Genomic DNA, 144,179 nt, shown 5'->3' with positions numbered 1-144,179 from the left:
TTAGATGATCCCGACTGCGCCGAGATCATCTAAAGCAAGTAAGAGCATTTGTTCAGAGCTGCCCTGCTGTCCTGCTAGGGACAGCTGATCTCCACTAGGAGGCCAGTGGTGGCAGCGTTGTTTATGGCCGCGCGCGCGCACGGCCCCGGCGACCCGGGGACGCATGTTCTTGGGGCTTCGCTCATGCGCAGTAGCGCCGCCCCAACGTCATGGGTACGCAAGCCGCTTGGGTACCCAGCACTAAAACTCTCTAATGTGTTTTAGATGCGAAGCAACTTATGGCGGAGTTCAATCCGGTGGTGGTTGTGGTGGTGTGCGGCGCGACCACCCTTACTGCGCATGCACAAACCCTCTCCACACAACTCATCTCCACTCCCCCTGTCCCCCTCTTCACTCCTCCTCCCCTCTCCCCCTCTCCACTCCCCCTCCTCGTTTAGATAAAAGGCTCGTGTTAGGTCGTACACACGCTCAGTCACTGCGCCGGCTGCGCCGGGATCATGAGTCCCAACGCCAACGTCGGCGCCAGTTACAGTACTACCTTTACGCCTGCCGAGACCGCGGAGCAGTGGAAGGCTCGATGCGCCGAAGCGCAACGTAAACGTCGGCAAGCGGACCCCGAGCTCCGGGCTAGGGAAGCCCAGCGCAAACGGCAACGTCGGCGGGAAACTGCTACGGATGAAACGCGGGCTCGACATGCCGAAACGCTGCTGCGCATCGCCTCATGGTCCTCTTTAGCGGAAGATTGTGTAACTTTTATTGGTCATAACTCGTATGTCGTGTTCTGTTGTGGATTCCGTTTTGTCGTCATTATTACTGCTTTGTGGCCCGTGAAATGTAGAGCCAATGGTTCTTCGATCGGATCTAGCCTGAAATCGGCAAAGACGAGGGCGCGCGGCGGCGCCCCCGTGAACGGTCTATTGTGGGACCATGTGCGCGCTACGCGCGCTCTGTAGACGGTTTTGCGCATGTTGTCGGTGCGCTTGTTTTCGAGTGGCGCCGCGCCAGTACGGTCTACTTTTAAACCATATGCGCGCTATGCTCGGTCTGTAGACGGTTTATGCACAGCTGTTTTGCACCTGCGCTTCGACTGTAGACTACGGAGGACGGACGGACATTGTGAGGTCTTAAGTTGCTTCACCCCTAAAAGGATTAAGTGAGTCCTACAAGAATATGTTAGGCACCATTGTAGGTCAAGGGAAATATAAAATACCAAACGATAAACAAAATAGAAGAACACGCGTAAGAATAGGGTTGTTGTGAAAAGAGAATGAGAGGAATGGCAGCATACAACACGAGAATGTTGCAGAAAAAACAGTGTTCCATGTAAAGCAGGAATACCTAAATTCTTGTGGAAGCTAGCCACTGCAATCGATGCCGCATTTGTCGTGGCATGAGTTGAAGCGAGCATTTAGAGATCGATACTGATGCTAGGTATAGAGCAAACATAATGGGCAAAGCGAAAGGCCGGGAAGACGGCTTTTCTTCTGGCCTTTGTAAGTTACAGCAAATAACAGGTGTTTAGAGACGTCCACTTTGACGTCACCACTTTCATAAGAACGTAGGACACGTTCAAGGAATTGCACGGGCCTTCCTAGTTAACCTGAAGTAAAGGTAGCAGCGAAAACACACAAGACACCCCGCATAGAAAAGACACGACACATACAAGCGTTGACTACCACATTCCTGGCATATTTTCGAACTGTTGCACAGTCCTCCTTGCCCTGTAGAAAATCACGCAGGAATACTTTACTTTTAAAACATTTCAGTGGAGTTATATAAATCAAATAAAATTTCTGTGTTTTTATACTTCGCTTGCTTTCGACAGCTAGGCCTATTTTTCATTGTGAAGAAGGCTTCCATGGGGAATACTGAAATATTAACACATTTGTTTTAAATAATTTTGGTCGGTGTCTGGATCCCTCCTTTTGGGTTGTCATCTTCAGCGTATTAGCACTCGCCACAAACTGTCCAATTGTAAGTTAATTTTCATCTAAGAACCTCACGTACTGAATAATGAGGAGAACTCGGTCTATTGCCAGAATACTTATGGCCTCAACGCTTTGTCTTGCGCGATTGTCGGAGCGGGAGGGCGTGGGGGATGGGTGGCGGAGTCGACGCTGGTTGCGTAGTAACGCTTTGCGTCACTACAGCATGCCGAAAGGCTTCATGGTATATGTTGCGAAGTAAAGGCTACTTCTGGAGTGCTGCGTGCGTGCTGTCGAGAGCGCTTGCATCACCATGTAATAACATGCTCACAAGTTCATAAAGCAAATGCACTGTCCTCAGTTGAACTTATATTCAACCAAACAAATGAAGCTGCAACAACTTATAAATTATGCATTTGATGTTACAGCTCTGCGTTCACTGTTATAATCATTATTGCAGCAGACAATGCTCTTCGAGAGCATTTTGCAGGAGTGAGTAATAACACACAGATGTCCTGCAAGAATCACGTTTACGCCTGGCTATAGTTACCTTGCTACACTCTTGCAATGGAAGTTCGCACAGATTATGACGCAATGCAGGCAAGTGTCATGACCACCTGCTCATCCCAGCGCGCACTTCAGGTCTACGAAAGCTTTCCCTTATACAATTTCATTGATTGGATGCGTTGCGACACAGGATGTTTACACTCGCAGGGCTTTACGCACTTATAACTCGCCACGCGCTCTGCTGTTGTGCTGCAACCGCAGACGTCAGATGGTGCAAACAAGAACACAACTTTCCATTGCGGGGTCGTTGACAGACAAGAATGGGAAACGTGAGCACTTTTCGTTTTCGGGCTCTGTAGAAAAGTCATGCAGTTAAAAGGGCAACCAAAGGGGTAGTGCTACTTAAGGCCCACGTGCGTTGTCGCTGCGAGGGCAGCGACAACGCACGTGGTCTGACGTTTCTTCGCTGCCGCAGTGGCTGCAAGCAACACTGCGGCAGCCGATCCGGAAGGCAAAAGATGCGGTGAAAGCGACACCAGGCCGCAGTCGGCAAAGCACCGTTGTCTCGAGTCGAGAGAGTCCGGACGGAGGCCGAAGTGGACGAGATGGGTCCAGTCTGTGCACTTGTGTGTGCTGTAAAGTTGGTGTGTTGCTAGTGCCAGTGACCTATTGAATAGACTATAGTACTCCCGCTCTACATCTTCCTTTTATTTATTTGCGTTTTTTTATCGCGCGTCTGCTTTTCTCCCCTCTTTCCTTTGCATCTTTTTTCCCCCTCCCCTTAGTGTAGGGTAGCAAACAGGATACTAGAATTCTGGTTGACCTCCCTGCCTTTCTCTCATTTTATTATCTCTCTCTTATCATTCGGCAACGTAGAATTGTACGCTCGCTAAGGGCAACTGCGCAATATGCGAGAATCAATATAAAATATAGGAACAAATTACATCGGTCGTGAACGTAGTGTGTATAGGCAAATACTTTTTTAACAGTCCCTGCCGTTTTTAGAATTCATCTACAGCAATAAATTTAGTACACATAAATATATATTTCTTGCTACCGCTTTTTTGTGAGCTGACGCGAGTGTTTTAGATGCGGTTCCACTAGAAGACGAATACGAGACGACAGAGTCTACAGCGAGTTGCGCAGAGGTGATCGGTCAAGCGGAACACGTATTTTTCTATTGGCAACTGCCTTGTAGCTGTCGCAAAGGTCGTGTTCTCAAGGCAAACGATACGCTTCAAACGCACTACCACTCACAAACGGCTTTTAAGGATTAAAATGCAAAAGCAAACCTATAGATTGTGGTTTCTCGGTCCATTCTTTTTGCTGGATGCCTACTCGCGTTTAAAGTCAGTTGATGTCGTGCTATATTTTGTCCATATGATCGGTGTCTTTGGCCACAGGAAACTGCGAGGAGACCACGCGATTTTGCTACGAAGGAATAGCTGCTCAAGCCAGTTCTTAAGTCATACCGCTTTGATTTCCTGCCGCTGTATATATGTCTAGGCTTTTTCCACTCTCGTGCTTCTTTAAGGCAACGCAACTTCGTCTGGTGTTTTGCTTGTAGCACGGAATATTCCAGTGTTTCTTTTTACAGACAGTTCACATTGCAGAGCGCTTGCTGATGTTTAGCAAGATATATCTCTACCGAGAATACACCTTGAATGACACGGAAATCTTAGCAAAACGCCTTATTTTGTATGTTGCACCAGTCAACTTGTCCGTACACGCATTGTAGGTGTTTCCTTTTGGATTTTTCGCGCAAAATATACACAGCGACTGTACCGTACTGAGGTAAAATACGCGCACAAAACACTCTAGTTTTAGTGAAAAGGCGTAGACCTTGATTTAAAGCGCTTAGAAGCACGCAGAGAAGCCCCACAACAAGCGCTTTGTCTACTTGTTTTCACTTCTTGTGTGCATCTTTTGCGCTAAAACGTTACACTGAATACCACAATGCGCAAGCTTTTTTTTTTTTTTTTATGAAGATAATGACGAAGAAACCTTTGCAGTATGATAGCTCTTGTTCGAGTCGCCTTGGCGTGTGGAGAAAGGAGGCAGCAGGGGTGAGTCCCTTGGACTTGGTGGACGTGCCACACCAAAAAGATTCCTAGTTTGCGGCCATCAGATTAATGGTATTGATAGCTCGGTATCCGCCGCGCCTGCACCACTAAAAAGATTACACCATCTCTCACTCAAGGGAACCATGAGGGGATTCGAAGCAGCATTAGGGGCGTACACCAAGTTTCCGTTACGCTCACTCGGCGTTTCCTTTAGTGTGTGAGGTTTGTATTTAGTGTTGGTGTTATTATTACATTGTGTATGTGCGTTACTTTCCGTTAGTGCCGAGTGAACGAATGGCGCCGACGTTGACGTTACAACTCATCTGAACGAGAGCGAAGCGAGAATGACGGAAGCCGACAGAGCGCACGCGCGTAAATACACATGAAATGCGAGAGGGAGAGGAGAGAGTGGGTTACAGGGTGTATTTGGCTGCGGCGCAGCTGCAGCGCGGGGGAGGAGAGGAGAGAAGGCGGCCGAACAGCTGCGCAAAGGAGGATAGTGGGAGGAGAGAGTAGGCGCATGCGCAGTGGAGCGCGGACGCCACCACCGCCGCCGCACACAGCCCCGAGCAAAAGCTGCTTCGCCTCTAAAAAAAAGGGGGGGGGGGAACGTTCACATTTTCACCGAAAAATAGAGCAGTTATATTCTATATGCAGAGGATCGGGATACTTCTACCGCATAATTTTTTAAGAGCTGAGAGGGGAGAAAAGCACGGCATAAGGGGGAGAGGCTAGCCGCGAGGAAAGCGTCTGGTCGGCTACCCTACTTTAGCGGAAAGGGGAAAGGAAAGATGAAAGAAAGGGGGAGGTGAAACGCGTGCGGAATTCGCTCACACGTTCGAACAGCACCATTCAGATATGGCTTTGCTAAACGTTATTAACATTAGAACTCATAAACGTGTAGTAGACACTCAATTCAAATAACAGAAAGAGAAAACAAACAAACGAAGGGCAGGTAGGTTAACCAGGTTGCATCTGGTTTTCTACCCTACATTAGAGATGGAAGAGAGGGAGGGAGTAGATGACAAAGAAAATGGCAAGTAGCACAGTGTAAATTACTGTGTAAAGTAAATACACCACGCATTTACTTAAGGTACGCCATAGTCTTAAGCATGCTTTTTATTTATTCGCTAGGATGACATACGACTCATTTGATTTGTTTTGTCGAGGCATTTTTCTACAACCGTCAACGACTACATCTCAATGGTAAATAGTTTTGCAGCTTTCAGTGCTTCACGCGAAGATTGTAAACGGTTCAATCTTCAAAGTGACTCTGGTCATCCACACGTTGCACCTGGGGGAATCCTGCTGAATTAAGCATGTAGGGCTTGTTACGGATGGGGGTTGTTCTCGAGCTAGTGCAACAGCTTTTGTTTACCGTGGAACTGTCTCCGATAAGGAGATCAATAAATTACGCACCGTGGGCTGCGGGTCTTGTTACGCTTACGACAGGGAACAAACGCACGGCACGTGTACGCGACGCTCTTGCCATTGTTTACACATGCTGACGTCGGCGTGAACGACACAAACTTTCCTTTTTGTAGGCAAACTGCTTTATGCACGCGCTCGTTGGCTTCGTGAAATGCGACTTTGATGTAATGGAGTACGTGAGCGTTCAGCCTAACGATGTTCTTCGGCCGCGCCTGTGCAGAACATGATCTTGTCGACGTGAGTCGTTTGTTAACAAGCGAGAGACGTTGCTTCAGAGCCGAACGGCTGAACTCTGCTAACACGACGGGGCACTTAACTGCGCCAACCTCAAGTGCCGTGGTCAGCGCACATGCATAAATGACGAGCCGCTCTGTGTTTGAGGTCAGCGGATCAAACCCGCACATGAAAAAATTATTAATTTTTTTCTACGGAATATGTTTCTTTCATGCATGTAGGGAAGTCTGGAGATAGAGGTTCTCTCCAGGCGTTTCATCCCTTGCTTATACTCCGCACATGTGAGCACATACACGCGCGCATAGTAAACTGCCGATCACTTTAGTTCGTCTGCTCTCTTTTCAAACCCACGCAGTGCAGTTAAAAGCTCATGTAGTGACACTTCAGATATGGTGCCATCGAGCGACGCTATAAAGCCTCTTGTAAAAGCATGCAAAAAGTACCTATGTTGTGCCGATCTTCCACTACTGCGTTCACTTCTCGTGCCTTTTCATGCTGGCGTTTTCCAGCATATACTGTGATTCTATAAAATATGGAACAGTAAGCTTTTTTGTCAGTGGAGCGACATCGAAAACGAGCAGCACAATGGTTTAGTTCTAATGCTGGAACTTATTCTGGTATAGAAAAAACTTAACTAACATAATATTGTGAACGGGTGGTAAGAAAGTACTCAGAATTCGGCACGAAGTGCCTTTTCAACCTGTGCATCAGGTACATGTTCGAGGCCTACTTACGAATACTGGCCTGACACGCGGACGCCGATGCTAGTCGAAAATAGTCGTATTTGCTTATATCGTCGTCCGTTACAAGTGCGTCAGAAAAAGGCTCTCGTTTAGAACGATAGAGAGTTGATCTAGGGATTTGTGGAGGAAGAAAATAAGGCGCTTAAACACGGATACAAGAGAGAGAAGCATACAACAGAGTATCAACTGAAAGATTGAACTTTGAGGCATAACTTACCTTCAAAGGTGAGTTTTGTATCTACGTTCCGTTCTGCCACAGTGCGACCTTTCAGACAGTAGCGTTTGCGTTCAGCACTCTCTTTTTTGTGCGCCTTTTTCCCCCCTCCTCACTTTCGTCCACCATGGAGCGCTCGTTGCTTTGTACGTGTAGGTTACCTACACGACACCGGCAATGATAGTCTCGGTGGTGCAGAAAACTCACGATCGCGGCATGTGCTTTACATGGACTTTTTGGGGCGAACGGTGCATGGAGAGGGTGCCATGTTTGCACCTCTAACACGCCCGGCGAAATGCACAAGGATTCTTCTAAACTAGCCCAAGCAAATCAAACGGTCGATTTGTTTTTGCTCATATATCACTAGAATAATGATTTTTTGTGCTTTGTTTTACCAATAAAGCTCCAGAAGCAGAATTCATGCTTGTATGTTTTTGTTTAAGAAGAAAAGATCTGGTCTGTTGCTGTTTAACAAGAACGAACACCAACGGATGTGCTTTGTTGCATCCTATTTTGTGAGGACGAAGGAAGGGGGATTTTTTTTAGGGGCTCGTTTATTCGTTCAACACAACCCAATGAACTGAACAGACATTAAGCCAAGGAAGGCGTATGGGACATTATTCGTTGTTTTGAACTATAGTGTAGCAGCTATTACACAAATTGAAATGAATTAAAGTGGTCTGAAAAGCACCCCTCTCATCGGTGGAATCCGAACTGACCGCCTTCGAATTCGAAGCATGCGGGTTTGGTTGTGGGTTCGGCCATGCTCTTGGGCTCTTAGCGTGTGCTCTAAATGCTATATACAAGTAATTTAGGGCTCCAGTACACCAGCGGAATGCGTATATTGTAGCTAGCGCGGAGCCTTTAGGCTCAGAAACGGAAGCTCATTACTACTGAATCAACGTTGTGAGTGTGGTAACGCGTTGATTCTACCGTATTGAAACCATTTTTTCTTTTGCGTTCTAAGTGACACAACTGTCCGTCCTCGCATGGATACTTAACGTATTTAAGAAAAACACTTATTAGCCATGAACTGTACGAACATTAGCTTCATGAATCATAATTGCATGTTTCCTATCATTTGAAGAGGCTTAGGTACAATAATAGTCAAGACGCCGCTTCAAATGAATGCTCTGAAATAGGAGCCGCAACAGACACATTCACTAGACGTCTTGTGAAAGTGGCTCTTCCAAGGTCTATTGGCCTGAAACCCGTTTTTCAGTCATCATATCTCGCCGTTCCATTCTCCACACTTCCAGTTTTCCTTACGTTTCGCTGTGGCGCTTAATTTAATAAATTAGCATCGAAAGACCATAGTGATTGCACTTAATAACCTATCTTTTTTCTCTAATAATTTCTGTGTGATAGCGGATATTTCAGCCATTCTATGACGTTTGTTTTTTTGTTGTCACAAGGAAAATAAAACTACAAAAGATTGATTGGGAGAAGCGCACGCAGAAAACTGGAATTCTGTAGAAATGAAAAGTGTCACATAAAAGTAATGTGTTCAATGCGTCCCAGATCCGTAGTACAGCTTTGTTCAACCCTGGGTGCCGTGTTGACGTTGAACTAGCCTAAGGTTGATGGTTTAATCTCTCGTTCTGCGACAGTCTCTTGTAATGGGTCCCGTCTATAGAAGGAAATGTTGCGACGCCTACACAGCGTAACGTTGTCTGGAAGAGAAACATCGATGATCTTTTCATTACCTTCTCTGATTAAAAACGTTCTAAGAGGAAGTGCGAAGGAAGAAGACAACAATATGTATCAACTCTTGTATGTTGTATATATTTCGCGTGACAATATTTTGTGTTCCTTTTTGTGCTTGTGTTCACGTGCGTTCCTGTAACCTGGTGTCGTCTTTCGTGCCCTTACATGAGCTCGGACTAACCTAACCTTACTTTTATCTAATTTAATTACTCTCTTGTGAGCTGTCTTTAGTACATTTATGTACACTGAATTCACAGTCAGTGAGTTTTATGAGAGCTTCAGTTAGCAAGGTTTTCTTTCACTTTATTGTCGATTCGAGTACCGAATCGAATAGAACGGTATTCGGTTCGTTATTCGAAATTATCGAATATTCGCACACCGCTAGCTAATATACATTACCGAGAAGATAATATACGAGAAGACATACGATATATAGGTATATACCACAAGATAATATACATTTGAATTAAGACTGGTGCTGGAACCTGTAGTAGCAATCCCCACATCAACCGAGTCACCGTGAGGGCTACCGCTGTCTTGTTTCCAAAGGAATGTCAAGCTGTCTCAAAGTTAACACGATGCCTTGTGTCGGACGTTCTTTCTGGTCGAAGCGCTTAGTGTCAGCGTCGGCGAACGTCGAGAGGCTTATATGTCCATCCAAATAGAGGAACGAGGTGATCCCTGCATTTTGGTGTCAGTAAACAATGCGCGCATCTCAGTACAGCCACGACTGTACGCGTGGCTGCATTGAACTTGATGCTCTTTGTATGGCCGAGGTTTTACCACGAATACGAACGTTATGACAGATGGGAACTTAAAATTATTAAGTGCGAAGCATTTCTTAGCGAACCTTTGGCACTTTGAGCGTTTCTATCTATCTATCTATCTATCTATCTATCTATCTATCTATCTATCTATCTATCTATCTATCTATCTATCTATCTATCTATCTATCTATCTATCTATCTATCTATCTATCTATCTATCTATCTATCTATCTATCTATCTATCTATCTATCTATCTATCTATCTATCTATCTATCTATCTATCTATCTATCTATCTATCTATCTATATCCACCTACGTCTAGATGCTCTCATGGTCGCCTCCTTAACTTGGTGTGCACCAATATTGGCATGGGAGCGTAAGAGGATTTCATGAATATGACTGTCGGGTCATGACATGAATAACGTGAAAATCCTGTCACGTACGTCGCCAAACCCTTTCCTCTAGACACGTGTGGCACATACCCATTTACGACGGGCCGCGGTGTGCAGGTATGTGCCACAGGTCATTGACAGCTTATATCTACCTAGGAGCGGTGAGAACAGACATTGGTAATTTAAATGCGAGAGCGTTAAAAAAAAACCGACATCGGCAGCGTTGACCCGGCGAATGGAAAGAATGAAAATTGGATCCCAGCAGGAATCGAACCCAAGTATTCTGCGTGGCATTCAGGTAATTTACCACCGAGCCACGCCAGGTCTATGAACTGGTTTGGAAAAACAGCCTATGCAGGCGTAATGGCGGTGCAACGTCAATTGTGGTTGTGGTGCTGGCTATCTAATTTTGCAAGAAAGCAATAAACACTACATATGTACTCCTACGATACAGGCGTCATATCAGATTAACATCTGTGGTTCCAGTGTTGGCTCCGCTTTTATAGCAGCCTAATAAACATTACATTTGTATTCCTATGATTCAGCAAGCTATATTGAAGCATTGCTCGACCCCGGAGACATGCATTAAGGAAAGTTACGATTATATTCACATGATTGCAGCATGAAATGCACTTAGTTTCGATCATACTGACGTGTGTACTCTAACGTGACGGCTGACGTTACGTCGCACCATAAGTTGCCCTTTTAACGCCAGCGTTGTCGACATGCCTGGTATGCCCACGATGTGCACACAGCTTCCACACTTACAAAAACCCGTCGATCCACCTCGTAACGCTTGGCTCAAAGCCATAAAATGCAGCATAGAAGTACTCGCTCGCTGCTTCGCATGAAACCGATTCCCACAACGCGTTGGATCTGCCGAATTTTTATTTGGATGGATATATGGGCGATGTACACATCTGCTAAGGGATGATAATTTATCTAAAATGCCCCATCAGTGCGAGCCTTCTTTCTCGCACCTTTCAAAGGAAACGAGTTGCCCGATTACATATTCAGCGACTATTTGTGCACGTCGACAAATAGGGGATATACTATAAGGCCTGCATTTATAACACGCTTTGTATTCACCGCTGCAACTGAAGAAGACAAGTGCGCTTGTCTAAACGGCGGCTTCAGTGACACCGCAAGTTCAGGAATGTTTCATCTCTCCAAGCTTCCGTCTTCTCCTGAGCTTCTTTGTATTCTTGGGTAATTCATATCGAAAGGCGTCAGCAAAACATAGTAACGAGGTTTTCGTTAGCATAGCTGCCCGAGCATTTACAAAAAGTTATTGCAAATGAAAAGCTTTATGAATTGGTTTCTAGAGCGGCCGCTACCTGAAGTGAGTTGCACAACTTCGATAGCTGGATGTGTACTTTCTAAAGCCTGTAGTTCACGCAGCGCACTTTCTAACGATAACCAAGCTATGTGAGCTTTTGTGATTGCGTTATAAGAGTGATAAGTGTGAGCACTTCACTCGTTCTTTCTTTCCTTCACTTTTCTTTTCATGCCCGCAATCCCTTCGTCCACTGTAGGATAGCACACAAGGAGGAACCTCGTTAGTCTCTTTGCCTTCCCACTGCTTCATCTACCCCTCTCCATCTTTCTAACCACCACGAAGGGATTCCTAGTCCACCGCTCAGGGCAAATGATATTCATCCGCAGACTTTAACGTCTGTCTGACGATATCATATGCGGAAGTTTAATTTATACACTATAGATCTCAATCTGACTACGCACAACATTCTTCACTTTTTTTTTCTGCATGATTTTTTAAACTCAAAAGTAGGCATGGTAAAGTTCAAATAAGACAGAAGCTCAGGGAAAGATGGAAGCTTAAAGGGATCAGAAACCACTGAACAAGTAATGTTGCTGTTCAGCGATGTTCCCTGCTCAACGATAAAACGATAAAAATTGTTAGTCATTGCTAAACTTGAAACTTTGCTTTCTACTGTATGAACCTAAACGTGAAATTTCTTCCAAGCGCTAAACATAAAAAATATGACGGATTCTTTCGAAACATTTCACTCATGAAACATTAAACGCAAAGAGCGCTTGGAAAGCTGTCGGCTACTTCATGTAATAGAAAATTGTGTGTTCTGCTTCGTTGGTGACCCGAATGTAAAGATTTCTTAATCTGAGCTATGATTGGAAGTTCGGAAGTGGGATGTTGGAGAGCTCTGAAGACAATTAAGAACAGGGAGAACACCTAGAAATCAAAAGATTTAAATTTTCGGGACTCGTAATTTTTACAATATTGCTCTGCTCTTCACGTTAAGCCTAAAAGTATGTTTCCAAGAATATATTGCACGAATAACTATTTCTCGCTTTATATAAGAACTAACCCGCATTGCAAGGATTCGATTTGGTTTTACATGCTGGTTCTCTAAGCTTAGAGATTTTAAGTGCTAGTTGGAATTAGAAAAGAGCACGATCATGTTTTTATAAGTCATTTTTCTTTACAAGAAAAACAATAGGATGTCAGAATATATTAATATATATATATATATATATATATATATATATATATATATATATATATATATATATATATATATATATATATATATATATATATATATATATATATATATAGAGAGAGAGAGAGAGAGAGAGAGAGAACGGTGCTTTGGTGCTTCAATTCGAGAAGCGAACGTTTTGAAGGCTGTGAGCGATTGCTAATAAACTACATCAGCAATTGTTATACAGCTCATAGAGAAAAGTACTCCAGCTTAGTCACACTTTTGCATAGGTCGGCAAACTCACTCATGAGTCGACTCATTAAGACTCATATCGAGCCGTGAGTCTGAGTCTGGGTGAGTCAGGCTGGGTAGTATTCTGGGGAGTTTGAGTTCCAGTGAGTCCGGTAGAGGAAAATTTTAGTGAGTCCCAGTCGGAGTGAAATTTTGGTGGATCTGAGTCCGAGTGAGCCCTAGGCGCAAAATATGTTTCGTGAGTGAGTCTGAGTGACCTCCAGATTTTTCGTCGACGGAGGGGAGGGGGCATGTGCCTTGACCTTCCCCTACACCCTCAAGCTCTTTCACGGGAAGTTATTGATAAAAATATCTCGTGCGAGTCGTGTCTGTCAATAGCCATGTTCTTACTGGATTGCAACCACTGATAACTCGTAATTGAAGATACGAGATCAAAAGGTGCCACGTAGAGCACCGATTATTTGAGATATTGGTGTTGAAGAACCTTCACACCATGGACGAAAAACGTAATTATAAGCTAACAGACTCGTGAGTTGACTCACTCATACTCAATCAGAATCAGATCGAGCCGTGAGTATGAGTCTGTATGAGTCCGGCTCAGTAATACTTTGGAGAGTTTGAGTCCGAGTGAGTGCGGATCAGGAAATTTCTGTGATTCTGAGTCCGAGTGAGTCTGGTCGAGGAAAATGTGGGTGAGTCTGAGTCCAAGTGAGCCCTAAACTCAAAGTATATTTCTTGAATGAGTCTGAGTGATCTGGACATTTTTTGCCGACCTATGCACTTTTGTCAAAGAAACTGTGGCACTTGCATTCCTGCTAGGATTTATTTTATGCTATACAGGTTGTTGCAAGATTCTCTGCAGCAACTTCTTTGGATAATTTTTAAAGGTACCCCAATATGCCTAAATGACTTTTACTAAATCAAAATAAAATAAAAATAAAAAAATCCGCCAACACGGGGAGTCGCTGGAGCCGACGTTTTTGAAAAGCGGACTCGTCTTCTTCAAGATTTCAAGAAGACAAGTCCGCTAGTCGAAACATCGGCTCTAGCGACAACCCGTGTTCACGAATTTTTCATCTCTTAAAGCTTCCATCTCCCCTGAACTCCTTTTTTACTGTAAAGGCTTTTAATTAAGCACTATAGAGCTCCTAAACAAATTGGCATATTTGGTTAACATTATTAGAATAACACGTTTCGAGCTAGTTGGTTGTTCATACCGAGGCGAAAACAGCGCGTACAGACGAGTAAGAACAGACACAAGAAAAGGCACAGACACAGGCGCTGTGTCTGTGCCTTTTCTTGTGTCTGTTCGTACTCGTCTGTACGCGCTGTTTTCGCCTCGGTATGAACATTATTAGGTCGTCATTAAGCTATCACTTGACCTAAAATAATGCAGCACACTTGTTAACTACAGCTCAGCTTTCGAAAGCAGCTTCCGCAGCTTTCGAAAATTTTTGTCCTGAAGCCAGTATGAAATAATATGTATATCTGAGCCTTTGTCTCTTTCATAGGTGAACCTTGCCTGCCAACAACGCAAGCTATGTAGTATGCTTTGTTTGCGTACACCAACATAGGGTTTATCGTTCGCCGTTGCGGCGTGTGTGGCGTGCGCCATCATGGATTATCTTCTTTTTTTTTAACTTTTCTCTGTTGTCAGATTAGTCTCGCTCACGCGCACGCATTGACTGTCAACCCGGAAGCACGTATACTCCAGGTTGCTCGTTAAAGAAAATTTTGTTCCCCGTCGCACGATGCACTAAGACGTGTTTTTTATGGAAGCTACGCTCACTATGACACCGTTTATGATCCACTTCGGGGGCGGTCTACCGATGCTTCGTGGAGATTTTTACGGCACATAACGACGCCCACTCAGCCGCAGTGAACGCATATGCGACATTTACGGCGGCTACAGCGCAAAAGCCGCTGTTCTAATAGTGAATGCCTATTCGTCCTTGTCAGTATTTCGGTTTCCATGTCGATTTTTCACACCCTTGTAGGTTCACTACTAAACCAAATAGTTTTAGGTGCTGTTTTTCGTCAAGATCACGCGTTTCACGTGACCACAGTAAATATTTAAAAACAGACTGGCGAGCAATATATCGATGAAAGCTGCTCTATCTCGTTCGTACTCGTCCCTACATACTCAGGTTATGTTTTATGCAATTATTTAGCAAATCAGTTAGGTTTGATCATGAGAAAATTCTAATAAAAAGCCGGAATGTGTCTATCTCTGACAAGTGACCTTTAAAAGTTTTGAAATATTCGCATACACATTCATTATATAAACAAGTTCATTTATTAGAGAACAAGTTGATTTGATAAACAATTAAGAGTCAAGTTAGATAAACAATTGTCTCCTACCCTGCTCTACAGCAGGGTAGGCAACAATAGTTTTTTTTTTCCTGTATGGCAATTGATAGACCCAGCGAACTTGCACGCAGTGGCTCTGACGTTGACCGCTGTAATAGCCATCATTCACAAAATGCCATGCGCCGATAATTTTTCGCCTCTTATGCTATGGAGAACGAAAGGTTATTTGGTGCTACCAAAATTAAACGGAATCTGCATAAAAAAACGAGATGTTAATATAAAGAAGGCCAATCTACCTAATAAATTATGACCTCTAGATAACTGTATTACGGCGCTTTCTTTTCTTGATTCATGTTAGTCATTTTTATATTTTTTTTAAATGACAGGTGAAATAGATGTTTGCTTCAGCTGCAAGCCATGGCTACATGGAATAAGGAAGTCACCCACCTCTGGGCGAAGAGACCATGCGCCTGGTCGGATAGTAAAGTTTAATTCTCTCTCTAGAAGGAAAAGCTTTTCCAGCTGCATAGTACGAATGTGTTTGCGTTTTCTCGCCGTGCTGTATACAACACCATGCAAATACAAATGCTCCGATTCCGAACATGACACCTATACCTCTTCATTACTTTCACCATTTCAAGTCATGGATGAAGAAATAATCTGTGAGATTGAATGAAGCCATATAACCGGCATTGTTTCATCCAACGCTAACCTCATCTCGTTTTATCGTTGTTCCCGCCCATTTCGCAGGACAAACAAAAGGAATTAAACTTGCTAGCGAAAGTGTTTGTTCAGCTCAAACTGCGCTACGGCCTTTGCTTTACTTACGCACAATACCGGCGTCACGGTCTCAACTTTTACGATTGTTCCCGTACTCCCTCACTACTACCTCCGCTCTGTGATGAGTACTTGCGCGAGATCATGAAAGCAGCAAACGCCTGAGAACAAGAAACCAAGGTTCAATGCCAATAGAGGCCCAAGGCACGAAGTGTACTTTTACGGCTATTGAATCATAGCAGCCCACGGCTGCTGAAATGCACTGCCTCAGCTAGATAGGTAGCGTACGAGATTGCTTGGACCCCGACACCGCTAAGTTATAGTGCGGAAAAGATTACCTTCCCCCTATTGACGACTTAAAGAAAAAGTACCTGCATTCTTTACTATTCCTTGCATCAAAGTGAGAAAAAAAAGGCAAGCGTGGTATTTTAGGCCGCGAATGTAATGTTTTCAAAATTATAAAATTAGTTTTGTGCACTTGCCTAGTTCCACGGGCGTGTGTATAAACGTATACTGCAATATCAGGAATAGGAATGGTGTAACGCGTCCGCACAGTCAAGGATACGAATATACATAACCCTTATGCGGTCACATTACGCAGTGTTTCTAGTCACATTGACGCCTTCTCTGAAAGTAGCACGCCTGACGCTATCCCTCCCATTGCTAACTCAAGTTAACTATCACAAACGCTATCACGCACGAGTGCAACACCAGCTTCAATGAGGAAACGCTACGTCGTTCATGCATGCGTCATTGTTGTGTATCTAGTACACCTCTACGGCTCTGTATCCCAATAATGCTATTCCTGCTCGACCCAACACACATCTCCATCCAATATGTGTAAAACCACGACATCTTGGCCACAGCAACATTCTTCAAAGTAATGCGTATTTGAAGTTAAACCAGTAATTTGTTCTATGTGATCTGAGAGTTTTTTCGTTGAAACATTCTTTTACAACAATGAGAATATTCGAAACAGCCGAGAAGCCTAGAAATTACGCAAGTGAGGGCATATGTAGCGAATGCCCTTGCCTGGTAGTGTAACCTCTTTAGACGGATATATTAGACGAGTCGAATTGTAGTGGTTGGCTATTAAGATAAGAAAAACGAGAATTTAAAAAAAAAATAAAGCAGATCATTCGGCTTTCTTTATACAGTTTCCTATAGTATGTACTCCGACTGTTATTGCGACAAGGATGGCAGTATGTGGCAATTTTTTTGTTCGTAACAACCATGTGAACAAACAGACAGTGCATTCACAGAGAGGAAATAACGGTTAACTGAAAGGTATAAAAAATCAAGTAGAGGGAAATTAAGTGTAACGGAAAAACTCATAGGGTCCCTTATGCATTTGCCTATAAGACGACTCGAGGGCGAAAGCCATCTTGTTTTTCTTCTCGGACGATGTGCTGATTCCGCCCCGCTCCCCTTCGAAAGATTTCCGCACCTAACATGGCTTTGCACTGCCTCCGTGATCGGCCCACCTTTGACTATGCGACAATGTCATGTGATGACGTCATCATGTGATATCAGTTTAAATGACGTCAAGTGACGTCATGATGACGTCCAAGTTTTGGGGAACTGTGACGTCATGATGACGTCATGTTTGACGACATCACGTGATGATTTTTTGCATCAGTCGTGTAGACGCCGCCGATGCCGACACCGACGCTCAATTTTTGCGTTTAAGGAGGCATCTAAGGCTTTCGCCTTAGTAACGTGTTGCAGGTCCACCTTCACCTCCACCTTCGGCCTTACGAGTGTTAGGCTACCACTGCAGGCACTCTGCAGTTCTCTTTCTTCAGCATTAAAGTGAGCGACAACCAATTTTAGTGGTACCTGTTTTCTTTAATGCAGCGGAAAGCTTACCGGTCAGACTGTCTAATCAAAGACGTGATAATGCTGAAAACGCCGAGAAACATTCATAGTAAAAGCTCGTTATTTCGACACTTCTTAATTCGAAAATTCGGATAATTCGGACGCGTTCTCTGGTCACGGCCAGCATATATATGTAGCGAGAGAGGAGACGTGACGGCGGCCGACGTGGCCGTGCCGTTCTCGCTACCTTATTTAGAAGGCGATGGCTGAAGCGGCAGCGGCGGCTGCAGGCGTCCTGACCAAAAGGAGCGTGGGCCCGTTCCTTCCTACTCGCGCCTCGACCTCTAGGCATGAGCTGAGCAGAGACACAGCGTGGTGGTTGGAAAAATGACGATGATGATGACACTACAGATTCCCCCCCCCCCCCCCCCCCCCGCAGAAATAAGCCCGGAATGAAAAAAAACTATGGGAGCGTATATACAAGAATGCTCATGTCGCGAAACGATAGGGTCCCTAGGAAGTCCAGGTGATTAACGTGAAAGTAGCCGTCAGAGATATTGTTGAAAAGCTTCAAACTCTCGTTAATTCGGTCATACTTGGCCGCAACCCGATTAATTCGGACGATCCTCGGAGCGCGCCAAGCACAAAGAGCCACAATACGGCGTTCGCGGCTTGACGAAACGGCCGCGGGCTTTCAGAAAGGCGTGGTCGCCATCCACAATCACGCTGTTCGTACGTAATATAAGGTTTGGGTTCAGAGCACGTTTCGGCTTAAGACACGGGGTCTTGAGCCGCGCTCACATTGTGAACGAAGTCGCAAATAACGGAAATATCGGCTTTTCCACAGCTCTTATGCAAAATAGTTACTGGATTTACGGATTCCTCAAGAAAATGAAAGTCCATGGATGAAATAGACATTTGTGAATTGTTTTCGTGATAGGTTCAATAATTTGGCATTCGGTTAATTCGGACAGGAAATCTGAATTAACGAGCTTTTACTATATATTCATGATTTTTCGACCTGCGACGACTAGTCGTATACACGCGGCGGCTCGGCATGTTCCACTAATTGCGACGGAGGCAGCGCCGCTTAGCGTCAACTCCTACCGCGTAAGCCGCGCAGAATAGAGCGGGGCTGGATAATAACATACATGATCTAATTCAGAGCTCTAATTATGGTGCGCATAAAAGCATCAGATGACGTACATTAAACGGAACGACTCCATAGTGCACCGTCTAGGCTCCTCCGCTAGGTTGGGTGACATGCCGGCCTGGGTGACATTTAAACGCAAGTTAAAAATATATTCCTCCTCCTAATCGCAAACAGGATGCTTTAATCTGTCACTATAATTCCCAATCTTTTCAATTCCACCAGTATCTAACCACACGTACTGGCCAGTGGTGGCCACATTAAGCCCTTTCACAACACTAGACTTGGTCTCGAAATGCTAGCTACAGCGACGCTTAAGGCAAAAACAGTGTATATGGAACATCCTTAGCACGGCAGGCGCCACAGTAGAGCTCAGGCGCCGGCAGCTGGGCAAATAAATCTTCTTATGCTTCCTCAAGTATACGCGGCGGCGAAAGGCGATTTTCATTCGCCGCCGGTCATTCTCACAGTCTCCATGGAGATTGCGAGACGTACTTGTTTCGCCTTCTGCAATTCATTTTACAATACCAGAAAACATGTACTGCCCGTGCCGTTCAAATGATATAGGACCAGCACTCATAAAAAGCACACAAAGAATATCGACACATACAGGGCTATTTAAGCGTACCTTCTCTGAGCGCTGCTCCTACGTCGTTTAAGCGATGCTACATCATCCTACCCAAGTTTTTACCCTACCGTAGCGTATGCGCTTTTCGAGAAATGACCGATGAATATAGAATCGTTTTTTTTTTATGAAACACCGCCACCATAAAAAATATTCTTGAATAACTTTTCTCGTAAAGTTAGAAAAGCCCTTTTTGCAAATTCTCGATCGAAGTGCCTCAATAATTAGTTTCTCCTCTGCGAGCAATTCACTCGAACTTCCTATGATAGCTCAGAGTATATGAAGATTGATGTCGTACAGCAGCGAGCGAAGCCACACACCACCACACCTGCCACACGCGCGAAACTTAGTTTGAGACGAAATGCAAGATCTCACTCCTATATATTTATATACACCAGACACCCAACCTAAAACGGTGCCAGGCCATTTACTCACACGCGAGTGGGCGATTTAGACAGAGGCCTTGCCGTGCTGCTCTTCTGTGAACCCCTTAGCTCAAGGGGGATAAGGCCTTTCCTTCTGATTAAATCGCTTCTTCTTTCAATACATAAAAGCGACAGCGCATATACGGATATTAAATGTTTCAAACGTGATAAATCAAAGCGGTTAGGCGTCTGTGCTGTTCTCCAAAACCATAATTTACTTTTTTCCCCCGAAATTTTGGCCTTTCATTGTGAGGCTTCTTGTAATGGACAAACGCCGGCTGCTATCACTCATCATTCTCAACAGAAAGAAATAACAAAACCATATTTCAACGGCTTTGTTTACGGTGACGAGAAATGTGATGATGTCTTCAGAATTATCTCGTCAGCGCAAGGTCTGTTATCGGAAAGATTTTGAGTCCACCTCTCTAAACTCGAAATACTCCAGCAGACAATGAACCGAAGCATAGGGGCATAGTGGCAATAAAGCATAGGAGGCATTATTTGTACTTTTAATTAAGTGCAGCAAATATGCCATGTCGGGAAATGACGCGGAATTAAGAATTTGGTTTAACGCTACTACTGAGAAAATTCGTCAATAAGCAGGCACTGTTAGCGTTCCGCGTTTTACCGCGAGTTTTGCGCAGTGTACCTTTCAATTATCAAATAGAAACTTGATGATAAAACAGCGCACACACAAGAATACAAAAGAAGGAAAGAACCGACCAACTCGCCCGAATAGCTACCTTGCTAGAAACTTGAGTCGCGAAGAATTTCAGTCCTTTCACAGTTTTTAAACTTCGACAACATTTTTGGGCACGTTGACATAAGGACCAGCTTAGTGCACAGTTACATGCACAGAGAAAATAAACCGCGGATTCTCTTACTTGGCTAGTGTTTCAAAATGCGTCATGATGCGTTTATCTCGCGCTGGCAGCCGCCGACTATCCTATTGAAAGACGACGCGAAATTCACACCCGGAGAGCAGGCGGCACGAAATAATCTTGCGTGGGTTTCATTTTGGCTACTCAAGAAAGGCTCAAGCATATTAGCGAGGGCACCCAAATTCTTATCGCAGGCCCTACTGCGTCTTTGTTTGGTAAGGAAAGAAGCTTCCTTTCGATCAAAATAGAACTTCCTTTCAACTTTCAAATTGTATTGGTTGTAGAGACATACTATAGTAGCGTGCAGCACTGTGAAAAAGAGACCATAACAAAAAGAAAACAGCACATTTCTGGGTCTACTGGCTATCCAAACACACTTCTTGCATTCCTATTATTTCATTGCGATTTCATTTCTTTAACTTCATTTTTATTACCTCAACGACCCCCTGAGGAGTGCTACGTAAGGGGAGGCTATACAAAAAGAAATAGACAAAGTTGTCCACGATATTCTTCTACCGAGACCTTATTATTTCTTCCATAAAGGCACATCTGGTGGTGAGAGCAGCGATGTAATGGGGAAGGCCGTTCCAGTGTTCAGTCATTTTCTACAATGAGCTTACATTCGTTAGCAGAACGTCGTTAGTGCACACTTATTGCACCTTCTCTCTGCAACATGGTTTTTGAAGTGCGTTAATAAATACATCCCGGAGCCAAAGAGGCTCCGGCATTTCTATTTTTTTAAGCCACGTAAACTTGTCCCGGTGTCTGCTTTGAGACATTGTTTCAGCACGTGACACCATCAACTTATACACATCCAGCTCTTTCATTTGCATACCGAGGAAAATATTCTTGCACGCGCTGTCTCGTGATTTTATTCGTATTTTTTATCGATATGCATAATAGGATCCCGAAGATCATTAACCAGGCATGTAAAGTGAGAATGATGCCTGTCAGCTTTATTTCAGTGTGGAAATGATGTCGTTATTTAACCTTACCTAACCGACTTGCAGTTGTCGAAAGATGAATACAACAGTAAATTCATTTGTGCTGTTAAAGTCTTAGAATATTTTTCGAGATGGTAAGACACATATTCAAGTACAAGTAAAGCAGCTTTGTTCCTAGAAATTATCCTAGAATAAAGAACAAAATAAATGTAGCGAGAGGTGAAAACGCGCGATATTCGATTTATTGACGTCTGCCTTAGAATGCGCATGTGGTCAGCGAACTCCATATTAATTATCTCAGACACTGTTTGCTCAATAAATTATTCCGTCCTTCTCATCGCTCCCTGGGTTTCAGCGGTTATTGCTCCTTGAGTAGCGCACGGCACATTCAATTGCATCGGCCCTCGTAGATCCTCGGACACACGACTAAATAAGTAGGATTCTAGAACAGTCCAACAAATATGAGATGAATCGCTAGCTCTCGGTTGTATTCGTCTGACGGCAGGCGCCTGTATAAGACATTTTATTACTCTTTCGCCAATTTTGCTCAGGACAAAATCTGTGCGGTGTAAGCTACGTAATTTACATTGCCTGAACTCGCTATGTCTTATACTGATGCAAGAAGAACTGTCTCTTTTGCATCATTTCCAAGCCGGTACGCGTCTCGACAATTTTGCTGTCATCAAAGGAAGGCATTTTTTTATCTGCAGATGGTTTTTTTTCTGGTCATCCTGCAAAACTACAGAAGCTTAGCCTATTAATATTACACTAGATGCAAAACCAAGTTGTAAGGATGGCTGACTGGGCGTGTTGGTTACATATAGTGAAGTGCAAGGCGCGACGACGATACGTGTGTGTGTACTACTCACCCTCTGTCCGTTGTCGTCGTCGCCCACAAGTCTTCTCCTTAATTTCTGCGTTCCGAGACACCTGGGAGGTACTAAAGATATGTTTGCCATTTTATTTAAACTATGCGACACAACACCGTAAAACGTCGCAGAGAGAGCAACATTGGCCTTGAACAATTCATCTACTGGCAGCCTTTCGTACTTTTTGATGAAATTATGACTTGGTAGAAAGGTGAAAACAGCGTTCCAGTTTCTAGCGTATATTTGCTTTGCTCATGAGTTGCGAGGTCTCCGGTATAACCCCCCCCCCCCCCAGTCTCGTTTCTTTTGTGTTTACCGCTACGCACGATATTTTTTTTTATTTCCTAACACATGACTGTATCCGTTGTTACTGTTTTACTTTTTAGTTTCTAATATGCATCTTGCTCTTTATTTCCTTTATCTCTTTGAATTAGATGCCTAACGTGAGATAGCTGGTGTATATCGAAGTCTGAAATATGGTCATTGTTTCGATAGCCTCTTTTCTGAAGAGCAAATTTCTTGCTTGCGCTATCTATCTATCTATCTATCTATCTATCTATCTATCTATCTATCTATCTATCTATCTATCTATCTATCTATCTATCTATCTATCTATCTATCTATCTATCTATCTATCTATCTATCTATCTATCTATCTATCTATCTATCTATCTATCTATCTATCTATCTATCTATCTATCTATCTATCTATCTATCTATCTATCTATCTATCTATCTATCTATCTATCTATCTATCTATCTATCTATCTATCTATCTATCTATCTATCTATCTATCTAACGGTCTGTCGCGAATATTGCGTTGGCAAAGTAGTACTCGGCCGTTTAGCCTTACTGTACAGATGTCTCTCGCGTTTGCTCAAGCAAGCGGTATAAGCCACCACAAGCTCACATAGAAAAACTGCAGCTAGAATTCTGTGGAATTATTGTGAATGAAAGCATTCTGTGAGGGCACTGATGGAAACGCTGCTATCGGGCGAACAATTTCGCGAATGAGTTCACGCCTCCTCGGCGAGTCCGCGTCAGCAGAGCTCCCTGTGCCTGAAGGGGCAGGAGTTTGGGACTCGGTTACGTGCGAGTCTCGCTTGATTTTCAAACAAGGAGCGCTGTCATTTTCGTGCAATCTTTGTATTGCCATGTGACACCTTAAGATATAAAAGACAGAAAATTATTTACGGGTTTCGTAACTAAGGTTTATTTTATCATTAATAAGTACTCATTTTATCCTCATCAATATTAAACATCATAGCCTTCTTGGTTTAGCTTAAGATTGTAACCTTATTGTGCGGAATTTGTAAGCAAGTAATGGTTCTGCGGGTATTTTTTTTTCTATTTTTAAAGGTGTGTTGAAAAACTTGAGAAACCTTGAAGGATCTTGCGTAAGACTACAGAGATCTTTCTTTATAATGTTTCGCATAAATGACGCGCGTAACATCCGTTGCTTCGTTTATTAAGCTTTTCTCGGTGAGCTCTTTAATGCGTTTTTTTTTTTGTTCTTTTTTCTCCCTTCTTTACGCGGAAGTTAGTGGAGCACGCTTTGCTTTGTAAAGTACCTACAGTGTCTTGTAAACGTTAAGGACCCCCCACTATTTGTGGAGTCACGAACCGACTAGCCCCGGCAACCACACTCCTCGCGTCGTCGTTACCGAGTCCGAAGCGAGCGAGCGCGCCGCCCCTGGCGAAGCGAAGGCGAAGCTCGCAGGACCCCGACCCGCCGGTTCCTCTCCCGGCGGCTCAGACCGCGTCGGGCGCTCGGTGTGTTGCGTTGGTGTTATGCTGCGCGCGATGAAGCGTCCTCAGCCTGAGAAACATTGCACTGCTTGAAGCCCGAGTGGCTGCTCGCGAAGGTAGGAAACACCGACGCACGGCCTATCTGGTCCTTCCCTTAACTCTCGCTTGCTCTTCGGCTTCTGTCGACCACGACAAGCTGCGATCGGACGCCGTTGTGGGGATTTCGGGCTTTGCCTCTTCCACCCGGTGCGCGGATTAATCTTATCTCAATGTGATCCTGGATTTAGCGTAACATTGTGTGCTAGCGACCGTGGTCTCTGTCGCGCTGTTGCGAACTTGCCTAACAACCGATTATTACGGTGACGCCGCTTCACTCAATCTTTTCAACGGCGCACATCATTCATTGCTTGAAAGAACCAATGCTGCCAGACATATCTGCCGATTGAGCTTTATGTGTTTATTGTGACCAGTATGCCGCCTACTATGCGCCTATGAAGTATGCGCCTACTTCATGTGGCCGGGATTACGGTTTTCGGAACCGACTACGGTGGATTATTCGTACAATTGCTGTAAGTCATACGATTCATTCCTACTTCCTCATTCTCTAGAGATACCCTGTCCATGTTTTTATAATGATTTTCTATGTCTATCACTCCAAAATTAGTATTTATGCAACTGAAAATCTACATTACATCCAATGACAATGCATCACGCTGCATAGCGCGCGCTAAGGCTTATAGTAAAACGAGTGGTCCGGTGAGTTATGCCGAGCCAGTTTTTTTCACTATTTATCGGGTGTGTATTTTTCTTTTCATTTCTTTTTTACTGCGAGCTGTTTTTATTTTTCTATTGCCGAGTCAGATACGTATAACTTATTTCTTTCTGAATTAAGATGTTTCAGTTTCAATTAGCCAGCTCTGCGGTGCGCGTAGCAAGCCTTCCTTCACTTGTGTTATCAAAATCAATTACCTATGAAAAGCTAACATACCATTTAGCGGTTGTGAGTCCATCTACATTCCTAGTGTATGTCAGCAACGTTACCTTGGCCCAAATTCAAAGCATATGGTCTCACATTGCCTTGATGAAATTCAGCGTAAAGGAAAAATCATCGAGAAACTGTGACGCCGCGTGGAGCATGAATACATAAAAACTTTGCTATTCTAACTGGGAACAATATCGATGAAGTTAAATTCGGTCGGCTAAGTGCATTCTTTGGATTTAGTCACAAATGTACTTATACTCAAGCTTCGGCATTCTTGAGTTGAACAGCGCCCATTTGCAATCACTGTAATCGCGAAAGGTTAGCAATGATCTCGTCTATCGGGCTACCTATCACAAGTGAAATCTGTCGGCGATCTTGCCTTTTCGTGCAGAAAGCCGCCACGATGGTATAGTGGCTATGATGCTCGAGCACTGACATTAAGGTCGGGGGATCAAATCCCGGCCGCGGCAACCGCATGGCGATGGAGGTGAAATGCTACAGGCCCGTGTACTTAGATAAAGGCGCACATTAAAGAACTGCAGATCGCCAAAATTTTCGGAGCCTTCGACTACGGTGTCCCTCGTTATCCTATCGTGGTTTTTGGACGCAACACCCCGATAGTTATTATATGTGTAGAAATGACCAAAGCATATGCATGGGAAATTGTTTTTTAATGAAATAGAAAATAAATGAAGGAGTTGTCACAATTGCTTAGTGGCGGCTATCCCTTTTCACATCGTTCTTAGGATAAAAAAGAAACAAAAATTATATATATATATATATATATATATATATATATATATATATATATATATATATATATATATATATATATATATATATATATATATATACATATATATATTGTTAAATTTGCTTTTTTAACCGCATTCAGTTTCTTGTTCATGATTTATTAAAACGCCGAGAAAAAATATTTCTCGCAATAAAATAACCAAAAACAATCCTCAATGACAGCGCTGACTGAATTTATTTCAGTAATATATTGTCTTATATCGCGCATCAAGAAAATAAAGTTGGTGGCCAGTCGCTTAAGCAATTGGTCTGGATACAAATGATTTGTATAGCGAAGCGGCCGGCCGGCTATTAATAATTTACTGCGTTCCTTCTCTGACGTCTTTCCCATTTGGATATTCATTACGAAGCCTTCCTTCACTGAGGCTTTTTAAGATTTTTTTTTTGTTCATTCAACCGTCTTTCAATTTTCGTAGTAATACAATGCACGTCGAGAATAATAAATCATCGCGAGCGCTTTCAAAACGCACGCATAAAAGATGGGTACACAAGCAACAACCTCGCTGTATGACAGGGTAGTGGGATGGAAACGTATTAGCGTTATATTAAGAAATTATCCACCATGAATTTTAATGCACCAAGACGCGTCATCTGCTGGATTTTGAAAGCAGTGGTCAAATAAAATATATGCGAAGGAAGACAAAAGAAAGTAAAAAAAGGCATAATTATTATACAATTTCATTTTTCCGAAGAATGTAATACTCGGTGTTTCTTACAGTACTATAAGGACTAGAAACCCAAGACCTTCTTGCGAACTATAAAAAAATAAGTTTTCTTGTCTTTGCACCCGGGCTTCTTTAGTGAACCTCATCTTCGCAAATTTAGATATTATGACAATAGATGAGAAAGCGAGATACATATTCTTTCGTCATACTTTTCTAGTTGTTAACCGATAAAAAAACTTTTGGTTGAAGCATTGACACTTTTTCTTTTTACTGTTCAACTCCTACTCTTTTAATGTACTACATACTATTTCTTAACAGGATTAAAAAACTGAACTAGATAATACTTATCGCCAATCTCGATGTGCACGGCTCTTTAATCTTTTCATCTTCCTTTCCTGTCGTGCGTCTGTACGCTCCTGCCCTTCCATCGTTGCAACGCCGTCCACTGTGGGCGTCTGAAGACGTCAGAAGCGGCGGACCAACCGCTGCGCACGACGAATCGCACATTTAGTATTCGTTTCGCGCCTTCCCTGTGCGAGCACTCGTCTTTCATAATGCATGTGCTCGAAGAACGTAGTAGTACGCTTAGGAGAAAAAGAAAGTGCAGCAGCCATAGATACATGGGCTTCGCTCTTTTCTCTCTTTCTCTCAGCGCACCGCCGCCGCCGCCGCACATCATGTTCGTGTTGCGTCGTTGCCCAGCACTGGGAGCACTCATTCTGGCGTTCACGCCCCCGAGAGCGTTTCGCGCGAGTGCTTCTGAGCGCGCCTCGTAACAAGATTGAAGGCAGCCTCGGTCTGTCCTGGTCGGGCACTTAAAGTGCTTCTCGTCATTGCTGTCGCTCTCCACTGGCTGCCTTTAACGCCTGGATAGAACGCGCTTTTATACGCTGATGGATGCGACTTTGCCTGTGTCGAGAGGATCGTGTCTTCTTTTGATTCTTTAAAAACCGTTGTTTAAATACCGTTTTATTTATTTCATCTCCTTAGCTCCTTGCCGGTAAATATTGTCATTCTCGCACCGTACGCACGCTTGGCCGTTGTCGATGTTGTAAATTTACTTATGTTCGCACCGTGAACTGATTATGACTCCCAAGCACTGCAATATGTGGAAATGGCCTCGCATAACTGGCTTCTTTATTCACGTACTTGTTTGCACAGAGCAGCTTTCCATACACAACTCCAACGTGGGCTTTTACAGGAAGGAAGGAAACAGAAAAAGGAGAAGGCAGGGAGGTTAACCAGAAACACTTCCGGTTGGCTACCCTACACTGGGGGGTCGGGGAAGGGGAATAGAAAGACGAGAAATAGAAGGGAGGAAAGAGAAAAATAAAAGAGAGAGAGAGAGAAGAGATGCAGTCCATTCACTACAGCGTGCGGGATTGCACCACAAGTCAGAGGCGTTCGCATAAGCCCGTCGTTCTCAAAAAACACAAGAGTGCTTTCACTGCCTTGTGGGCCGCCGAGAGATGTGGACGGTGCTGTAGTAGCACCTGCACGGAAATTGGCCTATCATCCAGTCGCCGCAGTGCGTTGGACAGTACTTGTCGTTCCGAGGAAAAACGAGGGCAGTGGCACAGCAGGTGTTCGATGTCTTCTTCGGCTTTTACAGGAATTCGCAACGAAGTAGTGAGCAGGCTGCTTGCATTTTCTTTTTATCGCAGAACTGTTTTTATAGTCCGCCCGCGCGTTAGGAAAGAGTTCCGACAGCAAAATTCGGCACGCTTTCACTAAATAAAATGTAATGTTGTTCTTTATTTGTGGACTTGCGGTTCATTTCTTTCGTTCATTCATTCTCGCATGCTTGCTTGCTGTTTGTCTTGCTAGCCTAGCTTATTGGATGGGCAATCGAAAATTCCTAGCCGGAGCTTCTTGACTGCCTTTCAGTAGCGAGCCTTACCACGAGCGCCTGACTACGCAGATGGGAACGGTACAGGAAGCGTATGCGTTGCCAGCACAGCAGTTATCGGTATGCACTACAAGGTAAAAAAAAACAAGTTCTAGTTTGGTTTACCTTTCCCCTTTTTTCCTCCTCTCTTTCTCTCTGTTGATCTCACTTTGCAAGGTAGGAGCAAAAAAACTTTTTCTTGTGCACATTAAAATCCAGGCGTCTAATTTGCTAAATAGACCGGCGTATCTTACCGATTGGCTTCCAATCACAAACAGCCAAGGCATACACGCAATAAGCAAATATTTTGGGTTCCAACGCACTGGAAAAGGGTCAACATGACGTCGATCTACACCGTAAAACGTACGCTGATTATTGCAGCCATCTGCAGTTCAAATATTCTCCGCATTGATTTGTCAATTTAGCTCGTTGGGGTGTTTGTTACGTAGGCAAATGGCTAACATTCACGCCTAAATTACAGAAGGTTATCGCGCGCAGGGTCCTTTAGGCTTGTCTTACGTGCTTAAAATTAACCGTTTTTATAGTCATTATACACATTCCAAATGAGTTTATCATTTCACACATCGCGGTTAGTCGCACGATATTTTCTTAACCACTTCACTAAAGCTGTGGTTTACTTAGATTTCAACGCATGCGACCCAAACAGCTTAATTTCTAAGCACCAGCTCCTATGTCCACTTTCCGAAGCTTGTATTGCATTGCGTTGCTTTTACGCCGAGAACAGACTTCAGAAATAGCGTGTACATATAAGATGTTTACCAGATGGAGTTGATATCGTTATCACCACTGATTTGCACCGGGCAAAGGATGGTGTGCAAGCGAAAAAAGTCACGTGGAATGCATGCTTAACGTTGCCAAATTACCATGGGTGTCAACAAGGCCAATAAATTGTAAAGAAACAGCGAGGTTTGCGAAGAAACACTATACTGCCACTAAAATAGGAGCATAAATGAACGGTAATGTTTCTACAATTTCACTCAAAGAAAGAGGGAGCTAATATCTTTGTCAACTTAGAAAATACGATTTAATCTATCAGCTACAACAACAAAATCAACGAGTTCTCCGATGTCCGGAAGCCTCCTCCCTCCTCATTAACCCGACTCCTTACCACGGAAAGTTTGGCGTTTTTTTCTTACCATGGTTTTTGTCTGCACGCAAGCCGACGTGTAAGAAAGAGCAAGGAGAGACGGCACCGATAAACAAGAAAATGACAAAGGCAGACATACCAAAGTAGCAATCTTGTCCGTCGCGCCAAACAGCCAGTCGCTGTCTCGATTGTGTGGCGCACTTTGCGAATGCCCGAAGACTAAAAAAAAAATAAATAAAATAAAATAAGAAAATGACCGCGACGTACGGCAGCGGGTTTCTGGAGGAGACAAAGTGTCGTGACCACTATGGGATTCTGGCGGCGCATGGTTGTCGCTGCCGCATCCACAACAGACAGACGGGGCCTGGGTGGCCGTGCTAGAAGAGCAAGCGCCTCTCACAAAGTAGGAATTGAGTTATTGAGCAGCTCCAATGGCCGCCGGGAGTTAATCTAATCGAGTGAGACCGAGCCGGACCATTAGCGGCGGTCGCTCACTCGGCTGCCACCTCTTCTTAAGCCTGCGCCCTTGTTTCTGCGTTTGTGTCCGGCGAGCTACACAGAAGAAAAAAAAAAATGGAAACACGCAGCTCCTCGGCAAAGTGACAGCCCACCTCTAACTTTATTCCTATCGTGCTCGAACAGCGCGCATGACAACGAGCGGTGGATGCAATGTACGCTAGAAGTCAGCGTTGTTCTTGGTTTGACGGTGGTTTCGTCTTTCATCCCTGCGCCTCTGCGTGGGTTGTGTTTCCTTCGTCCACTCCTAGCTGTAGATCTGCGGCGGCCAGCGGGGTACGGAAGCCGCCTGCATCTCTGCATTCTTCCATGGACTGGACTCACTTCTCTCTGCCACTCGCAAAACGGCCGTGTGTGATCGTGCGAACTGGCCGCGTATTGCAGCCCTCGCCGCCATCGCTCTGCCGAGCCGGGTTCATCGATTCTCGTAGGAGATACGGCAATCGTGGTGGGAGAAGCAAAGCAGAAAGGCAAGACCTTCGGAACGCGGTAAACGCCGTGTACCGACCCGGGGCTCGTGTTGGCCCGAAGAAGAATGGTCCCGAGCGCCAGACGTGCGCCTCGCTGGACGAGTGAGCTATCCTCGTTGCGCCGGCGTCGGCTGCTCTGCCTCTCTTCCACTCCCGCCAACGCAGAGCAGCCGAGGCGCCGTTACTTGAGAAATCCCGCCCACAAGGTTCCCGCCGAAACATTCGTCTTGCGGCTGGGAAAACCTCTTGCCGCGATTCTTGGGCGTCACGTCTCGCCAGGCTAGAAACAGAGTGGCAGGGCCCACACCACCCGTTCTTTCGCGTGCTCCCGTTATTCGCATATTTATCCTTTTTCTTCCACGCGAAGCATCTAACGCGCAAACGTGTGAGTACTCTGACAATTTGGGAAGGTTTCTTCAAGGGCTTGTTCCTTTTCTGGAAAGACTTTGATCGAGATACCGGACCTCATATGAGAGTAGTGTTTCGAGAGAGAGAGAAAACTTTTATTTGTGCAGGCCTCAAGGATAATCCTCGTTGGATGGAGCCCTTAGTTCAGGGCCCTATTGGCTCACGCCACACCACGTGCCCGCTGGATCAGCCGACACTGCTCCCGCGGCTCTGAGCTGGTCAGCGCAGTTTTGAGATTGTCCCTTGTGTGCTTCACGATGCGAGATATGAGGGGGGTGGGAAATTATGTTCTATTTCCAGCGCCGACTGGAAAACCACCGTTTTTTAAACTAATTTGAGGAGGAGTATTCCGAGCTGTCGCACAGTGGTTTATGAGTACTCATCTCAAAAGGTGGCCTCTTTGGTAAAGTGGTCGAGCATCCGCCGCTGCTGTGGAATGCAGAGAATGGCGGCCGCCGTGTACCTGTTGGTGAAATAGGAACAAGCGCGCTTCGCGCCAGGTGCTCTGTATACAAAGTTTCTAGTAAATTGGGAGGACACCCACCCCGAGGTCTGGCTGTGTAGAACCGCCAGACCTGGAAATTACGTAGCGCTCTTTTCTTTTTCTTTGTATTACAAAAAGAAGGTGTGTGTAACATGCCTTTTTACCTATTCTACCTATTACGAAAAAATTCTATCTATTATGCAATGGTAACTTAAATAAAACTACCTTCTATTGTAACAATGGGTATATACGCTGACTGCGGACGATTTGGTCTTATATCGTAATATGTGCAATGAACTGAACGCAGTATTTCACTCCTGTTTGATTAGTGACGAGTATTTAGTTATTAGACTGCTTTTAATGCTGGACGCCGTAGCAAATTCTTGATGTTATGACATCATTGTTGTATAACGTTTTTTTAATATTTTCTTCCTTTCTTGTGTTATTTCTACTTGGCTAATAACTTCGGGAATCCCGGCTGTCATGTAGTGTACCTTCCGATTAATCGGCGTCTACATAATTACAAATGCTCTGACACGCATATATAAACAAGTCATCCTAATATTTCTCAAGAACTCACGAGTGCTTGCATTCGAATATTTTAACGCAATAGCGTTAAAGAGCTCGTTTCGCAGAAATTCCGCTGTCGGTGTCGGCGTCGTTGGTTGTGAGCGAAAAGCCATCGTTGTCTGTGAGCAAAAATTCGAGATAGATGCAAATAAATAATTAATAAAAATGTTTGGCCTCGTGAGAATCGAACCCAGGACTTCTGCGTAGCAAGCAGGTGTTCTACCACAGAGGCACGCCCGTGCTTGAAACTGCTTCGTAAAACAATTTCGAAGCTTGCACCAAGTCGCGCAAGGCTTGAAACATCGAAGCCGGACGATTCCGAAGTCTAATGTGGTTGCTTCTAGGTCGTTGCTATGCTTTAGCTATAGGTGATGCTAGGTTGTTCCTTGGTTGCTTGTAGGTTGTTTCTAGGTTGCTTCTCAACGCAGAGAGGTTCAACTTAAACCACAGACAGTCACAGACACGACACGGATGTACAAACTCCGTAGACAGAAACTCGCGCTGAAACCGAGCGTTCGCACCGCCCATAGATCTACGTGCGCGTCGTCGTTCGCGTAGGGCTTCCATCGTTTCGGCGTCTTCCCTCAGCCGTTTTTGCCTCTCCGGTTCCCTAGTATTCTCTCCTTGTAAGTACAGCTCAAGCACTTCGTACAGATGCTTCAGCGAAGCTGAAACGTGCGGCCACGGTGTTTGTCACTAGGTTAATCCCGACGCTTTATTAAAGCTTTTCTCAATTACTAGTTACGTCTGTCTAGAAATCTCAATTGGCCTTTGTCGCGCGTCTGTTGCCTTTTTTATTTTTAGTGGACTAGCGGTGAGTAGTGAGACCAGCCCAATTTCTCTGGCACATACCCGTTCATAATGATGATAGATTTTGTACACATTGGTACACACCTTTTACGGCCGGCTTTAACACCTTCGCTTTTAAAAAAAGCTGTAAGAATGACATGTAGTCGGTGGAGTCTGATTAACGCATGTAATATTGCGTGGCAGAATCGTACAATCGCACCAAGCGTCAAAACAAGTGAATTTCGCAACGAGTGGGTGGTTTATAGCTGCCCACCTATTAACACAGCTGCGCCTCACGGATGAGCAGAGGGTACTTCGCAAATTTGCAAAAGGAAGATTTGTGGCGTATTGGCGGGCACTTAGAAACTGTACATCCAGTATACATTCTAGGATAGTTTGAAACGGCCAATGTTGCGCGTACAGACGTTCCTTTCCTTGCGGCGTTGTTGAAGGCGATGCGCACGGGGCCCGATTACGCTATCGCGTTCTACTCTTGAAGGCGAAGCTCAAGAGCCATCCAAGGTTTTACAACATATAGGCGTATGGTAATAGCAGTTGAACAGGAGAAAAGATCAAAGTTTCAATTCATTTATTTATTTATTTACACTCAAGGTCAAGCGCATTACAAGGAGGAATAGGCAAAAATACAAACAGAAAGATAAGAATATCAGAAACAAGTTTATGTTGTTGTTTTTTTCGATGTAACGCTCGCGCACATTTTTTAATTTCTCCAAAAGCACAACTTCGACACCGAGAAGGCCTGCCAAGTTCCATATTCAATTTAGCTTTGCTTCTCTTCATTTTTTTACCTTGCTTTGTTCTGGCGTGCGGCTACATCAACTTTTTATTCAAGTATTTTCCTTGTTTGCAATCACTGCAAAACATTTGTTCCTTACAAACACGCTTATACTTCTACAAGCAATAAATTCATAGTACAGGGCTCTTGCATCACGTCGCCTCTCGCCATTGTAAAAACTTCGGAGAACGCGCGTTTTCGGGTCATTAATCAGACGCCGTAATTTTTTTAAGAGTCCTCCGCAGTTTAAAATGCATTAATCGCAGGCACCAACTACCTCGCTTCCGCCTTTGCGCACACTTTATGGGCGGCGAACATAAATTCGCTATTAAAAAAAAATAACCACCGGGCCAACCTTCGCAACAAAGCCTTGCAGCCCTGTTCTACGAGCGATCAATTCTTCCGAATCAGATTCCGCATTAAAATTCCATAATTCGCCGGTAAATGGTACACCTTTTCTTTTTAGATCAATTTTTCTGCGCTTCAAACTTTCTCGAGCTGCAGGAAAGCAACTTCTCTTTAATGAAATCGCGCACAATGGGAGCTGAAGAGCACTTTTAGGATCCTGTATTGTTCAGCGAAAATTTTTCGTTATTACAAAAGTGAATGCGTATATTGATATGCATGCGTCTTGCTCTTTATACAATCAGGCACCCAGCCATCGGCGTTTGCTTGCATGTTCCTAGAGACGGGCCTCTGTACGGGTTATTTTGACAGTTGCATTGCGTTTCACAATTCGTGTATTATAGTGACCGCTTGATTAAAAGCGTCATTCTTACTGCCCACGAGATGTCACTGACGCATTGTCTGTGTGGACAATTCTAGCTTTTGTGATGATCGCATTATACACTACCTTCTCCGTTCAGCCCAGCTCGCCTACTGCCGCTGGCGACGTGGAGGGAAGGGGTGACGTCGCTAGAATGCCATATACAAAATAACCATCCTATATATATATATATATATATATATATATATATATATATATATATATATATATATATATATATATATATATATATATATATATATATATATATATATATATATATAACAGCAGCAGTTATAGTCGGCGGCATTAATGTTGACATCGCGGAACCAGACAGGAAGCACTGGTTGCTGCTGTTTGTCAGACAATGATGACAATCTACCAACCAACCAAGCGGTACAGATCGTGTTTACATTTGGTCTTGGCCACGAATGTAGCGAAGGTGGTCGCTAAAATCGTCACTGTGTACCAGAGCGATCACAAAGCGATCGTCACTATATTGCTCGAATGCAACAAAACATTTCCTACTTCCCCCAGCAGTTGTAATGGCTCTTTTCAACAGCTTCGCTCGACATCCACTTTCGTTAGGGCGGGATGGCGAGTCAGTTATTTATTGATACACTTACATGCGATTAGTCTTGTTAGATGCGTAATTTAATACTTGTAAAAAGAATCACCTGAATTTTTAGAGTGACACACTGACGCGCGCCTTGCAGGACCCAAATAAAGTTTTTCAACCAACCAACCAACCAACCAACGACGAAGACAGGCGCAGAAAAGAACCTTGAAGCAGGATATGCGCAACACCACGTGAGATTAGATATTACTAGATAATTAAAAAATAAAAACAACGTTATCATGTTTGAAAATCATTCTAGCACGTTTTGTCACGGTCATTCTAAGTTTTCAAAGATTTATGTGAATGGTAAGCAACACATTCATTTCATTTCTGAGCTTAAAAGACGTTCACAACAATAACTGTAATACAAAGTTCGTTTATTGAAACAACAACGAAACTGATTAATTAGTAACATCTCTAAGCCATGAAGATTAACGTCATGAACATATAGGCTCGTAAGCCACAAGCTACGCCCCCTCAAAGCGTAGCACAGCAGGTGTTCGATTATTGCCCAACGTAACCTAACTTAACCTACTCCCTTTCTGTAAGTTTTGTGCCTTTAAGTAACTAGTAACAACTCCGAGGTCTGAATGTAAAAATAAAATAAGCATAATAAATATAAAATTTGTATTGAAATAAAAATAAACATTGGACGTAACAGATTAGTTACGGTAATCTTTCCATCCCTTCATAATGTACAGCAATAGAAGTTCTGATGTCATGTTGGACAAAAGCAAATTTATTTATTTTGCTTAATATATTTAAGTTTGTATTGTTTCAAAGAAAATGAAAGATCAAATTTATTTGCAGAGAGGAAGATACGTGTGTGTGAGCTGAATGTTATTCTGGCAAATGATTCAATGATCTCACAATTCAACGAAATGGGTTCTTGTTTACGATGCATTGCCAAAACGAAATCACATCCATGCTTTCTTTCCTTCCTTTTCCTATTTCGCATTTCACTTTCTACTTTGCAAGCCTTCCTTCGTAAAATATAGACTCACGTTGAAACCTTCGCTGTGGCAGTTGCCAGCGAAATATATCTGTTCCTTTTCTTGCCGTCAATTGCCAATTTTATAAAGCAATAATCATAATATTATTTAAAAACGTCAGCTCTAGACGCTAGTGCATACCACCGAACACAAGGTGTGGGTCTCTTCCACGCAGAGTGAGAAGATTCAGCCGTTAGCTGAATAGAATTTGCGATTAACTTGCACACGATGAGATGGCATCTCTTGATGGTGCTCTCTAACGATCGATCATAAGTTCTTGGGGACTCGATCACTGATTTAGCGCCGTTGATTTTAACCCCAAGAGCATAATAATAATCGTGTGGGGTTTAAGCGCCAAAACCGCGATATAGTACTTAATCATTGTATATGATTATGAGAGACGCCGTAGTGGAAGGCTCGGTAGATTTCGACCACCTTGGCTTCTTTAACATGCACCGAAATCTATGTACAAGGGCCTCTAGCGTTTTGCCTCCATCAAAACGCTGCCGCCACGGACGGGATTTGATCCCGCGACCTTTGCGTCAACAGTCCAGCACCATAACCACAAGGCCACCGTGGCTGGTAACCCAAACAGTACAAGCACGTCCTTTCTACAGATTTCTGGCAGGGCGTACCGCTCTGCAACATCTCTCTATTAGTGTGCAGTCTATTGAACGCAGTAGGTAATGAATGACTGCATTAAAAATTGTCGCGCATAAGAGATTGCGTCACAATCTGCGTGGCTCCGCAACCTTTAATGGACCCGTACTGTAGATCTGTTTCGTTGAAGATACTTCATTGCACGTGATGCATCGTGCGGCCTTTGTGTATCTGCAACCGGTCGGTCGGTCGGGCGTTTTCGTAAAGTGAGAACTCTCTTCAAACCGTGCCTTGAATACTTTTAGGCCGAATTGAAAAGGAATCGCAGTTGTTTGGTCTCACGGGAAACCACAATTGGCGTCTTTTGTACTGCATGCTAGTCCTTTGTCCCGTATAATTATGGCCGGTACTGCGACAATACTGTTACATGTTTATTCACAATGCTTCCTGAATAAGGACGCAAGAAACACCCTGCCGGGTTTACGCACACGATTTGTCACATCATGCGCACGTTCGTTAACTTCCAGGTAAACTAATGTGGTTGTACGCCAACTGAAACAACACTGCGTGCGCGAGATAAAGTGATGTGCACATAATATACAATGTCAAACATTACTTTTAATGCACGATGTCTTTGGTGTGGATGTTATTCAGAAGCTCTAGCAACCAATGCTGAACTAACCAGACTTTGTAAGTTGTGTCACTTTCGGCAGCAAGATTTGTAGCTTCTAAAGTACTTAGCCCCAGTTGTAAGCGATGGCTTTAAACGAGAGATCTCAAAGTGACATTGTTCAGCTCCACTCGTTCTGCAAAAAACACGTTGCAACAACTTACATTATATTAGCTGAACAATCCTGTATTATGAGAGTCGTCCAGCGAGCTGTCTAGGCAAAGGGGTCAAATGCTCGTGGTGCCATCATGCAGATCGTTATAGGTCTAAAAATTGTATACAATCATTTATGTCAATCCTTGGTCAACCGATGGAAGTGTTGCCAATGTTTACGCGCTTGTTTTCTTTCTCTCCGCAAAGAATGAAGTTGGAGGATGTTTTGTGGACTTTGTTTACAGTTACATGAATGAACGCTAGGAAAAGCTGCTTTGGAGTCCCCTTTTTCAGCGCACGACGGAACTCCTGAAAGACTAAGCACACCACGCCTATGGTGTGTTTGCCTTAAAGTAAACACGCCCTCTTCTTCAATAAACGTTGAGAGATAAGCCGCTTGGAAAACAAAAGGGGGCGCTGAGCGCTCGAGTTTATTCTCTCTGCTGCAACCGTCTACTTGTTTCTTAGTTGGTTTCCCTCAGTAAGCTTCGTTTTTTATCACGCGTAGTCTTCTACGAAATGCCTCGGACCTGCGACGTGGCCGGAATTTTCACCGGTCATGCTAACAGTTCAGCTTGGTATTAAAATTTGTGACTTGCACTAAGGCGGTAGCGGAGGTTAGAAAGCTTGCTGGAAAAGAGCGAGATTTTATTAACTGAACTTACACTTTATTTTGTTTTGTTGCTCGTATAGCTCTGTTGGATGATGACCGCTTCGCAACTACAGCATTGTGGCTTTGATTTATAGAAATAAAGGAACATTTTTATCTACAACGCATAGTTCGTTGTATAAGCAAATTCGTCCTTTTGCAATATTTGTTTCAAGTGGTGTGTCTATTTCTATTTAAAAAAACATGACTGATACCACCGTCATAGGAATCAGTATAACCCGAAAGTGAAACGCGTCTTCAAAGAGGTAGCTGAGTGTTTATTGTGCATTTATATATGAGAGCTTGTACAGTGTCTATTGGTGTTTGCAGCTATAGCACCGTCGAACACATGAAAGGGGCACAAAACAAACCCGCAAGTATACTCAGGACGAGCGCGAACTAACAACTGTCACAGTTATTACTTGTTTGTGTTTGAGCAGCGTGCTGCTTTCGCGAACGCAGCTGCTGCAGCGAGCCAGGTGACCTTCGTGCGCTCTGTAACTTCAACGCAATTTTTGCGGTGAACGCACAAGACATACAAACCACGAGGTAAGCGCACGTGCGACCACGCCTTGTAGGGCAAAGTACTGGTGGTACAGATAGGCGGCGCGCGCGCATCGCAACGAGTGGGGCGACGACCTTTAAAGCGCGCCCTTCGCGCCGTCTCGCTGGTGATAACAAGAACACGCTGAAGGGCCACCGGGCTGTGAGTACTGCTAGCGGCAACTGGTGTATATAAATACCTCGCAGTTAGTGTGCTGCAGAACGTGCGCTCTGTGGCCAAGTCGTTTCTCGCCACGCGCTGTGGAGCGAGGAGCCGTGGGTTCGATTCCCAGCAACGGAACTTTTTCTTCTAGTTTTTTTATCATCTGTTTGTGTACATTTTACAACGTCGTATCCGTGACGGAAATACGTCAGTGAAGTCTTGGTGGAACCCGGTGTTAAAAGCTTCTCTTCGCTTGTTCAAGGCGGTTTCACCTTGTTATGGCTCGTTTAGTTAAGGAGATGTAGCCGGCATCGTCCGGATAATATGGTGACACTCTTCGGCACACAGGTTATAAAAATAGGAGTACACTTCTGCAGTAACATTCGTGCTTAAGAGTTCTGCAGTAAACAAAAAAACAGTGAATGAAGTCCCGGCTACGCGTCAGCATACTGAAAAATTATCATAAAACAATATTTGAACTCATTGCGAAGCAACGTCACCGTACGCTGAGGAGAGCAAGGCTGAGTATATATATATATATATATATATATATATATATATATATATATATATATATATATATATATATATATATATATATATATATATATATATATATATATATATATATATATACTTCAACATTGTTCATTGTTAGCCCTAAGAAAGGATGGAAGTATAATTGGAAGTATAATTTCTTAAGTTTAGAGGAAGAAAGTTGCCTGTATTTTTTGTTCGTTTGCACCTTACGCAAATGCCGAACATAAAAATGAGTGAGGACGCGCTACTACATCCACTTAGTGCTCTTTAGTCTGTGTGCGTTCGGTACCTGAATTCTGAAGAATTAAGCTGGTGCTGTATGATTCTCTGCCGGTACTGTATGATTACGATGAGTTCACTCGACCGCAAACGTGCTTGCATGCATGCTGGCGCCCGCATATCAGAGCAGCAGCTCAGCGCATGCGTCGTCGTATAAGCGTTTAGTCTTCTCTTCACAGGACATTGAGATCAGGGAACCACAAGTATAGGGCACGCGTATGCCTTAGCTTTATCTCCACATTGGGCCATGCACTGACACAGAAGTCATCATCTTAGAATTGATGGCTGCGGGTGCCGCCTGCATATTGGGAGTGTGTTGTATCCCTCAGTAAACGCACGCAGAACGAGCACGCACACGTGATGGTCGGGAGAGCATGGTAGTATGAACACAGGTCAATACGACGAAAAATAAAAAGTAAGCAAAAGGCACGGGCACCATAGGCGTTCTTTTGCGTGTCTTGAGGGTTGCGGTATTTTTCCGATATGCAAAGTCAGTAGTCTCCGTTGGCCTGCCTGCCTTCTTTAGTGAGTGAGTGAGTGAGTGAGTGAGTGAGTGAGTGAGTGAGTGAGTGAGTGAGTGAGTGAGTGAGTGAGTGAGTGAGTGAGTGAGTGAGTGAGTGAGTGAGTGAGTGAGTGAGTGAGTGAGTGAGTGAGTGAGTGAGTGAGTGAGTGAGTGAGTGAGTGAGTGAGTGAGTGAGTGAGTGAGTGAGTGAGTGAGTGAGTGAGTGAGTGAGTGAGTGAGTGAGTGAGTGAGTGAGTGAGTGAGTGAGTGAGTGAGTGAGTGAGTGAGTGAGTGAGTGAGTGAGTGAGTGAGTGAGTGAGTGAGTGAGTGAGTGAGTGAGTGAGTGAGTGAGTGAGTGAGTGAGTGAGGTGCCTTTATGCTGCGTGTTTCATCTCAATTCTTGTCTTCTCTGTCCCTCTTCCTTTGACTCCTTTGTTATGCTATCCACGTGGGCAGAAGTCCACCAGACTAGTTAAACACCCTCTGGTATTTTTTTCTCATCTATCTACGTGTATGTATGTATGTATGTATGTATGTATGTATGTATGTATGTATGTATGTATGTATGTATGTATGTATGTATGTATGTATGCATGTATGTATGTATGGAAAAACAGCTGCACAAACTGTAAAGTTTGCTTTGTTGCACAATAATAATATGTGCGGCAAAGCACGCTTTACAGACTTTGAGAAAAACTGCTCGTCGAAGTTTATCCCCCCCCCCCCCCCATTGATTTTCGCTAACACACGAATACATTAACATTTTTCAGAAAACAGGCCACCAAGCTTGAAAGGCATGGAGAATATGGGCTCGTGAGGGGAACATCTTCCTACTCAAATTCCCGCATCAGCCTTCTACGTTTTTTACTTCAAAACGATGCGCCCTTAGTGTTCATAAAATAACATGTGATACAGACCATTCGGCACAGGCACACGTAGGCGAATCCAGGAAATGCGACGCGTGCTTATACGGACGTTCGCAATTTCTGCCGCGCACTTGGAAAAGTTCCTTCCTGCTTTCGGGGAATAAAGAACCAGAGCAACATTATTCACCCGTATCACCCTTATTCACCCTTATTCCTTCCCCATACAACGTTCCGCAGTTTTTTCTTGCTGAATTTCATCTCTATTTATTTGTTGGTAGAGCGTCACTCAAGAGGCGGGGAAGCCCTATGCGAATAAATAACGGCCAAACGAAACTATATACATATATAGGTGCATAGAAAAGTACATGGCCATATTCAAGAGTACAAGTGTTTTGTTTGAGCCGAGAATCATGCGCTTTTCGTTTTTGTCTAAGTTTCGTAAACCTATTTGACGTTGTAAGTCATCGAACTTATGCGACACACAAGAAATCGAAATCTGCGCCACCACGTCGAACATACAGACATTCTTTTCTAACTCGGTGTATCGTCGTTCACTAGTCCTACACGTGAAAATCTCAGCCGGAAAAAGAAAGAAAGAAAATATAAATAGTCGCAAGATGCCAACGGAAACTTCTCAAGCACGCGCGGTGGTCAGCTCGAATATAGCGGTCCATAAATCCTCAATCACACCATTTCCCTATTACGACGACGACCAGCGACCGCGACAGCGTCAGGCGATTAAGGGCCTCGAGCTTCGGGTATTACGGCGAGCGTGCGGCAAACTGTCGCTTCGACGGAGCGGATCCCGTTTCCTGGATCGGCCTGCTGTAGTCGTCGCGGTGCCTAAACTGCCTGGAGCCACGCACTGCGGCCGATGCCTCGCGGACAGCGTCGGGAGCTTTCCGCTAAACCGTAGGCATCAGTTTCTCGCGGAGAGCCGCTGCTCCGCGAATAACCGAGAAGGTGCGGGTAATTCCGCGGTTCGCTGCGGCTGCGCCCATCGCGTGGGGTATAATTTAATGTCGGATCACGGCACGTTCTATACGCTGTCGGCTGGCATAAAGTGACGCCAGCTGAAAACATCCAAATCATCTCAGAAAGGCTGCACTCAATCGTGTTATTCTTGCCCGACGATCTTCTTCGAAAACGAAATGGCATATCGAATAGCAAATATTAAGTATGAAATAAAAAAAAACTGCTAGGCCAGCTTTATACTGCAAGCCGATCACTGTCGAGTATGCCATCCGTTTGCCTTCACTCGATATACATTATTCTTATTTCCTTACATCTGTAAAAGAAGACGAAAAAGCACTAAAGGTTGCGGAAACGGGCTGACAAAAATCCCCGGCTCTTTCATAATTGACATCATTTAACAAACATGCCTGTTGACGGTATCAAACGCAAACAAGGTCTACAGGGTAAAGCATATGCCATATTACTCTAGTAGCAGAACACTTGCAACATAACCGGATGTCCTAACAATTCAAGAAATAAAGCAAAACAATCTAATATCTTGATTGCGTATTTTTCGAGAATGAGAGATTCACTACATCGTGCAAAATTTAAAAATGACTAATATTGTGGGTACATTTGTCCAAGTACTATTTGTAGCATACATGGCAGCTTTCAAGGGCGACAATACGTCGTCAGACCGCAAATACTTTACAACAGCATGTGCATGGTAAGCAAACGTCCTTCTTTGCACTAGTTTTTCTTATCCTACCCGTGTGGACTATTCACCGATTTTAATGCATATTCTTCACGTTTGCACAGAACATTCGACGCTTCTTCAGAAAGACGTGGAGTATACGAATGTGCCTGAACAATTTTTATTCGTACGAATATGACTATATCTGGTTGATAATATATTGAGGGCTGACATATTTATCTCAAATTGCTCGTGTTGAGAAATGTATAACATAACGGACTCTCTGTTTTTGTTGCGCAAGAAGTACAATTGACACCACATCTCTAACTCCAGCCTTTGCTGAGTCAGTACAAACACCCAACGATAGAAACAACGGAAGAGCAGTCTTTTCGTTCTTCATAATCAAAGCGTAACAAGTGTTAACCTACACTTGTTTGGTTCATTTGGCTAACATGCCTGAGACAAATTTAAGGCTTCCAAAGCGAGCCTAAATGTTTTTGAAAGGTTGTTTATCGGTTTATTTTACGAAACAGCTTGATTAGAATCTTCATACAAGCGTGTATCGCACACAGTGATTTGACACAGTGATTTGACATGCTAATTCCAGTTTTTTTCACGCTTCTCGCCGAAGTTTCGTCCATGATTTTCTTTGTTGCAACTAAACGGTGAAGCAGTTTTAGATCCCGCCAACTTTACAAAAACGCATTCATCTGGCAAATGCCGTCAACTACTGCGGTTGCTCCATATACATCTTGCACCTTAAGGCAGAGAGAGAGAGAAGAAAAATTTATTCATATCAGGGCTTGGAATGGTTAGGGTGGTTGGTGCCCCTCTTCCAGGGACGCACTGGCTACAGCGGCTCGCCGGGCCTGGTCAGGGGTCGCCAGTTGGCTTCCCATTTCCACTTCCGCGAGCCGCGCCTCCCACGACCAATTCAGGGAATCGTTGTTACACAGAGGCGAGATGGCAGCCTCCGGGCGTTGTGTGCACTGATATGTAATGTGATCCAATGTCGGTGTTGCTTCGCACCACGGACATTTGTTGCTGTATCTGTGAGGGTACATTCTGTGTAACCTGTGTAAATGTGGGAAAGTGTTTGTTAGGAGGCGACGCCAGTCCCGTGCTTGTCTCCTGTTTAGGTTAGGGTGAGGGCAGTTACGATTAAGCAAGACGAAGTCTGCACAGTTCTCATTCAGTACGGAGCGGTGTTCTTTTGAGTCTCTCCACGTTCACATAAAAAAGATTACGGTCACTGACTAAGTCAAAAAGGAAACAGTTTTGGCGTTTCGGAACCTGTGCAGATTCTTTGTTATCAATGCAGCGGACGTAGCGCCATTTTCCAATTCTGCACGCAGTATAGGACGTAATAACCGACCATAAATGGGGAGCATGTTTCCGTCTGTGCTCTTAACGGTATCCGGTGTCGTCTGTGTCAGCAGAGACTCGAGTAGCAGTCTCGTTCAGCTGCTGTGGTGGATTGGACCTATGGCCTGGGATTTATTTTTTGCGTTAGGTTCTTTGCACCACTGTATTTCGGTTTATTAAACCGAATAAGGTACGCGCGAATGCTTCACTCGCTTAACTCATAGTTACAAGAATCTTGCAACTAATAAGGCCGTTCCTTCTCGGATGTCTATCAGAATTACATGTCCTCTTGCTTCCTGGGATGATAAAAAAATGTCCTAAAGAGAAAGATCCGCACATGGGATAATCGTATTCGATGACGTGAGTACGAATACATTTCAGCATATAAGTTCGCTCCAGCAAGCGTGCGTTTATCCGTATTCAGTGCACTCAAGCAAGCAATAAGGCATTTAAAGATGAAAGGAAATAACGGCAAGAGAACCCTTTCTTACACGAAGAGACAAGTGCGAAAGAAAAACGTTAACTGCCGGCCATCCACTTCTGAAATCTCGGTTATTCAAGGCGGCACGGCTGTTTTTATCCCGAGAAATCTAAGTGTCTGCATGCTTGCCCGGGAGCACTCGTTTTCAGGAAGGCTTGCGAGCAAAAAAATGGAGAGGCTTGAAATGCGTTTCCTGTGTGTATATAAAGAAACCTGATGATAATTGGGGTGATTCAATGCATACCATGATGATATTGTGAAGGGTCTCAGCTCTTTCCTCGCCCCTTCTCACTTGTATATCTTGTTTTGCTGAAATGAACTTCTGTCCATTCTGTGCCGTATTAAAGAGGCGCGTTTAAAAATGTAAACGTCAGAAGGAAGAAGGGCAGCCTGGTAGCAGAAGATTGGGACGTGGATTTTTATACACAGTATAACATGAGTTTGGATAGATAAAATGATTGCTACATAAAGTTTGGTAGTCCTAATCTTACACCACAAAGGAAGTATTGCGTATCCAGGTCAAAAGAATAGAGCACACAACTATATTTATATAAGTCGTATCTTAATGCAGGAATTACATTCGAAAGCAGACGGATCCGCCTCGGTAGGTAAGCGGCTAAGGCGTTACGCCGCTGAGCTCGTGGACGCGGGTTTGATTCCTGTGTATGGATGCCGCATTTCGGTGAGAGGAGTGGGGGGCTCGAAATAACGAAATCGAGAGTCCTCTCTCAATGCGTGCCTGAAAATAATAATAATAATTATAATATCGTGGTTTCGTTACATAGAATCTGAAATATTCATTGTTATTTTCACTGCAGACCGGCAACTGGGTTCAGTTACTCTCAGACCGCATACATCAGACGGGAAGTATGCGTCTCATCTAATGCCTAGTGTACTGTCCAGTACATGCCCACTATACTGGGCATGTTTGTCGTCGTGCCTACTGATTCATAGGACACTGGACTGGCCTTCCGAAAACACTATCTAGCATACTCACATCTGGGTCGCCCGTGCACAAAACGACGTCGTCTAGAAATCACTCGGATGATGGCCGGTCTCTGTGTCGCAGTAACCTGTCACCGCTGTGCGGATGCTTTCTACTGCCTTTATCGCGCCACTTCGTTTCGAAGAGACGACCGAACAGGTACCGGACAATATACGGGTACAAGACGATGTTTTCGACAGTGGTTCGCTGGAGCGGCAGGGACCATTGGTGGCAGACCGCTGCCGTTACTTCCCTTATTTCCCGACACACCGGCTGTTTTTGATAGCTAGCGGACACGCTCCATTATTTGGTGTAGTACCCGGCGGCACTAAGAGGCGCCCAAATAATCGATAATGGTTGGCCGGGAATAGTATACGGGCTGTCCGCGAATCGGAGATCTTTTTCTCTCTTGCTCCTACGGTAACGCTAAGGTGTGGCGAAGGAAAAAGAGCAGAAAAAGAGGCCGTTCTCGAGTTGCAAGACCGTTGGGGCCATTTGCTTCCCTTTGAACCCACTGCTGCTACACGAGCAGCGTGTGTTGCTTACGGCGCGCTCGTTTGCTGCTAAGCCCGGTTGATAGCACGCTTGTTTGCACGTCCCCTCTTGTCTTTCACGAGAGGACTCCTCCCACAGGCGCATTTGTTTTTAGAACCATCCAATTAAGGGAGAGGCTACAACGTTCTTCGAGCAGAGTATATGCTTTAAGAAGGCTACAGAGCAAATGGCAAACTTACTTGTAATAGTTTCAATGAACCGGACCCATATCGAGATTTGATGTTTGCGCCAGGCAACGGCGACCAACTCCGTCGTATCCAAGTTTCTCTCCCGCTCTAGGTGCCGAATATTTTAGACTTTAGGTGGTAGTTATTTACGTTCAGAAGCGCCGCACCAGATGAACTAAGCACGTCTGATTTATTGAGGTGCTAAAGGCGACATAACTTGTCATCAGAACTGTATTTCTTAGAGTATCTCGAATTACCTGCTACATTCTTATATACATATCGCCGATAATGTAGGCATTGATCAGCTGATGTCTACTTCTACTTGGAATGTTCGTAATTGCCGAATATGCTCGAAAGGTTTGCCGCTAACTCTTGAGGCAGCACTGCAACACCTGGACGAGCATGCATCTACTGGACTGTCGCTTCTTAATTAAGGTGGGATGGGATTTCCTTTGGTCAAAAAATTCAATTTTGCGATTTTGGAATATAGGGAATTTCTTAACCTTTCAGAAAATATATCACAGTAGGACACTTGTGCTTTCAAAAATAATTTTGGTCTTTTTTCTTTGACACGTTGACAGGAAACGCGCGTTTACCCCTACGTAACTACTGCGTTTTTCTTAAAACGTTTTTGAAGTTCGTGCATTTTTTCCCGGGAAATATCGGGCGTAAGCAAACGAAAATTCGCACATATGTTAATCTGTAAGACCCACTTAACTGGAACTAGAATCAGTAGCCTAGGTGCATTTGTATTCTTTAGTGTAAAAAAAAAACCATTCGTAAGTGGCAATTTTCATACATCAACAAACGCAAAACAACATAACGAATATATTTTTTTTGTTTTACGCTCACAATTCTAGTTCTTCTTTTGTATAGCGTAAGCAAAGTTGCATTACTCTGCACATAGCAGGTCTTTAAAAAATAGTACATATGTAGAAAACTAAAAAGACAAAAATAAAAAATTTGCAGTGGCTCAGCTCGGCTATGCCAGGATATACGTAGCGTTAGCAAAGGTTCAGCTGATTATTCTGAGCTTTCCAGATTGTCTAGCGTTATTAGCCTTCTTCTGTTCATTCTTCGTAGGCTGAACCGCTAATTGCCAAGCAAGTACTTCGGGATCCGATGAGATAAGCTTCTGGGCTCTTCTGCGCCGTCGAGCAGCATTTGCGCTCTCCTTCTCCATGGCGTTACCCACCTACAAACGCCAGTCAGAGGCGCTCTCAAGCGGCTCCAGCGCAGTGTCAGACGGCGACTGCACAGCGAAGGCGAAAATCTGCGCGCACGCCGGCGCCAGTGTGTCTGCCATGGCTACGACGTCACTCATCTCGAATGCGCAGAGCAGTAGCGGCGAGTCACGCGCGCCGGCGCCAGTGTGTCTGCCGCGGCTACGACGCCACTCCTCCCGAACGCGCAGACCAGCAGCGGCGAGCCGCGCGCGGCGGTGGCGGAGAGAGCGTGAGATGCCGGCTCCGGTGAGCCAGCTGTGTGACATCACTGATCCTCGCGCGTGCGCAGCACGGTTCATGAGGATCCACGCGAAATCGGCTCCGGCTAGGCAAGTGTAGCTTACGCTACAAAAAAAAATACTAAACACAATTTCAAACTAATTTTGATCTCCAATGGAACCTGCGTCTACCTTTAAAATACCTTGCAAATTTTATAGTCATAGCTTTTATTAGCACAGCTGTACAGCCATATTTTGAAACTCACTTTCAAATTCTCCCTTTACCTTAATATTCACTGCCGAGACATTTTTCTTCACTGTGAGGCTCATTCACACCTGCGACTGGCGCCGGTCGCGCGACCATTTGCGACTGGAGATCAAAAAGCGACTCTACGCGACCGATGTTCACACCTGCGAGCGACCTGTTCCCGTCGTCACACAGAATTCACGTCTGCTCGCATTGCCATTGCCTCGTAAAAGAAGCTGACGTCCTCTTCCTGCACATTTGATTGTTGATTGGTGGAGAGGATTGCGACTGCAGTCGCGTGACTGAAACATCGAGCAACGAATGACTGAGCCAAAGCAGTCCCTTTATGACCAAAGCGACTGTTTGCGACCAGTCGCTTGCTAACTAGGTCGCGCGACCGGTGCTAGTCGCAGGTGTCAACGAGCCTTTGAGGTAGGTCTACCCAGCGAACAAGTACGCCTACCAGCAAACAAGACGCACCTCCTCTTAGCGCATGCGCCCTTGCAGACTTTCTTGTCATATTGCTCACAGAAATGCTTGTTTCATAGACAATTCGCTCCAACTTTCTTAATATTATTATGATAGTATTACTAGCAGTCGCATTCCTCCATTCCTTATCGTGTGCTCACAGAGCTCTACAGCTCCCGAAATGTAGCCTGTTTTCCAAAGTGCGGCATTTCTTTTTTTAACCTCCTTTATTTTCTATTCAGAAGAATTATTTTCTTTCTCTCACGTTTTCGCACTGCTGGAGACCTGAAAGATGGTTCATAGTCTCCACGGTTGTTGCGCGGGGGATGCACTGGGCAGTAGTCGAGAAAATTTATTATCCGGCCTAATGATGTCAAATTCATCCGTGCCAAGAGAAGAAGCAAGCATATATCGGAGTGAACAGAATGGGAAGGAAGAGAGCATGGCCTTCCATATTTTCTAAGGCACGCTTCAGAAAAATAAGGTAACGTATTCATTAGGTTAGCGTAATTTTTGTGCTTTGTACTTTGATGGCCATATCATTACATCTTGACTTCCTTCGGCATTGTGTGGATTTTTTCTCGTTTTTCTTTCTGTGTTGGCACCAGTTGACACCTACCGTTTTTACTCGCTGTATATGAAAAGGTTCAGCGATTTAATTATTAATCTTGTCAACTTGAGAATCAGCAGTGTCTCCATAGCATTGCATGATAGACAGTCAATTCAGCGGGTATTGCGTCATGATCATATTGCAGCATGATACTTATTCAACGCGCATTGGTTATATTTGCCATATTTAACCCGTAATTTAACATATACAGGAAGTGAGATGATTCTTTCGGAAGTGACACGCGTGTGCCATCTGTGTATTTCTTTCCCACCCTCATTATATTTGTTTCATTTATTTTTAGTGAACACTAATTTGTAGTCGATGTATGAATCAGGCCCATATTCTTCGCCTTGTTAGTCGCTATATGTTTCTCGTCAAAGTGGAACCAGTGTCAATTAGTATTTTTGTTACTATTATGTTTGTTTAGAAGGCTACGCATTCGGGCTAGTTGGTTCATGATTAAAGCAGAAAACGACGCTAACACGCGGAACGAAATATAAGAACACAGCGCCGTTGTCTGTGTTCTTTTCTTTCGTCCCGTATTTTAGCACTGTTTTCTGCTTGTAAGTTTATTTTACTTTTTTGAACAACTATTACGAGAAGAGAGAGAGAAGAAATATAAAAGAAGGAACGGCAGGGAGGTTAACCAGTTTAGGAAACCGGTTTGCTACCCTACACATGGGAACAGGGTGGGGGAGATTTAAAGATGGAGAGGAAAGAGAGAGAGAAAGATAGCACATGACACAGCACACACAGAATCAGTCACAGTCGGTCACTCTTGCGTGGTACGCGACATTTCTGTCACAGCCGCTTGTCCAAGTTCGTCTCTCTTAAAAACCTCAGCAGTGTCTTCGTCTCCTTCAGATGACTTCTGCTGACGACATGCAAGAATTGTTTCAACAGACATCTGTCTACTGTCAAGGTGCTGGCGTCCGTTCTAACTATCACGAACCACCACTTCAACTGTCTATCGTCCTATGGGCCAATTTGTTGTTGAATATAAAGTACGAATATTCAACAGTAATGACGCGAGCAGCGGCCGCGGTGGCTCAGTGGTTACGGTCATCGGCTGCTGACGCGAAAGACGCAGGCTCGATCCCGGCGGCGAGGGTCTCATTTCGGTGGAGGCGGAATGCTAGAGGCTTGTGTGCTGTGCGATGTCAATGCACGCTAAAGAACCCGAAGCGGCCGAAATGATCTAAAGGCCTCCACTACATCGTCTCTCACAGTCTGCGTCGCTTGAGGCGTTAAATTTAGCAAACCAACCAGCCAACTAGCGAGATAAAAAGAGCTGATGCTTCAGTATAACATCGATTGTCCAGCAGCTTTGCCAGCATTAATATTCCATATTCATGCGAACATGTTACAAGAAGTACAAAAAGAGTGCGCGAGTGCTGAACTATGTGCCTTTGTACGGCCTTGTGTTTATTGTCTACTTCGCGACGACAACCATTGTGCAAGAGAAAAGGAGTAGCCAGCGCCACGCATTGGCACAAACCTATCCTTATATACATTTAATTAAAAAAAGAGACTTCATGTCTGAGTTGCGTAGAATGTATTACATGTTATGACGCTATACAAATCTTTCTCTTTTCAGTGGAAAGCCTGAACCTCGCTCGAGGATGTTGGCAGACCTGCATGCCTTGACTGGATGCTAGCTCATCACCAAGGATGCTATCGCACGAAGCAGGTGAGTGGGAAAACCAAAAGAACGGTCGTCAGGACCAATGATGAAGTGTCTGTGCCAATGATCACCAATATTGTCACATGGATGGGACAACATTGGTGCACGAAAATAGTTTATTATATTTTTCTTGCACGAATATATTTTTGTTGCATGAATATTTTCCTTGCGCCAAAATATTTTAACACAGTTATAAAGTATGGTTCACATTCACAAGCTTTTGAGTTTTAATTTTTTCCCACGAAACGGACAATACTTCTAGATACTGCCGGAAGCAACGCCGTTTAAAATCTTTCTAAAGCGTTGGAAAAGGAGAAATATATTTAGGTGGTCCTATATGCACCGCATCTATTACATTCCTATGTACCAATGTGCCACACACGGGATGATCTTAGTGATGCGGTAGTGCCGTCGTGATTTAGTTGTTCATCTCCTAATAGCTTCAATATAAAGGCAACGCAGACTCACCATCTAGGACCTCTGGGTCGAACAGCATTGCAGCTAAACTATAATAGCACATTTCCTAAATTGCTGAACGTTGTCTCTTTCTCATTCACTTAGGTAGAAACAATTTACAGTTCACACCTTAGAATAAATATAAGCGCCACACAGAAAACCGTGGTGTGCCTGTCCTCCACCTGTGTAATAGGGTCGTGCCAGCTGAATTTCCTTCGAAGCGTGAGTTCTTTTTATCGGCAAAACAGTAACGAGTAAGCAAAAAAAAGCGGCATTTGGACATACATGAACAGTAGCCCCCTGTCGTTTTTTAACTATGAAATATGTAGATTTTTAATGTTGATATTTTGGGTTTGCTATTCAGAAGGCACAATGATCACACTGTCGGAATATATTAAAGTCACATTGATTTCTTCCTGCACGGAACTCGGCACCTGGCTATCCTTCCACACATCAGGTGCGGTAGCACGGGAACAAACTTGTAATGGTCGATGATCAATTGATAGCGTCATCGACCTAATCACCTTCGTGGAGCACGAGAAAGGCCGCAAGCGTCTTTGCGCTTCTTTGTTCCTCGACGTCAAAGGGGCCTATGACAATGTTACTCATGAAGCCATCCTTGCCGCGCTAGAAGACGTCGGAGTGGGCGGTCGAATGTTTAAATGGATACGCAGCTACCTATGCATGCGATCCTTTTTCGTGATCACGGAGGACGGGGGCACCTCCCTACACTACAGTTATCGTGGTGTTCCCCAGGGCGGTGTGCTGAGCCCTGTGCTGTTCAATCTTACGCTGATTGCTCTCCATGCACACCTGCCAAGCACTGTTTGTTTGTCAACTTACGCAGATGATATCTGCGTCTGGACATCTGCGGTAACTCGCCTGCAGCTGCGAGCGAGAATCCAGAGAGCAGCCACTCAAATTGCTCTGTACGTCCGTGATCGAGGTCTGGAAATTTCTACCGGAAAGTGTGCTCTTCTGGCATTTACGCGCAAACCCATGACTAACTACAGTATATCAATCAATGGTCAAAGCATACCGTATTGTCGATCACACAAGTTTCTGGGTGTCATAATAGACAGAGAAATATCGTGGAGTTCTCATGTCTCGTACCTGAAAAAGCGGTTGACAGGCATTTCTCACCTCTTCAAGTTTTTCGCTGGAAAGACTTGGGGAATGTCGCCCAGTTCTATGTTACAACTGTACAGGGTGCTGTTTCTCGGTTTCCTGCGATACAGTTTGCCTGCATTAACTAACGTAAACAAGACAAGTCGACCCATGCTACAAAGTGTTCAGGCCCAGACCCTCCGGATTTGTTTAGGCCTGCCTCAAAGTGTTTCAACAGTGGCGACCATAGCCATCCCCAAGGACCACCTCATAAAGTCTCATATTGAGGTTGAAGCGCTGAGGACCCACATAAGACATCTTGCCCGGACTCCACACCACCACCAGCCTCTCTACCAGCGGACAGACCACACACCTCCTTTTGCCGAACAGTAACCACACACGGCGAATCTCTACCAAACTGGCTTCACACCGGCGGCGAGACCTTCGGTTCCTCCATGGTGCCTGAAACAACCAATCATCAACTTGAGAATACCAGGCGTCCGGAAAAAACAAGACTTGTCAACACCAGCTCTTAAACAGCTCGCTTTACTTCTATTGTACGAGAAGTATCACGACTCGACGCACGTCTACACCGACGGCTCCGTCCTACCGAGCAGTTCAACAGCGGCGGTCGTGATTCCAACGATCGCCACAACTATCAAGTTCAGGACGGCTCACCCAACAACATCGACGGCAGCAGAGCTCACAGCGCTTCGCGCCGCGCTGCTTTTCATTAACGACCAAATGAGAAAAAGGTGGACAATTTTCCGCGACTCCAAGGCGGCACTGCAGTCTCTACTGTCGACTTTAGGCCGCGGTCTGCACGAACAGTTGGTATTTGAGACTCAAGATGCTCCATCACCTAACCGAGAAAGGACACTGCATTACATTTCAATGACTACCAAGTCACTGTGGGATTATCGGCAATGAACGGGCCGATCAAGCTGCCCGTTCAGCCCATACAGAGGAGCGCGACCTGTCGATACCTCTTTCCAGGACAGATGCTGCTCGGAAGCTCCGTATGCTCGCTCGCCAATGCACCATGTCAAATTGGAATCACCCACATTTCATGCATGCACGACTACACTCCTTTGATCCCACGTTAAGCCTTCGACTGCCGTCAAGACTTCGCCGAGGTGACGCTACCGTTCTGTGTAGATTATGGCTGGGCGTCGCGTTTACCCATGCGTATGCATTACGTATATGGGATGGCCGACACCACCACCTGTGAACATTGCGGCGACGAAGAATCAATTCGACATGTTCTGTGTGACTGTCGGGAGTATAGCACACAGAGACAATCTCTTTGCCATGCTTTCGACAAATTAGACGACCAGCCTCTATCAGAAGAAAGACTACTACGCCATCGTCCGGACATAACGTCGCAGAAGAAGGCTTTACACGCACTACTAGCCTTCCTGCGATCCACTGGCCTGTCAGAGCACCTCTGAGCGGAACGCTCTCGTGTGTGTGTGGTTGTGATTGTTTTTTTTCCTTATTATTTATTTTCTCTCTCTCGCTTTCAACCCCCTATTCCCCAACCCCAGTGCAGGGTAGCATACCGGATACAAACTCTGGTTAACCTCCCTGCCTTCATCTGCTCTTTCTCTCTTGTAATGACAGTATAAATATTTCGCTTTTTGTAGAAAGATATCGGCCATTTTTCTCGGTCTCGTTCATTTGCTGCTCATTAAGTACTGGACTAGAACATGTTGTGTAACACAGTGGTGTCATGTTCTTATGTTAATCAGAAACATTTCTAGGTTGCTAGCTTCAAATGGGGAGTCAAAAAAGCGTTCTAAGTTCTACCAAATGAATGACCTTAACTATCGCTCTTCGATTGCGGAGGAGAAGAGTACGAGCGTGAGATTAGAGGCAGAGGCATTAACCATATAACTATTCGGCTGGCTACTCTATGTACTGGGAGATTGAATAAGGAAAATGAGCAGGAGCTAAGAGTCGTCGAGCGCAGTTCATAGAGCAAGTTTCTCCTAAGAAGTCCGCGAACGAATTTCAGTAACGTTTTGTATTCCTTCATTTATTTTTCTCTTTCTTTTTTTTTAATATGAGAAACAAAATCTTTCACGCACGACAAACGACGAGGCAGAAGCTCTCTCCTGCTGACAGCTAGCGCACCATGAAAGCAGCGGAAATATGCGATCATACCTTCTCAGTCGCCTGCAGGCAATTCTTCGGAACGTATAAAAGAAAAAGCGAGAAAAGAAAGAGATAGAAAAGAAGGCGGTGCTACGGGCGTTCTCGCAAATTGAGCGCGTGTGCAGTTTCCTACCGGCGTCCATCCGCTGATCCTTTCTTTCTTTTCTCCCTCTTACTCAGAGGATCAGGAAGTAAGCAACGAGATGTTATTTTCGAGAGATAAAAAAAAAGAGAGAAAGCACAAATCAGCGAGTGCGCGCACTTCAAGGGTATTCCAGTTATGAACGGCAAACAACCACGATTCTCACTTTGCCACCCACACCAGTGAAAGGGGTTATGCCAGTTTAATTCTAAGCTCGCGGACGTGATTTAACGGGCGCTCGATGCCGTTTTCGTTCAGGCGTCACTTAATTTTCTTTCTTGCTTATCTTCCTTTTTCGTTTTTGCGTTTAGGTAAGGACAAATCGAAATTCCTTCCGTTCGACGCCGCCTGCGTTCCATGGTCGTGCCTGATTCAGCCGCTTATGCGGGATTTGAAAAATGGAGCCGCCGACTGAGCATCTATACATCAGCAGAACTGCTGAATTTGCGAGAACGTGCACCCCACTCCTAGAATTGCTCTTGCTTTTTTTCTGTACGTCATCGGGTTTTTTATTCTTTCTTCGCAGTTGAGAAAAGCGAAAGGAGTGCGAGAGCAGTGTTGTATTGCCGATGAAATTAACATTTTGCTAGATCTTTTTTTACATTGGTTTCCATAACTTAACATCAGAGTTACCTGACCAAGCATTACTCTGAGTAACGTGTACGTCTGCGGAAAAGTTTAATGGCACTTTTGACGTCAGTGCGAATGTATGATCCCGGCTTAACAAGCTCGATACTCTCTTTTTTTTTAAAGTAAGAATGACGTGTGTGTTTTTGTCAGTAGTTTTATATTTCTCTTTCGTGAAAGATCAGATTGCCGCCCGTACCATAGTTTTGAAGTTGAGGGGATTTGTTAGAGCCGTGAGAGCTTTAAATATGGTGCGAAGCGAAAAAAATGCTGCACTCATGAAAGCATCGCCTTAATTCCAGTAATTATAACGCAGCACTGAAATCTCCTACGCCAAAAATAAACAAACAAACAATAAGTGGATCGGCTAATTTTGTCTGATAACTCAACCGGCCGGTGTAAGCCGCATTTTTAATCCGTTCTGTCTGCCTGGCAACATAAGAATGCTAATTTTGTCATGCCCCAGGAAAGCTGTAAATACGTTCCAAATACATGAGCGACGGTAATAGACACACAAAAAAAGAAACCGGTTGGCTGGAAAGTGGTTTGTTTGCTTCCCGGTCTGGGCTGATCGCCCACTTTTTGTAAAGCTCGCCTTACGAAACTGTTAAGGCTGTCTTAAGTGTACTGATGCAACGTACTCTGCTGTAGATATATTTTGTCTGTATTAGAGAGATGCCGATGGCCGCCGCACAATTGTCAATGAATTCACTTTCACATTCTCGTTGCTTGTTAAGGTTTTGAAGTGAGACGAAATATTCTTGTCTTAAAACGCTGGAAATTTGAACTTCCGGTTATCGCCTTTTCTACAGAGTTCGGTGCAAGCTTTGTTTGAATTCTTCACCACTCATTTTCTTATATATTTTCGGGGTTTTTTTTGTTTTTGTCCTTGCAGATGGCTGCATTGCTCCTGGTGCTCATAACAGTGCATATTTCCATTTTGTTAGTCACCGATGCAGTGAACCCAGGTAAGCAATCGCATCGGCGCAAGTAATAGCAATTTTACAATTATTGAACCAAACGCCTTATGCCGAAATGTTTGACTTTGACTAAGACAACTTCCGGCACTAAAGATGAGCAATCATGGCAGAGACCACTTTATGTTACAGCATTTGACATTTTTATTCACAAGTGGGGTAGTACCTTTCTTTTGATTGAGATAAACTTTTCAAAGTTCACTCGATGAATGCATTACATTAACGACTACTTTTTTTCGCTTTAGGATAAGAACACTCATGTTAATCTGCAGAGTTCATCCAAAGATATTTAACATCCTTCCTGTGATTTACGGGCGTGTGAGGTACCGGAAATGTTTGCTTTCCCTTACACAATACGCAACATAATACGCAAGGTTAAACCTAGCACAGCTCTTTGTATTGTGTTTAAGGTGACGTTAAATTTTAATATACCATAAGAGACTTGTGTACACTATAGATTCCTGGCTTAAAATGTGGGCACTAAGCCATCGGTAGGCAAGAAGAAAGTTTTACGCAACGTTTCTAAGCCTATCTGTTCTTTCATCTTTCGCTGCCTTCTTATAGCGGAGCTACTAGGCTTTTCGTTGTGCCGTTTCGCGCCGACAGAAAATGAACCGGGACGCGCTATCTCCGTCCTCTTCTTCATCTTCTGCTTCGCTCCCAGAACACGTTCACCAATTTGTCCGGCGTGGGAAGCAATAACTCTGATGGGTGAAAGAACGGTTACAGAGAGAGAGAAAGAAAGCGAAAGAGAGAAATTCTTAGCAGAAAAAAATTCCTTGACGGAGCGGAATTCGAGCCCGCGCACCGACTATGCGAAGGCGAGCAGCGTAACCACTCGGCTTTCAAGCCACGCTAGCAGAACATAGCGCAGTTTTGTATAGTATAGCACAGAAGGGGGTGGGAAAGAGAAGTGAGGGTGAGGAGGAGACGCGTGAGGATGAGGTGGAGGGAAAGGAGGAGAGACAGCAGGGCATAGCATAGAAATAAAGAGAAATAAAGAGGAGAGAAAGGGAAGAAAAACAGAAAGACAGAAAGAGAGAGAATCAAAGAAATATAAAGACAGAAAGAGAAAGAGATGAAAAGAAAGAGGAAGCGAGAAATAGAGAAAGAGAGAAAGAAATAAATTGAAGTAAACAGAAACAAAGACGACGTAGAAAAAATAGAGTGGAGAGAAAAAGAGAAAAATAAAGAGAACCAAAGAAGGCCGCCCAGCTTCACACTTCCTTCAGGCTTGGCACCACTAGTGCGAAGCTACCATAATGTTTTGTGAACGTATGTATCAGAATGCACGTGTTAGCGTGTACGTGTGTTTAATACACATATGCATGTATATCTGAGTGTGCTTGTTAGCTTGCGTATATGCAGCAATCTTATTATGTGGATTGCGTTGTACGCAGTTAGCTCAACCACTGAGAACTGCAGAGCACAAGAACGGAACCATACAAGACGCTGCTTGGCTATCAAATGAAATCTTTTTAAACAATATATGGTTGCTAAGCTTTGCAATTGTAATGAAAACAACGATTCGTAAAAAAATAAACAAACACAAAAATTGTGTTGTGGGCGTGTGTCCGCGAGTCCAAGCTTGTCCGGTTTTCTCTTTCTTTTGTAGCCACGAGAGCCGTCCGCGGTTCCATCCAACCTATAATTTGTTCCGTAAACGTGCGTGACTGTTCGTGAAAGCACCCTTTTTGTCAGCCTAATAATTACAATGATTTGTGGACTAATAAACAGCTGTCACGTACAGGTCAAGTTTTTGAGCTAGAGTTGTGACACGGGAACAGTTTAATGACAAGGCAGAGTGAAGTGGGCAGTGTGGCCTTCACTTGGCCAGCTTCCGGACGCCTTCGCTCGGTACTGCAGTGCATTATTACAGCTATCATTTTCATTGGGCGGTGACCTCTCTGCTATCATCGAAGCGAGGTGGCAGCTGCGGAGGCTGTTTTCGCACCCCAGCTCACTTCGACAGCTCCATTATGCTAGGTAAGCGGCTCGTGGGTAACGATTAGCGCCGGCTAGTACAACACAAGGGGAACCGACGCAGCGCTAACTTAGCGCCAGTCAACCCCTATGTAAACCCCTATGTGCCTAATAAGCGTTATTCCCCGCCGCTCGTGCCGGAACGTGGTAATTAAGTTAGGCTAATATAAATATGCGGATAAATGTCACAGTAAGAGTAGGCAGACCGTAGCAAGCGAGGCGCTGCACATGCTGCTTGGCAGGACTGTGTAAGCCACGTGATCTGGGTTATTTTTTAAAAGAAAGTTTTCATCTTGATCCTATATGCACTGAACTGCAGGAGATTTTGCGAAACTGGATACTATTCAGAAAAATTATTTCCATCTCTAAACACTAGCTCAGTGCTGATTAGACTAATAATTTATTATTTTTATTTTACGCCCACCTTATTTTTTCTGAGTATTGTGTCTTACGTAAGGGCCGCCTCACGTAAGCTTCATCACATGACCACCTTTCCCTCCCTATCTCTTATGAAACCCCCTCTCCACCCTGGTCACATGACCTTTTTTAGCGTGACCCCGCCAACGATGCCGATGATACAGGGTCCGGATAAACGGTTTCGCTGTAAGGAAACGCTTCCATTTCTGCCCTTTTGAACTCGCATTCTATCCCACTCCTCCCTTATTGCGCATGCAGGTTGTAGCTGCGTACTGTTCGACAGCATGTACGGAAAGGAGCACGGCATCTTCACGTCCCCCAACTGGCCGACGCCTTACGAGAGGAACACCAATTGTCTCTTGTACACGTTCGTGGGCGAGCCGGACGACATCGTCGAGCTCACTTTTGACGAGTTCGACGTCCAGAAGAAAAATGATGAGTGAGTAGCCTTGACCTCTGACGCAGTGCAGATTACGTTGTGCTTGTTTTCGTTGTTCCCGTGCGATTTGCAGGTCTTGTATCGCCGCAATAGGAATTTTAAGGACATGTTATTTCGTGCAGTTCATTCTACTGCCCACATAACACCTCTTTCTCGTCCAAGATGTATGGCTTGCAACACCTTCAAGATGACGTTATAGTTAAAAGCACCGGAAGTGATTACGTCCCTCATATAAAATCTAGTTTTACGTGCACTAGTTGAAACGTTATCTACGTGATCGAATGTTCGTATTGTCACAAACGGTACATTGGCAAAACGGGACAGCCTCTTAATGTTAGATTAAACGGGCATGGCTCGGACACGGCGAAAAAATAACCCAAAGCAGTGGCACAGCATTGTAATGCAGGAGGTCGCAACTTCGACGATCTCAAACATTACATATTTCAGTCAAGCTTCCGGTCCCGAAGAGACAGAAAATATGCAGTCATACCTTATTCACAATTTCAATACAGTTCAGCCAGCAGGTATTAACGTTTCTAAGGGAGCTCTTGAATCAATTAGATATGGTACATACAGAACGAAAACCAATGAGAATGAAGTCCTACTAGGAATTTCTAACGAACCATTGTTAAGTCGGACATGCTTCCTCTCCCAATCATTATTCAGTGAAACCTATACCCCCTCCCCCCGTTTTTTTCTAGTTTTTTTCCCCTGTCCTTCTGATTCATCCAATTCGTCACGGCGGCCTCTCCCCCCAACCCCCACCCACACTTTCGCAGTTGCCCTCCCCTTCTCCCTTGTGGAGGAGAGGGCGCGAAGCGTATACGCACAAGCGCTAAGGAAATTCGTTCCAGCCTTGAAGAACACAAGTTTACTTGTCGAAACGTCGGCTCGAGCACCCACCGCCTGTTCGCGGATTTGTTTATAATGGCTTGGCGTCATTGCAAAAAACAAAAGAATAAATAATCATCGTTACCTTATATTATGGCGAATTCGCATTGTATAGCAGTTTAACGAGCGCGTACCTAAACAGAGTCAAACACAATTGTGTAGTCGACGTTGTCCGTCACATTTCAGAACGCATTCGAAAAAGAAAGAACAGTCGTGGCGGATCTGCAGATGGACCCGACCACCGCACATAAATGTTCGCACTGACCTATTAAGCATGGCCTGCTGTTTGGGCAACAGTGTTGGAGATCAGTTCCGGGATTATCAAATTGTTTAGTTTCAGATTTCCCATTTTTCGGATTTGACCAATGATTCAAACGACACGTCACCTAGGTTATAACCAGGATTGGCCGGTCGTGAGCAATGCTTCGTAAGAAAACAACAGTTTAGCTAAAAAAATCGTCGAGTACATTAAAGACCCAGCGTGCCTCAGTCGCTCCCTCAGTCGCTCCCTCAGTTTCGTTGACATTTCTCATACCACAGTTCGGAAGAAGTACGCTTGAGCGCTTGCGCACTACAGTTAGTCAAGCCGCAGTATGTGCATTAAACACACAGAGTGATGGCTAGTATGGTTATAAATATTAGAAACACCCTTTGCTGTATTTATATTGCATCATTTTTTGCGCGTTTACAATTTTGTAGCCGAAATTTACATCTGCATACTTCCTATGCATACGTTACTAGCATTGCGCTGTTTTTCCAGTACCTTTTTTTTTTTAATTTGCTGCCCCACCTTTTAGAAATGTTCACCATAGTTTTCATTATTCATCTTCCGCCGCGCAAATCGCCGCATTTGCCTAGCATTATTTTTCATACCTCGTCCATAGTTATCTCGTCGTCTGCGCTCTTTGCTACTCAATTCAGGCAGGGGTTTTTAAGCGTCCATTACAGAGATGCGCATTACTTCTTTATTTGGTTACTAGCAGCACTGACGGGTAATATATATATATATATATATATATATATATATATATATATATATATATATATATATATATATATATATATATATATATATATATATATATATATATATATGCATGCTTGCCGTCATAGCTCAGTATACCTCTACCTGGTTTAGTACATTTGGGCTAGTGCTGCAGTTCTGCAGGTTGTGTGCGGGTTAGTCCAGACGCAGCTTTCGACAGAGCCTCGTCCATAGACTCCGAACTCAATTCATTTTTAAGCTGGTCTGCGCTGCCTCATGCGCTTTGAGGTGTGCTCCTTCTACTAGCGCATATTTAAGCGCCTTACAAGCTTAATGAGTGCTTTCAGCGCCCAGCTCCAAAAACTCCTCCCGCTGGGCCTATTCATTTGCTTATTTTTCTATGAGTGGGTCGGGCCAGCGTTAAGAGTGCGGGTTAAATATGGTGCCAACCAGACTTCAGCACGCACTCCGAATTTAGAGAAGCAAGCTCATCTGCGGCCAAAGCGGGCCTTGCGTAAGCAGAATCGCTGCGAAGGAGTCTACCACTGCCTAGATTTTGTATCGTTTTGTGCGCATTCACTATTGCTAAATATTTGCGCTTTTCAGGCCTTTGAGCGCCTTCTAATTGAAACTTAGCATAGTCGAGGAGCATAATTTGATTGCGCAGGCCTTCTGGCGTTTTCAGCGAGCTTTTGATTAGGTTAACGATGGAGCAACCGTGCCCACATCACCCTACATGATTTACATTTCTAATTTAGGCGAAATGAACAAGCCTCGCACCGCCCACACCGTATTAAAACGACTTTTTTTGTTCATTGTACCTGGCCATAATATTAACTTACATTGCTCCCGAGCTCTTTCTTGCTAGCCTGCACTGGGGGTGCACAGGTAATTGAATTTTTAGTGCACTGGCCTGCAGAAACATATTGTGGATTTATTTATCTATATATATATATAATCCCCACTAAGTACGAAACAGGCTCCCCTTCATGCACCGTTATGAACTATAGCATTGCCTTTATAAAGCTGAATAAGAAAAAACAATGCCGAGGACATTCTTGGGGGTACTATCAAAATTAAAGCTAGTAACAGTGGAAGATACGCAGATTTTCTTAGTAAAATCTGCATCGTGATGCTGCGTAAACGAGTTTTTCCATTTTACGTCTGTGCTCACTGCTAAATTTGCAGAGCCAAACACGTTCAAAAGTGCTTATTTATTCACGAATGACGTGCCCTAGTTAAGTGACCAGTGGTTATTTTTAAGCAGTGCTGACAGCACAATGAGATGAGCACAACGAGCGGCAAGATGAATCTTTGTACTCCCCGACTTCAGCACTGCCTTGACTCGTTACCGCACTGCTGTACCATATGTATGAGGCTACGTCATATTGTGCGCAGTTGCCAAGTGCAACACGCATACCCTACAAACGCTATATAGCGCTTTGTCTGTTGCCCTCTTTCGTCTGTACCGTTCTGATCTCTTGTTAACCTTTAAAAATGTATCACTAACTTGCCCAAATTACTACCAACATACCTACATCGCGTACGTAGCACGTATATGGCCTCTGCCACATCATTCCCCAGATATCTCGTGACAAGAAATCGTACCATAACTGAATATGTCGAGCGCATAAAATTTCAACGAATGTGTGGTACAAAACGTAGAAAGAAATGAATAATAGATATTTTAGTATCGACGGTGATACCAGACTTAACTTGCCGGAATGAGATAATAATTACAATAAATCAATGAGAGAAATTATATATCATTAACAATGTGACAATAGAACCCTTTAGGAGAGTATTAGTAGAGAGAAAGATAATAATTATTATTAATAAGAGCGAAATGAAGGGAAGAAGGCAGAAAGATTAACCAAGGACGGGACGTCTTGTCATCCCTACACCCGGCAAGAGTTAGCGAGAAATAATAAATATACAAGTGAAAAGAGAAAGTGGAAAAAAAGTAATGACGAGGCAATACATCTGAACTCATAGAAGATGCAACAGTATTGAAAGTTGGGCTAGTTGGTACGGCAGCATGTTGGTGTACAGCGCGAGGAACGACGAAGACCGAAAAGAACAGAAGGGACAGAATAAATCTTTTCAGTTGCGAGTCAGCGCTCGTCCGTGTCCCTTCTGTTCTTTTCGGTCTTCGTCGTTCCTCGCGCTGTGCACCAACATGCTGCTCATAGAAGATGCATTGACAGCTCACAAGCATTCGTAAAGTCCAGTCGACATTGAATAGTGCAGTAGTGTTGATGCTAGTATAAAACACACGAGGTCACAATATGCCTCTGCCAAGAACAATGCTACTGGTAATATAAACAAAAGACAAAAGTGCAGGACACGATGCTTTTTGTATAAATGACTGTATTACCTCAATTTCAATCAATTTTGACTTGAGAACGCTTCGTACGTCATTGGTTTGACGCCGACTGTACATTCCGCTTCGAGCAGGTGCCTGAGCGGTGACTTCGTGCGTCTATTCCTGCACCTGAACGAAACGAGCGTGGGCGAAGCGACACCCTGGAACTCTGTGCTGTGCGGCACCGAAGTTGACATCGAACAAGTGCACTACTCGGCTGGCCGGGCGCTAGTGTTCGAGTTCCACTCGGACGGGCAGCACGGAGACAACACTGGGTTCAGGGGCACCTATCGCTTCATCAAGAAGAGTGAGTTTGCATTTGCGTGTTGCGATAATGTCCCTTGACGTATACCCTAGAGCAGTGCTTCTGAGCCATGGATGTTTTGGGAACCCCTTGTAGACCTCTGGAAGTGATGGGGGACCCCTTGCAGCGAGAGAAAGTGGAGGTCGTAAATTAACGCAACGTGCAGCGCGAAATAGGTGCGTTTTATTTATACCTGGCAAAGACCGCTCAAACTAAAGTGCCGCGCCAATTCGATCTCAACAGGTTGCCGATCAGTTGTACGGTCTACAGCCACATTCAACCTGTTTCCAGCTGCGTTTGCTTTTCGCTGGAAAAAGCATGCTCTGCATAGGTCGTATAAAACAGCAACAAAAGCTTTACAACTATCTCATGGAGAAGAGGAAACGCAAGACAGCTGCGCCGCAATACAAGAGCGCTATGCGGTGAAGCGTACAAAAATTCGTAGGGGGCCACTGTCACTGGGCGGAGTGGGGCTCCAAAATAGCGTTTTCTACCGCGAGCGTGAGCTTCGCGGACCCGCCCCCACCCCTCCCCTCCCCCCCAGAAAATAAAAAAAAGTCACAGTTTCGCTACAAGGGCGAACCAATGAATGCGATAGCAAGAAATTGGAATGTCACACGAAGAACGACAAGCAGCTCGATACTTGAAGCGCGCCGCTGAAGCACAAAGAAGGAAGCCCGAAAAGAACGCACAAGTATACACAGGACAAACGTGAACTAACGACTGTCACAGTTGTTACGTCTTTGTGCTTAAGCAACGCGCTGCAAGTGTCGACAATGGAGAATCAGATGCTCAGATATTTCTTTTTCTTTTAAACTGCGGCGCGTGCAGTGACCCCTCTGCGTCTCCTGCCATACGGGGGCGTCTGACGCAAGGTGTGCCTAGAGTCACTGTATATGCTACCTTTAGGTAGCAGAGTAGCGCATAGGTCCGGCTAGCAACCACAGCTATGCGGTGAAGTCGCACTCCATTTTTGCAGGCGACATGCCTACCGCGTCACCGATAAACATGTCTGGCGTGTCGAAGGCCGGCGATAAACATTGGCTGTCGATGACTAGTGTTAATTGAGTGAGCTGCAGCGGCGGAGTCGAGAAATACAAAAATTGACCCGAGCGTCAGCTTCTCCGCAATGCGTGGTTGCTAGCGGCGTTTGGAAAACAGATGCGCAACTCTGCTACCTAAAGGTACCATATACAGCAACTCTAGGTGTGCCCGGTGTTCTTTTTTTTTTCGTTCAACATCACGAGTGGGTAGAGAAAGGGGCCACTTTGTCGTGCGCGTCTCAAGGGCAGTTTTCAAAATGAAAGAAAATGTAGAAGCGTTGCCTGATAGAAAACACGCTCAAGCTCTGCCGAGATCTGCATAACACCAGCGGTAAATGGCGTATGTAAATAACTCGCTGTTATTTCGCCGGCGCGCCGGCATGGCGCTTGGTTGGGTGTCTAACGCAGCGCGCTGGGGAGCGAGGGGTCGATGGTTCGAATCCCCGGCCGGGTGCTTTGGAATTTTTTTTCTTCTGCTTTATTTTTCTTTGTGACTTTTTTATATACACATACATACACATATCCGAGACGTGACGGCGATGGCAACGGCGACGGCAAAAATCCGCCGAGAGTGTCCCTGTAATTTTTATCTCAATAATAGCTTCACGGACCCCCATTTGAGAATCACTGCCCTAGAGCGAGCCTTCACAAAGGCAGTACGATGTACCTTGCCAGAACTGCCCGATTCACTGTCATATCAGGCACCAAATCTACAGCCGTTAACAATCAAGCTAAAATCTGCACGGAATAAACAGCCGGAGGATAAACCTTGACTATTTTTTCTCAAGGTACGAACAAAGGTGCTATTCTGAGGCTTTTATTGATATAACCACAACAGTGATAGTGCGGCACAAGCACTCGGGTTTAACCTAATCGCTAGTTATCAAATCTGTTTAGTCTTCATGATAGCAGAGAACAAATTTTCGCGCGACTTTCTTGTTTGTCTGTTTTTTTTTGTTTGTTTTTTTGTTAACAGAACTCGCATTAGTGCTTGATAAATAAATCCAAAAGTTACATAATACGGTGCGCAAGAGCTGCATATAAGCAGCCTTCTTTGTTTGTCTTCTTTTCAACGCAGACATGTACAGAGTGGACGGCGTGGCCGTTCCCAACACGACGTGCAGCTACCGGTTCGCGAGCGCCAATCGCACGGAGGGTCACGGCCACTTCTACTCTCCGCTCTACCCGTCCACGTATCCCAAGAACGTGCGCTGCCTGTACAGCTTTGTGGCGCGCTTCAACGAGAGAGTGCGCATCACATTCGAGAAGATTCGGCTCCAACAGGGTGACTACAGGTGAGCCTCTTTTTTTCTGCCCTTCTCTGCCCTTACCCCGCCACTCATTGCAGAGAAGGCCACCGGAAGGTTCCCGTGGTTGACCTCTCTGCTCCTTATATAGAGCTAGCAGAATCTCGGTGGGCTCTCAGCTGTTTGAGAAAGTCAAGACTACCAATACGAGGCATTTCGATAAGCGCCTAACGTGGACGTAGCAATGCTGATTTTCTGGAATCTCCTAAACCACTGTTCTTTTTTTCTGTGTATTCACGTACTACCAATGACGCTTCAGTCAATGTAGAACAACGGAAAATATTGGCAACCAGAACGGTGACTGTTTGTTTGACAGCCCACTGAAATATATGGTAGAAGGGAGTAGCCAGAACATTCCCGACGATAACGATACTCCCCAACGCAAAATTTGAGCGCAGCTCTGTGCGTGTTTTCACTTAGAGGTGTATTCAGGCAAGGAACTTGAGAGAGACACGGATGCACGTACAGTTACAGACAACTATTTTTCACATATACCTGCTCTTCAAAAAACATTCCTCTCTAAGTCCTTGATCCTCATGAAGGAAGCCTTATGGTCAGAAAAATTTGAGTGGATCAAGCGCGCCGGCTTTAATACATTACTCGTCCAAGGTAACAAAGTAATAACGTTATGCGCGTTGAGCATACAATCAGATGACAGATGCTATGGCGTCATCCACTAATTTCGTGCGGCGCTGCGCTTTCCTCCTCACCTTTTCATCTCTCGCTGTGCTCGGTTACGGCGAGGGACAACGGTAGGCTAAGGGCTGCACTTTATAATGAACTGTTTCTCGCTTATAGCACTTCCCGTTAAAATTGCTTTACATATGCTGGGCATCTTTGTTTCTCCAGGGGATTTTCTCTCTTCTAAATGCTTCCCCCGTAGGTATCGCTATATTACATCTACCTGTTATACAGAAACTGACGATCTCATTTAACATGTTTAAGCTCACGGCGACGTTTCAATTAGAAGCGCTGCCAGTGTACAAGATAGTTTCTACAACAATGATTGTGACTCTAAAATGTTAGTCAGTGCTACGTGTGACAAGATTCCTAACGTTTCGGATTGTATCAACTGGAATCTAGGGATCATGCAACGGGCCTGGTAATCGCTTGCCGTCCTACTACTGCCTGCCAATTTATCTTTTTTGTGAGAACAATTCAATTTAGGTAAATCACGTGTCAAGGCACAGGGCAATCGGAAAGCCGCGAATCTCGCGGCACAACTAAAGTGTGTAGATGTATGCCATACAAGTGGATATTCGCTAGTTCAGCATAAACGCTGAAGGATGAAGGCTCATATTGTTCTTCAACCTGCTATCGAAATGCATTTAGCACATTCAGTTTTGCTGGTTGTATTGGCCTACTGGCTCCGCTCACAATTATCCACGAAGGAAGGAAGGAAGGAAGGAAACAGAAAAAGGAGAATGCAGGGAGGGTACCAGAAACACTTCCAGTTGGCTACCCTACACTGCGTAGAAAATAAGGTGCTCATCAAGAACTAGCATCGCGATGCACAATCAACGCATGCATTTGCGTGCTTTTCCAAACACAAAGGAACAAGGACTGTAAAATTCTGTATGTAGATGGCCGTCATGGATTTACGGAGTGTTAAATGCAGCCCCACGAGGGCTTTACAAAGCGTGTGCACTTGTTATTGCACAAAAATAAACGCGAACGTTTTCCGACATTGCGTTGAATCGAACTCTATAGCATGCGGAATGCCTGCTAATGTAGACGCGTCTGCGTGCTGGAATGACAAATTAAATGGGTTATAGTTGGGATGGAACTTGGGCCTAAGTAATTGTGTGGTCGTGGAGGATGGGACGAAACGGAGAAACTATGGATTTGTTCATACATGATGATAATAATTGCATTCTCAGCTTGTCGTTCATGCTCCCACTATCCTGTCGAATCTCATCAGCCTGGCATCCTGTCATTATGAGCGAGCGCTATTCGGAGAGTATGTACGCAAAGTAGCACTGCGCTCTTTTCTGTATTACCGAACACTTTATTTTACAAGCTTAAAAGCACACTTGCTGCCATTAGGTACTATATCTGTCATTTTAACCGACGTTTTTGGTTTTTGCGTGAAAAAAAAAAATGACGGAAACATCACTCAAGTGACCTTGTAGACTATTTTACGTAGGTTATTTCCAAATAATATTCAAGGCGCGTATGTTAGTTTTTCCCTCTTGTAGAGTGATTAGTCATCATAATATGTTGTCATTTGTTGCTAATGGCTACTGGTATCGTTACATTCAGATAACAATACATAATCTTCCATGTCGTAAGGCAGACTTCGAAACGGGGTGGCTGTTTGCAGTGAGGTATAGCTTCATCGTTTACTATAAGAACGTAAAGCTCTGCGCAAATAAAAATGACGTGAGCGGACTCGGCATCAAAAACGATAAGAGGGGGGCTCGCTGTGTCAGGTTGGATAGAGAACTGCCAGTCAGCCTCCGTTACAACTGCTGGTACCTTCCTCATTACCTGTATCGTTAACGCGCTGGGGTTTAAGAGTGCTGCAGTATGTCATTGTACTAAAAAAAAAAAAAAACAGGAAGTGAATGCGCCGACATCGAAATTGCGCGTTTATATAGAATCATGCAGTAGTAATAATGCATGGCTACCCCCGTTCCGGTTCAAGCGGGCTGATCGAATACGCATTTTTTTGTGTTTGCATTTTGTCGACTATAAAGCAACAAGAAAAGCGTTGTGCTTTCCCTGCAGGCCCCTTCATATTTCGAAGTTCGTTTTTTAATTGATTAAACACGAACATCATTTATTACTTTTCTTGCTTCACGTTCATTCGCCCACGTTGTACTCTAAGCATTCCTGTACATTGACATAGCTGTATGATGTTACCATGTGCGCCAGAGCAGACAAAAAACTTTTGCTACCATTTAATTACTTCAGCTTCGGGAGGCAGGTGTACGGATAAAAATCTAACAACAGCAGCAGCAATAAAAAAAGCAACGACAAGTTGAAGAAGGCTAAGAAAAAGAGCACCTGTGAAAAAGACAGGTAAGGGCATTCTGTTGGCGCCTGTGCGGATGAAATGCGATTCGAGAGGCCAACCGCGAATAATCAATCCTCTTTCGCCGGCATCCACTTTATGCCTCCCAACGCGTGAACCCGACCGGGAAAAGGCATTGCGTACCACATTTTAACATTGATGAATAGCGCGCACACAGAGCCGTGACAACACAAAGGCCCCAGGCAGCGCGAACGCGCAAAATAAAACAACAGAACGATTGTGGCAACATTCGACAGCGACCACTTCCGGAACAAGGCAAAGCAGCGTCGGTGCTTTTTCTACATGGAGAGCTATACCGCGGATCCCAGAATTCTTCTTCCGCGTGCGTTTTGAAACGAAAACAGACTTGAAAAACGGAATTTCATCAGCGAGGTTTCCTTCCGCATCGTTCATCACGACAGTAACTCGATTTCATGCAGACAGAAGTTGTGCGCTTGCTTGCTGGGGAGCTCGTGATTAGATGAATGTCCGCCGGGTCGCGCACGGAATGGTGAGCACGAGATTTGTTCCGGCGCGGATTGTGGAGAATAAGCTCTGAACTTTGCTCTTACTTGAGTTTCTTTATTGTTAATACTATGCGCCACCGCATACGGAACGGCAAGTTGAGAAATAATTTACGAAGCATGTATTCCACAGCGCCAGCTCCCTCGTTTTTCTTCCTACAACATTTCTTCTGGGCACGAAAGATGAAAGCATATATTCCAACCAGCTCCTACTGACTACATTTTCAGTGCTGCGTCAGCTTATGTGGCAGTTTTATTGTGCTTCGTTTACATTCGTTCTCGTTTTGAAAAACACCGGACGTGTTAAAAAGGATGCGCACTTCATTCAAGCTAGATATGTTATCCATAAAGGGATTACCAACTTTAAATAGCTTTCACATTTCCCGTTTTAGTACTAGCACGCTCACTAACGTCAGAAGGGAAGTATGTGCACCAATGTGAGACATCGGCCGATAAACGCGATTCGATAAACGCGAGACTTTTGCTGGCGAATACGCCCATGAAAAGGAAGAATGCATCCACTGCGCACAATTGAGTGGGCATCACGAACCTCACCGATTTTGTACAGGCAGGATAGAGCAGAATGCAATGTGCTCGCTACCACTGTAAGTTGGCCGCTAGTGCAGTACAGCCACTGGCACAGTGATAGACAGTGCAGGGCTGTTTAGTATTTTACATCTGCCCTACATAGGCAATACTGCGTTACTGTAGCCTCCTGATCCTAGTGCGCTCGCCATGTCAGTGTGGTATTTGCAGTTATATAGTTGTCATGTAACTGTCTGAACAATCGCGGCAAGAACCATGTACTCGAGGGTTCAATTTTACGTCAATTCAGTGCAATTCGATTAATAAGTAGAGTGTTACAGAAACAGACTTATGCAGTGCTGACTGTATATGAGGCGAAGCTGTAGTAAGTGAGGCGATATTTTCAACTGTTTCGTTTCACTTAATGCAAAGTGTGGTCTTATGCAACGATTATCTTTATGCGCCTCTCCCACCGCATTGGCACGCACATTTATGTATATTAAGTCCTTTACATTCCTTGTGTCGCAATGGCGTATTCCCATTCACGAGTATTAGTCAAGCATAGGCAACCTACCGAGCCGGACATATATGATGGTTTTGTCGTAGAAAATGAAATAAATCAGGAAAACCACTAAAAATGTCGCGTTATACTATTAAAAGGTCATTGTGCTTTAAATATGTCGATTTGACATCGTAGTGTCTTCATGTTATATGGAATAATCTTTTTATTACTATACATAACAGTTCTAGCGCTCAAACTGCATTGGCGTTCAGTGTACGTACAATGTTTACATAATCCCCGTTATGAAGTGCTTACATACGTAGCACGTACACAAATCTTCATGCTTATATCTAACAAAAATGGGCGTTTGTTGTGCGTTATTATGTAAATGGTTAGGAGAATCCTAAATCTCTACCACAGTACAGTACATATAGTTACAGTACACAGTACAATGCTCCCCATGGGGCCTGTAAGGTACTTTAAATAAATAAATAAATAAATAAATAAATAAATAAATAAATAAATAAATAAATAAATAAATAAATAAATAAATAAATAAATAAATAAATAATCTTCCCCCTTTTTTTTCTAAACAAAATGTGCTCGGTGAGAAACTTCCCACCTATGTTAAGCCGCTGCGAAGATAAGTTTTTGAGGAAGAAGAAGCAGACAAAAGAAAAAAAAAACAGTAATTAGCTATGCAGTGCCCAGACCGGCTGGCTACCCTGTGCTAGTATAACGAGGTAGCACTAAGGAAACCGCCAAACCGAAAGATCTTTTCAGTGAAAGAATTACTCCCGCACCAGTCACGCACGACTCCAGAACGTGCATTATCCACGTAACGCTAACCTTCGTCACGCTGCAGCCGCTACAGCTTCTAAAAAACCATCGCGGCACTCGAACCAAATATACCAAAGCTCAAGCTGACGTGCTTTGAAAGCACGGACACGCTTTAGAACTATGCGAAATGCCAGCTGAACATGTTCCCATTTTACTAAAAGTAGTAGCTACAACATAGGTCACAGCACCACCGTTAGGTGGATTCGCTTAAGTATACAAGCCATTACTCGCTACTGCCTATAGCCCCAGATGGAACTTCATTGATTGCAAGCCAACGCAAATGTTTTTCAGGATTCAGTGGAAATAATCGTCTCTGCTATTCTTTGTCCAGCAGCTAGACGTCAACTCTATACCTTCGTGGATAACACATATTGGCGGCAGAAACACAGGCAGGCGAAATAGCCATTCGACGAGATATCGCGGTGTACAACCATGTACCTTGCATCGAAAATGGCGCAGATAAGTACCTATACCTTCTCTAATTAATAAATGCGGTCAGGAATATCAGGAAGGCATTTCAACAGGTTCCTACAACGATCTAGCGACTAATTGTTTCTCGCGCCGACGTATTTGTTAAAACCATGCTACAGTACACAACGGTCGCGCCCATTACTCGAATAATTTTTAATAGGACCCTCATTCCTATTACAGCAACGGCGGCATAACGCAAAAGCAAGCAAATGGGAGGGTATAGCCTCCAGGAATCGATAGGTCGTCACGGCCATGAATACAAAGTTCGCCGACGTGGGGGCGTTGGTATAATTTCCTTTCTGTCGTCCGAAGGGGTGATAAAAGAGAGTGCCGTCACAACGACAGAACAGCGAGGGCAGAGAAGACGTGCGCGCACAGCTCGCCCGTCGCCTTGCGTTTTTGGTGCGTCCCGCTCTGTTTAATCACTCGAAAGGCGCCGCGCGCCGAGGGGCCAGCGACGGGATCCGTAATAACCTATTTGTAACTGGAAATGAGAAAGGCGTTCTCATTTCTCCGCTAATGGAGACGTACGGTACGGTACGTACGCCACGGGCGCGGCGCCGCTGTATTATAGTAGCCGGTCACGCCAGCCCCATCGATCGGAAAATTGAGAAACGTCAAGCCACGCGTCGCGTCGTCGTCGCGAAGTAGATTTCGGTTTTTCGACTCGGCGGCAAAGCGGACGCACTCCTCACTTTCCAACCCGGCCTGCACTCGCTCTGGCTCTGAGTGTAATTCGCCATCCTGTCTCGCCAAGGTTCGACTCTTTTGAAATGCCACCGTGAAAGAATTAACTTCTTCTATAACTTTCATCCGTCAAAGATGAGGTACCTCTTATTTGCCATAAGACCCCTCTATAATTCCCCCTATTTTTGCCCATACGCTCTGTCTAAAGTGCTCTCCCGTAATGAGCTTCTCTTTAGCGCCTGCCCCCTTCCGTGGATATGTTTGTGACTGCTTAGGTACCTGCCGCTTCAAATGGAAAGTGACACCGCCGCTGCGTCGTGAAACACGTCATTCCATAACTCCGGCTTGCTTCATCGCGACTTTCTCAAGAATATTTTTTTTTTTTTTATTTCAGTTCCAGACCCCTTCTTCTGGGAGCGAAAGTTATTGCGGAAAAATGCCTGTAGTTTCGGTATCTTTCTAAAACGTCGTGAAAGCAGCGTTGTATCGTTCATTATGTGTGTGTATTACATTTCTTAGTCTTCATTGCATACCGGAAACGGCGATCGACGGTGTTCGGAAGGACTGCGTTCAACCGCTTTTAGCTCAAGCTACGGCAAAAGCCATACGCTTTATCTTTTAACCAGCCCTCCCGCGGCATTCGCTAGCTTCAAATATGGCTCATATAGTAGAGGAACAACCCTGGAAAAGTGTTGGTCTCGGGTTCGGACTCCTGAACAGGATGAAAGTTTCTTCAACTGCGAAGCCTTCTTTCAGAGAAATCTAGGCCCTTTGTAGTTTTGTCCACAAGAGAATGAATGGCTATTTCTTTCCTTTTCATCCCCCACCTTGCGGGCTTTCATATAACTGATTTGCCATAGTGGAGTTTTGTAAAGCCAGTGATTGTAAATTACATGCAGCGAATCGTTCCACCTTCTTAAAGAACTACGTACATACGGAAGATGCCGATGTAAACGGAATAATGTCACTGACAGATTTGATAACGTACAAATGACACAGGTCACGAGGACCTGTGTCCTCTTAATGCTAGCAACGAACAAACAAAAAGAAACAGTTTCATTGGCTACGCTGCTTTGGGTAAAAAGAATAGAAAGAAGAGCGATGAATGTGCGCTTATGGCGGAGACCTTCGCGCAGTCAATCGTGCTCGCACAAGGCAGTGGTTTTGAAAAAGTACGAAAGAGTCAGCACTGTCATATGTGCCAATCAACGGTGGAAGTGGTGTTTCAGTAGTGTCTATGTGTTCGGCGGACGATCGTCTAGTCGTCGCAATGCATTTGCCATTGAATGAATGCATTGGTACCTCAGATCGAGACAAGTGGCAAAAGTAGGTGTACCATGTTCTCCCCGCAGCTACAGACGCAGCTACAGTTAGCACAGAGGAAGCACTCGCGCAGTACACTCCCAACCACATCTGCCCCAGCGACTTACAACAGGACAGACGCTGATTTCCTAAAAATAATTTTATTTGTGGACGTCTGCGCTTTACACCTCGTTTTTGTTTCTTGTGAAATATTTTCATGTATTGGGCTTGTCCGCTGTGTTAAATATCTCGCCCAATCAAGTATATAGAGACGAAGTTAATGACGACGCAGCGGAGGCCCAAAGGTTACGGTGCTCGGCTGCTGAGCCGTAAGACGCAGGTTCAATCCCGGCAGCGCTGGTCGCATTTCACTGGAGATGAAATGCTCGATTCTCGTCTAATGTGTGATTCTAGCGCACGTTAAAGAACCCTAGGTAGTCAAACTTATCGGGAGATAGAGTAGGCGTATGGAATCCGATAAAATATGGAGCAATGTTAGACGCTTGGAAAAGTGAATGACCGAGAGTTCCACTACTCTTATAAACGTATTAGGTATTTCAACAAGTACATTGAACATTTCTCCCGGATTCCATCGCACCACCTCGTTTCACTAACTACTTCTAGGCCACACTCTGCACTCAGTGGTATTATTGCTTCGAATCGAACAGTGCTTCCCTCGAACTTCACGCACAAATCAAGACCGCCGTTAAGGCTCGTTCACACCGGCGACTAGCAACGGTCGCGCGACCGTTTGCGACTGACGGTCAAAAAGCGACACAAAGCAACCGATGTTCACACCTGCGTGCGACCTATATGCGTCGCCATATAGAATTCACGTCTGCTCGTACACAGCTTGCATTGCCGTTGCCCCGTCAAATAGGCTGATGTCCTGTTCCTGCGCATCTGATTGGTTCAGAGGTTTGCGACTGCAGTCGCGCGACTGAAAAATTGAGCAGCGAGCGACTGAGCCAAAGTAGTCGCTATGCAGCTAGCACTAGCATAGAAAAATTAAAGATGCGTTTGTTTTGTGATTAGTTAACTGTGTACTCAGTTGTGTGCGTATAATGCAGCCTGCTAGCATCTTTCATATCTTCTTTACAATGTGGAGGCATCTACAGCTGTCCAGCTCACAGAGAAACTATAATAATAATAATAATAATAATAATAATAATAATAATAATAATAATAATAATAATAATAATAATAATAATAATAATAATAGTAGTAATAATAATAGTAATAATAATAATAATAATAATAATAATAATAATAATAATAATAATAATAATAATAATAATAATAATAATACGAAGAACAAGAAGAAGGAGAAGAATATGAATATGAAAGTTTATTCCAGCAAAACATACAAGAAATGGGCCTCGAGCGAAAAGGTACAATAACAAGGTTTCTAAATAGGAAATATTGCATTGTCGGCCTGAGACATGCAAAGGACAAAATCTAAACCGCATCTTATGAACGCCTTCACGTCGGTAGTGACGGGCTTTTACGTGTGCTTTCCGCGTGCTAAGACATATTTTTTAGTCAAGAAGTTTTCAAAGTTCGGCGAGACCTGACGATACTTCGCGAGACATTATCGTCGGTGTCAACACGAGTGATTCAAAAAGAAAACAATAACTAAGCAGTAAAAGTTGGTCAAAAGTACCGTGATACTCAAGCGTTTGTGCAGTCAGAAAGATAGAGGAGGCGCTGAGTCAGCGTGCCAAAAGTCACATAGCCTCAATGATATTGTTACGTAAAATGACACGAGGCGTGACTATTTACAAGTGTATTTACACTGATGTGCACAGCATCGAGCAAGATGGAGGACAGCACCCACAGCAGACAGCCAGGCCAGTCCTCTTTGTCGTCTTCTGTACGCAGAATGTCTGGCTCTTGATGGGTTAGCTACGTAGCATTACCCCCGGCGGTAAAAGCGCCGTCTCGGTGCGCTTTAACCATGTTCTTCAGAAGGAGGGCGGTATTGTTTTAGCCGACTGACGTGCACTACGTCACTGGGCGTGTTTGCAGGCGGGCTAGTCTCGGAAACGGGAACGATCTCGTAGGTGACGTCTGTTACCTGGCGGACGATACGGTACGGACCCATGTAGCGGGATAACAACTTCTCGGACAGGCCAACACGACGAACCGGGCACCACAGGAGAACTAGGGAACCAGGCGAGAAACGAACGTCGACATGCCTGCTGTCGTAGAGGGTCTTCTGGGCTGCTTGTGAAGCCGACAGCCTAGAGCGGGCTATCTGACGCGCGTGGTCGGCACGAGCGATAGCATCCCGTGCGTATTCGCTCGGCGGAGATGTAGTAGCCGGAAGTAGGGTGTCCAGTGGTAACGTCGGATCACGGCCATAGAGCATATAAAAAGGTGAGTAACCAGCGGTATCATGACGCGATGAATTGTAAGCGAAGGTCACGTGAGGTAGCGCCAGGTCCCAGTCATGGTGGTCAGATGAGACATACAGGGAGAGCATGTCCGTGAGAGTGCGATTTAGGCGCTCGGTGAGGCCATTTGTTTGGGGATGGTAGGAAGTGGTCAACTTGTGCTGCGTTGAGGAAGAGCGTAAAAGATCGTCAATGACTCGTGACAAAAATGCGCGGCCACGATCGGTGAGCAGTTGACGAGGAGCGCCATGGTGTAGAATGACGTCGTGGAGCAGAAAGTCGGCAACGTCAGTAGCAGTGCTGGTGGGGAGCGCTCGAGTGATGGCGTACCTGGTCGCATGGTCTATAGCAACGGCGACCCACTTGTTGCCAGAGTTGGACTCAGGAAAAGGGCCGAGAAGGTCTACACCAACACGGAAGAAAGGTTCGGTAGGGATGGAGATCGGGTGAAGGAGTCCAGCAGGGGGTGCGGCAGGACGCTTCCGACGTTGGCATTTATCGCAGGAGGCCACGTAACGTCGAACGGACCGGGCGAGACCGCGCCAAAAGAAGCGGCGCCGGACACGGTCGTACGTGCGAGATATGCCCAGGTGGCCGGCAGTGGGCTCGTCGTGAAGCTCATGCAGGACCGTTGAACGCAAATGTTTAGGCACGACGAGAAGGAACTCGGGGCCATCGGGCAGAACGCTACGACGGTACAGCGTGCCATTCACGAGGACGAACATGCGGAGTGACGCGTCGTTAGGGGCAGATTCGAGACGGCTAATGAGTGATCGCAAGGAAGCATCGCGACGTTGTTCTTCACCAATCTGAAGAAACTGAGACATCGACATGACGCTGGGGCTAGGCTGGATGACCCATCCGTCTGGCTTTTCAACAGGGTAACGAGACAAGCAATCGGCGTCCAGATGGAGGCGTCCAGACTTGTAGGCAACTGAGTAGGAATACTCCTGAAGACGCAGCGCCCACCGGCCAAGTCGTCCAGTAGGGTCCTTCAGTGAAGAAAGCCAACAGAGCGCGTGATGATCAGTTACGACACGGAATGGGCGGCCATATAAGTAAGGGCGGAATTTTGAAACCGCCCAGACAAGGGCAAGGCATTCCCGTTCTGTTATAGAGTAGTTGCGTTCAGACTTCGAGAGGAGCCGACTTGCGTACGCAATAACACGATCAGTGCCCCGCTGAGTTTGGGCCAATACTGCACCGATGCCGTGACCACTAGCGTCTGTGCGCACTTCTGTAGGAGCATCTGGGTCAAAATGTGCAAGAATAGGTGGTGTCGTTAGTGCGGTGATTAGCTGAGAAAAGGCGTCAGCTTGGAGAGGACCCAACAAAAGGGGGACGTCTTGTTTGAGAAGATCAGTGAGTGGGCGTGCGAGTGCCGCAAAGTTTTTCACGAAACGGCGGAAGTACGAGCACAGGCCCACAAAACTGCGAACATCATGGACAGAGCGAGGAACGGGGAAGTTCGTTACAGCGCGGACTTTGGCCGGGTCTGGTCGTACACCGGAAGCGTCAACGAGGTGGCCCAACACAGTAATTTGACGAAGACCGAAGTGGCACTTCGAGGAATTGAGCTGGAGGCCAGCTTGTCGGAATATTGATAGAATGGTCGAAAGGCGTTCAAGGTGTGTGGCGAAAGTGGGTGAGAAGATGATCACGTCGTCCAAGTAACACAAGCACGTCGACCATTTAAATCCTTGAAACAGCGTGTCCATCATTCTCTCGAAGGTTGCTGGAGCGTTGCAAAGACCGAAGGGCATGACCTTGAATTGGTAAAGGCCGTCAGGGGTAACGAAGGCGGTCTTCTCACGATCCATGTCGTCTACAGCAATTTGCCAGTAGCCAGATCGGAGGTTGAGAGATGAAAAGAAGGTGGCGCCATGGAGACAGTCGAGTGCGTCGTCAATACGTGGAAGAGGATACACGTCTTTCTTGGTAATTTTGCTGAGGTGCCGATAATCAATGCAGAAACGCCAGGAGCCGTCTTTCTTCTTTACTAATACCACGGGGGAGGCCCAAGGGCTAGACGATGGTTCGATTATGTCTTTCGCTAGCATTTTGGCCACTTCTTTTTGAATCACTGCTCGCTCTGATGCAGACACGCGGTAAGGCCGACGGTGGATGGGCGCAGAGTCACCTGTGTTAATTCGGTGAGTGACAATCTTAGTCTGGCCCAAGGGACGATCATGAATATCGAAAATGTCACTATAGGAGGCCAAAACCTGGGAGAGGGCGTCGGCCTGATCAGGCGAAAGGTCTGATCCAATCATGTTTCGAAAAATGGCGTCGTCAGAACCGGGTAACCGTGAGACTTCAGCTTGGTCTGGAGCAGTTACGGCGACAACGTTGATGTCATCGTCGTCGGTTATAGCAGTGAGTTGGGCTAGCGACATCTGGTAGGGCAACACTTGGGGAATGAGGCCAAAATTGAGGAGCGGAAGGAAGACGGAGTTGTCCACTATAGTGGCGATGGTATGCGGCACAGTAATATTGCGCGTCAGTCGTGCGTCAGTTATAGGTGTAACGATGTAGTCGCCGTCGGGAACTGGAGGGGTCGATGACAAACAGACGTGCGTCACTGCTCGAGGTGGCAGGCGAACAAAAGAGGTTGGGCTCAAGCGGCTGACGGGCTTTTCACAGGTATCGGCGAGAAGAGGAAGATCGAGGCTGAGTGTGCCAGAAGAACAGTCAATTAAGGCCGAGTGTGCCGAAAGGAAATCAAGGCCAAGTATGAGGTCATGAGGGCAACGAGCCAGAACGGCGAAAAGGACGACGGTGTGACGACCGGCAATGCTGACACGAGCAGTGCACATTCCGATGATCCACAGTACCGCCATCGCAACACGTATTGCCTGTGTCGTGGACGGCGTCATAATCTTCTGCAAACGGCGGCGTAGAGGAGCGCTCATAATAGACAGGTGCGCGCCTGTGTCAACGAGGGCGGTCACAGGAACATTGTCGACTTTTACTTCAAGCAGGCTGTGGTGTGTGGGGAGCGTCAGTAGAGGATTTACAGGCGTCGATGGTATTGCAGCTTCACCTCCATAAGCTGCAATATCTAGTTTTCCTGCTGCGAGCGTCCAGAGAAGGTCACCTCCACCACAAAGATGTTACATAAAATGACACGAGGCGTGACTATTTACAAGTGTATTTACACTGATGTGCACAGCATCGAGCAAGATGGAGGACAGCACCCACAGCAGACAGCCAGGCCAGTCCTCTTTGTCGTCTTCTGTACGCAGAATGTCTGGCTCTTGATGGGTTAGCTACGTAGCAATATAATGTAACATGACGCCATCATCTACGTCAAAGATTTCCAGAATGATGACGCCAGAACATGACTTCGCACGACGTCGTCGCCGCGAGCCGATCACGGAGGCCGTGCAAAACCATGCGAGGTGCAGGAAGCTTGCACCGCCTCAGATCCAGGAGGTAGGGAAAAACCACATTAGGCACGTGCAGCAAGTCTTCAGAAGGGGGGGGGGGAGGAGGGGACGAGGTCAATGCAGTATACCCAGGTGAAAAAAAACGTCAAGCCTGCACGGACCGCGCAGCAAAGTCTCGGCGAATGCTGCGGAGAATCGGCCCTTATAGAGCCCGTTGTAACTCTCTTGGGACGACTACTACAAGGTGCCCACTGCGCCATAAATCATAATCTTGCGAAATAGGGGAGTATGTACGAAGACATTATTCTTAATTTTGTGGAGAAATGAGATACCCCCTACGTATTTGTAAGACATTATGTGCCCTTTGGCACATGCTGGGGCTAACGGCGACGGAGAATTGTGTCTGAGACCTTTGTATTGGGTGGTAAGCTTGAAACTACCGACTCATGTGATATTCGCGTTGTGTGGCGCCTGTTTGTTATTTCACTCTTCTATCACGCTGTATTGCATCTGCTTAACCTGATTCGTTGCCCGACATCACGCCTGTGTAGCGTAATTTTGCGAAGGAATTTCAAGCAGCGTAGGATACTCGACTAACGAGTAGATGCCCTAGGTTCGAATCCTTCTTGATCGTGGATATTTTTTCTCGTTGTGCGCGATAGCGATCACGGATCCCGGTGGCGGCGGCGGACAGCTACGCCACCAAAATAGGCAGTTGTGAACTCATGGCAGCTTTTTCTGTGAAGGATGAAAATGAAGAAGACGGCTTTCGCCTTCAATCGTCTTAGGCAAATGCATAAAGGACCGTGTGAGTCTTTTTTTTTTTTGGCAACTCTCCTAAACAATGTATCGGTACACAACGCTTTCGCAGCCGCAACATCGCGATGAAGCGTTCACGGAACACTCATTGCTCGCGAGGCGCCTTGGTTTTGGTGCAGCGAACGCCCGCCACGTTGCGGCGCCGTCGGTGCGTGTCGTACGACTGCGCGCGCGAACATTGCCAGAGAAGAATGCGATCCCGACGGTATAGCTGCGTCGAGCCCGCTCAGCCAAGCGAGGACGACCCATTAGCGCAAGGTTTCGGGAACCCTGATCACGCCGTTACGGCTCGACGCGGCCTTTATCGACTTCCGACTGCGCTTACCGCACTGTCGTCTCCGCCGCGTTTTGCTCGCACGTGCTGTATAATACATAGAGCACAGGGCTATGCTTCTGCCAGGAGACTCACCTATAGAGTCGAGCTGTCGCGCTTCTGTCTCACAGCTACCCACTTCTCCCAAGAAGTCCCATTCATTCGCCCGACACGCAGTGGTCTTTCTTTATCTCGAATGTCTTTATTCCGTTTACCCTATAATCACGTGTCTCGGCTCGTGTAAGTTAAACCCTGGTTTCGCAAAGTTATAGTTATGGTGGAGTCCTAAAACCACAATATGATTACGAGGGACGCCGCAGTGGAAGGCTCCTGGAAATTTTGACCATCTGGTGTTCTTTAACGTGCAGCTAAATCTAGGTACATGGGCCTCGAGCATTTCGGCTCCACTGAAATGCAGCCGCCGCGGCAGGGATTGGATCCCGTGACCTCCGGGTCCGCAGTCGAGCGCCATAACCACTCGACCACTGTGGCAGATACTTCACGAAGTTGTAATTCAGCATACCGTCGCCCCCTATGGGGCACGTACTGTCCGAATAATACGCGCCGTAACATAATGACCACAATTTTATGAAAGCGCCGCCACTTTCATAGTTCTTTCCCATGTTACAAAGTGGAGAAGTTTTGTGATTGAACAATAGGATGTTGTAGCAGTGCTGGTTTACAGCAGAGTAAGTACGGATATACCGTATCATCGTGACACGTCGTTATTTTAATCTGCAAGTGCTGTGTTAGGCGCTAAAATCATTTCATCATTTTCCCGTGCACATCGAGCGACTTGCACAGCTAAAACAATTTTGGACCGCGGTGCATTTAAAACCGAACGGTAATACCCTAGCGTAAGCGGTACGGTATTACCGTGACTGCTAAAACACCCCAACAAGACCATCGTACCTGTTGTGTTACCCGTCGTACCTGTTGTAACAATACCGTCGTAACCATGGTGGGCCGAACATAATATGTCAGTGTAAAAAGAGTCTATATGTTGCTACGGACAACGCTCGCTGTTTTTTCGAAGCTTCCAAGTCGGAAGAAGCGATAACATCAAGAGTTGTTTAGGAACACGAAGCACCCCACATCACACTGCCTTCCCATAAGCGACCGCTTCCTCCAGGGTGCCACGTAAAGAGTTAAGAAAAAGGAAAAGGATGTATTAACGAGAAGTAAATACTAAGAAAGCTATACGTTGTAAATCATGCTGTCTCTTTTCGCCCTTTTATTTTCACACCGCTTGTTTCTTCAATCCTTATCATCACTACATAGAACGCGATCCTCTCCCAAACTCCGTCTCGCAAAAACATTGAGGAAAACAAAAAGCAAGGGCTCAAGTAAGAACAATACAAAATGAAAGCGCTAGAAAGCGATCAAAGGCGGTTTTCTCTCCATCTCCCTGGGTCATAGAAAAGCAGGCTCGCGCAGGCAGCATTATTGCAGCATGACAGCAGCACTATATCGCACTCGCCTTCGACTCCCCATTTGTCCGCCCCTCCTTTTCGCACAACTGCGCGCACTGCGGAGACCGCGCTGCTCGTAGTTCATTGCGCAAAGTAGCGTTTTATAAATCATCTTTGAGCGGAAAACGCGCTTCAGCGGACGCGCGTGAAGGCATGGCCGGGCACGAACAATAGTAAAATAAGTTAAGACGAAAAATATACGCATAAAAGGACGGCGGGGACCCGTTCGCAGCGAAACGCGCTTAAAGTTGATTGGCTCTTTTCGGTAGCGCCACTATGTTTAGTTGCAGTCGTGTGCTCGCAAGCGCACCGTTTCGGGCCATAGCAGAAATGGCAATTTCGAAGTTCGTTGCACGCCACGTGTCGTCCATTTGAAGAGTGGCAGAGGCGATTCCTGCGAATGTTGTTAGTGTGAGTTATGATTGTTTGTCCGTTTGTCCTTGACAGAGAACAGGCGATGCCTTTTTCTCTATAGTTGCCCTGCTAACTAATCTCCCGTTCTTTCTGTTTCGCAATATAAGGAATCGAAATTCGCCAGCGGCAACCGCAAATTATCGACCATGCTACAACGTGGTGTGTATTAGGCTAGAGCCCAAGTTCAAATGCCAATGCTGAGAGCTCAACCCTACATAAGCCCTCGGTGATCAGGACTTGTCACTTGAGTTAAGGGGCAGACTAGCGTGCATTTTACCGCACCTTGCCCTTTTACCGACATCCCTGTCGTGACGCGACGTGTGGGCTTCCGCGACGAACATAAGAGCTAGGCCAACTGGTCAGCGTAGCTGCTATAAGCACATTCAATACACCCAACAAAATACACGATAGACGAGGGGGCGCCCTTAGTCGTAGCTCAATTGGTAGAGCATCGGACGCATAATACGACGGTTGTGGGTTCGGACCCCACCAGCGGAAAAGGGTGCTTTTTCGTACACTTCTACTCCTTTCAATTTAGGTCACAGTTATTGCGCTACTGGTAAAAGCAACAGATAATGTCCTCCCTATGCTTTTCTTGGCTGAAATGTCTGTTGGTTTCATTGGCCATGTCTAACAAAGAGACGAGTCCCTCGAACGATTCCCTTTATTTTGTGCTAACTGGTTGGGTCACAGTTATGTTCGGGGGACGATTTCCCCAGTACGGATCAACGGTGACTAATCGCGGACGGCGCGTGACGGAAAAGGGGCGCTCGGAAGGGCCATTAGGCCGTTCGCCTCTACCCGCGCCTTTGTAGCCGAACCCCGCGACCTTTTGTCGACCGCACGTTTCGCGGCGGAGTCACCCGTACGGCGGAAGCGATCTCACGGAGACTGACAACGTAAACAATGTGTCGCCGTCGCGACGGTCCTCACTGAAGGAGCACCGACGTGGTTTTGCAGTAATTGCAACAGGCGGCGGCATCTTGTCGCAGACAAGGTTCGAGACGGCATGGTAAACTGGGCACGTTGGTGTGGTTCATTTCAGTGTACTTTGTATGTGATTGATGGTTTTTTTTTAGTTGGCTTGCCGCATAGTGAGGGCAGCAAAGCGTGGGAACGCGGAGGCGGAGACACGTCTCTGAGAGAAACAACGTTCTCTGCTTCATTGGTGGAGTACCGAAAAGGGTTGGTCCCGTAAGGCGGTCTCAGACGAGACAGGGTGGATTTAAAGGAAGAAACAGAAGAGGAGGGCGGGGCTTGGTGCTCGACGGAGAGATTGCGGAGGGGACAGAGGTCGTGCTTGGCGCCGACTCTGATCCAGGGACGAAGGACTTAGAGATATTCTCTTAAGGGCTTGAACGCTTGGTGCGGGCCCAGCCCAGTTGTTGTCGCGAGAGCTGTTCAGTGGCCGCCCCGGCCTTTGTTTTGTCATACAGTGTAAAAATGTGTAAATAAACCCAAGTTTGCCAGGATCTGAACAACCGGGCCTGTCCAGTCCTTCAACGTGTCGCCACGATCATCCGAACCATCGGGATCACCTCCATCGACCCAAATTTAACTGTCACCCTTGTTAGATAAACCAGACTAATTTAGATACCCTGGCTGCAGTCAGCGGTGCAGTCAGTATAGTGTCACCAAATTGTTAATATCGGTAGAACTGTTGAAGAGATACCTGCGGGCTTTGCTTCAGTGGCGGCTGTGATACCGAAAGGCAGAAACACTGGCAAACTACTCTCATACTTCTTGGCAAAGAAACAACTCAAGTTTGACCCAATGTCATAGACTAGTGGCGTCATCAGGAGTTGTCGGCGGCTCTATAGCACTTAACAACCTCATACGCGTCAATAAAAACAACAACGGCACCCACAGCTCGACGTCCAAGTTTTTTTTTTTGGGGGGGGGGGGGGGGCTTATTGGCTGGCACGATATAGGCTATAACATAATGTACTGACGACCACAAGAAAAAAGAGTTACGGTTAGCGTTCGCCTCAAAAAAAACCTTCTTATTAAATAGAAGGAGAGTGAAACAATGCGTTTAAATAAAAATATCGATTAGTACAGCTTTATATCGTAGTTTTGCGACAAGGTATATTGCAAAGACAAATACCTTGCCGTGCATTTATTTACGTCTTCTTGAAGTACAGAGTAAATGCGTGCACAGATGGGGCAAATGACCTCGTCTTTCGTGCTGCAGTGAAATGCCTCTTCTGAAGTTTGCCATGCTCCGAAGTTAGCGCATTTCTTCGCACTCCGGATGCATCTACTTGTTCCGTTCCTTTTTATCCACGACAGAAGTATCTGGCTGAATCGTTGTAAAATACCTAGCAGTCATCGCGGCCTTCCGCCATTGACGTCAGACGGGGTAACAGCTATATCAGAGGGGCAATACTAAACACAAGCGAACGTTCCCATTGTGCCTGACATAAAAGGAGACATTCCCGGTTTTTTTCTCTTTCGTAAAAAAGGGGGACAATAGGAAGGAGGGGTTGCGTTCCTGGATTTGGTTCCCCTCAAGCGTGAACGCTTTTTCCTCCCGTTTGTGTATAAATCATGCACTGCGGTAGCCGCTCGGACATTCTCACTAAATATAATATATAAAGGAGGTTGCTGGAGCGAGACTGACTGAAGCTTTGCAGTGGGTGCATGTGTGTGTGCGTGTTTTTTTTTTTTAGATCTTTCGTTCATTCGCGCCTCTTCTCCTTTTAAAATGGAATCTTAAAAGCACAGATGAAAGGCCTTACTCGAATAGCGGCGCTGGGTTTCTGTAGTAGTCTTTGATGTTCTGATTTTATTGTGCTATCTTTCTTAAATCCTTCTTTATCTAGTTCGTAGGTTTTGCGAGTCGGTACTACCATTAGGAACGAGTCTTAAAAAAACTAAATCAAGTTGCGCGTGCTCTCGCTGGAACATATTTTTCTTCCTCTCTCCAGCACAACAGGTTGCGTTTCTTTGGAACAAATAAACGGCACCTTTCACCGTCGACAACGTTCTTACTAGAAAGCAACATTCTGGAGCGCTGCACATTCTTGTGTCTCGGCTCCTTTTAGCCACCCGCAGCAAGAAACTGGCACAAATATTACGACTGTCGCACACATGGCGTAATCTGACCATGCAGTGCGCAGTTTCTCCAAGAAATCATGAAGTATAGCAAAACGTGACTATACCTGCGTCACGTATTGATTTATTTTTCGTTATGGTTACTGTAGAACGCACATGAGAATGATGGTTCTTATTTAGTGGTTTACGTCGCGATGCTTTATGGTTTGGCTTATTGAATAATTGTTCTGATACGTTGTATTTACTTTTACTGTGACTTTTGATGAACGCGCTAAGCAGGGCGTTCTCAAGAAGCGTTTTTGATTGCGCACAGCTTTACCACTCGAAATTCAGTGAGCAAGATGCCCGCGCAGGTAAGGCCCTCCGAGCGATAACGTTTTTAAGCAACATTGATCGACGGTTCCCCGCCCACGACGTTTCAGGCACTTGCTGCGACATAGGACGCAGAAAAGGGGTTTTCACAAAGGAGATACCGTTCCTAGGAGGCGCTTTATCAAATAACGTCATTACTTTTCTTGTGATATTTAAAATAAATCAAGACAAGCGTGGCAGCTGAAAAAAATCTAAGTTACTTGAGCGATATATCAATACATTGCGGCACACCTTTCATTTTGTTAGTGACTTGAGCTTGGAACACACTTGAACATAAATTGTTCTACGTTAACTTGCTGCGCGCCATCAATTAAGCTTGATAATATTTAGATTAGTAGCAAAATGCACCATCGCTAGTGATCGACTTCGGCAGAACTAAGAGCCTTTGCTTCGACATTGTAAACCCGCGCTTCGGCAAGAGACCTCATCAGGGCAGCGTCCGATTTTCTTAGTGGTGTGTGCGTGTACGCCCAGCGAGTGCTTAATATAGACGTCGATTGAAACTGCTGATAACTGCTCGCTCAGGGGTTGTGAATTTATTCAAAGCTAAACGTTTATTCTTTCCTGCATTATTTTCAAGTCTGATAAATGCACGTCAGCGGCACGTTAGGAAAAGTGGCGCAAGGAAAATTCCCAGCCACTCTCGTTGCTTGCGTACTTAAGCCGTACCGTACCGCCGTTCTTATCTCCAAGTTGTTTCGCCAAAGTTTAGAAACGGCCGATACGCAACACAAATTAGAAGCAACCCAGAAAAAGAACAAGAGCGTTATAAATAACTGGCAACGACCACTCGGCGATAAGGCCCGTCGAAGAACAATCTAAGCAGAGCCAAAAATAAGAAGAGCGCCATAAAGAAATAATATCTGACGGTGCCAGGTTATCGACCGACCACCTACACGGTGGCTCGGGAATACTCTGCAGCACTGCAGAGGCTAGGCCGGGAGTCAGTCAATCAGATATAAACCAAATGCAAGATGCTGGTGCAGCAAAGGCTGATTGTTTGTGTTCACTCCACCTGTCGTGTAACCGGCTCCTGTGTATGAAATATGAACACTTGTATTCTCGCGCGGTGAAATTCTCTTCGTTTTATTTACTCCCTTATTATTCGTTTTAATGACTGTATTTACAAGAGTGCATGGATTTAGAGAGCGCCGGTGTGTAATTAACAGGAACCGGGGGCTTTTAAGCGCGCACCTGTGCGGAAAGACTGGTCGTCTGAAAGTCCTCGGCGTCAGCGCTGTGCCGCAGTTTGCTTTGATTTTAAGATAATTTAGAGTAATATTCTTCCGGCACCTGCTGTCGATTATGTTACCCCGGTTTAGTATTTTCGCACATAGCTTCTATTGTTTTTCTTTATTTCTTGACACCTCTCCAGCGGAGATCCAGCGCCGTCCTTTGGTGGGAACAGCAGTAGTGCAACATGTTTTTGCTTACATGAACGTCTCGGCGTTTCTGTCACCTGGTCCTCTTCCCTTGTGTCGGTGTTCGCGCGACTTCTTCCGCAGTGCATCTCGAATGTCAGCAGCGGTCATTGCTAGAGATGGTCTAACTACAAATATATTGCTACCGGCGCTGCCATTAGAGCAAACATTCGGAGCCTGACTATGCTTCTCTTAAACAGTCTTGGTTGCTGCCAGCAATGAAGCGGCATTTAATAGTTGCCTGAGCTATTTAAAGACATCAGGCATGCCTCTAAACGCAATCGGCGACTCTTCCACAAATTTCAGCCTCGTTGTGGTGTCTGCACCGGCCTCAAATACAACTGAAAATTCATGGCATCAGAAGGAAAGTACAAGCGCGGTTGAAGTTTTTAAAACAAGCAATAAAGGAACATATATACAACGTATCCAGGACACGGCAACGGTTCGGTGACATTCACAAATTCTGCTGCGGCAGCATACGTTTTCCCAGCGAAGTGTATATATATATACTCTCCGTGATAAGCCCACCTTTGAACAAGCGACGATGTCACGTGATGACGTCATCATGTCGCGTCATGTGATGTGACGCCATAGTGACGTCACGATGACGTTACAAGTTTTGGCGATCTGTGACCTCATGACGACGTCACATGGTGGCGTCATCACATGACGATCATTTTTTTTTTGCATTACTCGTGTTGATGCCGACGGTCGATTATCGCATCTGATGAGGCATCTAAGGCTTTCGCCTTTAAAAAACCAGTTGGAGACATCGCGTGCGACCATATTGACAGGTACCGAACTAGCTGCCCTTCCTGTCGCGCTTGAATTCGTTTAGTCATGCACCTCCGGGAACATTAGTTTCCTACGACGTACACAGCATAGAAAACCCAATGTGCTACGGACCCTATAAATAATGAACTGGTCTAGCGGATTCGCCCGGCCTATTATCGAAGCCGTGACTGTAGCATATTACGTAATTTTTGAATGTCTTCCGGGTCCATGCAATATCGGTAACAATGACTACTCCGACGAAATCACATGACGTGTATAGAGAGAGTGGTCGATGGGTTTCGATTCCGCTTTTCTTGATTAACGTGGCCGCTGGGCTAGCTGGGCTGCGCTCGGTGTCTAGTGACTGTACGATACGTTGACTACCCCTGTGGGTCTCGAACGTTTCCACCATGACTTCTTTGCGTTCGTTGTACCCGGATCTGCAACAATATCTGTCGCCGAGATGTCCACAACACGAGACCATTGATGTGCACCGTTTGTGGCTTTGCGTCACATTTACTCATTCATATACTGCATTATTAGAATGACCGAAATCCCCCTACGCACTTGCATCTGAGACGAGACACTTATATGTATCATCTCTATCTGGCCACGCTCAAAAATGAATTAAGTCGCAATACTCTTCTATAACAAGCATTTATAAATCAGTGCTCCCAAAGGAATTCCGCACCTAGATTGCTCTATTCGCGCTGCTTGTGTTTTTCACGCCTACAAGCCTTCATTACAGACATCGTTAGCGCTGGCTGCTATACCGTTGTACGATGCACGTGTTTACATTGCGCTCGTCTTTCTTTCTTTCTCTCTCTCTCTCTCTCCACTTTCGCAGTGTCCCAACTGGTTCTACTACTTGTTAGTGCCTTTGCTTATATATGCAGTTTCCCCCCCTCTCTCTGTCTCTCCCCTTTTTCCACTCCCCTTCCCTTTCCCCCGGCGTAGGGTAGCCAACCGGACTGCTGTCTGGTTAACCTCCCTGCCTTCTCCCTTTCGTATTCCCTTCCTTCCTTCTTTCTCCCTTTATTATTCTTCGTAATATACCCTTTTCTTAATCCGCAAGTGCGCTTTTCCGCGTTGCACATTCGCTCAACTAATCGCGGCACCCGTTGCGATTCAAGTGAAGAGGAGGTCGTATTTGCACGTGCTCGGGCTTGTTTGTTATGCGTGTTTATATCAAGAGAGCTGTGGCTATATCAAGAGAACTGTGGCGCAAGCAAACTGCGCTTGAGCACGCTGTATGCAGAAGTGATTAACCGCCATAGTTGGGTAACCGCATCGCAGGAAAGCTAGCTTTACAATTATGAAAAGGGTATATAACGTAGCAACAGCCCAATAAATGTGTTCGTTAGAGTGTAACTCGTCAACACTGTGTGCAGCTGCCTGACGAGTCCTGACGCAATTGTCGTCTACGACGGCAAGGACTTGGCAGCCCGGGTAATCGCGCAGTTCTGCAACACGCACTACTTCGTGGAACTTCTTTCGACCGGCCCTGACATGATGGTCGAGTTTGTGAGCCGGAGTCAGTCGCCTGGGCAGGGATTCAAGGCATCGTACCACTTCGAAGAGGAACTCCACTACGCCGAAGGAGGACCGTCTTCCGGTACGTGGCGTCCTGCTGTAATCACAGACATAACTCTGGCGCCGCGACCGCTCGGCTCCCACTAATAATATACGAGTTTTTCTAATCAAGCAGTATTTATGTCCATAAAGTTGTTTCTCTCTCTCGTCATGCTTGCGCCTTGAGATATTCTTCTGATGAACTGCAGTGGGGTACACGTTTGGCATGGTTGGTTAATGATCACCAGTAGAAGAACATTTGGTCGTTAGTGCCGTGGTCTATGTCCTTTCTTCGTCCCGTCTTTATCGCGCTGTTTTTCTACGGCTAATATACCTGCGACTTTATTTGCCGCCTTTACTGGCATAAATTTGGAAACACTCTTACTTTCTTAAAAGCTGAAAACATTAGCCAAGGCAATATATATTTTTTAACGTTTCAAATGTTATATTTTGTATATAATGATAAATTTTCAATCTTACGAAGCCGTTCGATGTCACTTCGAAGAAGTTTCAACAAGCATATCGGTCAACTATCATTCCCTGGCTGGTCGAATTGCCATGGCTGTAATCTCCCACACAACGATGTCACAGATCCCTCTAGAAAGTGATGCGATGAGCTACGGTTAATAGGTAGTGAATTTATGAATTAGCCCTGGATAAGACACCTCTGAAGCGGCTGTAAGCAACATACCTTGATTCTAGCCACTTCGGATGTATCTAGCAGAAAGCTCGAGGTGTGCCGAGCTTACACAAGTTCCCGAGATACGAAATACCGGAACGTCAGTCGTCTGAGAGCGTGTCAAGAAACGCATGACAAAAAGCAAACGCCTTTTTCGCGACATCGCAATCTATGTGAGTGACAGAGAACTAGCCATGCCTATGCGGATTGTTCGCCTACTTCTTTAGTACACTTATTATACTCAAATCTTGAGTTTCAATTTCAATGGTACATGTCGCACGGTATCCTTGACACTGACGATTATTCTTTTCTGAACTCTGCAATTGCAGCACTGATTTTTATCTATTGCCTCTGTTAGCTATTTCAAGAACATGTCGTCAAAATCAAAAGCTATAGCAACACTTGTACCAAGTGTCATCGTTCTGTCTATTCCGCAGAGCTACTTCAGGCTTGGCTCTCCAGTTGTGCCTCGACGCCCCCATCGTGGTCTCCTGTCCAAAGTCTAGACAGCCAAGTGGAAACTACCGATGCGCCGTTGTACACGACGCCAGACCCAGGTAAATATCTCATGCCTAACGAAACTTGAAATTAGGCGAGGTGGTGCGTAGCTTTTGGGAACATTTGAGGCTGCCAGACAAAACACGGTGGACAGTTTGTTAACTGTTGTACTGGGGTTATCTGTCAGACCCCGTTGACCTGCGACAAGATGTATGTAGGCCAGGCGGGTCACTGCATTAATGACCGGGCGGGGAAGCACTCACGCACTGGTCAGAGCGGGGGCACTAATTTTACTGAGCGTTGCGCAAGTTGCAGGGCGTGTGAGCCGAAACTGAACGAGATAAAGATTCTGGGCAGAGGTGCAGAGGTAGGGATAGAATGGCATGAGAACTGTTAGAAGTATGTCACACCAGGAAGAGAGGAGATATGTGTGTTGATGATACGTCTGTGAAGCTTTGGAGTGCAGAGGCTGAGTATCTAACATTTTTGCTGAAGCGGTTTCGTGCCACGTGACCATGCGTTTGACTCACTGCGCATATTTGTTTCCTGTGTATTTATTTGCCGGCGAAGCCTCAAATAAAGGTATATGAAAGTTAGCCTCATTCCTGTGTCTCTCGTCCTTGTGAATGTCTGGCTTTGCGCTCTAATGTTCCCAAATTCTCATGCCTGATAGGATCGTGAGTCGAAATTTTCGCCACACTTTCAGCCGACCGTAGAAATCCTGTGTAATTTCTTCGAAATAGGCCTGAGAAAACTTTCGTAGGTTCGTGTCACTACGAGATAAGTAAGCACATTCAATAACAACTGATGCAAATGGACACAGCTCGCTAAAAGATTCGCCATCTCACGTCTATCAGAAGTTCAGAACGTTTCTGCGTTCTAACACAGTTGTTAGGAGGGGGGGGGGAGGTTCTCTAGGCAAAAAGCTGCGGCCTGTACCTTAAACGTGCCTCAAGGTCCCTACATGGCAGTAGCCAGTATTATTATAAGCGTGGGAAGCTTCTAGAGCTGATGATCGGCCCTGGGTAGGCTTTTAGCATAAAATTTATCTCGAGTAGCGAAGCCGTAGACGAAGTCTGCACGTAAACGTCCTTCGTCGTTAATATCCTCAGGCGCACGTTAATGTATAGCGCAATCTTATAGGCCGCAGTGGCCTAGCGGAGCTACGAGGTCGCAGATTGAATTAAACGCCGCGTTTTTATGAGGACGACATGCAAGAACACCTTAGTACTTAGATTTCGGCTCACGCCAATCCCATGTGACGAAAGCGCTTGCCGTCGTCTTTTTAGTCCTATCATCTTGCTTCGCGCTGCAACATCTGTAATAATTGTGGGGGTTTACCGTCCCAAAACCACCGTATGATTATGAGAGACACCGTAGTGGAGGACTCTAGAATTCTCGATCACCTGGGGTTCTTTAACGTGCAATTAAATCTAAGTGCACGGGCCTCAAGCATTTTCGCCTCCATCAAAAATGCGACCGCTGCGGCCGGGATTCGATCCCGCAGCAGGCGAGCAGGCGGGTCAGCAGGCGCGCGTCATATCCACTAGACCACCTGTGGCGGGTAGCGCTGTAACATCTATTGCGACGTAAAACCAACTATTAAAATTCGGTAACATTTTATCACAGTACCACGGGCTAATGGTTACAGGCCCCCAGTGACACGGGCCAACCACTGGCACTGGCAAAAGAGGTATACTTCTGCAACGCCAGACAGAACCTTTCCTTTCATTCAAACTTTACGGCGGTGAATTGACGTCATACGGGACGTTCCTTCTCAGGTCACGTTACTCTCCCACATGTGACAGCGCCCTGATGTTCCGCTATTGCGCTGTTTAGGATATGGAAGTACGCTTGGTGGTGGCCATGCCGCGTATCGATAACGGGTTTTACGCACTTTTCGCACGCGCAACACGCCAGAATTTAATTTCAATATATCGCCATCACGTATGTACATTATTTTGCCGCTTTGTGCAGTTTATATATATTTCCCCTTTTAGTTCCCCCGAACGCCGGCGTGTTTACAATGATCATATTGAAAGATACAACGACCGCAGCGCTCACGGTTCAGGAATGGTGTGTGACATGCCGGGCCACAAGGCCATATGCTATCTTTGTTTTTTGTCGATAGCAATAGGACCTTGCGTGCCACGCACCCACGAGTGTGGCGTGGCGTCGGCTTCCGCACGTAGCGCCGAGAATTCGCGCCACCGGAATTCAAAGAGCGCCGCTGCTCCACCCGGAGCAGCAGCGGTATTACACTTTTCCGGTTACCCGAAAAGAAAGGGCGCGTTTGCACGCCCGGCGTGCCGACGCCGAACGGGGTCTCACGTTCGTCCCTTTTCTTGCACTTTGCTCCTCATTCGGTCGGGTATTACTTTTGTCATTCAACCTTTTCTTGATTGTCCGCTGCTGCTTTGTTCTTTTTGCACGGCATGCGTGCACGCTTACGACCCACCGGCGTACCTCTTTCGCTAAATCTGTGCACTACAACCAAGGCCATAAGTGACCCATGTAGCCTCAGGACAGCTGACAATATGCAGTGTACGTACCGAGGCCGTACTAGTCTACTAATCAGTCGCGGTATCAGTGTTTTCGAAATGATTTACGGCTAACTTGCTTTTCATTATCGAAATACTTATTTTACATTGACCTGAAAGGTAAAGACATGTTGACACGACTATCTACAGCGAGCGCTGGAGCCCATTGCTTATTGCTTAGGAAAACTGAGAGAACTCGTATGTGAAGAGAGAATCATCAAAGAGAAAAATTGCCTTCTATATTCTTTGTAACTCAAAGCACAAAACAAAAAAGAAGTCCTTATGAGTTACTCAGAAAGAAAAACAGCAAGAAAAAGTCTATTTCTGCAGTTTTTCATGTGTTTAGTATATCTCTGCGGCATCCGTATTATCTAGTGCTGTTTTCAATGTGTCATATGCTTTTAAATGCGCTTTTTCAAAGTGAAGTCCTTGACATCACGTGTCGAGGATGTCACTAAATTTCAAGCGCTTTAAAAGCAAACAAATAATTGAGACAGGACACTGACACTTGGCAAATAGCATTTGCGTAGTGCACGTAGTTCACCACGTGGGCTTCAAGTTCAGCCTCTCGAGAACACTGCGCAATTTTAGGAACGATTCCAATCCAGCCCATTACGTCCACCCTTTCGAACTTTTTACGCTTCTGTTCGCTTCGGTTTCCCTTCCTCTTAACCCTTTGTTTCCCGAAGAGGAGCCGATTTATGGGATCCGAAACACGGCCTTTCCTTCGGGTGCGTGCTCCAGAGGAAGTGCACGGAAACTCAGGCGCCCAGAGAGCCGGCGCGGAAAGAAAACACGTGTGCACACACCAGGGCCGAGTATTCTGTTCACTGTTCTCCATCGTAAGGGAACCGAACGAGAACAGGGATGGGAGGAGTGGCGCACGGACGACGCATGTTTAGAACCAGGGAGAGGTGAGGAGGACAGCCGAGACACGGCAGGAGAAAGCGCAGTGCGGGTGTTGGGAGCGTCAGAAAGCAGCGGAGCGCTGCCAAGCATCTTCCCAGAGAAGACAAAACAGAAGAAACAGGGGCGCCTCCTCTTTCCGGGCGTAGTTGTTTGGGCGGGCCATCGTTTCTCTTCTTTGTCATTCATTTGCCCGAGCTTCGCTCTCCAGCAAATTGGATTAACAACAACCATTTCGAGCCAGTTCTGCCGTCTGTAGTCGCTCGGCGTCTTTGCAAACGAGCACGTCGTTTTCCTCGCTACCTTAGCCTTTGCCGTCGCGGCGTATGTTGTTCCTCGCCGGGCTCTTTCGAAAGAATCGAGTCTTGGCCGCCTGTATAGTTGCTCCCAACGGCGACTGCCGGACGTGCCTGCTCCAGATGGAGTTCCCTGACCGGGCGAACAGTAGTGCCTCGCTACACACAATACCACCACTCTGGTGCCCAACGGATGCGCCTTGTGTGTGGCTTCGTGCAGGGCGCTATGTTTCAGGCTCAACAGCGGCGCGCAATAAAATGTGCTGACATACGACTTTTATCCTCGTAACATCGGGTATTGGCTGGACAGTTAGATTCAGACTTAAGAAGTGCGTTACAGGCTAATACATTAATGAAACAGTCCTATATATTAGGGGCGTTTAGGGCTGCGCAGTGAAAGTTCGGTTTAGACAGCAACACTGCGCAGTTACAGTCGACTCTCGAAAGAGACTGAGCTTAGAATGACATCCTCTGCTTAACCAAACAGGTGTCTTACATAAGTTATAGCTGAATGCGTTTACGGGTGAGCGCGCCTCGTGGGGGTGCCACTGTGCATGCGTAGTTACAGGCAGTGCGCTGAGGAGGCCGGCCGGTTTCCGAAGCGGCGCGTGTGCCTGCTCGCCTGCTCTCCCCGGCGAAGCGTACGCAGCGTGCGAGCGTTTTCGCGAAATCAACATGAAGGCCACCAGCACGAACGTTGGCATGTCAACATCTCCGTATCCAAATGCTGCGCTGGTTCGCCTTAAGGCGCGAAAGGTAAAAATATGTTCGCACTCTTTAATAAAGAACACCATGGTAGACCGCATTACTCTGCTTTCTTGTGCATATATTTTGGTAGCACTTCTCGTATTAATATACATGTAGCAAACATATATTCCTGATTGAAGCTATAACCTGATGACATCGAAGGCGAAAAATCCCGCGATAATGCAAACCTGCAGAATGAATAACAAAACGTGACATGCGCAAAAAAAGGCAAATAATAAATTCTGATGTTTACCTGTCAAAGCCAAGGCATGAGACACGTTGTAGTTAGGAACACGCTGTAATCGGCCTGCATGGCGGCCGGCTCTTTTTGTGCCAACGATGAGCGCTGAATTATCGCCTCTTTATCAAACGCAGTCGCAATGCGGCACCAAGGACCTCGCTTCAATCTTTAAAAAGAATCGGACATCTTGACATCCTTTTGTGGCGAAAGAAAGCGCCAGCGTACATGCGAGCCAATTAATTGTAGCGTTTCATTTGCTGATCACTGCCCACGAGTGTTGTTGCATCTTGCCCTACATCGAAATGGGTAGAAACGCAGCCGCACGACACCCCACTTTCTATAAGCTACCATGACGGGTAGAAAAATGAAAACTGCTAGACTACGATCGATAACATTGTAGCTTTCAAATTCTATCATTACAACAAGGAGTCCGATGCTTTTTAAAGACGATAGTCTTTCTTGGGGAACTTAAACGAAGAAATTTTAGTCTGTCTGTCTGTCTGTCACCCGATTCAGCGATCCGGCCAAAGTCGAACCACTTGCTTACCGCCCACCCATCTTGAACTGGTACGGCAGTTCATACTTGTGAACGTTGTCTATCAAAAAGTAAATATTACGCATATCTGAGGCGCAACATCACTAGGTAAGTATTAGGCGGTGTGTTCCTTTAATAGAAAATACATAGATACGTAATTCTAAAGACCCTAGTTTCTTAAGCTGCGCTGAAAATGCGGCTGCGCTGAAAATGCCCATGTTCGCCGACGAACGCCCTCTGCCACGGAGGAGGGAAACCCTCCGCACAAGCTCGTGTTTTCCGACGTATTGCCAGATGGCGTCAATATCTCACGCAGCGCCTCCTCTATCGTCTTTACACGGCATTTGCAGCGGAGCACGCAGATATTTTTTTACGAAAGTGTTTTATGCCGGGGTCCACCAAGACTTTCATGACGTATTTCCTTCACGGAAATACGTCATCAAAATTAACGCCATCAGATGGCAAAGAAAAAAGTTCCGTTGACAGGAGTCGAACCCACGACCTCTCTGAACGAGACAATGGCTTGCGGGCGTTTAGCCCACTCAGCTACCGCCAAACACATAACGGAGGCCACACGAACGCGCCTTTTATCTTTCACACTTTCCTCTCATAGTGCCCTTGCATGGATGGATGGATGGATGGATGGATGGATGGATGGATGGATGCTGTGAGCGTTCCTTTTGTAATTTATAACGGGGCGGTGACATATGTGTGCCACCAGGGTCGAAAAAAAAACTTCGTTGCCTCCGCCATTAGCTCCTGCAACACGTCGTTGCTACGACCATCCCATTATGCGCATTTCCAATAGAAGAAGTGTAATGTCGTCAACGCTTTAGCACACCGCGAGGTGGCGGCTTTAGGCCAAGCCTCGCTCATAGCATCCATCCATATTGAAAAATAGCTCTCCGACGCTCGCTTGCCTGTCGCACTGCGTCCCCCGCTCGCCCTGTGAGAATTAGGCTAAGGCTAGAAGGAAGACACGGCGCTCGTCGCATTTCTCTTCGTGTTTCACGACGCTTTGAAGGAGTGCATATCGAGTATTAGTGTTTACTATGTGCTTGTTGATGTCATCTTTGCGTGGGATTCACCATATGCGGTGTCCAGGTATATATTGACAACTTCAGCTACCGCAATGGTTAAATCATGATCATGGGCGTTAGTCGTCGGTAGCCAACGTGGGTGCGTCCACATCAAGTGGCGCTATATCTGCCAAACAACAATAGACATTGTACAAGCTCTCATATACCAACGCACTCCAAACAGTCAACTACTTTTGTGTTGACATGCTTCACTTTCGTGTTATACCGATTCTTATGACGGAGGGATCAGCCATTTTTTTCTAAACCATGCCCTGTTCGAAAGTCAGCTTAGGCGCCGTCGCCTGAGCCTTGAAAGCGTGACACTGAATCCCAATAATACCCCGTGCGCCTGTTGGTTTCAGTGCGCGTTAAAAATAACCAGTTGTCGAAATTCACCCTTAGTCCTCCACTACAAACATGTCTAAATATCGTATTTGGGTTTCCGCGCGTAAAACACGACTATTTATTTTCTCTAACGACATTGAGTGTGATTAGCGAGAAAGGTGCCTTCGAGATGGCGCAATGTTTTCAATTGCAACCACTTGCGTGAAAACCTCGTCGAAGTATGGGTCGCCATTCTGCTTAGATGAGGCCCCGAAGCTTTTCAGCGCATAGCTCCTGACAAAGTGTACGCCACAGGGCTACACGCAGGCGCTTTACAAAAAAAAAGGGGAGGGGAGTCGATTTTTGGCGTCGGTAACTGTCTGGCTTTCGAGCACAGTCGCCGGCGGCGCGTGACAGTTCACGCTAATTTTTCACTCGGGGCTATAGAGGGGGGCCGCTTTTGTTTTATGAATAGAGCGCCTTCGTTAATTAATTACTAGCTGCCTATTCAGCGTTCTCGGCTGCCATAATGGCATTTGGGTGAGCCTTTCTTTCAGGACACGCCGGCCAAGCCGAGGTACAGAAGAAAACTTGGTTGCTGGAAGGGTTTCGGATGCGCTAACGTGGTGATCACTCACATAGATAGAACAGCGATCTCGGGTTTATGCGGCCGCGTCGACGACGCTACACGAAACAGTGCGGTGCGCTTTCGTGTGCTCTCAGGCATTGTTCCTCCGCTGTCGAAACACTATTTCCGGAGAAAGCATTAGATGAAGTTTGAGAACAGATTGCGAAGCCGCGATCGAGCTATTGCGAAGTTGCATCGCCACGATTATGCACTTGAGCTGCCCCCGTGTCTTTATCTCTTCCACTTCTCTTAAAGTGGTCCTTCCCACGCGTATTAACACGTACATTTTCATTGAATTAGCTAGCACGCAACAGAGAACTTGTTACAGAAATAGAAGGGCCAAGCAGAAAATTTATTAGGAAAATGATTAGGGAAACAATGGTGCAGACGTCATTCACTGGCGTAGCCAGAAGTGGGGTAGGAGGTTCAAGCTACCCCTCCCAAACTGAAACTTCTCAGTTTTGCATGTGTAGATAACATGCACACATACAAACGCACGCACGAACATGCATAAAGTACGGTTGAACCCCCACTCCCCGAAAAATATTTCTGGCTACGCTACTGACGTCATTGTTGTTCTCTTTTAAGTAATCATCTTTTATTCGTGTATTTTTGCAAATTATAGTAATAAAACAGAAGAAATCTTTATTGTAGTAGCCGCTGGAACCGGCAGCTAGAACGAGCAGTGGCTTGCCGTGTACTAGTATTAACTTTGAAAAAAGAAACATGCAGACAGAGATACAATAGTCGTGCGGACCAAACAGACAACTATGCTATATACGGTGCTCTCACACTGGTAGTAACGTGAAGAATTCGATTTTTTCATTACGTTGAAAAGAAATACCGTTATATTGTAAACCGAAGCATTCTTTGTGATCCTCCCGGGTTTAACTAACAGGGACAGTTGGGCGAGTTGTGAAAGTGCATTATGAAATAAAGCGCGATAAAAAAAACGACAAAAGGGATGAACGCATAAGGCAGGACGAAGCGCTGTATCTGGCTGCCGCGCGAAAGGCAATACGGTTGCTTGCAATAAACTTAATTGAGAGTGCTGCTTTCTTTCGCGGGAGGGGGGGGGGGGGCATAGTCACGTGGTATTCTGTGAATATCGCAGGCTTTCTTTATCAGCCGAAAAAAAAATTGCGCCTGATTAGGACGTTGCTCCAACTAGCGCAGTTAGATCTCCCTTAAATATGCCTACATATGCCTCATTGACCACTTCCCAATTGCGCGACTAAAGCTACAAACTTGATCATGATTTACTAATTAAATGCCATCAATGAAAAATTACTGTCGGCTACTCCAGTGCACTTGGTTCAATGTGTACAATGTTTTCTTCACGTAACGCAGTACCTCTTTTTTTAAATCGGGACGCTCCATTGACAGGAAACACTGTAGTATATTTCTGCTGCCTAAAGAAATCAGTATTCTTGAACACGCAGTTGTTGCAACAGCTCCAGAGACCCCCTGTGTTCAGGAATATCGATGTCTTCTAGTCTCCATCGTTTCCTGAACTCCTGCTTTGTTTCTTAAGAAGGAGCACAGCTCTGCTCGTGGTGCAGCGAAGGAATAGTTAGGGCGGGCTCTAATTTCTGCATTGCTTGCCATCAGGCCTGTTCTGATTACCTCGACGTACATCACCCTACTGCTCCAGGGTCCGGGTGCGACCAGCTGTTCAGCAGCACAGCATCGAGAAACGGGACGTTCTCTAGCCCTGGCTACCCCGACAGCTACCCCGCGGACACCCGCTGCACCTACCACTTCAGCGGGGAAGGCATCGAAAGGGCGCAGGTTGTCTTCCTTGACTTCGACTTGTACCAGCCCGACGACTCGTACCACACGTGAGTGCATCTACAAATGACCCTTGCTTTAGGTGTTATGTTTATTACCATTATGAGGAAAATGAGCCTGAGATACTTATTTGGCTTTTACATTTTGCAATAAATAAATAGAAGCGACTGTAGCCGATTAGTTAAGATGTCCTGCTGATGTCCTTGAAGAAAACGTGGAGAGCGAGCGAAGACGTCATGCCACGACGTCATCATGCGACATCACATAACGTGATAACGTGACGTCACAGGATGACGTCATGGCACGACATTGTCACTTGCTCAAAGGTGGGCTGATCACGGTGGCAATGTAAAAACACGTTAGCTGCAGAAAGCTTCGGGAGGGGTGCGGAGGAGGAGCAATACATCGACTGAGGAGAAAAAAATGGCTTTCGCCTTCGAGGCGCCTTGAGCGAATTAATGCATAAGGGACCCTTTGAGTTTTATTCAAAGTACCCAGGAGAGGCATGATAGGAACCTGCCCATCTACCCTCATCTCCCAATACCTTTTTTGTGAGGCAAAGAATGATTCACATTACGAGTTCGTGTAACGTTAACTGCCACTGTGCGTACGCTTCGCGTTTAGACACCGTTGGCGTGCTTCGTGACAATGCTTGTGCGTTATGTGAAGAAGATCATCAAAGCTGGAAAAGCTTGTCTAGTGCACGATCAGCAATGACACGTCGGGAACAATCGCCTGTGCACTAAAGAACACACAGTTTTCCTGTCTCATGTTGGAAGGCATTTACCTAGTGAAACATGCGACTTCAGACAGGGGAACATCAATTTATTTCGCTGTGAAGCTCTTTTATAGTTTTTCATCCTCGATTTTATTTCCCCTCTTCACGTTGCGCCATCAAACTCAATAAATGATTATTCGTGAAATCAAATTTCGCTACCGTCATTTCTCTCATATTTCACGTGGTTCCTTCTACCTTCTATACACTCGCACAAGAAAATTCGAGCTTTTTTAAAACATGTCGCGAAGTCCAGGAGATGAAAACACATTCGAGCTTTTGCGTAGTACATTTGTCATCCGTAAATGCAGGTCGTGCAGAAGTTATTTCGATATCAATTATCGAATCATTTTGTGTTTTTTGGAGGCTTATCAAGCAAATACACAATGTATATGGTAACTTTTAAAATTCGTTCACGATATACTGCGGGAAGTGGAACTTCCCTGGCAGAAGTTTTCGTCTCGATTTTTTGGCGAGTTGGAAGTCGAGTAATATTGTTACCTCGTCTTCCACGCCATGCGAGGAAGATGAGGTAACCATACCGGGTCAATAATAGAAAAGAAAGAAAAGAGCGCGGTTAACCAACAGAAAGCAATTTGAAAGAACAATAATGAATTTACAACAAAACCTAGGCGTAACTAGTATACTACGGGAGAACGAATGAATATTTTATCTTATTGTGTGCATTTGAAGACAAACAAAGATGCAGAAACCTCAACTTTGTAAACTGAAAACCGTCTCATGGGATCATATGTCCAAGCAATAATAATACTAACTATCGCAGCGAATCCTCAACAAACTGTTCATACGTCAACTTCGACTTTTTTTTTTCTAGCCTGCAAAGGCTAGAATAATTTTGTTTTCTTTGCATTTTCCAGCGACATCATTACACCATTGTGTATTATATTACCTAGAGGTACCGAATCTTGCACCGCTCTTACTCCTCATGCGTGACCGCCAATTCTAAAAAACACGCAGCCCTCCTGAAATCGATATGCTCTCTATTGCTGCTTTCTATCCAATATATCTCGAGGTACTTCAACGAAAAAAATATTGAGCGCTGCAGTGCGGGAAAAAACATTTTAAGCAAGAAATCAAGCAGTCCCACACGTGCCTGCTTTATCCAGCCTCAATTGCTGTCCATGCGGTCACAAACACAAACGCCACGCAATAAAGCTTCTCGAAACGGCTGTCCAGGGAGTCTGTCGGTTACTTCGTCTTCATTCACTTCAATTCCTACCTTACGAGAGGAAGTTGAAAGAATTAAAAAATGGGAGAGCAGCCAGCAAAAGAAAAGAAGAAGATGAAGAAGAGCAAGAGGACACGGTTAGCGAGTTTCCGTTGATAGTAGCACTGCTGGATATGTCGGAGAAAGTTTTATAGGGAAAAAGAAGGTCACTCTTGGGTTTTTTTCTTTGAAGCCGACGACAAGTCTGCGCAGTGAAGCGCCTACCTTGGCCATCGAAGTTTGTATTGGGATCTTGGTTCACGCGAGCAGATCTCGAGCCAAGCCGTCTCATATACAGCACTCTGTAGTGAAACAAGTTCCAGTGCCCGCTCGTATCATGGCGTCGGCGAGAGGCAACCGCTTAGCGTTTTTTTTTTTTTTTTTTGACACCATGAACGATATAGCGAATATTAGATCTAGGTGCCACGTGATAGTTGTTTTTGTTATTTTCGTGTATACAGACGCACAAACTCGTATCAAGTTGAAAAAAATAATCTTGTTTGTTTGTGGAGGCAGTATTCTTGATTCTACTCATTTTCCGCGTAACAGTCGCCATTCAAGAGTGATAACTGAGAGCCAAGGCTATTTTGTGGTCCTTGTTTTTTCGATGAGTTCTGGACCGAGTGTAAAAAAGATAGCAATGTCGAGATAATATCATCCGACAAGGTGACGCGATAGCTGGCTGGAAAGCGTTACTGGATAATGAACCTCAAGAATGAGAGAGAGAGAGAGAGGAGATAACACATAAGAATAAAATTGAGGAGCTTGCGAATACAACGCAACGAGTAACCGACCAGAAATAATGAAGCGTCGTAAGGTATTGGAGGAGCCGAATACAATAAGTATAATTCTTATTAGAAGAGCACACATAGAGCAAGTTACCTTAACACTGGACAGAAAAAAGTCACAGTTTCACCGTAAGGGTGAAGCAATGAATGCGATAGCAACAAATTGTAGTGTTATACGAAGTGAGGCTGGCAGCTAACTGTTTTATATTCGATCTCGCGTAACTACAAAACGCTGGTGTAAGAGAATACGGCCGCTCCAAGGAGAGATGCTCTCCGTATAGTCACTTCGCGTACAGAGCGCAGCACGTAGAAGGGTATACAAGCCGCCCGCTGTGATTGCTATCGAGATAGCGCGCGTGCCAGCGATCGCGACCGTGCCCTTAGATTCAAAGTTCAAAGTTGCTCCTCGCGCGACAGTCCCCCATTTCGTCCGAGCGAATGCACCCTCCTAGCGACGGAAGGTCTTTTCATGCTCGTTAAAGACGGGTGGGACGTTTCCTGTCTGCTTAGATGGTAGGCCTCCCGAGCGGGGTGATATTATCGCATGCACCCTCCGAGCGACGGAAATGGGCCGGCTCGTTTGATCTCTGCTTTGGCCGCGTTCATCGCCCCCGCTCGCGTGCTTTTACCCGCGATAGAACATACGATGCGCGGGGGGATCTTATCAATTTGGACTTCATACGGGAGGGACATGACGGTGACGGCGACGGCAAAAACCCGCCGAGACGGTCCATATAATTGCTATCGCAATAAACATAATATGTCCAACTAAATAAAATTACTATAAAAGTCTTCACGGGAAAGCCTGCTTGTCCACGTAAACATAACTATATACAGAAAAAGAAAGCAATGCAGAGCATTTTGTCTCCGAGTTCAGTATTGCGATATGTTACTGGTGTGTTCAAGCTTTCTTTCTTTTTATTCAGAAGCTTGCACTTAGGCATAACACAGTTTTTAAGTTCTCAAATTTAGAAAACACGTCACATACATCTATCTCACGTATGTATCTTCGAGAAACAGGGCAGGTGCGGACAACGGGCAAAAAATGCAACAAATACCATTGTCCATTGTCCGGCTGTAGAATGATAGTCATGCCGTACGCCGCATAAGGCTGCCGGACTGTGACGTTGTGTTTGTGCTGCTCTCTCTCTTTTCTCTTCCTTGAATTTCAACCATGCCTCTTCCCAGTGCAGGGTAGCTTACCGGTTATTCTAAACTGTTTAACATCCCTGCTTTCCCTCCCTCTCCTGTTTTCCGTTCTTCGAGTAAAATTCATGTATCAATGTTTTACTGCGTAGCAATACTCGTGCCAAAAACTCGAGAGTCCCATATATTTGCAGGCTACAGTCACTTCTATGAGGCTTCCTCATCTGATGAACTTAGTTAACTGTTCCAGTGTGAAAAAAAATGCCTTCTACACCACGTTTTTAGAAGGAGAATGTCAGACGGGAAAGGCAGGGAGGTCAAGTAGACGCGTGCCTGTTTTACTACCCAATGAAGGCGGGAAGAACGAAGTAATAAAATTGGCCACGTATCTGCGTGCTTCGCTGCAAATGTCGTGTAAAGACGATAGAAGAGGCGCTGTGTGAGATATGGACGCCATCTGGCAATACATCGGGAAACATGAGTGCTGTGTTGCGTGCTGGTAGTGCCGGCGCAGCAGCAGGCGAAGACCTTTGCAGAGAAACGTCCGCACTCAACGAGTACTCTCCACACACTCTTTTATTTACACGTCGCCTGGGTAAAACAGGAACGCCAGAGCGGCGCCCACAACCGCCAGCCTGAAGGCCGCCCACAACGCTGCTTTTTCATTTTTTAAATACTTTTTTTTCACCTTCTTGGCCTTCTCAAAACTAAAGTTTTTCAACACCAACCCATGGCATTCGTACAGTGCAATACAGAACCGAAGCCGAAACACAACAATGAGCTCGTGCGAAGGGCACGGAGGAAGGCAAATTTCAGCGCAGTCGCATTTTCAGCTTTGTTGAAACAGCGCTCACTAGACGACGACGAAGTAAAAGAAGGCACAGGACAGGCAGCGCCTGTCCTGTGCCTTCTTTTACTTCGTCGTCGTCTAGTGAGCGCTGTTTCAACAAAGATGAACGCATACCAACTCGCTCAAGCTTCCATTCTTATGCATTTTCAGCGCAGCTTAAGAAACTAGGGTCCTTAAAATTACGTATGTATGCATTTTCTAATAAAGGAACACGGCACGTAATACTTACCTAGTGATGTTGCACCTCAGATATGCATGATATTTACTTTTTGATCGACAACCTTCACAAGTATGAACAGCCTTACCAGTTCAAGACGGCTGGCCCTTGGGCAAGTGGTTCAACTTTGGCCGAGCGGCTGAATCGAGGGACGTGCGGACAAACAGAAAGACAGACAGAAAGACAGACCAAAATTTCTGCGTTTAAGTTCCCCAAGAAAGACTATCGTCTTTAAAATTGCGGAGAAAGGAAAGCATTAGCGCGTTTGCATTCACCTAACACCTAAGTTTTCTTTATTTCGCGCCTTCGCAAAGAAACAACCAAACTGGCGAGAAGTGTAAGGCACGGTCTTATACGTTAAGGCTTTGCAAGATGAAACGCGGCGCTCTCACGCCGTGATTTGCTCAGTGCTCCGATATTCGATACGCGTCGGGCGAACAGCATGTCTGGAGGCGAGCTTTGCCCACAGCGGTGAATCACGCTGTCGTCATAACTTGCAGGCACGTTTATGTGCAGTCCTGCGTATGCACCTCTCGAGTCAAAACAGCCATCCGGGCTCACAGCCTGAGCTATCGCCGTCTCTGTGTAAACGGAAGGAACGCATACGTGTGCACACACACGCTCGAACCGGCGAGGCATGCATCTCCGTCGAGGCACGGCCTCGGGGCACCGGTCAAGAAACCGGTGGACGCCTAGACGACGTCGTCGTCGCGCAGCAAACGAGGCGTGCAAGCGGCCTGTCTTCAGTAAACAAGAATCACCGGCGCGCAAGAGACCGGGTGGAACATTTCAGTCCAGTGCCGACGGGTCGCGCCCTGACCTCACCGGCCAAGGAAAGTAGCGCCGCCGTGTCGTCGTCGTCGTTGCCATGCATTTTCCATGCTTGTCATCTGCACGCGAGAAAGATGGTTTAAGGCGGAGCTGTATAAGCTTGGCGAAACTCCGTTGTCGTCCCGCATTAACTAGCTGAGCGAAGAACAGCCGCGTTAGGAGAGGGGGAGCCCAGCCTGGCTCTACCAAGGCAAGCAAAGCCAAGAAGCATAGTATAGTATAACAAAGAGGTGTAAAAGGGAATTGAATGTGAGGAGGAGGAGGGAAGAGGGTAAAGCATAGCATAGTCTTGCATAGTATAGTTTAGTTAGGGGATGGGAAAGGGAAGCGAGGGTCAGGAGGAGAGAAAGGAGGAGGGGAAGGCCACCAGTCCTTGCACAACTAATGCATAGCTGCCCCAATTGTCTTTTACTCTTAAGAAAGCTCCTTAAGCACTCTTAAGAATACCTCGACGTGCTGCCTTTCTCCAAGGATGCTGGCGAACGTGACGCCTTGGTGAAAAGCGACAAAACTTAGCAAGCTACAGATTTTAAGACAAAAACCCCTGGCGCCAGATTCGGTCAAAGGTCAAACGTGCAAGCGCTCGTCTGCGGTACATAAGCAGTTTAGCATTACTATACAGCAAACTCAACCGCTCTGGCTTCTGTCTTGTAACGCAGCTCCTTTCATCGCATATTCGGCGCAACATGAAAAACAAGCCACTCGCCAGGTTTTGGCCCTGCGGTCCGCCAAGCGCGACAGATAGATGATACTATGGCATTCGCGTTTGCATTGTATGAAAGGCAATGCAGTGTAAAAACAGCTGCAATTTAGAGCACTATCTCACTCGCTGAATCGTCCAATTGATCGAGCACAATACCGCTATACTTAGTGTGCTCCAGGCCGCAAAAAATAAAAACAGTGGCAGGGCTCATGATGCTAAACTACCACAGTCCCTCAGGTTTGGTATGGAGAAAGCTGAGAAGAAATGTCGGTTATGAGCGCTAGTGATGTCAGAGGTGGATAGTTCAAAGATAGGGTAGCGCGTGAAGTTGAGGAAGCATATCTGATTAATAAAGCTGGTGATGCATGTGCTGCGAAGCCCTCCGTCACAGTACTTGCTGTGGAGATAGATTTTCTGGAAGCGCGTCATTGAGAAAATCGCTGTCTGCACACGTGTTTTTAACACGGGTTCATCTAACCGCATATATATTTATATATGTTTGGTGTTTCAGTAAATTTTCATTTGATAGTTTTCGCCGTGTTTCGTTCGTTTGCCTTCCTTCATGTTTTCGTGCTTACGCGCACCACAGCGTTAAGATAGTGTCTACGTCGGTGGCAATGGAAGCTTGCCTCCTGGCAGCATGGCTAATGTGACATTTTAGTACATATCTGCTATGTTTTTTTTTAATATCGATTAACTTGAAAACTTCTTGCAGTCCAATGTTGCGGAGACAGTACCCTATAGCTTAAAGCAGGCCCGTAGCCAGGACGTTTTTTCGGGGGGGGGGGGGGGGGCACTTGCTGAAAACCTTGACTAGTTTAGAAAAACACTTATTTTCATTATTTATTTTTGGTAGAGACACATACTTCTCCAAAATTTCGGGGGGGGGGGGTCCTAGGGCCTCCCCCCGCCCCCTTGGCTACGCGCCTGGCTTAAAGTATATAACAGAAGTTCCCAGTCGGGCCTGGTGAGGTGCCCTAGCGTATGGGAAGCCATATCCCACTCGGACACACTGCATCACGCGCATATGGTGGCTCGCTTTCTTTTACCGCATCACCGACGGAGAACTGGTGTAACGCTCTCCGCCTCCGCGCTCTTTTGCGAATGCCTTTCGGTTTCACAGTCCACCTGAAGCAAAATTTGCGGACTGGGCACAAAGCAACATTTTCAATTGCATTCGACTGAGCTTTATTGTATAATGAAGCAAGAACGCAATGTTGTATATGTAATGGGCCTTCAGTCGTGTAACAGGACTTACCAAAGTACTACGTACAGAACCTCTGGGAGTGTGAATATATTTGTAAATCTGTTTGTTAGCCAATAAAGACTCACACAACGGATTGCAGCGTTCTGCGCCTCAAACGAACGCGTAATAAAAATGCTGTATAACAAACCTAACGCGGCAGGTTCAGACAACAAGTGGAAGCCTACTTCCACTTACTATGGTTCCTGATGGTGTCGGGCTTGACAGCACCGTTCTTAAGTATCGGGTTGACACGCTCGAACCTGCTGCTAAGAGAAACCTCGTCAGAAAAACACCTCCGTCAGCGCCAACGTTGCGCGAGCGTTGCGTTTTACAAACAGCGGAGCGTCGCTTGATACGTTAGAAAAAAAAAGAGAGAGAAAGTTAGGAGCCCTTGCCATATCGGGAAAAGGGGAACGCGTGAGCGTTCATGACCTGCGTTTTTTGTTTAGTTTTTTTTTTCTGACGCTTTTCGCAATGCTCCATTCTTTTTCCTTCCTTCATGCCGGGAATGGGACCTTCACCCACGTGCTTAGCAGCGCAACACTTCTGTTGCTACAGGCTACAAGGACAGGCATGCGTGAAACAATTAAATGCAGCAATGAACGCGGCAAAGTGAAATGGCAAAAGACTTCGATAAAAGGTCAGATTACCATATCAGAAACGGCCGATCACCGACAAGCCCACGATCGAGAGAGATAGCGTTGATTATTGAAAAACGGCGCATACAAATACGCATGTGATCGGCGCACCTTCGAAGGTCTCATTTGTGTACACCCCCAAACAGATCTGGCCACCCGTTTATAAGCGTTTCTTCTCGCGCGCGCGCGCGCGCGCGCGTGTGTGTGTGTGTGTGTGTGTGTGTGTGTGTGCGTGTGCGTGTGCGTGTGCGTGTGTGTGTGTGTGTGTGTGTGTGTGTGTGTGTGTGTGTGTGTGTGTGTGTGTGTGTGTGTGCGTGTGTACCTATTTTTATCCAAGTCTTCGTCAATTTTTTTTTCTTTACTTTCTTATCTTCTTTCCTCTTTTTCTCCTCCTTTCCTCTGTTTCTTTCCTCCTCCCGAAAGAGTAGGCAGGCGTTGTGACCCTCATGATGGCAGTTGCCAGGTTGCTCTCTCCCTCTCTCCTCTGTGTCCATGTGTACCTATGTATGCAAATCAAATAAATAAATAAATAAATAAATAAATAAATAAATAAATAAATAAATAAATAAATAAATAAATAAAATTTCCGTGCACTAACTGCCGCCACCGAAATGTATAACTCATAGAAGCTTCGCTTAAAAATTAAAGAACGGCGCTCGTGTATATGTTATCCGCACGCCAAGCTCTTCAAATAACGTGGCTGTGCGTGATATTGTAATGTCCGCGTAAGGGGAATGTAATGCCATTGCAATGCTACGCAAAATGATCCCACTGATGCGGAACATCGTGCAGCGTTCTCGGACTTGCTGTGTTACGCCATAAGAAGAAGCATTATTGGGAGAGGTCAAATTGTGAATCCATTACAGGCGTTCAGCAAAAACCTTACCTACGTAAAAATGACGATATCGATATAACGTAGAGATGGTGCTCCGTGCATGCAATTTTAGGTAATCTTACGCTGAAAGCCTGCGGTTTACACATTAGCCTGCGAAATATAATTTCTTTGGTATAATTTGACTAATTTATCTACCTAACACAATACGTTGTTTGTCTGATTTGCTATAGTGGATTAAGGAGTTAATAATATTCAAAACGCCTACTAAACGTATGGCTGTTTTCGCCTGGCAGACGTATCGCGAGAAAAGGGCAGAAAACGCTCTAATAAAGCATTTCCTGTTTACGTGTCGCTACGACTTCTCCAATACGCCGTTCGAAGGCAGCTAGAGAACGTGTTGCGCAAAACGCATAGAAGACATAAGGAAGGTATCCGTGCCTCCTATATTATATCTATATGAAATAAGACACTTTGCTGCTTTCCTGCACTTCATATGGATGTGATACATATCTAGTGCCCGAAATGAACGCACAACCTGCACTCAAATAACAAGCGTATGACGTTCCTTTGATTTGGTCTGCCACTTTCCTGTCATTTTTCCAATCGCAACGTCTGTACACATTTAGCAAAAACAAACAGAAACAGAAGAAAAAAAACATCATGCAACCCTAAAGAATAGCACGTTAGTAAGAACAACCGAATTTTAGGGTTTACGGGCCAAAACACGATACGATTATCAGGAACTCCGTAGTTTGGGGCTATGGATTGATTTGGACCACGAGTGGTTCTTTAATGCGTACCTACTCGAAGCAGAGTGGTGTCTTAGCATTTCGCTCCGTCTCAATGCCCCGCCATGGCCAGGAATCGAACCCGATTCCTCGAGCTGAGCTGCGCCATACCTTAGCAGCTGAGCTACCGCAGCGGGTTTAAATGAGAAAGCGCGTGTGCGCATATGTGTGAATGACACGAGGCTTTAACGACACACTCATTGAGAAAACAGAAATTCAAGAAGATGTTTTCCTTACAGTGGAAGACTACTTAGTATTCTTGACCTCGTGTGAGTATTCAAAGTACCCCTCAGTGCAAACACAAAAGTGTTTTTGCAGCATACCAATCTCATCAGAATGCGGCAGGGATCGAGCATACAATGTATACAGGTCAGTAGCCTGATGTTACAGCTATTCATTAGCTCGCAGCCGAAATTATCGGAAGCAGGGCTGTCAGACAATCCAGCACGGAAAGAATAGGCATACGTGAATCCCAGCCGAAGCCGCAGGCGGCACAGAGGTGTTTTTGCCGTTTGTGGTGTCCTTCTGCAGTCTCTGTGCTTCACACACGAAAAAAGTAAAAACATGCGTGTGGGCGCGTATTCCGATTTGATGGATGCTTTCTGATGAACTGCGTGTGGTTTGTATAGATGCGCATGCGAGCACGCCAGTTTCGTGCGCACTCCTGTCACAGAGGCAGTTGCTTTAGAATAAGAAGAAACACAGCGCAGAACGTCTTCCAGACAGCCGCGAGCGTATTCACTCGAGCGGCTGTACGACACGTGACAGCTGGGGCGTCTTATGCGTATGAAAACAAAATTTGTGGGTCGTAAGAAAAAAAAACAACAAAGAACGCTGCTCTCAATGATGCCGGAAAGGCTACAAGGTAAGACAATGGCGCCTGTTCAAAATAACGACGTCTAAAAACATATCCACTCGCACTTTTTTAGCAGGAGCAGCCTGAACGGATACCGTCGTTCAAAAGAAACAAAGAAGAAAGAGAAAAACCCGAGCAACCTGCAGGACAGTAGGGGCGCTCTTGTCAGGTCACAAGAACAAGAAGTACGTAAAAGAGTGCCAGAAAAGGAGGAGGAGTTTACACGGAAAACGAAACCCATTTATCACGTTCGCCCAAAGATATCCGCCGCTGATGCTCTCTCTCTCTGCGTGGCCTGTGTTCGGGGACAGGCCCTTCGCTCTTTCGCTTGGCTCCTCGCCACTGTCTTTCGGGCATTCTTTGCAGCGCACGGCGCCTTTCTTCTGCCCATTCCTACACCTTCCGTGGTGGTTTTTAAATCCGTGTTCCCTCTTTCTTTTTTATACTTGGCTCGGAAACCCAGCGAATGGTGCTAGCTAGCTCGTTCGACGTGTCTCACCGAAGCACGTTTCTTCTTCTTCGCCTCGTTCTTCCTTATCATTTTATTGCACCCCGAGGCCGACCGAGGGTGCCGTAGGTGGCGTTAGACAAGACGTGTCGGGAGCCAATACAGGCGTCGAGTCGCTAGCCGAGTCTGGCCAGCAAGCGAACGGTCCGGCCGCCGTTGATACGCACGAGAACGCTGTGACGCCGCAGGAAGTGGACCATATTTTGTATCGGCGGGCGCTGAGAAAAAGAATAACGAAAATAAAAAAGTGTACGAGGGAATATAAAATAGAAGAGCCGGGCCTCCTTCGTCTTCGCCCAAGGCTCTCCTATCTTTTGCCGCTCTTTTCTTACCCTCTCCCTCTTCCAACCCGTGAATGGTGGGGCTCTTCCGACAGGCCGCGTTGACGTGTTGCTCACTCTTTCCCCCGAATCTCAGAGTGTCGTCTCTTTTCTGAAAGCGACTCGCGCGGCATGTTTGTTGTTTTTTCGTTGGCAACGCGGGGCGTGACAAGCAACGAACAGCCAGAAACTGGCTCGCAACCCAACAGTGTTCCTTATTTTTCCCCCTAAAAGACGGGGGGAAAACATAAAACAAGGAGGTGGCAGGGAGAGCGGAAAAGAATGCCATATACTAGCAGACCACGTTCATGGCTGCGTGAAAAAAAAAAAAAAAAAAAAAAACACCACGGCGGCTTTTATATTACACGTCGCTGGCATCATTTCTCGCTATATATTATTCGTCTCTTTGTTGAGCTAGGCGCAGCCACTTTGTCTTGGAAAGAGTGAAACAAGAGCTCTCGAAGGGGAGGAGGAATACGGAAGCGGAGGGCGCACATTCTTCAGTGTTCGTCCTTCGGGCATTACACAGCTAAGGCTGTCGTGTCTTGTTTCGGTTTATGCTTGTTTCGGCCGGTTCATCTTTCATTTACCCCTTGTCGCCGTCCTTGGGTCCTGCAGCGTCTGTTGTTATCAGTCATTCGTATTTGGCGTCCTTTACGTGCTGTTCATAGCGCTCGCCCTTCTTTATTTCGGCTTCGCCAATCCTGTGCTGTTTGTTTTATTGTTTCACCTTTATGTATTTTATCGTAATATACTTTTGCAAGTGAGTGGGGGGAAGCGCTTTCAATCCATGTCCTTGCGTCGTGACCTTATTCTATGAAACGCTTTACACACACACACACACACGCGCGCGCGCGCACACACACACACACATACGCACATATATATATATATATATATATATATATATATATATATATATATATATATATATATATATATATATATATATATATATATATATGAACCAGCTGGGTTTGAATGCGGAAGTTCGTGTTGGCCATCTAGCTTTCATGGTGGGTCACCCTTCCAGACAACTCATCTCCCTGTTATGAACATATTTCACGAGGCGATAAAATTGAATCGGGGCTCCGAATTTATCCTACGCAGCTTCTTGAAGCTCTCGTATCTTATCTGTTTATTTGCCATCTCCCGTCTACTAGCATCTAGCGATATTCAGAGATGGGACTCGAAATATTCAGCGAAAATTCGAGAATTCAATTGTCAAGAACCTCGATATGGGAACGGATGCTACTCGATTCAGCATTTGACTACCGAGACATGTTCTTGCGGTCGCGTGACAACATGAATGAGGCAGCGTATTTCGTGAATGCATTTAAACTCTCCCGGACAAACGGTGCTGCACTATACGTAACATGCTTATTGCTTGCTCAATCATTGAATCATTTGTGCACAAAGAGGTCCCGGAGCTACGCAACTATCAAGAGGACATCCTTTGCGTAATGAAAAACATGTACTTCACGTATTATTGTCAACACATAATAATTATTATTAAGGTTTTACGTCCAAAAACCACAATAGTGACGAGGGACGTCATAGCGGACGGAGGGCTACGGAAATTTAGACCGCCTGCGGTTCTTTGACGTGCACTGACATCGTACAGTACACGGGCCTCTGGCATTTAGCTTCCATCGAAATGCGGATGCTGCGGCCGGGATCCGATCCCGCTACCTTCGAGTCAGTAGTCGAGTACATTTCCGCACATTCCCGTAGATTTCTTCATTGTCAACACAGTAGACGTACAGTCGTCAGCAAGCTTAACTCGAACGCTCCGTAGCGGGGCCTGGACTGGTTCGACTGACGCCAACCGTGAAGCGCTGTGGCCGAGATGATACCTCGGTATGCTTGGATAGTATGTCGGCATGCATTGGTAAAATCTCGGCAACAGAGCCCAAAGCTACGCGGCGCTGGCATCAATCAAACAGTTTTAGGACACGCTGCGGAGCGTTCGGGTTAAGCTTGCTGACGACTGTACAGTACATCAACGTACATGATGTTGATATAGCGCGTGATCAGAAAGTGCATACAATATACGAAGTACCAATGGAATTCAATCGAGTGAAATATATGCTACGCAGTGAAAACAGAAGGAAATCCCAAAAGGAAAATTAAATACTATAAAAATACATGGTTAGAGAGGAAAAAGCGAAATATTTAGCAAATACAAAAATACTTTAAAATATTGGGTAAATTAGGTTGTGCAATTATATTACGTATTCATAATGCGTCCACAGCCAGCAGTATGATTACTAATGTAATTACCCAAGGTCTTGAATATTCATGTCGCGCGGCGTGTTCCAATATGGTATGGTACTTTGTTCCAGCATTTAACGCCCATAAAAAAGCAGTAAACCTAGTAAGCGGTGTGTTCTTAGAGTTCTCGATTAACTAACCCTCGCGATATTCAAAAGCAGCTTGTAGCACATGGAGGGCATCAAGCGATTTTTCATAAGTCAAACTTCTGTACAAATAAGTAAAAATGAATGAGGATTGCAGCAGTCGGCCATTCCATCGACCGGATGCATTTGTCCACTAGCCAACGCGCACGGAAGGGTGCACTATCTTTATAAACACTAGCTTCTGGAAGTGTGGGTAGTGGGCATGCTGCGTCCCGTCTGTAGTTAAAGCAATGACGACGGAGGCCTCAAAGTACAACAAGCAAAATTTATTTACCGGATGGTTGAATCGGAGAGGTCAGCGCAACGCGCCATGGGCGCGAGGGAGCAGCGAAGTCCAGGATCCGGGCCAGAAGCTATCGGCCAGAGCGAGTGACAGCGTCCATCATTCGGAGGCAGCGCGCAGGCTGCTCCTATTAAATTACGCGGGTAGGCCACGTACACCGCCACTGCGCAGTACGCTGCGCTATCTCGAGATGCCGGTGCGCGAGGCTCCCAAAGTTTGTAAAAACGGATGCTATTTTGCGCATTGTAAGCATATCGACAAGACGTGAGTTGTCCATTGCGGATTATGTGGCTTCAGTCGGGCTCCGGATAGTGTTTCCTTCTTTCTTCTGTTTTTTACGTGCGTTTATGTGACATGAAGTACGTAATAAAGGTTCTGATACCAAAAAGCACATGTCCTGTAGTTATCTTATCCCCGTATGTATTTTTTTTTCAGCCTTCTGCATGTTTAGCTCGTAAAGTATATACGTAATACTGGCTCCTTTCAATTTATCGCTTTGAACATGACTCTCAGTTATCGACGCTTACTGCCTTACTTCACTTACTGCTGGGCATATTTCCGTTAACTTCGGCGCAGGTGCGAGGCTGCGGACGCCGTTACCGTGTTCGTCTCGATCAACGGCCAACGCGACAGGGTGGACAGTTTTTGCGGCAGCGACGTGCCCAACCAGGTGATGTCGACAGGCCGCAACCTGACGCTCGAGTTCCGCTCCCTACAGAGCCCAGGAAACTCGACTGCCAGAGGATTCAGGGCAGCCTACCAGTTCGTGACGGGTATGTCGCTTGACTGTTCGTACGATAGCTGTCATTCAAGAATGACATAATGGTATTGTGATCACTGGCATAAACTCTACCCATATTCACCAAAAATTCAAAAAAAAGGAAACTCCAGGCCTGTGCGGAATACGCAGCACAGTCGTATCAAAAGCTGGAGGAGCGGCCGTTCCAGAGCCCGTTGTAAACTCTCTTGGGGCGGCTACTGCAAGTACCCCACTACGCCATAAATCGTCGCAATTTTGCGAAGTCGGGAAGTATGCCGACTATGTTATTATTCATCATTCTCCCGAGAAACTACGTACCCTCTGCGTGTCTGTAAGACGTTATGTTGATGCTGTGGCCGATGACGATGGATATGCCTGAGTTCTTTGTAACGTGTACGCATGAAGCTTTAAACAGCCCACTCCCCAGGTGATTCGCATTGTGTGACGTATGGGGTTATCGTGCTCCTCTACCGCGCTATTTTACATCGGTTAACTTGATTCCTTGACAGACGTGTCGCCTGCATAGGGTCTTTCTGCGAGGGAGTTTCAAGCACCGACGTGGCTCTGAGCAGAGTGCCTGGTTTTCATTCCCGTTCGAGCCCTGGATATTTTTTTTTTCTCATCGTGCGCGATAACGCTTACGGGCACCGGCGGCGGCGGACAACTACGCTACCAAAATCGGCTGTTGTGATGTCACAGCTTTCGCTGTAAAAAGGAAACGAAATACATTTGCCCAGTCAGTTCTGAGTGAAACCTTCCCAGAGGCATTTAGCGAGAACGTTGGAGGACAGCGCCCTCCACTGCTGTGTAGAGCGTGCGTGCTACCCGCTCCGCTCTACGGGGCTGCTGGGTCTGGCGGTGGCTGCGGAGTCCAAAACTGCGAGTCTAGGAGCATACTCGGCTAAATAAACGTGCAAGACTGATTTTCACATGCGGCAGCGTTTATGAGTTCCTTCGTTCTGCACAACACACACTAGATCTCATGATGCTCGCGGTCTCACTGCTCCGCAGTGCCGTAGACGTGTATGGGCCGATAAGGCCTCCCCGATCATTTAAAAACAAATGGTGAGTGCTTACTGAGTGCTTGGGATACCGTTCTCGTTCCACTATCATTCGGGGAGCCATGCCAAAACTTGAAAATCAGCAAGGCTGTCTGACAGTTGTAGTTACCTTTAGCCACTACGCATCTTATGTAATCACTTTATTGCAGTTGACATTATCAACAAGCACTGAAAACAGTAACTTTTCATGGCAGGCTAGTTGGTAATACATAGTTGTTAGATATAACAGCACAGACATAACAAGAAAATAAAGAAGACACAAGACAGAGTGTTGTAGTGTATATATATATATATATATATATATATATATATATATATATATATATATATATATATATATATATATACTTGCCTGTCTGTCTGTTTTGACCACCGGGATTTCGGGATATAGTAACACAGCACCCTCAGATCACGCGCACACCCCACAAAAGTAAAGCAGTTATCATTGCCGACAGTTAACAAAATAAAAGGATGTGCGAAGCTCTGCGCGTTTGTTAGGACGCGCACGCTCTTTTATGCGCAATGTTTCTCGGACTCTGCAAACACCGCAACGCGTTGCCCCGTGTGCAGGGCGTTCACGTCGCGGGTTGTTGTTGTTTTTTTTTCACGTATTTTTATACTCCGCTTTTTCCCCGTCCGGTGACTGTGTTGGCCTTCTATTTTGTCCTGTATATTTTCGCTGTTTTTTTTTGTTGCTTCAAACATATGTTGCACTAGTCTTTTTGACCTATTCAGGTCATACCTCCTTTACAGAAATTGTAAGGACATGTGGAACGGCCTTCCCGGAATATCCGTAGACATGCATTGGTATTATATTTAAGACCATATCGAGCTTCCTCATGCAGGCAAGTTCTCGGGAGACTGGTGGCTGCAACGGCTGTTGTCGCAACCGTGGTCTTATAAAGCCAGATCACACCTTAAAGTGTGCTGCATGTTTCCATCAAACACCTATCAGCGCATCAAGAGGTATTTTCTAGCAGTGTTGTCGCTCCTTGCTATGCGTGTTGTGACAATATAAATGGGCATCTCCTTTTAGAGTGTACCGAAATGGATGACCTAGTGTATAACTTGCGATCATGTTGTGCTTCAATCAAAACTATGCACGCGAATTTTTTGCCGGTTGTTCTCGCTTACTACTTCCTCGCCATTCCTGTTTTTCAGATTTCGGCATAACTTCAGGGAAGCAAGACACGTCCTTCGGTGAGTCACTTCGGGTGACTAAGTGGTGCGCATTTGGCGTTTCGCCTTAGAGGTCTACATGTGCAAATTACGACTTGCGCTGTAGGATTATTTTATAACGAGAGAGGCATCGCTCATTTCTAATGCGTTCGTGCACTCGTCGGTCGCCCATTGGTGCATGTTTCACCGTACCTGCGGTCGATAAAATGTCTTTTTTTTCAATGTCTGAAGCGGTTATGCGAAAGTAGGTGAGAAGAGGCAGATAAAACAACTTAAGAGGGTTTCAGGAAGGTTTACACATTATGTATCTAAGGTTATGGGGAATCTACTTTTGAGACAGCGTGCCTAGAATCGAGTAGAAGCTCTGGCAATAGTTCAGTTAGACCTGTGCTTTGTTGGCCAGGGAACCATAGAGGGCTCTGCATGACACATATTGCGGGGAGTAATTTGTGGATACCTCTTCGTGTACTGCAGGTCGTTATGGCTGTCAAATTCGCCTTTTCTTGATTGGCATGAATGTCTTGTAATCACTGCAGTGTAAATTGAACGTCGCGATGACGTTTACTACACTGTGAGAAAAAAAAAGAGTCCTCTGACTCTCTGTTTTTTTATGAACCCTGATTTGTCACGTATATGACTCTCTTTTAAAAAAACGTACACGTGAACTCTTTCAGGAGATCATCATACTCCCGTCGGAGAGTCGTGTGACCCACAAAAAAATTAATGAGTCTCTCTAGAGGGAGTCCTATACGTGGCAAGTCAAGACTCACTGAAAAGAGTAACATGTACTCATCTTTTTTCTCAGAGTATACGTATAACAAACGTTTACAATAAAAACGCAATCTCAGACGGCTAAACTGAAACTGATTTATATACACAGTCACTGTTCGCGCAGCTTTACTGAGATTATTGTTGCGCAATCTTCGGTAATAATAGCTGTACACTCTAAAAAATCCCATGCTTACCTAAGCGTGTGTTTTAAGGTTTTTTACACGCCTAAAGTATGCGTGATATTTCTCCACGCTTACCGATCACGCATACTAAGAGTGTTGAGCGCCATACTCTTCACGCATAGCAGGCGTGACATACGAACCACTTTTTCCACGCTTATCATGGCGTGACGGCTGTGCACGCTTAAAAACGGCGCCGGTTATCCTCGCCAAAGGAGGAAAGAGACGGAGTGGTGGAGTGACGCCACTCCCTCTCCCTCTCCCTTGCGGTCAGCTTGAAGCACCAGTCGATGCCGGCGAGGGCCACTTCTTCGAAGCAAGCTTTGCTCAGAAAGCTGTTCTTTCCTCTCCACCTTGTGAACTTGACAAGTGCTGAATGTCCTGCAGAGAAATTGCGCGAGATAATAGCGCGAAGGATGCTGAAACTAACTTACTAACAAACGCTTTTGGTAAGCCGTGGTCCATTTGAAGGATGCAAAACAATATAAGGTGTGAACAAGCCCCAACCTTTTTTTTATGTCCGAAGGGGCGAATGCCCTCTCAAACATGTGCACGCTGTGACACGCTGCGCGTTCAAAGATAGCGAACCATGCGCACTATGTCTCGGACGACATTACAGCATTTTTCCCATTAAACATTCAGTTTCTCGCGTTCTTGACTATAAATACCTTTCGAAATTATTTTTCCCTGGCGTTTTCTTCAAAGAAACGCGAAGGTTATGAACAACAGAAGAAATGCGACCAATGTATATATATATTTTTTCTTTTATTTGTTCCAAAAATCTGATGTAACGAAACGATGGCTAAAATAAACGATGGCTCAAGTATAGTTAGAGGTGAGCGCTGAAACATTTTCATAATGTTGAGGATGCTGAAGTTGGCATACATCGTCTCTTTATATCTGCAATCAACGGCTGGAGCGACGGCATCTTAAATGGCTGACCAGTTCATTTTCACACACGGGTGAAGTTGCGTCTTCGGCATGGCAATCGTCACAATGGGCACTTGTGCTGCAGTGCTGGCTCTCCTTGTCATGGCCACTAGTGGTAGGTTGTACATCAACCGAGCCCTGAATGACATCTGTTGAGCTTTTGCCTGCACAATAAATCGAAGAGTAAAGTTACTTACATAGTGTAATATTACCGTTTTTATAGAAAAACACGCATTTCTTCAGTTTCAAGATATGTGCAGGAAGTAAAAATGGATACACGGTTGTATGTCACTATAGATGTAAAAAAACGAAATTTCATATCAATCGCATGCATTTTCTGTTGTAGTGATATATGCATTTACAATGCGGATGTGCTGAATAATACATGTTCTAGCTCCCTTTATGCGGCCTCTTCTTTTACCATTTTTGCTTTATTTTATTTACATACTTCAATAATTAGCAAGTGCCTTGGCGAAGAAATAACCTTTCGGTAACATTGCGCATATAAAGGCCATGCCATGTTAACATCAGAAGTTCTGTGCACATATGTATCCAGACATCAATGTTCCTCTTCCACGACTGTGCCGCACGTGATCTTTTCATGTTATTTACTAAAAAGCTTCACTCAAAGAGGTCCGTTCAAGGGCAGAGAAGTGACGCTGCGTGAGTGTGAAATCTGGGAAAGGGTGGCAAGGAGGCGTGCGCACGGTTCCTCTTCAGGGAAGATGCGGTTTTAGCGGCAGCATAATGTTACAGTCGTGGGCACCTAAGTGTATTGTGGTCAGGGTTGATGAAGGTGCAGGGGAGGAAGACATTGGCGTAGCGATAGCTGAACCTCCGTGCCGCGCAAGACCTACGAGTCTACCGTTACACCACGACTTAATAAACCCGTTCATTGCTTAGATGCCACGTTGAATTACTGTACAATATCTATTCTACTCCCTGGTTGTTTTGAACTTCACGTCCATTAGTGTCCGGAACACACACATATTATGTAAGGCGCACATACTGAGATTATCGCCTACCTTTTTGCGTACCTGTTGCCCTCCATCGCCTTGGCGAATGTGCTAAAACACACTGAAATCTAAAGCAGGCACAAAGCACGTGCGTAATGCTTCGCATTAAGCATTGAGCAGGAGTGGAGGCTGAGGTCTTGCGGGAAACGTTAGGTGTTATAGCCATACAGTTTGGAGATTTAAAAATGAGAAATTTATCGAAGTGTCAAATGTAGAAAACAACTCGTCTATATCAGAATTCATCAGACTGCTTACCACAAAAAGTCACTGTCGGCAAACTAAAATGTTCTTCGGCCATTGCGGTGCCATCATGACAAATTAGTGGGTCATTAGCATTGAACTGCTGCTCATTGTGTTGCGCATAGCGAACAGTAGAGTTTTCAGCTAGAAAAAAAAAAAAATAATAATAATAATAATAATAATAATCTGCCTCAAGAACTACATGGTCTGGGGAGACACTCAAAAGGCTGTAACGAGCAGTTTTACTGAGCCGTAGCCACTAAATACAATGCAACAACGGCATGCAATGCAAAAGCTATACATCAAAAACAATTACGGCTTAATGTTTCAGCAGAGAGTAAAAGCACAACACATAGCAAAACTGACGAGAACAAACACAGTGTTATGCGCACTTATGTACACGCAGCACAGCACAAATGATAAAACTATACTGGAAAATACTGAAAACTAGGCTTAGGCTATCGAAACATATCATCACGGGCATAGAATATTCATGTTCATTAAGTGCGGTAACACCTATAGTTACTCACTTTAAAACCCAAGTTCTAAATAAAAATGCGAACTCAGCACTAAGGGGCATCCTTATCCAGAGCGCTATTCATGCATAGCTTCTGAGATGCAGGCTACACCAGTCGGCAAATAGCTAAACAAATTATATGGACTCTTCCTCCACCGGCAGCAGCATACTATAAGCGACATATACTACTGCTAGAACAATAAGCACTATTACGGGGAGTAACCGTCGCAAATGAAATGGAAGCCCGAAAGATCACTCCTTGTCCCCTGTCAGTGAGATCGGCGCATTCACACGCGACACCGACTAGCGGTATTGGTTAAAAATTACTCAAATTCAATTTTAGCCTACATGTTAACAAAACAGAGCACAGTAGAACAACAACCCTGACACAGCGCTATGTCCACACGTGCGCTGTGTCCGTGACGTTCTTCAGACCTCTGTTTTACTAACAAGAGCACCAAAATAAAAAAAAGACTACCAAACCGCTAAAGCCTACACTCAACCATTCAGAAGTGTCCGCGTCACAATCGAACACGACAAGAATTCCACGGATGGCACAGTCGCGCTCCAAGCGAAAAGAAGAGTGGGCTTGAATACACCTGCACTGTGGCGTCGATCGTGTTGTTCTAAGTTAAGATGCACACGCCGTAACAACATTGACGCCCCACTAACAGGGTTATAAATCGTTAGAATAAACACAGTACAGAATTTACAGTAGTAACTCTGACCTCAGCACCAAAACCCTTTTTGTAATGGCAGTGGGTGCGGAGAGTTGGAGGATAAAATTAATGCAAGAGAGCATGTAATGTACGAGTCGTGAACGAGCCTGTAACGCAAGGTGCATTCTGACTTCAGAAATTTCTCAAATAACCTCGCGTTGTAATCGTGTCAGTTTGGTTCTTGAACAGGACGGAACGTTGAGCCCGTTGCATGCTATACCATAGTGAAACCTAATAACGTCGCGACAAGGCACGAACTGCAAAAGAAAAAGATACCTTAAGTGCTGCCTTCCAAAAGACAACTTTTATTAAAATCGCAGATATCAATGAGCGAGGAGGCAAGTGACATGTGCGCAGCACAATACTGACACAAAGAAAAAAGGAAAAAAAGCACACGTTTTCGGAAATAAAGTGCCTTAACGCGCTGTTTTCTTACTTTTCCGTTCGGTACTTGACCACAACAAACACACCTCTGAGGAATTCACTGGTTCCGCCTTGAAACTGTTTACAAAAGCATGATGACGATTATAATTTTTGTTTCGAACACAGTTATTGCTCCCATAGGAAGTTCTCGCCCCCCGCTAAACAAAATAGGCACATTTTGGCAGATAGGCATTAAACAAAAAATGCTCATTTCGCACAACTCATGTGATAAGCTGACACAAGAAACCGTTGCAAATCCTTAATGTTTGCTGTCATTGAGTGCGACAGAAAGATAACTAACGTTCTTACCTATATACTCCAACCGTCCGTGAATCGCCGGTGAGTGGCCGCAGTATACACACCATCCGTGGGGAATGGCTGCTCCAGAACCATCAGACCGTGGCGGGTTTTCTCGCATGAACTCGGCACAATCACAATCCGTGTGCTTGCAACGGCCGCGTTGCTCGCCAAGAATGTCTACGGAAGTAAACATGGCAGAAATCTCTGCCTTCCAGTGCCTGAACGGTGTTACAACCCAAAGAACCCGAAACAAACGCAGTCTTTCAGAAGCGCGCCCTTCGAGAGCCTTCCGAAGTAAAGTTCCGTATTCGCCGCAACAGGCGCGGGAAGAAGGCGAATGCGCATGCGCCTCGTCATGTTCATCGTTGAGAACGCTCGCCCTTCGGGCAGACGGCGGCGCTTATCGCGGCTCCCATATTAGGATTTCTATATGCGTGACGGAAAATGTTTACGCGTGTTCGCCGCGGGATTGTAAGCGTGTGATATCCGTTGCACACGCGTACACGGCTGGCCCACGCTTGCACATGACAGAACCACGGCACGCAGCCTTGCCCTCACGCTGACCTGAAGGAACCGCACGCTTACTTTTGGTCACGTGGGGCTTGAAACGTCATCCACGGCTCATTTACATGTGCATCACGCTTAAATTTACAGTTTAGCGTGACATTAAGCATGGTATTTTTTAGAGTGTACACTTCATCTTGCCTCTAGTTTCGGGTAAGAACGAAAGACAATAAATAAACGAGAATAAAACAAACTAGCAAGCAGCGTACCCTGTGTACTACTTGTGTACGCAGCGTGCGGCTTCGCCTACAATAGCAGCGACTCGACGAACGGCAGCTTCGCGTCTCCCAACTGGCCCGGCATCTACCCCAGGGACACCGAGTGTCATTACTTCTTCTACGGGGTTCCGGGCGAGAAGGTGTTCATCGAATTCGCCTACTTCGACATCGAAGGCCTGCCACCGTGAGTGCTTTGCCACCTCCGGGCTGCCTTGATTTGATCCTCCATGATGAAAAAAAAAGCGAACTTCTTTTTTTCTAAAGGCTGCGCCATTCCTTCCGGTTGCTCTGTGTCGCAACTTGTTCGCGTTTCCTTTTCGTCCAATACAGCGCCGTCACGTCGTTAAGACATTTTCTTGCCTTTTCACTGTTTGGTTTTATACAAGAAGCGCTGCCTACCACTTTGGGTGCGGGCTCGCGCGTGGTTCCTTTGAGCTTGTTTTAGCCGTTACAACACCGCAAGTAACATTGCAGACAGCCCGCTCGCGGAAGGGCATTTCCTTTGAACAAACGCTGTGCAGTGACAGTCTTCTGTGTATGTATACTAATACTAACCAAGCTAAAATGTGTGCACTATACATAAAACTGTCGCCGACGCTTGGTGGACACTGTATCACAAGAAAAAAAGAAAAGAACGTCTCGTTTCACGTTTTATGGCGTCCATGCTAGACTCACTGCATTCGCTGCTTATATTAGTTGTTTTACAGGTTAATTATAGTAAAACATGACTCGCAGACTATTTTCTGATGCAAGGATGTTAATCTATTGCGGCCTATCAGCTATTTTGCTGTCTAGATAAGATTAAAGGTTTTGAAAAAGTTACCCCGTTGGCGCCTGCCTAACTCGGAAAATTATGGTTGTCTTTTACTTCATATTATAGCGCAAAATTATCAGGGGGAAAAAAGAAAAAAGACACAACGAACAGCATGTCTAGTATACCGTTTTGTATTCTATCATCACATCACTCTTACCTGAATGTTTGCTCATCTATGAGGACGCTCGAACATTATCGTCATTCGGTACCGCTCGCTGCTATGTACAGGAACTGAACAGCGGTTGTTTTTACTGTTACGTCGACAAATGATTCGGAAATATGCGAGTGTAGCAGCTCTGCCTACAGATGCTGTCATACATGATATGTTTCAATCAGGCTATGCAGCTTAATATGTAAATTTCTGATATGAACTCGTGCTGTCTCACTATTCTAGTTAATTTAAGCCAGACCTGACGTGTATGTGTGGCTAGGGATGGTTGGTCTGTGCTTTCGTCTTATCTTAGAAGTTAGATATACGGCGCGACGCTCGACAGAAACAAGACAGAGTTGACAGTAAAGAGCGCTGACTTTCGACAAATATTATTGTGCACAAAGCCAGCCTTAATGATCAAGCAACAGAAGATATGCGAAAGTACATCACGGGATTGGCGCTCGGCTTCTAACCGATAACAAACATATCATGAGTTAAAAGATTGCTCCATGTTATCGCAAAGTGACAGAAAAGGAGCGCTTACACAACACACTCCCAAGTTCTGCACCCGCTTCAGGTTCCTTTTGTGGTTTTGCGTCCACAACAATCATGTTGTGGACAATCATGTCTCCCAATCATGTGGTTTTGAGACGCAAAGCCACAACAATCATGTTGTGGTTTTGCGTCGCAAAACCACAACATGATTGTGAGATGCGCTCAGGTACTTGCTTAGCTAACTACTGAGACGACTGATCACTCGCGCGCAATCTAATAGCGGCCTGCATTGGTAGTCTCCGAAGTGTTTATTAAGATGACCCAAAAAATAGTGAAAAATGTAGTCGTGGTGCTCTCTTAGTTGTTCACTCAAACAATGTACATTTGGGTCAATACATTCTTGGTTGCAACTGTGTCTCCTCCGATATTGGTTATCGATTAAAAGCCGAGTGCGGATCACGTGTTACTTTAGCTTATGTCCTGTTGTTTAACGGCGTGCTATTTATGGCTAGTGCGGCGCACAGTAAAATTTCTTGTAGGTCAGCGCTGTGCCCTGCCAATTTTTAGTCTTCATTTTTGTCGGTTGTTGACTGTAAATGTACGATGCAGTACTACACACATGCCCGTTCAGCCGCTCTTTATTTTATTTATTTCTGAATATATTTGCGCGTAAACTACTACTAACAAGTTTGCGTTCAGACCCGCTTCTTCGATAATGGCAGTCGTGTCGCGTTTCGGCTCTTGAGAAGTGACAGGGAGCAGCCGGTGCCACTTCCTGGCGCCGGCGTCTTTTCTTGTTCGTGCCGTATAATTATGGAAATGAAAGAATAAGAATTGCGTTGGCGTCACCAAGCACCGACTGCGAGCCAGGACAGTACTCTGTGCCATCGGGAAATCAGGGCGATCTCCCAAGGTGTCCTTAACGCAGCATCGCGAAGCTCTCTATATACGACAGGCACACCACCCTTGCACTTGCAACATGTACATTCGGATTGACGACCGCAATTCTGTCTGGGACCCACGGGGTGTCGAACAAAAGTAATAAACAAAAGCGATACAAACGAAAGCCTACGTCATCTTGGCGTGGTCACTCTTGCGTGCTTCCTGCAAAGCCGTCCAAGGGAAACAACGCCTCACGTCCGCGCTTCTTTCGTGATCTGGACTCATGAGACCGACTCCGAGACCCCGTAGCGCCGCGAAGAAGCCGGCCTTCTGCGCAGGCTTTGGTGCCTCGGTGCGAAGACAGCCTCGCAGACTGGCTGCTAGCCGCCGAAATCCCGGACCGATATCTGCACGCGCTTCTGGAGAAGAGGCACTCCAGGAATAAACGCGCACAAATAAAGCTTAATGTGGGAAAGGGCGTGGCATCGAATGGCCTGGAAGAAAGGAGGAAGCAAAGAAAGAAAGTGGGCTGGTGTCCTCGCTCGGATGCCTTCTCTCTGATAAGTCTCACTGAGGGAAAGACGAAATAAAAGTATGAACAAAACGCGAGCTCTGATCCTGGAATCTCGCACCCTGAGCCTCGTGTCTTATATCGAGAAAAGAAGCGAAGGGTACAGAATGACCCGAGATGTGCCCAGCTCTGGACGACCAGAAAGACTTGGGAACGGAAAAAAGAATGTCGCTGTTCGCGGCAGAAAAGAACGGGGAAAATATAAAGAAATAGAACATGGATACAGGCGGATCGTCGTGTAGTGTTGGCAGCTGACTTTTTATTTTTGTCTTCGTAGTTGTCGTCTATCTCCTCTTTCGACAGGGGCTCTCTTGTACTGGGCTCCCCCTCTTGCATATTTCACGCGAGGATTTCAGCGGAAAGCTCCGCGGAATCGATGGCTGTCCCTTTGATTGTGGACGCCGCGTCAATACTGTCCTTTCGTCCTGAGAAGACCCAAAAGCGACGGCGCTTCTCGCTACTGCTTTGCATCCGTATATCCGATAGACGACTCGCCGCAGACAAAGAAAGAACGAGGACATTTTCCGCGATTTCGATGCGATAGAATTGAATCACTTCTCTGGAAGCTGAACCAAGATCACTCCGCAACTGTGAAAAGAGTTTTGCAGCATGGATAAAAATAAAGTTCCACGGCCTTTTTCCGTTTGACATCCTTTGAAAAGTACGATTCTGTCATCGCAGCTATACACGCACACTTCGTTTCTTAACACCTTTATGCTTCTGGCTCACTGCAGTTTAGTCTAATATCACGCAAAAATTGATGTCTTGTCACGCAGACTACCATGATTCTGGTCAAATGGCATGAAGTTACTTTAACGACCTGTGTTCTTCACTTACATTACAACGGATGCCACTAACGGATAAAAGTAATGCTGCGGAACGCTCTTTTCAGCATTATTAGGCGAATAGGTAGTAGGCATTCGCACGAAATGAACCACGCAAGGTCACTTAAGAAGGCGTCGTAAAGCACATGAGTCCCACGGTAGCCCTGACACTCACTTGCCGGCTTTCTTTTGAAGATGTCCACCTTAACTATTTTTTATTTTGTTCATTTTATTTAAAACCACGAATTTTAAAAACATGTGCGCATTTTCATATTTCTTGACAACGCTTCATTCAGACCCTGGCGGAAAAGAACTTTAGCCGATCTTAATGTTCCATCGAAGTGTCTTTAGCGGCGCTAGCCCCTAGCGTTTGGTGAACTTTTAGTTGACTTGGGTAGACATTTGATTAACTTTCGGTAGTCGATTTGCATAGCTTCAGTGTAGACACACAATTCAACAGGACCGGCTTGTACACCTTCGTCCATTTCAATGAGCCGTCTGATGAGGGACAGAAGCAGGAGCGTAGCCAGAAAGCTTTCTGGGGAGTGGAGGGGGGCGTTGGAGGGTTCACCCATACCTTATGTACGTGCGTGCGTACGTTTGTATTCGTGCGTGTATATACACATGCAAAATTGAAAAATTTCGGGTGGAGGGGCGAGGAGGGGGGTTGAACGCCCCAGCCCTCCGCCCTCTTGGCTACGCTAATGGAAAGATTGTTCTATAGTGGGTATGTTCCATTTTGATTTTGGTTTGCTTTGCTTTGCTTTGCTTCATTCAAGGCAAAATTGAACAAGATTGCCTTGGAGGACACGACTAAAGGCTAAGTAAATGCCTGACTTGGTCGTGCCACCCTGGCAGCAAAGCAGAAACATACCGTAAGTACAGTACGCAGAAAATTACATCTCGTGTTATCTCATACACGGGTACCATAGTCGAACAGAACTACCAGAAGTATGACTAAATCATAGAAATATAAACAGAGTCCTTAGTCAAGTGGTGGCAAATACAAACAAATGAATGTTTTCTATCAAATAAATTAACAAGAAACATCTTGACTAGGGCATCGAGTTGCTCTACAAGACAAAATAGAGTATAATAAACAACAGGCAAAGGGACAATAATGAACAAGTTGTAACGAATACAGAACATCAATAACTACAAATTTTAAAAATCAAGAAAAGCGTCGCTTTCTTCAACTATAAACTCTTTCGTTATTTTTTTAAATGATCTAGCTGAAGTTCCACCTTCCAGTAAACGTAGTATAGTTGGGTGTTTGTTTAAGATGTCTGGAATTTGTGAAGCTAACCGTTGGTTACCGTAGTTCGCGCGTGATCTATATTTGCATATTAAGCTCTTTCTCAGCTCGTATGGTGTTGGTTTCACGTAATATGTGTCCAAGAATAGTGATGTATTTATTCTATACTGATGTAATATCTCTAGACATAGCTTATGTCTGTATAACGTTTTTATAGGCAATACTTTGTACATTTTAAAATATGGTCAAGCGCTTTCGTAAAAGGGAGCGTTAGATATTGCACGTATAGCACGCTTCTGTAATATCATCAGAGAATTAAGGTTTGTGGCGGTCGTTGTGAGCCACACCAAGGAGCAGTATGTTAGTCGTGAATGTACTAGAGCGCAGTAAATTTGTAACTTGATATTTGTTGGGACGTAGTATCTCACAAACCCACGAGAAAGCAGCTTGCTCCTTCAATTAACTTATTAAGTTAACTTTCATTAATTATATGGGCAGTTCGACTGGCTGGTGACGGGCGAGGCGGCTCTAGGCGGCTGCCCGCAATTGCAATGACGCACCACGTGTCCGGCGTAACTGCATGCAAGGCATATGGGGCGGTTGTCAGATGTGCGCCATCGGTTCGCCGGGGCAGGGTCCCCCCATGTTGTAGGACGTGACTGACGGGGAGGCAGCTTATATGTCTGCATGGCGGGCTGCAGACAGGACCTACGGATGACGTCGGCGTAGGTAGCCGGCACACCCACTTCAAAGGACTGAGGTCAAGCGGCGGCTTCGGCGTAACTGAGTGGGGCAGCCGCAGGGATTTCTGGGGGCTTCCTTGCGACAACTTTAGCGTAACTCAGTGCAGGCGCCGGAGAGGGCTGACGGTACTCAGACATGACCTCCACAATTTCCTGCTCAATCACTCGGCCGAGGGGAGGCAGGAGTGTGGTTGACGGCTGTTGAACGTACTGCGGGTGAGCAAAGCCCAGCAGAGAGAACTGGAGCGCTATTTCCTCGTGCACGAATGACTTCACCTGTGCGAGCAACGCGGAGTGATCAGATATGGTCGACAAGCCTGCGAGCTCGGCATCGCGTGATGGAGAGCGACGGGTGATCGACCGCTGCCGGCGCAGCTCTTCGTAGCTTTGGCAGAGCGTTATGGTCTCTGCATGTGTGCTGGGGTTATTGGCAAGCAGCATGGTGAAGGCGTCTTCGTCGATGCCTTTCATAATATGCTTGATCTTGTCAGATGCCGACATGGTGGCGTCGGCTTTCTTGGACAAGTCGAGGATGTCTTCGATGTAGCTCTTGAAGGATTCACCGGCCTGCTGAGCTCGTTCACGTAAACACTGTTCGGCTTGCAGCTTACGAATGGCAGGGCGGCCAAACACGTGCATAATGACGGTCTTGAAGTCGGACCACGTCGTGAAATCTGATGCGTGGTTGTTGTACCACAGGCTTGCCACACCCGCGAGGTAGAAGACCAAGTTAGTCAGTTTTCCTGCCTCGTACCATTCGTTGGGGACGCTCACGCGCTCGTAATCGCGAGGCAGTCCTCCGCGTCGGTACCATCCGCGCCAGTGAAGACCATCCGCGCCAGGTTGGCTACCCCTGGCACAGTACCATCCTCACCAGGGATCGTGGATACGAGGGACACCGGGACATGAGGTCGGTGCGAGAGGAGGCGTTTGCTGGGTGGCGTCTTTAGGCACCTTAAATGGCAGGGTACGGGATCGAAGCGCCAGGAGCAACAAATGGGGATAGAAATCATGAGGGCACAGCACTCTCCACCAATTATAACGGTGTTTATTTGACAACACTCGGCGACGATGCGCAATGGCGACCGTCAAGGCAGAGCACGGACTCCCAGCACGAGCGGCGTTGTTTCAGAAAAGGAGCCGAAAGAAGTGCTAAACAACGCATATGACTTGCAATTTGCTGAGCTATACAACCTGCCACGGCGAATTTTCCTCTTACAGGCATCACATGTCGCCTTCATGCACATTACGTCGCCGCTTCTATATCTCTCGCTACGCACGTGCCTGATTAAACTGTTGCATTTCGACATAACCCTTGAGCGAAGTAGTGTACAAACGTGAAGAAACTGAGAAAGTTGTGACATTCTAGCAATATATTGCATAAGATGATGTATCCTACAATACGTTGACATCTTACGATATAATCAATATATTGCATAGGATATAAAAATATATTCGTAAGCATCGTGTTGAATTGTATAGCAAATAAATAACCGTTCCACAACCTTGCTTTGCATAGATTCCAGAGTGTGCATTGTACTTGCAGCTATAAAAGAGCGCTGCAAAGTTGAGACAAACACAGCGTGAAACAAGCACAGGCGATGAGGTACTTTTATCTGCGGGTTTTCCGGGAAAAAAGATATGTTTATAGAGCTAAATGTCTTCGTTGCAACCTCGTCCATCAGCTACGAACACTCTCGTGGGACTAGCGTAGCTTCCCCTATGTTCAGTGCACCATACACTGGTTCAGGTTGCAGCCATGTCACCCGTTCGAGGAACACTATGGGCACCCGAGCGGTCCACAACGGGAGATAACCGCGTCTTTTATTTACCAAAAAATTCGCGCCACGTCGGCTTGCAGCGCGGCATCGATAAAGAAGGGGTCAGTTTCCTGATGACCTGCTCGGCGCTCTCTTTCCCATCGGTGGGCTCCCTCGGACTCCAACTCTCCAGGTCTTGTCGCCGAGCCAAATGAGCCGAGCTTCGCTTAATCTTCCTTCAACCAGGAGAGGGCGAACAGTGCACTCTATGGAGGAAGCAGCAGAATGGTGGGGAGAGCGGCTTGCATGGCTGGTGGCGTCTAGAAGTATAATAGGTCCATTTGTCCTTGCTCATATTCTTGCTTGGATGGCGACTTTTCTGGGGGAAGCTCTTGGTCCGCTCCATGTTTACGTATCGACATCGGACGAACGGCCAACCGATCGACCGGCACGCAAGTCGCTGGCGATGGTGATGACACCGCACCAGGCTTTGGCTGCGCCTCTGGGCCTGTCTTGGCTTCGTTCCTTTGTTTGTTCTTGGCTGAGTTCGCGTCAAAGAGCTTACGTAGCTGTTTTCTTATGTAGAAGTTGCGAGACACCCGTCGCGTGAGTAATGGCCGCCACCTCCCGCTGCAGCGCGGCTGCTGTCGTTATTTTGAGTTCGAGATTAGGGCAGCGAAATGATAAGCGGCCGCACACCGAGCTTCTTTCGCCGACTTTTCTACGTACTTTGTTTTCCCGCAATTTGACAGATTCGCCCTGTCTAGAGAGGGAATTTGTCTTGGTTATCAAAGCACTGATGTCTTCGAAACGAGCCTCTTATCGACATGCACTGTGACGGCCTCGCCAGCTGTTCAAGCGTGATGATGTTTTGTTTATATTGAACGCCTCGTTAATTTCCTGGGCGTTATTTGGGACGCCAAGTGTTCCATATGTTATGCAACTTAGCTTGACTGCAGGCTAGTTTGTCAACATCGTCGCTGTGTTTAACTGCCCTGGTACCAGTAAATAGAAGTTAACGCATTTTTATATTCATATAAAATGTTGGCAGGCGTTCAATAAGGCACCGGCTACTCCTTGGCTATCGAATAGGTGGAACGTACGATTTGAATAGTTCAAGATAACATATGAAATAACGCTATGAGAATAAGATAAGGACGTTAAAGATGTGTGCTGCGCACAACATGCAGGTTCGGTAACGCATTCAAGTTATGACTCCAAAAAAATTTTTTGAGGTCTCAAAAATACGAATAATATAACGCAACAAGAAGCTCTCAAATCAGCGTTGCTTCAATACAGGTCGTACCGCATGTCCCCTCGTATTTTCCGTTGTTGAAAATTTGGCACCCGCTGTCAGCTGCGACCATTGGTGAATCGTTTTGAGCAGATGACATTCTTGAATTTTTTTTCTTCAGTGATCGTGTCTTTAGATGCAAGTATCTCGGAATCAATTGCCGCAGCAGTGTATGATACTTCAAATGAGCCGTTTGTACAGTTATTTGAGCTCAGCGTATAATTAAAACGAGCATGTCCATTGAGAAGACGTGCTCATTGCTATAAAATTTTCGTGAATTTTTTTTGGTCGACACAAACGAAGACATGCCTGTGTCACGTTACACGTTTCACAAGATGATAAAGATGGGAAAGCCTCGCGTTTACGTTCCCTTTCTACATTTTTTTTCTCCGCGAAGTTCCTTTTTCGGCCAAAGTGGACGGTCCTGCAAGTCAGCTGTACTGTCAAACATATGAAATAACTTTACAATAACAATTTATTCGGAGTTTGCATTTTACGTTATTTTAGCCTCTTTCTCCCCTGTACTGACTGCTTATGTTTCATTACCACAAGATGTTTCATTACCAATTCTTCCTGCTTGCTGTTTTGACCTCATTCAATTTAACGGCTGCTCTGTCTCTGCTCTTGCGCATTTCTTTCCCCCTAGTGTGGGAGAGCAAACCAGAAGTCTCAGTTCAGCTTGACCTCCTTTCCTCATTTGTATCTTGCTCACTCACTGTCTCTTCTCCATCTATCTATTTAGACAGGTGAAACCGTTCCATAATTTTATGTTTATTATGTTTGCTTTTCTTTCACGCAATTTTGTTTGCGTTATGTGCCCTAATTATGGCTCAAAAGTAATATAATTTTTTATGTGCGCGACTTGGCATGTCACACGGATGCAAACATGTGGTGTTTGTGCACTCCTTGCAAGACTGTAAATTCGACCGGTGCGTACTTCAATCGAAGTAAGAACATCTCCTCGTCTATAAGCCCCCTTTTAGATGCGAAGCATCTTATAGCGGAGTTCAAACCGATGGTGGCCGGTGGTAGTGTGCGGCGTGACCACCCTTACGGCGCATGCGCATACCCTCTCCACACACCTCCTCTCCACTCCCCCGCACCACTCCTCCTGTCCACTTCCCCTCTCCCATTTCCCCTCTCCTCTCTCCCTCCCCACTCCCCTCTCACTTCCCTCTCCCCTCGCTCCACTTTCTCTCCCCTTTCCCCTCTCCTCTCGCCCTCTCCACTTCCCCTATCTCCTGCCCCTTTCCACTCTTCCTCGGAAACGCGGGCTAGACATGCCGAAATTCTCTCCTGTGCAATGCCGCGATGAGTGCCAGCGCATGCGCGTCCCCTCCCCCTCTCTCTCCTCTCCTACGCTGCCCCCCTCTCGCACGCCTGTCGACCGCGTTCCCCACTCACCCTGTGCAACGTTGCCCTGTGAGAATTAACGGCCAGGCTAGAGGGAAGACAAGACGCGCGTAGCGTTCCTCTTCGCGTTCCACGACGCGAGGTCGGTAGCATGCCCAACGAACGCCAACGGAACGCGATCGTGGAAGTGCTCCGGCTTCGCATCGCCTCATGGTCCCCTTTAGCGGGAGATGGTGTAATTTTTTCCAGTGCAGGGTAGCCAAGTGGTTTCAGCCTATTTAACATCTCTGTTATTCCCTTATGTCTCTGTCTCTCTCTCTCCTTCTCTCTCTCTCTCTCTCTTTCTCTTCAGCAGCAATTCAAGTTATTAGACTATATCAACAGAATCCGACACCTGGAGTAGCAAGCCAGTCGATGAATGAGGCTAACATCTCCGGGATAATCATTAAAAATTATTGTCTACCTATGTGTATTTGACAACGATAAGAGAGAAGCTTGAAACATGGAAAACGCGCTGTACATCTTCAAGCTGCTGATGTACATTTTTTAGAGCATGCTAACAGCGCCGTGACGACAGCGGTGATGACTGTGGCAACACAACAACTAAAAAAAACATTCACTTCTTCAAAGTCCAGTGGCCATTTGTGCCGCTTTACTTTTACTACCCTTGCTGCCCAGTCGAGTTATTCTATCTCATGCGCAGACATGTTATTTTTCCCTCGTGTCGGGCGAAACTCATAGCCATCAGTCTTGTTTTCTTCGTTTCTGTCGTTTAAAGGCAATGAGAATTTTTTATTGCTACATACGCTTGCCCTTGAGGCATATTTTGTGTGTATATGTGTATTAGATGTGGGCCGTAAGACCGGTGTTGTGTACCGAATGAAGCGGTGTCTTCTGGAATCTGTTGTCATGTACCCAGCGGTCATAGCTTTTCGTATCAGTACAGCGAAGGCTGGATTGCAGGAGGTGACGGGTGCGTTCCGATTGCAGCCCTTGGCATGTTAATTTACCAATGTCAAAAGTGATGTCTTCTTTTCTTTTTCATTTCTCGGTGTAGATGCACAGCCGAGACTGCGAGTGACTACGTGGAGTTCTCCAGTGCCCGAAGAGCTGATCACAAGATTCCTCGCCATTGCGGCATGCAGAAACCACCAAGTATCGAGTCGGAGGGAGAATTCTTCCGCGTCACCTTCAGGACCAACGACCGCTTCGACGGAACGGGATTCTCGGCACAATACCAGTTTAGGAGCGTAATAGGTGAACGCGCGCTTGAGTTAATCTCTTCGGTAACAAGTGCGAGAACCACTTGCAATAACCTCAAGTCAGCTTCATTGATTTCTAATAGCCGCCATCCCCAATCAGTATTCTTCACTGAAAGAATAAAGAGGAAGAGTCTTTTCGGGGTGAAAAAGTAAATCGCAAATAAAGATGCTCGCGCTACGCATCCACTTTGTGGAGGTTTAGTTATGTTACCAAACAACTCCGGAGATTTGTGTAACTTCACCTTTTGTTCGAAACTGGCTACATGCAGGTATGCGTAAGTTGCCTGATTAAAACCATGTGTGAATTGTCTGATGCAACTATGTTCACATAGCCATCGGAGTGCCGATAGAGTTGTCATCCTACTATATCAGTTTATATCGATCACTTCGGTTAGCGTGGAAGAGATCGCGACCGCACTTCAACTGTTGTGCGACAACGAAGCAGTGCATCTCACAGCATGACTTGAAAGAAGAACCGTTATTTTTTTCACCTCCAGTATAACTCAATACCTGCGACCCCCCCCTCCCTCCGTTATGGGTCGTTCTTCTCCCAGGCTGCTACTTTGCGTTTTATGAAACATTGATCAGTGTTAGATTTATGTTTGCACAAATACACACAGCCTTTTTATTGATTGATTGATTGATTGATTGATTGATTGATTGATTGATTGATTGATTGATTGATTGATTGATTGATTGATTGATTCTACAATGAGTTTTGTTAAAAATGTAGTGATATTAGGAACATACTAGCACCCCATTCAATGAAAAATAAACTACAAAACCAACAGGTGATGCGAGAAAGGAAAACCATTAACAATTATATTATCTGATGTCGTTCCAGATCCTTACACAATCAAAAGGTTCAGGGGAGGCGCAACATCATCACAAGGTAAACCTACGTACATGGTCTCGTGCTGTATTCTATAAACTGCCTCTATATCACCGGCAGCACTGTTTCTTCTTTTCGCATTTTCTCGTTTTATTGGCTGGCTTCGGCAAACATTCCACTTGAAGGATCTCTGCGTTAAGTTGATAATAGAATGTAAATATGATCGTCTCCATGCGAAGCCTGCTCGCAAGCCCGCATAAGTAGTCAGTACATGGGAGAAAGAGGCTAAAATAACGTAAAATGCGAACTCTGAATAAATTGTTATTTTGAAGTTATTTCATATGTTTGGCAGTGCAGCTGACTTGCAGGACCGTCAACTTTGGCCACAAAAGGAACTTCGTGGAGGAAAAAGAAATGTAGAAAGGGAAAGTAAAAGCGAGGCTTTCCCATCTTTATCATTTTTATTCAGCGCTTCAGTTCCGGCACTCGCATTCAAAGTAAGCACATAAAGCATAGGCGAAGCTGGTCAGCGCTTTACTTGGACAGAGAAAATGATAGAAATGCAGTAATTTGTTTTGGAGGGAATATATAACAGCTGGGCACAGGTAAAGAGGAATGTGGAGACCCTCGACTGAGTCTAACGAGGGAGCGTGAAACTAACAAAACGCTTAATTCAAAAACAAAATTTAACCCTTGTGCATTGATGGATAGCCAGACAAGGCGTAGGATGACGTCTATAATCCAGCCTTCACGAAAAGGCAAGTTTCATGTCATAGAAAAATGAAGAGCCTGGTAGTCATGATTACGCGTACTTTCCAGCATTAGATATGCAGCAAATTATAAAATAACTTTGCTGACGTTACAACATTTAGCGCGACACAAATGTCAAGTTATTCCAGAGAAACGCATGTGAAGAAAAAGACTTTGCGGAATATCTAGAAATTGCGCTTGCTTATGCAGCCTTGGATTCGAAGAGAAGGCAATCGCGTGAGGGGGAGGCCGTAAGTTAGGTGGGCAGATGATATTAAGGAGCTTGCGGGGATACCCTGACCGCTGCAAGCGCACAAACAGAATAATTGGATAAACATGATAGAGACCTTTGCCTTCCAGTGGGCGCAGCCAAGCGGCTGCTGCTGATGATGATGATGATGCGACTCACCTTGTTTAATTCGCAGCGTTTTGCTTTTTACAGGCTGCACGCAGATCATTGCCCTCATCATCTTGGTCGAGTTGTTGCGACTTGTAGGAGGACTTCGGTAGCAGCGGTGGCGTTCTAGTGCGGACGGTGGTGTATTCGTGCGGTGCCTCTCATGTCCAGTGACGCTGGTGGTGGAGTGCGAAAAGTATGGCGCTGTGGTGCGTTAAGAAGGCACAAGCAAAGAGGCGTGTCGAGCACTCTTTGACTTCATACGGGTGTGCGGCGCATGAAACTGTCAATGAGGAGCACCGTTCATCGCTGTGTCTTGCTCAAGGACTCGACGCCGTGACCGCCGAATGGATGCGTGGAAGAGGCTGCAAAAGGGATGATCCTCCTGTTGCGGTCATAGAAAAAAAAAGAACTGTCGTGTGTGAAACACGCAGATGTTGTGTGGAATGTTGCCGCGAGCTGAATGAACAGATATGGTCTGTAGATTTTGTTTTTATCTTGTTATTACTCGTGAGACGTCACGAGAGTCCGGAAAAGACTTTTCTGTAGAATACTAAGTTTGCTCACGCGTCTGTAGGAAATGCCACTGGTCCATCTCATAAAGCTTATTTTATTTTTTCTGCCTTCTTTATTTAGTTGAGAGGAACGTATACACAGACTGATTGAGGTGAAAATAACTAAACCCTGCTAAGATATGGAGGACATGTTACGCACAAGCCATTGAAAGCAAGATTATTTTGGTGCTGCAGTCATGGATGTAATGATGGGAAGGCATACCGTAAAAATTAACATACTATGCTTAATGTAGATATCCATAACAGAGCACCCCATTGTTTTTTCATCGAACAAAACAAGCACAGTGACACATAATTGCACTTGTTTTAAAAAATTAGGCGGCTGCATAAGCCTTCGTAGTATGGCTTTGTACTCAGTGGCACTTGCTGAATACTTTTGCTAAGTTCACATTATATTTAGCACAGATGAGAGCTGCATATTGTAGGCGCAGATACCTAGTAGATGATATCTCGGAAACATAGTTCCCTTGTAAATTATTCACTGGCGATTATAATAGGAGTGCGACAGTTTAACTCAGCACTACAAACATTGGACAGGGTTGTGTGATGAAAACAGATTTGATCATTGCTACAGTTTTGTTTAGGTTTTGCTACCTTGCTCTGTTAGAGCGGAATATTAGTTCTTCAGGAAAGCAATCCAAAAGGTGCAGAACAAGCAATTCTACAAGTGACTCCGCCATTATACAGAAATGGTCGAATCAACAAGGTGGCTTCCATACGCAAGATGACAGTCTAAAACCAGCAAGAATGACACTTTAGTACAGGCCACACACTTTGTCAGGGCCTTCTTACTGACACAAAAAAGCAGCCTGATCGCCGATATTACGCCCAAATGCGTAAGGTTTTTTTTTCTTGCGCAGGCGTCATTCACAGAGCTTCTTCCTTTAAGAGCACACGTGTATATGTGTTTGCCGTATTCGCGCGATACTGTAAACAACTGGCTATTTGTACACCCTCAGAATCTCAATGACGATATTATGGATACTTGGACGGAGACGTGTCATGTCCGGCACAGATATCTCGCCCTTCGAACACACATGCGCCAGGCAACCAGAGCAGAACTCTTAATTTTCCAGCTTACTAATATGGAACAAAGCAAATTATGTTGCCCTTTTGAGGAGTGTTGTCAAAAGTTCTACGCGCAATTTCAGCATGGAGTATGCAGTTACACAAGGTTACACTCATAAATAGCAAAGTAACTCATGTTGAATCATGGCACAATGTGTCACTTGTTGAGCTTTTGTGCAGTGTTGGAAAAATATTCACTGTTTTGGGTGCGGAAGCATGACAATGAAGCAAGTTGGAACATACTGTGAATGTTTGTTCAGTTTCATCAGGCTTACGTGAGTGCAGGTTAACTTCTGTTGTGACCCTCAAATCATAACGCAAATTCTTTTGTATAATACAGCGTACTGTCCACGCATAAATTAGTTCTCATTGCCTTATACAGACACGCAGGGTTAACTTTCTATATAAAGTGCACGAAGTGTCGAGCCTTGTTTCGTTTGTCTTTTATGCATCACGAGTGTCTTTTTGTTAGGATGTGAGGCAAGCTGAAGGCCAGGTGCCTGCACAGCTCTGCTACGATGAGCGTTCTCCTGTAGCTAAATATATATTTCTTCAATAAAAATGTGTTCATAAATAAACACGCCCGAAACATGAGCGTTCAGTTTCTGGGCGTAGAAGATGCGTCTTTAAAGACTTCTATTTTTGCGTTTTTCTTGTAGTTTTTTTTTTAGCCCGCAGATATTTCCCGCGTCTTTTGCCTGGGAAGTCATGGGTATTAGGAGGAATTCACACCGGCGTCTGACCGAGATACACGGCAGGACCGACGTATGGCGACCGATATTTACAACTAGCGCAACTTGCCAGTCGCCATGCCGTTATTACCGCAGTTCGGGTAATTTTTCGTTTCCCGCACAGTCACCTTAAGTAATCTTCAGCGTATTCCGACGTCTCGCTCCTGCGCTACTTTTTGTTCAACAGCTTTGCAACTCCAGTAACGGGTCTGAAGGATCGGTCTGTGTGCTACTTCGCCTAATCGTTAGCTTTTCGACAAAAAGTGACCGATCGTGCGACCTGTGTCAGTCGCCGATGTGAATGCCGCCTTGGTGCCGGTCTCTGCTGATATTGACCTGCGTGTGCCGCGTGAGAACCTCACCCTACGCAGTATCCAGGCATAGTAGCAGAGATATATAATGTAGAGGTGTGCAAATATCAAATTTTCAATTTCTAATCGAATTAGAATAATAAAAACCAACTGCGAATCCAATCGGCGGATCGAATCTTGGCAACTGAAACTGACTTGTCAATTTATGCATCAATTTCTGCGAAATTTAGCGCAGTTGTGTAATTCTTTGTACTGATTTCAACACTTGTTACGAAGTGTTGCGGTTATCGAATATTTCGAATAGTAGAAATGCCGTGCGAATTGAATATTCCAAGTTTCTAATATTCGCACGCACCTAAATAATAAAGCTTGCACGTTAGTATTCTTTTTTCTCAGCATTTACCTGTGCAGAATCGTTCTCGTACATGGTACACCTCCGAACACACTTACAGTCGACAACACTGTTACGACTGTAGTGGCGAGAAAATCTTACAACACATCTACTGCGGGTGTGGTCATTACCATGTGCAGAGACACTGCTCACCATCGTTCTAGCCCGCTTCAACCAAAGACCAACTTCGGTAGCAACGATTGTGGAATGTCGTCCTGACAAGTCATCCCAAATGAAGGCGTAAAAATATTGATGCCGTACACGGCACAAGATTCACTGAGTGTGACGCTGCGTGTGTTTGTGCTGCGCTCTCTCTTTCTCTCTCTTTTTACACCCCTAACTTTAGAACTCCCCCGTTCCTTTCCCCAGTGTAGAGTATAGCATACCGGTTTTTCTGAACCCTCCCTGCCTTTCTCTTCCCTTATGTTTCCTTCCTTCGTCGCCACACGCCTAAAAGATGGGAGAATATACTCTTTGTAATTTTTCAATGGGAAACACGTTCATAATACGCTGGCAAACAAAATACGCGCCATGAATACACCAAGCGCACGTACATTCCAAGCGCGTACAAGTTTGTAACGATCTCTGGATTCTCCTGTGCACTCTTAGCCAGGGGAGGAACGGACGCTTTATGCTTCGCGAAAGAGAAAATCAATCGTTGCCCGCCATGCTCCAAGACGACGTCTCTTCGCTGACTTGCACATATATTTCATCACGCCAGAAGCTTCGATTGACCATGGGGTTGCCCTGCGTTCGGGCCGACTGGCGAGGATATGTATATATATAAAGTTGAGTTTCGTGCATAACCGAGGACGTTTCAAAGCCTCAAAGACGCCGCACATTTCCCTCGGTTTCATCAGTCATTCCGAATTCTTCGGTGTATTACTTCTTTTTTTAGACTGGAGGCAGTCTTTTATGCGGGTTTTCTTTTGGCAACGAAGCCGTCATAGTGACGGCTGTTTTTCCTATATCTCATTCGTGTAGCCTGGGTTCGCGCTCTCCGTCATGGCGAAACGCTGGACGCATTTTTTCTGCACCATGTCGTGAGAGCGCTTTGCGGGATTCGCAAGGCGTTGAGCAAGCCGCAAGGGGGCTATAGAACAACGCTCTCGTGGCAGTGCAACGATTCGGTGTTTTATGGTTAGATTCGTTGTACTTGCAGGCGCTGCTGCTGCAACGTGTCCTTCGCGGCAGTGCAACTCGAAGAACACGTAGCTTTGGCCCTGCGGTTGGTCTTCTCGGCAACTCATCGATTCCGGGACTCGTGGACTGACTGAAAGCTAATCGATTGCCGACTTTCTTTCGCATCAATGCAACCATCTACAGGCATCCGCTGATTGATGAGTGCCTGAAACTCCGGGGTTCTGATGTCGTTTCCTCGTTTTCCATGTATCTTTTGTCTTCTCTTCGTCACATGATATTTATTTATAGGCACACTAGCGCAAAGCGTGATCGAAAATTCAGTTGTTTACTGTAGATACGTGCACCATGCCCGAGTTCTTGTTTCATTTACAATTCTGGACAGGTGCTTCTAAAAATTTTATACCTTCAGTCCAAAGTAAATCAAAACGTGGTACACATAGCGTCCCCTAACGGAACATGCGCCCAAATCAAGCATCTCCGATAAATGCAAAAAAAGAAAAAGAGAACGGCGCGATCTGAGGAGGAGTGATGACAAGTAAAGTACAACATATGGTTTCTGTGAAGAATGACTGCCGACTTTGCTTTTGTTTGATCAAACCTCGCGGGCATCAAGACGAATTGCTCCGGCGAGATTTAGCTGTCACTAGAGCCTGCCAACGTTTTTCTTGGAACAGACCTTCGAGGAGGCAGACTGATGAGCCTTAGACAATATCTCCTTTTATCCAGCTTTCTTTTGTTTTTTGTTTTTTTATTTTCTTCGCCGAATATTCCTGAAAGCAATCTAGAATCCACAGGAAATGGGCGCAGTTCCAGGTGGGTCACTACGCCGCTTGCCGCAAGTGTTGGCTCGCCATCACCTTTGACCTAGCCAAACCAGCAGCCCCTTTTGTGGCTGCAAGGACAGGTGACAACTGGAGTCAAGGTTAAAAATACTTGCTCTAAACGCGAGTGCGAGACTCAAATAATCTGGTCTAGAACAACGGCACACTAAAGCAAGTATTAGATCATTTCCGATTGACTATTCTGCGAAAAAAATTATTTTCTTTAATTTTGCTGTAGTGATTTAGAAATTATAACAACAAATGAAGGTCAAAGTTTCATTTTTTTAAATATCTTGTGCCGCAATTAGAGTGCCGCTACGTCAGCATGACGGCAGGTAATTTAATCTATTTTCGCATATGGGTGCCTTTATAGAGTTTCATACTAGTACACTAGAAGGAAATCTAGGGCTGGTGTCTATGGGTGCTGCCATGCATTGCGTCCCACTCATCATGGGAAGGGTGAGTAGTGCATGGATTTGCCTAAGCTCCGTTCTTTCGGCTCCGTGTGACCGGCAGCCACTTTGCCGCAAGACGAACTTCAGCAAATGTTCCACTTCACCACCTTAACCCTTTTAGGCTGACCAATTTGAATCAGGTCACGAATTTCACAGCGAGCCATTCTTTTATCCGAAACAAAAGCCACAGGACAACAATAAACAAAGCCACAAGTACAATCAAAGTCGCAAGCACGAATACTACGCTAATCCATGTACAGCACATCCTTTCCATGGGTGCTGAACGATGGCAGCGCCACAGATCCCTTTAGTAAATACTGTAGGAAATTCTATGGGTGCCTCGTGGCCTCTACAATTATTCGTGCCTCCGACTAATGGCGGAGACCACGGGTGCCTTGACTCTGTAGAGCTTGCCACGTTCAATTGTCAGCCCTCTTATATACACTGTCGTCCGCTTTTACCGGTAAGCAGTTTTCAAGGCGTGATCATTTGCCGTCAAGGTTTATGAAATCCTGGTGAGCGGAGTGATAACTCCGAGGCAGCATCGCCACTCTCCTTTCATTTTGCACTTTTTTCTGGCTTACCAATCTTATTTTTTTGGTATAAGCAGTGACATTGGCATTGCAGAAGCGTAATTTAGTGACACAGGCAATGTTAATAATAATAATTGGTGGCGTTTTGCGACCCAAAAACACTCTATGATTATGAGAAACGCCGTAGTGGAGGGCTCCGGAAATTTCGACCACCTGTTGTTCTATAGCGTGCACCTAAATATAAGCACACGGACCTCTAGCCTTTCGCCTCTATCAAAATGCGGTTGCCGCGGCCATGATTCGATCCCGCGACCTGTGTGTCTGCAGGAAAATTTCTCTTCCCCTTTAGTGTAACCTTTAAAGGGTCTCACAACCAATTTCTATGGTGCCTCATTCTGTCACTGCAGTTCACGAACATTCCAGTTCCACGAGGCTCTTATCAGACGTTCTGGCCGTTTATCGGTCCCTTTATGGAAGTTTTTGCTCGGTTAATCCCATTTAAATACAAAACAACCGAGAAATTGTCTTGCTTGGCCAACAGTTCAGCAACCTTTGTAAAAAGGTGTGATGCTGAAAAAGAAAATATCTAGTGACTCTAGGTGGTGAATTTTGTATTTAGACTGTCGGTCCCTTCATTAAAAGCTTTAATAGACACACACACACACACACACACACACACACACACACACACACACACACACACACACACACACACACACACACACACACACACACACACACACACACACACACACATATATATATATATATATATATATATATATATATATATATATATATATATATATATATATATATATATATATATATACACGTATGTATGTGTGTGCGGATTTCACGTTAAAAGAGTGTTCTCGTTAAAAGAGTGCCGGTAAGGCAGTAGCGTTTATCTTACGATATTACCGTTACGAGCTAGATGTATCACTACACGAAAACGCCTCAGCTGCGCGAGTAGCTCGGTGCGTAAGATGACGTGATGAGATTATTATAGCGGCTAATACAAGTTTTGCGGATTAAGGGAGACGACGACGAGGTGTGCCTCTTGCACAGCGCTTTGTTTACCGGGTGACAGTTTTTGGTGATTTGTCATGTTTCTCGCGTAGCCATCGGTATTTTATTTGGCTACACTGGAAGTAGACTGGCTTCCGCACCCTCCAGGCATGCCTCCGCCGTCGGCGGGCCCCTCGAGGAAACGGAACAGCGAACTCAGCGACGCCGACAGTGAGTCCACCGAACTGTATTCGGCGAGCAGTGACGATTCCGACGATGGATTCACGCCTGTTTACAGTCGTAAACCAAAACGAAGATCTATGGGTGCTTCATCAGCTTCAACCGCATCTACTGTGAAGCCGAAGGTGGCTTCAACGAACTACACC

General features: G+C 45.5%; 1 protein-coding gene across 1 annotated transcript; it reads left to right on the top strand.

Annotated features, from left to right (window-relative positions):
- The first annotated feature begins 24,743 nt into the window (after positions 1-24,743).
- LOC119396932 (suppressor of lurcher protein 1) lies at positions 24,744-138,116 on the top strand. The gene is made up of 15 exons (XM_037664317.2): positions 24,744-24,816; positions 50,646-50,738; positions 56,117-56,189; positions 58,857-59,037; positions 63,371-63,585; positions 65,704-65,920; positions 89,618-89,841; positions 90,915-91,034; positions 99,926-100,112; positions 115,071-115,267; positions 117,477-117,515; positions 123,387-123,555; positions 134,571-134,770; positions 135,620-135,667; positions 136,800-138,116. The coding sequence occupies exons 2-15, from the start codon at positions 50,700-50,702 to the stop codon at positions 136,865-136,867; spliced, it is 1,977 nt and encodes a 658-aa protein (XP_037520245.1). The 5' UTR covers positions 24,744-24,816; positions 50,646-50,699; the 3' UTR covers positions 136,868-138,116.
- Positions 138,117-144,179: the final 6,063 nt, after the last annotated feature.

Source organism: Rhipicephalus sanguineus, chromosome 6, assembly GCF_013339695.2.
Source record: "Rhipicephalus sanguineus isolate Rsan-2018 chromosome 6, BIME_Rsan_1.4, whole genome shotgun sequence".
Classification (NCBI taxonomy): domain Eukaryota; kingdom Metazoa; phylum Arthropoda; class Arachnida; order Ixodida; family Ixodidae; genus Rhipicephalus; species Rhipicephalus sanguineus.
The sequence above is the reverse complement of the archived record's forward strand: the minus strand, read 5'-3'. Positions and strand labels throughout refer to the sequence as shown.

Excerpts from the sequence above, each read along its gene's own strand:
- LOC119396932 (XM_037664317.2), top strand. The coding sequence starts at position 50,700 with ATGCTAGCTCATCACCAAGGATGCTATCGCACGAAGCAG. Across the intron at positions 100,113-115,070 it reads CCCGACGACTCGTACCACAC|GTGCGAGGCTGCGGACGCCG; the intron begins GTGAGTGCATCT and ends ACTTCGGCGCAG. Across the intron at positions 117,516-123,386 it reads GAAGCAAGACACGTCCTTCG|CGTGCGGCTTCGCCTACAAT; the intron begins GTGAGTCACTTC and ends TTGTGTACGCAG.